Raw genomic sequence first — 144179 nt, forward strand, 5'->3', positions numbered from 1 at the left:
GTTGGTAGTCACATGAGACTTGCACTTTCTTATACTAAAACTCAGCAATAAAACTGCATAACCAAAAAAATTTTACAAATTCTGACTAAAAAGTCTAAAACTTTGATAAAATTTTGAAAAATATTAAAGCATTTTGGAAAAACTTGTAAACGTTGCCTTATACGGTTATTGTTGTTGTGGGAACTATTATTTATATAAAAAACAATTACGGTGTATTTATAATTTCGTACGGGTATGAATAAATAGTAGTGTGAGCAATTAGGTGGAGAAATGTTCTGCTTTTGCGCAGTTGTCCTCCTATTCAGTTTCTTATTCACAACAGCGCCTAGGGATTCAACTCACTTTTGCGAACCTATAGCGCGGTCGCCATTTACAAGGTGGCGTAAAATTAATCATTACTTTTTTTTACGTGATAACGTCTTATAATTCGATATAACTGGCTGCACGCACCAAAAAATGCGTCGTTATCTTGCTCATGCGTCGTTACCTTGCTTGAACTGCAAGCGAGAGCGCGGAACGAACGACAAAGAGGCACAATCGGCCCCCGCGTTCGGCAACGTTTGACATCTGGCTCTCTCCTACTTGAGTGAGCATATATATGTAGCGCATATGTATATAAATTCACATATTTGAAAGGGACTGTTTCGAGTGTATGTGTCTTGAAAAAGTCAAATCGATGATGGTGCCTCTTAGTGTTGTTGACTTATAAACGTCTGAGGCACAATCGAAATTGAACATATCATTCATGAATTTGATAAATGTTTCGTAATTTTTACGTTTGTGTAAATGTAACTTGATCAGTTCCATTGCGATTCCATTTACCTCCTTCTCTATATCCATACAAAATATCTATCAAACAGATAAAATTAAAATTTTGTATTGAAAAATGCAACCATTCCATCAGTATTTTCTTATGGCGTTGTCACGTTAAACTATCGTCAGTAAACCGACTTTACAGACAACCTCTTTTTATTAAATAACTTTTTTACGGTTCTGAAATTCGGTTCTAAAATGACTAGTGGAGTAGTCGCTGGGATATACTAGCCAGAGTTAGACTTAAGAAAGTCGTATAAGCTTCTAGATCACTGCAGTGTATTCTAGCTGAAGTTTTCGCAGTTGGAGAGGCAGTCGATCTACCTTGCCATTCTACATAACTTTTCCACAGATAGTCAGGCAACCATTAAAGCAATTAGATCCTTTACTACAACGTCCACAATCATTTTACAGAGCAACGAAGTAGTAAAAAGGTTGGCAGTGAATTGTAAGCCGCGTTCCTATTGGGTTCTAGGCCATGAAGACATTGAAGGAAATGAGATAGTAGACGAGACTAATGAACTCCACCTGCAATCAACTCCCAACTGTTTAAATGTAATATAAATGTAAATAAAAAAATTATGTTGAAGGATGGCAGTCCTTATTCTGACCTTTATGTACTCCATTGCTAGTCTTCTTGTCTGTTGCAATCGTCTGGTTCACAGGTGTTAAACAAGAGGCGTGCGGCGCCATTTGCAAAACATATAAATCGCCTTGCGCCACCTTGTATATCGCGCATTTACTTCAATAGTGTCATAACTCAAATTATAAATCTTACGATATATATATAATTGGCCCGTACCCCCCTTTTGGGTGTTTGGCCGAGCTCCTCCTCCTATTTGTGGTGTGCGTTTTGATGTTTTTCCACAAATGGAGGGACCTTCAAGCCGAGGGAGTTTCAAGCCGACTCCGAACGGCAGATATTTTTATGAGGAGCTATTTCATAGCAGAAATACCCTCGGAGGTTTGCCATTGCCTGCCGAGGGGCGACCGCTATTAGAAAAATGTTTTTATTAATTTTGGTTTCACCGAGATTCGAACCAACGATCTCTCTTTATTATATTATTATTATTGCGCAAAAAATATTAATACTTCAAAAAAAAGCTTCCATTGGGTGCAGCCAAGATGCTATTTGTACTTTCTAAAGCTCTTTTCCTCATTCTTGAGTTATTCTGTTATATTATAATTGAAATCATTTTTCAATTAAACATAGTTTTTGTTTTCTCTCAGATATTTGCAAATATATTTATGTTGGTGCCTACATATTTACAATTATTTATCAAATGTATTTCACACTTGCATGCAAATTAAATTTCCGACTGTGTCGGCAAATAATTCAAGTATTTGCTAGTGTTAGCAGAGATTACAGTAACAACAATAACTACATCAAATCGAAACCAAAAACAATGAAAATTAATTTTTTTCGTTTTTAATTTACGCAGACATGAAGATGTCTCGGTCTAGAAATTATAATTTATTCAGTGCGCTCAACCAGAGATCAGCCGGCAGCCAGCAACCAGCAACCGGCAACCAGCAGCCTGCACAGCTATGATCTACAAGTAGCAGAGGCTCTGAGGGAGATGCGAATGCGACAGTGACAACGAAGCCAAAAATAAAAGTGTAAACATTTTTGCAAAGCGCTAAACCAGAAAAAAATTAAAATTAAATAAAATTCCGCGGCACTTAGCACATCTGCTATGCGATAGCGGTGGCGAAGGCGATGGCAGTAGGCGCGACACTCAGTCCATCGCGCGCTATGATGAAGTGCAGCAGCAGCAGCCATGTGGCAGAGCGTTGGACCAGCTGGTTGAGCGACGTGTTGGCGCGATTTTTGGGTGGCAAATGCGTAAAATATTTAACAAATACGCTGAGTGCTGTTTTAAAAGCAATAAAAAACAACAACTAACACGGCTGGTAAAGTGCCAAGGGGGGAGTGCGAGTGGTGGTGGGTAAGGTGGCCTTAGTTGTTGCGCTTATGAAGTGCGTGGAATGCCGCGCTTAATAGTTGTTGAAGATGATGTATGTGCAGCGGCATGTATTTTATTGCATTTATATGCGACAAATGCAACCAACTGTGGCAAGTTACGAGCAAAGTGCGCTGCTGCAAAAGGGGCGTTTGGGACGCGTGCTATCAATGCCGATGGGTAGGTTGAAGTGCAGACGAAATTTTTGGAATATTCATTACAATATAAATGGGGCGCAAACATCATCCATATGCAACTTATAATTGTGTCACAAAGGCGAGCGTAAATATGTTGATTGCAACATGTGCCACTTACAGCATGTAGCATTCAGCTCATATCTGCTTATATGCATGTAATATTCACTTATTCGTGTATGTGTGTGTATACTTACCCATTTGGCGCATGCCACTCATAAATTTATTAAACTTCGTTCGATTGCCGTTTGCGAGATTTATGGCCCTTGACTTGTGGTAATTCCAAAGAAATATTCCATTGCCTTTGCAACGACATAATAGTGATTAAACCCCAAATTGTTGCCTCATTCTGCATAATAAATTATACGTTTTTTTATTATTCTCGTACGTTGCTTATTTGCTCAGCACCTTTTCTCTTATTTTGGCCCATTTGTTTCTATGCTGCACTTGCGACACTTCACTAAGGATTTACTTTATGATGATTTCTGTAGTTTTTTGTCTTAGAAGAAATCGAGCAAGAGTAAATATATAAATATATTACATACAGGTATGACTATTAAAAGCTGTTTTCGGTGAAAAATTTACCTGTCTAAAAGCTGGCAAACCAGCTAGCCACTATTAAGCAGCAGCCACTGCGACTAAAGTTTACATATACATATATATATAATTGGCGCGTACACCCTTTTTGGGTGTTTGGCCGAGCTCCTCCTCCTATTTGTGGTGTGCGCCTTGTTGTTGTTCCACAAATGGAGGGACCTACAGTTTCAAGCCGACACCGAACGGCAGATATTTTTATGAGAAGCTTTTCCATGGCACAAATACACTCGGAGGTTTGCCATTGCCTGCCGAGGGGCGACCGCTATTAGAAAAATGTTTTTCTTAATTTTGGTGTTTTCACCGAGATTCGAACCGACGTTCTCTCTGTGAATTCCGAATGGTAGTCACGCACCAACCCATTCGGCTACGGCGCACACTGGGGATTTTTGTACAGAGATGCGGAAAAAAGTATACATCCCAAAAAATATTTACATTTTTACTTCTAACGAAGTTGTATATATTTGTGTATGAAAAGAACATGTCTAAAAACTATTTTTTAAAAAAATTAAAAAAAATTTTTTTTTTAATTCATAAATTTTAATTTTTTTTTTTATTTTTTTTTTTTTATTAATATAAGCCAGCAAATATTTACGCACAGGATACATGTAAGTTCATAATTCTGAATTACCCTCAAAATGTCAAAACAAAATTAAAAGTGTTTCGTTATCATTACGCACACACTAGAAAGCGTTTAGTTATTATCATTGCCAAAAAATAATCAGTGGCGCCTGGTGGCACCTGCAATTGATTAAAACTGAAAGAGACGTTATTAAGCAACACGTTGATACTAGTTTCTGACCGTAGGTAAATGTAGCTCAACTTGCAGATCCAAGAATATGAAGGAATATGATTTTTTTTTTTTTTTCGTAAAATTAATTATAAATAGATAATCAAATGCTTTACAGCCTTTGTTCTTCCGGCTAAAATATATAAAAATATCGTACCCTAAATGAAAAATAAAAAAATGGAAGTCGGCTCAAGCAAAAAGAAAAAAAACCACCTTGGGCTTTGAAGTTTTTTCTTAGTCAGTTCAATACTATAAAAAAATTATACTTTTGACATATCTATAAAAAAAAACTGTAAGTCGGAGTTTAGTAATTCTTTTTGATTTTATTGTTGGTTCTATTCTGGAATTTAGAAATACCATTAAACATTGCGTAGGTGGTATGTTGCAAATTTGACTTTTTTCCGCAAAATCCCCAGTGTGCGGCGGCCGCTAAAGTTTATACTACAAGAAATAATAGTTTAAACAAAAATAGCAATTAAACAAAGCAATTAATGAAATCAAAAAAATCTATAGAAAATTAAATCTCGATTTTCCCACGACAAGATCTCTTTTTACAGCAGGGGTTACTTCCTATTATTCATACGAAAATTTTTTTGAAACTTTTTGAAAAACTTTAAGAAGCCCACATTAAGAACTTTCTGTAACATCTAGTCAGTAAGACTTTAGTAATCATAGACTTATTAAAGAACCGAAATCAAAAATAAAAGCACATAACGCATATTTTGGTACACAATTTTTCAATATTTCGTCAGCTTCTCAAACAAATTTTGAGAATTTTTCTGGGTATGCAATTTTATAGCCCATTGAATTGTAGTATAACGAAGTGAAGGTTTCGAATGACTTCAAAATATCAGTGATTTTTGGGAATTTTTTTTGTTTTATGCTGAGGGTGCTAAAACCTTTTCTTCCACATACAAAAAATTCGCAGATGAACCCATTTTGTATGGAAGAAAAGGCGGGAAAATCATGGAAAGGAGGTTGTAGTGTGTTCTATATTTTTATAAAAAAAAGTGTTTTATTTGTAATTATTCAACGGGGAACGGGGTGTTTATGAGAAGAAATCGTAGGAATTCGAATCAATTGTTAGGGCCAATACAACAAAATGATTCCAGAAAAAACTGCTTTCCAATCCAACACAAGTTTGGCTAGAGTGGTTGGTATCAGGTGTTTTTTTAGCTACATATCTCCTTCAAAATATGACCCGTCTGAAGCAACACACATGTTCCAACGATTAACCTAGTCCTTCATGAACCCCTCGTAGGCCGACGAAGGGATGGCCTTCAGCTCCTTCGTCGCATTCTCTTTGATCTCCTCTATCGACTGAAATCTCCTTCCACGATGTGGTAACTTCGACTTGGAAAACAAAAAAAAGTCGCACGGGGCCATATCAGGTGAATACGATGCTTGCACGATGGTATTTACCTGGTGTTGGGTCAAATAATCCAGCACAATTTGGGATCGATGCGATGGCGCGTTATCATCAAGCAAAGTTCTAGAATTGTTTGCCCACATTTCGGGCCGGCCAGGCAGACACTAATGATCCGATGGCGCTAAAAAGTGACAGATGTGTGTCTTACAGTCCTACCAACATTAGAAAAAAAAATGAACCGGTTCGAACGTGCGCGGTACGTTTAAACTAAACATTCCCGATACTTTCTGGTAATAGGATATACATATTTTAGCAAGGCTTGGCAAGTAAACATGAATCGTTTAACGCCAGAGCACATTGAGGAAATTTACATTGAAAAAAAAAGCCAGTATGTTCGCGAAGTTCATTGAGCACTGGCGGTACTTACATATTTCTTTCGAAATGAGGAAGGAGCTGCCATTATGGTGAGCACCATCGCCCATGCTGACTTAATTTTTGTTTCAAAAACACAATCAGCTAAACTTCGAAGCCATTTGTTCACAATAAGATGATTCAGTTTGCCAAACAAAGCATGTAACTATCGATTTATTGCTATATTCAAATCACCATTGACTCTATACGGCCATATTTATTGGCAAAAGTAGTTAAAAATTGTACTGCTCGAATGAACCATATAACTCGTAGCTGCGGCGGACATGTGTCGGATATTAAATTCAAAAAATATATTAAATAACAAAATTATGTACCAAAATACAATATAATAACAACATGCACTACAATATTATTTCTTGTTTTTTCTGTTTTGTGTTATCAGTTCTCAAGCTCTTAAAAAAACACCCGATAAGTTGGTGGGCATGAAGCGTGTGGCAGCGAAGTTCGGTACAAAATTGCTGAATTTTAACCGAAAACAACGTTGCATGAGCATCGCTCAGTAATTGTTGAATGACGTCACAGATGATCCAGATTTGCTTAAAAGGGTCACAATTGGTGACGAATCATGAGCATATGTTTATGACATTAAAACCAAAGTCCAATCGTCCCCATGGAAGAGTCCAGGAGAGCCAAGACCAAAAAAAAGCTTACCAAGTTCGATCAAATGTCAAGGTTTTGCTCACTGTTTTCTTCGATTACCATGGCGTAGTGCATCAGGAGTTCTTACCACAAATATTTTTTGCGAAAAATTAAGATTCACCTTATTTTTCGAACACACCTCGTATAATTATATACAAGAAAAAGATGATATGTAAATAAATTTTCAATATTTCAATAAAAAACTAAACATTTCCGCCCAATCGTAATGACGGCAGTGCAGAGCCCGGGAAAGTAGCCAATTCTTTTTTTTCTGGTACATCACAAAATACTTCACAGCCTCAACTGCTATATACAGGATCCGGCATTCGAAGTGTAGCCAATTAAAAAGGCCATAAATTTAGTTTGGGAAATTACTTTTATTCAATTCAAAGTGAAAAATGTGTGAAAATAATACAAAATTAAGAATCAACTGACTTTTGCTTGATATGATCACCTTTTGCCTTGACTATAACTTTGAGACGGTCGAAAAACGAATCACAAACTGCCCGAACGTGACTTGCAGGTATTTTGGCACACTCACACTGATTTTTTTCAACGCCTTGAGAGTGGTGAGTCGGACCTTGCTTTCCAAAATGGCCCAAAGAGAATAACCCATCAGATTCGCGTCTAGTGATTTCGAGAGCTATTGTATGCACGTTATGAAGTTCGGAAAGTTGTCTTTTACGAGCTTAGGAATTACTCAATTTAAGAAATTTTCTCGTCAGAAAACACAATGGTCGGAAATTGACCGCTTTCGGCCAAGCGAAGCAACTTCTTCGCTCTCTCAAGTCTGACTTACGGCTGCTTTGGTGTGAGATCAAGCGTCTTTTGGATCTTCTAAGGCTTGACTTTGACCTCATTTTTCAGTATGCGGCGGATGCACCAGTCAGATGTTTTCAGTTCTTTCGCCTGTGGCTAGCCAACTAACAGACAGCTGATGCCCGTACATCAGCTGCGCGAGCGATCTTAAGTTGGTTACACTTCGAGTGCCGGACGCTGTAAATGTCCCTATACAATTGTACACGTGATATATCTATAGCACACCAACATATCGATCACCAGTAATTTTTCTCTTTTTCCAAATACTTTTCATTACAATTTTATGGTTTTTAAGTAGAGCTCCCAGAAAAGTGTTCTGTATGCAGTAGTTTAGCTATTAGAAAATTAATAATTTTTGAAAAATTTCGCTTAAAGATCAAAATGAATATTTCCAGCACTCAAAACAATCTTTATTTTATTTAGTAAAAAAGTTGTTAAAAAAAGATGGACGATTAATTTTGTGCCACCTTTTATGTTGCACCCATTTCTTCAACCGAAAAAAAATTATGTCTTTGGATATCATAAATTAGCTGCTAAACTTTTTTTAATACATTTCGGTAACATTCCTTACTCCCTCAGTTGCTCCCTCCCCCCATTAGTTTCTAAAATAGCTGCAATAATCACACAGCATTTTTAATAATTTACGTTTATTATTTTATTAATTTCATTTATATTACATTGCATTTTTATAAATTGCATTGCACGCTTTTTCATTCATATACCTACTCGTGTGTAAGTATGGGCCTACACATACGATTTTGCTTAGCCACAAATCGTTGCCGTTAATTGCCACTTTTTTCTTGACTAAATAAATTAAATTTTCTTTCATAAAGTCATATATTCATGTGTATATATAATTTAATTTTTATTTAATACTAATATTATTACTATTACTTTCTAACTGTACACTAATTTAATGCCACTTAAATGCAGACATGCGTTCCATACTAATTATTGTATTTATTTAGTTGTGTAATTATTTTTCTCTTTTGCTTTGGACTTAAAACTAACTCGCTGAATTCTATTTCTCTTCGTTTCAGACATACATACCTTTGTATATACGTTCGCTACTGTTTATTTTAGTTTATTTTTTATTTCATTTAATTACAATATTCATGGGCTCATAATTTAGCAATAATTTTCAAGCATTTACGATTTTACGATATGTACTCCACAAAACCATGTTTTCAGTTTCACTATCCGCTAAAAATAATTTCACATTCACATTTTTTTCACGTCGCCTAAAATCTCTTATACAAAGTAAGTGGTTCTATAATTTTGAAAGCTTACCCCAGTATAACATATTTCATGCTTACCCCGCCGACTAATCTACTACGCGTTGCGCTTCGGCGCGCGTCTCGTCCATTTGATTGCTATTCGTCGGGGTTGTTGACATTTCTTCATTTTGATTGTTCTCCGTTTTAATTTTACTTAACATATGCCAAGGCGCTGTGTCTTCTAAGGTCGTGCCACGCGTTAGACTATCCGAGTTCTTGGGCTCATCTCTTGTTGGTGTTGGAGATTTACTATCCCCTCCCTGCGCACGTTCGCCAATTGACTGTGGCGTCATGCCCGGAAAGCTGTAGGGAGGCGCCAGAAAAGGCGGCAGACCCAAGAGTCCGGGTGGATATTTGCCAGCATTCGCGCCATTCGGAAAGTGTGGTGGTGTCAGGTTGGAAAAGGTGCTAGGGCTCAGATCGCTAGGCTGAATGAAGAAATTGGAAAAAAGCGAAAATGTGTAGGAGGTTAAGTTGACGAGGCAAAAGTTAAGAAATAAGGAAATTTTCAGAGTTTGTGTTTCAGAGGTATAGTTATCGACAATGTGGAACAAACCTATGTAGTAATTTATACACACATACATAAAACTATAATTACGAAAATATAAACCTTTTTGCCACTGAACAAATTTTGTAACTGAAATTTTAACGAAATTCTAAGGAATCGCTCCTTAGTAGCAAAAGAAGAAGATAAGCTACTTAGTATCCTTTAAGTTTCCCAATATTGTTTTAACCGGTCTTCTAAAAACCATCCTTGAATTCTTATTACATACAAATAACTTTTTCTACTTACTTTTGGCGGTAATCCGTTGAAAAATGGCGGCAAATACGGGAAAAATAACTCAGGACGCCTTTGCATGAAATCCGTCTCGGCTGGCATACTTCCGGGTCGATGTAAGGGTAACTCAAGTGACATACGTCTACCACGTCGTGATGTGGGATTCGTCCACATGTGCGTACCCATGTGCACCTGTAATTAAATGATGATACGAAAAGCACATAAGAAATCGACTACCTTTCAAAGGATGAAGGTACGATGGGCCACTAAAAGATAATGCATATCAATTTCGGAGAACGCAACATTTCAAACGACTAAGATACCATTTCCCAACAGAGTATTTATACCGAGTCATAAGAAAAATAATTCAGCAGAAAATGTATGAGTATTTTACAGCCGGCTGCAGCCATTGAAAGATGACAGTCAAATTAAAAAAAAGATAGTTAAGTCCTCATCTAGATCACGCAAAGCATGAGTATGAGTGCCTTACAAGTCTGATGAGAATTGTAGGGTAGGCTCATAAAAGTCCATATTAGTGAATTTAGAAACGCACCTGGTTTACCGTGGTATGTAATTTAGTTTCGTAAGTCAGACGACAGCCTGAGGGAAGTCCGGATACTCCTGATAAGAACCTGGTCATTACTTGCAATCTCACCCTATATCATTAAACTATTTTATCAGGGCGTTGAGATAAGCAGGCGTGTACTAAATGGAGCGTTATTACCATTTCTGCTAGCAAGAGAGGCACAGCCTCCTTACCTAATAAATTTACAGGTTTTATTATCGTATTAATTAAAATTTAAATCTTTCTCCCGACAAACTGAATTCCGTGACTGCACTACAATTCGTCCGAAATTCACCCGCTTCTTCATGTTTCTCAACACCTTATCTTAAATTACCGCTTGCAATGCTTTTACTTACCTTCAAATTTCCTTTAGTTGTGAAGGCCTTCTGGCACACATTACACTGGAACGGCTTATCCCCAGTGTGGGTACGCATATGGATCTGTAGCGCTGAGCTCGAACTGAAGTTACGCCGACAGACGTGACAAAAATGTTTCTGATTCGCACCGGAGGCGGCATCGGCGCTCAAGCTCGGCGGCCCGACTGACATCAGAGCCTGTTGGAAGTCCAATGGGCTGGCGGGGAAGCGATGAGCATCTGCGGGCAGCAAAGATTTATGTGACAATTGTTGATGGGGATGCGATGACGGGTGTTGTTGATGTTGGAGATGTTGTTGGTGATGGTAATGGGCGTGTCCGTAGTGCAGTTGCATGGATTGCATGGTATCATGCGGAAGTGAGGATACTAAACGCGTTAGAATCAGGAAGGAATACGTGTACAATAAAAAAACACGAATTGTGCAGAGTGGCACGAAATTCAAGCGATACAGAGCGAAAGGAAAAGTAAGAGGGCAAAGGAGGAAGCAGCTGTGTAACGGGGTACATATTTGAGTTGAGCAGATAATACTTACGTAATTGCATTTGCATGAGCGATTGTTCGGCGTTGTTGTGCGGCAATGTTAGATGCGGGTGAGCAGAAAGTTCGAAAGGCGAGCGCGCTGTTGGTGGCACATTCTGCAGCTCCAAGGGGTGGTTAGAGGATACTGTGTGTGGTGGTATGCAAGCGGACGCCGCTAATGATGTTGTAGGCAGGGGTGATGGTGTGGATGTTGGTGTTTGGTTTGGTGTGCATACTGGGGCACCAGCTTGAGAGGATCTTGAAAGATCGGTTTTTAGGTGTTGTTGTTCGAGCTCAGCCTCTGTGCCGGGTTCTTGTTTGATGCGTTCGTGTAGCGTTTGCGTACCGCTAACTTCATGCTCGGTTGAACTATTGGGTGTCGCGCATGCCGAACTTTTGCTACTGGGAAAATTTGGTAAGTTTTTTTGATTATTTGTTGCAGATGTACCATTTGGTGTGGCGCAATCTCTTTCTATCTCGCCGCTGGTGTGCTTGGGGAAAAGATTGGAACTCACTGTAAGCTAGAAATGAAGAGGATTTTATTTAATTTGAAAATATGTGGCATATTATTTAATAAGCCTAAGCTTTGAAAGTGGAGCGGGCATGTAAATATATACAAATGCGAGCAAGTGGGATCCCATATTCAAGAGTTGGAGAGCTCGATTGAAAATTGTGATACTCAAATTAAGCTGTTTATATACGTACGTTCACAAAACTATATTTTGTTGCCTTAAAAAATGGAAACCATTTCAATTTACATATAAGAAAATATTCAGAAACCAAAAATGTTATAAAAAGGTGTAGTGAAGGTGATCTTAAGTAGGTCTCCCATTCTTCAGAAGTTAATAAATATTTTGCACATGATTCAAATGAATTTTTTCATATTCTAGGTAATAAAATCAATCATCCAATTTTGTTTTTGAATAACTTTTCACTAAAAACAATGATTTTGAGTGATGGAAAACTTGAGATTTACTATACTTAATCCTAGACCTACATTGGGGTCGACTATTGTTAGTATCATATTTGTCTGTGCTTTCATGACTTCTTTGCTTGATCATTATTAAGGGAACTTGAAAAGTTTTTGTTTTGTTTTCTTTGTTTTATATGGCAACACCTTTTTTTAGTTTTCGGAAGTTTTTTGGAAATGGGTGCAAAATTATAATTGGTAAAATATTATGTCGCAAGAACAAATCATCGAATGAAGAAATTTCGCGTTTGCTCGAAGAATTGAGTGAGGAATTTTTGTCAGCTGGAAGTGGAGAAGATTTTGTGCCTGAAGCTTTTGAATAGTTGCGGTTCTTTACATAACTAAATCCGAAAGAATGGAAAATTTGTTTAACGCAGATTTCGGTTGCCCTATATTTCGCGCAATTAAGTCCAAAGAGACATAAAAAACGACTACTAAAAACTTATTGGATTGAACTGCTTCCTTTGTACTATAATCCATCTTCATGTGTTACAGTTGAAGATGTTAAGTACATCGATGGTCGCTACTCATTCAGGCAAAATATGAGTATGTCGAGTAATGAATTGTCAAATATACAAGGTGGCGCAAAAGTAACCTTGCGATGTTTTTTGGCTGTAATTAAAAAAAAAATGAAAAACTTTGATTCTTCTTGTGGATTATTTTTATTTGATCTTTTAATTTTTTTTACATCAAGTCGAGAATATGATGTCATGTAAATGGCCGCTGCCACAGTTGATTGCCATTTGAACCCTTTTTATGGCATTTTCCATCACTTTGGCCAAAACTTCCGGGAGATTAGGCGCCCGGGAAAAGCATCCTTCAGCATATCGGTTGTGGCACGTGCAGTGTGTGCCGTTGCACCGTCCTGTTGGAACCACATGTTTTCCAATCCCAATTCATCAAGTTGCGGCAAAAAGAACTCGTTGATCATTGCTCTGTAGCGCTCACCATTCACAGTAACCGTTTGGCCCGCGACGTCTTCGAAGAAAAAAGGTCCGATGACTCCTTTGAGCGGGTGTAATGGCTCTTCTTGGGTTACACGCGGATTTTCAGTGCCCCAGAAGCGTAAATTTTGCTTATTTACGTCCCCGCTAAGATGGAAATGGGCCTCATCACTCATGATTATTTTTGATGAAAAATCATCTTCCTCTTGGTGGTGATTAAGGATGGCTTGAGCGTATGTTAGACGCGATTGGCGGTCAGCAGCTAACAGCTGATGCACCGCCTGGACTTTGTACGGAAACATCTTCAAATCTTGTACCAAAATTCGCTGTAAAGGCCGTCGACTGATACTCATTTGCATGGCACGTCGTCTAGTCGATGTCGACGGCGCTTCCATGACATCCTCGGCTACAGCAGCAATATTCTCTGCAGAACGGCTACTCCGGGGTCTGCCGCGCCTGGCAGTATCTCGTGTTGTGCCAGTCTCTTCGAGGCGAGCGGCTAAACGTCGCAGTGTTTCATCAGTAGGCGTTGGACGGCGAGGAAATCTGCGACGAAATCCACGTTGTGCCAAAGTCACCGACCGATTATTGGTCAAATAAATAGTCCGCAATATTCCGCGTTCTGGAGCATTGTTTATTGACGTGTATTTCGCATGTGTTTACTACACAAATGTCAAAACAGAACTGGCATTAGGGGCCAATCGCAAAATTTAGAGCATTTTCTGATAGGAGGATTACTTTAGCGCCACCTGTTACGTTTAGCAAACACAATCTTATTAGAGAAAGGAAGCCGGAGCAGCGCCTGAACGGAACCATGGTGAACGCATAGCTTCAGATTTAGTTGAAGGACTTAGACGCCAAAACGTCACAATGAACAACTTTTTTGCATCATACGAATTGGAAAAGAAAATAATTGAGAGGAATATAACTAAGATTGGTGCACTTCGAGAAAACAAAAGAAGCATTCCCCCGAATCTTTTATTAGAGAAAAAGCAACCATTGTTTTAATCTACATTTGCATGAAGAAAAAAAACAAATGTCCCATCGTTTAAAGCACAATGCACAATTCTCCTGATGTCGGGCCTGAGCCGAGGAAAATGCCTCAATTTATCGAATCCTACAATAAAACAAAAGGTGGTGTTGATAATGCCGACCAAATGCTTGCCGGATTCAGTTCGGCATTGTAATAAACCGCTGGCCAATGTATGTTTTCTGCGTAAATGCTTTTATAATTTATATAAATATGGATCCAAACTATCAAATTTCAAGAGGCAAGCAAAGTCATAAGAACTTTCTTCACGATCCTGATGTCAGTCTAGCCAAAGATTGCATGTTCAACAGCTTTAGGCCACCTCGTAATGCACCTTCATTTTCATTAAACCGAAGTGATAAGCTGCTTGTGCGCTAAAAATGTGGATAAGCATAAACACAACCAAAATGTAGGCATAAAATGTTTTACAAAACATATAATGACTCCCCACATTCATTTATAATTAATTTTTGAAATAAATCCTGCCAACATATTCAATATTATCTTAAAAGGCCTAAACGGTTCGGTGTATTTCCATACAAATAAATAAATAATGCAGTGTGCCCATCTACAAAACTACATAAAGATCGAAAACGATTCTTAACGGTAAGATCAGTTTAATTTTTTGAACGTAGGTTTACGGTTAAAAACCATCTGTATCGGAGGTGACATAAAATTTAGATAGTGCCATTTGCGGAAAAATATCAAGTCGCATACCACAAATGAAAAGAGTAGAACGCAGATTTTCGAATATTTCTTGTGTATCTATTAAATGAAGTAAAAAGTTCTATATGTTTTTTTCGCTTTATTGATGCGATGAAATTAAAGTGGTTACAATTTTCCTTCAGTGAATCATTTTAAACAGTTTAACCAACCGATGCAATGCACACATCGTGAGATATGGCTCAGTAGAGACATCTAGCGGACAAGATTTAGAAATTCACCTAGGTTAGACCTTTTGGTCCCTAACGATACCAGATGGAGGCCGACCTCTGTGAATACTGAAAGTAGTCATCATTTTGGCGAATCTAAGCCGAGCTGCGAGATCTGCTTTTGAGACGTCCTCCAGACCCTCAAACAATGGGGCTCCCAGGCATTTAAAGTGTTCTAAAGTTTCCTGAACATCCTCTCTGCATTTCCTGCATTTGTCCGTGTTAGCAATCCCTATCTTGTACGCATGTCCAGTAGGCCGGGTCGATTTGTGGGGAGGCAAAAAAATCGCCCATTGCTCTGTGAAAATCGTATTCGTTTTAGAGGTATGGTTCCTTCGGCAAAGTTTCTTATTTTGATCCCTAGAATACGATTTTAACAGAGCAATGAGCGATTTTTAAATCGACCCGCCCTAATGTCCAGCCAATAGATTATGACCTGTTAGCATACCTATGATAGTTCTGCAGTCCTTTCGCGAGAGCGTAAGTACGAATTGAGTCAGTTTTTTGTCGTTAGTTCTACACATAACTGTTGCTGTTTTGCATGTGGTCAAATTAGTCCACCTAGCTACCACTAGTTTTTTCATGTAGTCGTCCATTTCGTTGTATATAGTATTTAGCGGTTTTGGTATGTCGTTCTCTTGTTCAAATGGTAGTCGAACAGCACTTTTTGCTATCTCATCTAATAAATACTAAATTCATTCCCCATAATGCCTTTGTGACCAGGTACCCAATAGATATGCCGCCTACTGTTTGCGACTTGCCTTTCTATGGCCTCCCTGTTCCGTTGAACATTTTTGGACTTAATACATTATGAGCTTATTGCTCTTATTGCTGCTTGACTATCTACGTATATAATAATTGTTGAGTTATTTCTTTCTTCTTGTGTAGGCTAGCTCTCCGCGACTTTCTCCCAGCAAAAACGAACCTAATATTAACAGAATTTTCTTGCTAATACAAATGCCTCCTCAACATCACATCTGCAAATATATATGAACATACATGTAGGGATGTACCCCTGTGTGCTCTTCGCATTTGCCTCACATTACTTATTCCTCTATTTCAGTGTGAAAGCATCATTTTTATTTTAAGAATTTATGAGTGCAAAGCAAATATATCACTTTCACTCGTACCTGCCACGCCACAGAGTATTCTCTCGTTGCCTTGGTGTTGTTGTTGCTCTTGTTTTTGTCTCCAAATTGCATCCACATTATTGTGGAGGACAACTCGCATGTTCTTGTTATAACACAAGAATGTTTGTTGTATTTATTGTTGTTACAATAATGTGGCGTCTCGACATTAAAATTCGCATTGTTGCATTGTTCTCCATTTAAAATGCAATTAAAACTTTTAATTCTAGCCACAAACTTCATATACTGCGTGTCGCCTTATTGCGCTCTCTGAATCTTCACCTCCGCTGCTTCTACTGCACCAAGAAGCATTTTTTTCATATTTATATGAGCTGGTGTTGTTACAGCAAATGATCATGAATATGGCATTTTTCTTAGGCATGTATGTACGTATGTATGTATGTGGGTATGTAAAAATGCAGAGCAAAATAATTTTACATGCATTTTTGTTAAACGCAAAACCTCAACTCCTGAGGGACCTCGCGAACATTCCTGCACATTGTTGTGATTTCGAAGACTGTTTTGCTTGTACAGGTGCTTTTTCGTTGTTTTTGTTTTCGTCATCTACGAAAGATAGTCCTCCAGCGCACAGTGGTGAGTTGGTGATAAAAAATACGGGGGTATTAAGTGACACATTTAATAAAGTTACACCCCTTTCAACGTCCAAGTTTTATTATATATCAAATTAGTTAGAATCCAATTTATATCTATTTTAAAATCTTAAGTTCCCGTAATATGAATGCAAAAATTTCGCTGAGTTAAAACGTATACAACTGTACTTATGTATGTGTGTATGTATGTATACATTTACTCGCTTTTCTTTAAATTCATTAAATAATTTCTGTCAGTTGTTTGAATTAATGAGAATTGTCGCAAAGCAAATAGTTGAAATGCGAAATAATAAATCAAAATATCACTAAAAGCTATCACAGCCACCTACGTATATACATATACATAAATGTACATACGTGCGTACCCCGCAGGGAAAACCATACGTGCCGAACTGGTTCGCTTCTACTGAGTTTGGAACCATGACTAATTCGCATACATTTTTTTCCTGTACGATTGGCCCAACAGAAGTTTCGCAAGCTGCATAAAAAATAATCTACAAAAACATTTCTAATTTGTTATTTTTAAACTTCATTACTTTTTTTCTCTTTCCGATAAACACCATTAATTTCAATACATTTCTGATGGCAAGGCAAATTTCACCATTTGTTCGGGAAAATAATGTATTGTCCAACTGCAGTCTGCGTTTAGACCTAAGCATAGCTGCTCTACATCTATGATAAAAATACTTTATGACATGAGGATAAAGATTGATTCTGGATTTCTCTAAGACAGTTGGTTCCGTAAGCTATGATATTTGTTGCAAAAATCTTAAACACTTTTATGGATTTTCTGAAAATTTAGTCAAGCTTATGGTCAGCTACCTTTCAAGAAGAACTCAAAAGGTATTGTGCATGGCTGGATCCTCCACCTCTTGTTTTGTTGGCTCTGGTGTGCCGCAAGATTCCGTCCTCGGTCCCCTTTTGTTTAATATTTTTATGAATGATATACTATTCTTCATGTGTCAGTACGCCAATGTCCATGCTTATATATATATGTATATATTAGGCCGGGTCGATTTGTGGGGAGGCAAAAAAATCGCCCATTCCTTTGTGAAAATCATATTCTAGGGATCAAAATAAGAAACTTTGCCAAAGGAACCACACATCTAAAACGAATTCTGATGTCCCCCAATTTGGGTCGAACTTTTTAGTTTCTTTTCTCAAAAATGGTGATATTTTGAAATGATTGTATGGGGAACTCCCCAGAGGAGTTCCAGGGGGTGTGCCACTGGCATGGGTGGATCGGCCGTCCAAAGTTAGTGGGGGTCGGTCATACATTTGAGCTCGATTGGAACACTCTAAATGAGTCAAAGTGGGATTTTTCGTTCCACCCAAATTGGGGGACATCAGAATTCGTTAAAGAGGTATAGTTCCTTGGGCAAAGTTTCTTATTTTGATCCCTAGAATACGATTTTCACAGAGCAATGAGCGATTTTTACATCGACCCGCCCTAATATATATATAATTGTTGTTCCTATTTGTGGTGTGCGTCTTGATGTTGTTCCACAAATTGAGGGAAGTACAGTTTTAAGCCGACTCCGAACGGCAGATATTTTTATGAGGAGCTTTTTCATGGCAGAATGTCCATGCTTACGCTTATGCTATTCAATTGTATTGTATTGGGTATGGGAATAAGGAATAAGTTTCCACTCTCGTAAAAGAGGTGTCGCTGCTGATACTATTTTTGTGTTCGTTCTAGTAATATACTGGTGATTTAAAGGTGTATATGTGAGGTCTCGATTACAGTAGATGAAATTCATTTGAAGCGTAAAGGTACTTTTTTATCTGACGTCAAAAATGTCTACGTCCGTCCCAAAAAAACAGCATTTGCAGGAAGTCATGCTTCATTACCTTGTAAAGAAAAATGCAGTTGAAATGTGCCGTTTATTGATCAATATTTAAGGTAATCACGCTCCATCCTATACAACTTGTTAAGAGTGGTTTCGACGCTTCCAAAGGGGCAATTTCGACGTGAGTGATAAAGATCGCGAAGGGGCACCGAATAAATTCAAAGATACTCAACTACAATAATTATTGGATAAAGACGCATGTGGAATCCTGGGTGATAAGTCTAAAGAGTTGGATGTTGACAGATCAACCGTCGGTAAACGTTTGCACGCGATGGGAATGGTCCAGAAAGCAGGTAACTGGGCGCCATATCAATTGAAGGAGGGGGATATCGAGAGACGTTTGGTGACGTGTGAGATACTTCTTGAAAGGCAGAAAATAAAAGGTTTTCTGTCATATATTATGAACTCTTTAAACCACCTGAAACGATTACTGGCGATCGTTACCGACTGCAGCTAATGCGTTGGAATCGAATTCTCAAAGAAGAACGGGACGGTAGACATGACAAACTGATTTTTCTGTTGCTAAATCGGTCCAGATGGAATAGAATTGGGAACTCTTGCCCCACCAGCCGTATTTCCCAGGTATTGCACCTTAGGATTACCATCTGTTCCAATTAATGCAGTCAGCTCTTATTGGAGAGCGGTTCACTTCTTACGAGAGCATCGCAAACTGGCTCTAAAGACCTCGAATTTTTCGTCAAAGCAACGGTATGGTGCCTGAAAGATGGAGTGAAGTTGTAGCTTCCAATGGCACATACTTCACATAACATCAAGTAATATTTAATTGTATAAATAATTCGTACCTTTGGCCAAGAAAGGACGCAAGCTTATTCCCATACTCTATATTTCTCCAGCAGAGTTTGTCTAGTTGAAGATTTGTATTTTAAAATTAATAGATACCTATCTGCAATTCCGTAATGGATCCATGATAATTGTCTTAGCCTAAATGCGGCCAAGTCATATGTATTGCCCATTAGTAACAGGATATAGGGTGCAGAATTTTTTATTATCTTGCGACTAGAAATTTAATATTTCTGTATAAACAAATTGAATTCAAAACTCCCAAATACTTTTACGAAACATTTAGATTGATGAGATCTAATAGACACAAAACTCTGATTATCCGTTCATTAACGTGGTGAGGCTATGGAACTCAATTCCTGAATCAGCCTATGATGTGATCAGTAGGAGTAACTACAAAGGGGTAGTTTGTCTCTCTAATTTCTACTATTAATCCTCATCTAGTACGTTCCTATTTATATGTCTCACTATTCCTTTATTTAAATATAAGTTTATTTCGACTTTATTTATAAAATTTTGTTTTAAGTTTGCTTTGTGTAAAAATATTTGATCTAGACTTTCTGTTTTTGAAGTTTCTTAGAAAGTAGTAAGCAAAACAAGCTCTAGCTTCTTTCTGACGCTCATTCCCGAAATTCGTTGGACCGATCATCAGTGGTTGTATAAACCATTACGCAATATTCGCAATGCTGTCATTGCAATCAGGTCCCTTTGGTGGACTTTCTTCACTAGTAACACACTTACCTCGTGGACGGAAAAAGTTGACTGTCCTATCGGTCCAAGCAACATCGTTCCTCGAAATCTCTGACAGCATTTTCAAATGGTCTTAAAAGACCCTGGGTTTTTTTTTTTATTGGCAGCTTGAAATTAATTTAAAGTTGACGCCGAAAGCCGTAAAGAAATGCAAGGCGAATTTCTTGTTGCTTTGGTAGTGTAATTTCTACTGACGTTTTATCTGTAACTTTACGCCTTCTCGTTTCTATTCTTACCGAGTTTTCTAAAGAATATCAGCCAGCATGCAGATTACCGAATACCGTTTATGGATTTTTTTTAACCTTAAGCGATCATAAATTTGCCCACCTTTTGGTGGACCCCTCGTATAAACAACTGGCGATTCACTTTCAACTTGAATTTAATTGTTCACATTTTCAATTTGAAGAAAAGCACTTTCAAATACTTTCTTTTAAGTGAAGATAATGCACTTGCCCACAATTATCTATCAATTTCCCTATTCAGTTGGCGCATATATTTTAGCTAGAATTCGGAAAAAAGCACCTACCAAACCAAACGGCACTTTTCCATTGTTAGTTATTGCCAAATGATAAATCTCTGAAAAGATGTCAACACAATCCTATGCTTCAATTATCTCTCTATTGATTTCTAAAATAGTCCCCCGAATCAAGTGAATGGCAGTGTATGCCCATATATTTGTATGCACATAGAAAAAAAAATGTACACCTAATTGGACCAGCTGAGCTTGAAAGAGAACAGAAAAACTGATTCGCAGCTACAAATTGGAATTAATAATCCACTCATACTTTGATGCAACCTCCATATTTGTGACAAAGCTGAAATGGAAAATCATAAACCGTCAAGTTTGTCTAATAAAATGCCACGAATACCCTTTTGCGGCTAAACTGCTGACAAAACAAGGAACAATTATGTGCGGAGAGAAAAACCAATAAAGAGAAAATGTTAAGATGAAATTACTGTTATAATAAACAGCTATAAATAGATCAGAGAAAGGTGTACAGTGGCAATGATACCCCTTTTATGCACTCAGCTCCTCGCCATGCCAGATACTGGAGTTCATTTGTGCACATAATTATGAAAGAGATCTAAGTCAAATATTTCCTGTTTCGAGGTATTTAATGAATTGTATTTGAATAAATTAAAAAAGTCTTTTACATTATGCGACCTTTTTATTTAGAATTTCATTAGTCTTAATTTACCGAAATTTATTAAGAGTATGAAATTTGTGTGAGAATTTTACACGAAAAAAAATGTTGTTTTTAAAGCTGGAATTGACTTAGGAAATTTTCAAAACTAACTCAATAAATTTGCTGAAAGCAATAAAGTACTGTAAGTTTTCTTAGAAAAAATAGGTTTAGGTTAGGTTGACTTGTCTGGCTGAAAGGCACCACATGCACCTCTTAGTGGTATCAGATGGAGCTAGACCTTTTCTCTATAGTAGACATCTTGTAATAAGTATGCGTCTTTTGCGAATGTAAAACAATAACTTTAATGAAATAATTCATGAATGTTTATTAAATACTTTAAAATAAGTAATCGATTTTTATCATTTCGGTGTTTTCAGATGCTTAAAATGTTTCTGAAAAACTCGCGGGATGCATGGTTTTGTTTTTTTCAGTTTCTGTTCTGGCGGTGGCGTATAATGGAAGTAGTTTTATATTTCTGTATATTTTTGATCTTCTCTTTTTAGGTGAAGGATCCAAAACGTGAAATTTGGAAGCATCTAAAGAAGTATTATAAAACTTTGTATAAGGTTCATTTTTAAGAATCTCTCCCATTATATTTCCTGCCAAGAGACCTACGAAGTGTGTTCAAAAAGTATCGCGAATATTGTGTTTTTTTTTCAAAACTTATTTATTTATTCATTTATATCTAGTTTGTCCCCTTCCTTCATATTAATACCTATGATATATTATGTACTTGTGCCAACGTTTTTTCCAATCTTCGAAGCACTTCAAAAAATGTTCTTGTTCAGCCCCTCCTTCGATGCCGTCTTTATCTCGTCAATCGTAGCGTAGCGTCGTCCTTTCATGGGCCTCCTCAGTTTCGGGAACAAGAAAAAGTCACAGGCGCCAGATCTGGGGAAGACGGTGGCTGTGGCATCATTAGTGTGTTCTTTTTGGCCAAAAAGTCGCGCATAACCAACGAGCTGTGAGCAGGGGCGTTATCGTGATGCAAGAGCCAATTTTTGTTCTTCCACAAATCCGGGCATTTCTGGCGGATTGCTTCGCGCAAATTGCGCATAACTTACAGGTAATATTCTTTATTGACCGTTTTACCCTGTGGCAAGAACTCATGATGCACAACGCCCCTGTAATCGAGGAAAACGGTAAGCAAAACTTTTACATTCGACCGAACTTGGCGCGCTTTTTTCGGTCTTGAATAATGCGGCAACTTCTATTGAGACGATTTTTGCTTTGGTTTTCACGTCAGAGCCATAAGCCCATGATTCGTCACCAGTTATGACCCTCTGGAGTAAATTTGGGTCGTCGCGTACAGAGTTCAATATCTCATTAGCAATGTTCATGCGATGCTATACGTCGAAATTGAGCAGTTTTGGTACGAATTTTGTGGCGACCCATCTCATGTCCAAATCATTGAACAAAATCGAATGGCACGAGCCAATCAATATGTCTAGGCATCGATGCCCAAAATGAATATTTATTTTATTAGGACAACCGCAGTATTTTGCGTTTTCTTAATTATTAAAAATTTTGAGTTAAGCCACCCTTGAAGAGGGTGTGCGATATGTGTATCCACGAGCCGAATAGAACATTTTCATTAATTATACGTAAAAAAGTTTATTATATACGAAGCAAACTGCAGAAAAAGTCCCCATTAAAAAAAAAAGAAAAAAAAAACGCTAATAGCAACAAAACCACGTTTGTATGTATTTTCGTATGTCAGTTCATTTGCTGGCAAATAATGACGTTAGGCCGGCTTGATGTCAGCTGTCATTTGTTAATATTCACATGAATTATATGAGGCTGCAATTGAATTGAAATGAACATAAGCCAACGCAAGGCAAAGCTCATATGTAGTTGCCCTGTAGGAAAAAATACTAAAGACTCTTTCAAAAGACGCGACTAGATGTTGGTGTAAAATGAAGCATTTAAAAATTGTGATTCTTTCAGGTTTCACTATTTTTATTCAAAATATGGCTCTGAACAATTATTTATATGTGAAATATGACGTCATTTAAATGTCCACCATGTCTACAAGTAAAGACCATTCAGTTGTGAGCTAGGATGCTACAAGTTTACTTAGCTGCTCGACCACTTCGTCTTTTTATCTTATTCTGACTGTTTTCCATGTTAGCAAGTGATATGCTCAATATGGCGATGCCCCATGAAAAGCAAACTGTCCGGCCACGAATCAGCAAAATACCAGTGCATTCTAGTCCAATTCTAGTTCAGTAATAATCATCATCTATATATATAAAAATGAATTGCTGTTCGTTAGTCTCGCTAAAACTCGAGAACGGCTGAACGGATTTATCTTATCTTGGTCTTGAATTATTCGTGGAGGTCTAGGGAAGGTTTAAAAGGTGAGAAAAATTCGAATAAAGATATAGGTCAAAACGTGGACCCGGGTAACTTTCGGACGTGTATGTACAATATGGGTATCAAATGGAAGCTGTTGGTGAATGCTTTAGTTCAGAGTATTTTTCATGCCGCTCCGTGACTAGGGTCTCGAGATAGAGACCAAAACGTGGACCCTAGAATGTGTTTGTACAATATGGATATCAGATTGAAGCTGTTGGTGAATGCTTTAGTAGAGAGTATTTTTCATGCCGCTCCGTTACTGGGGTCTCGAGATAAAGGTCAAAACGTGGACCCGGGTAACCTTTGGTTGTGTATGTACAATATGGGTATCAAATGAAAGCTGTTGATAAGTGCTTTAATACGGAGTAATTTTCATACCTATTGATGACTAGGGTCTCGAAATATATGCCAAAACGTGGACCCGCCATGTCTTTGCACCGAATTAAACCAAACTTACACACATTGTTAAGTAAGTATTGAAAATGGGTTTCGTAAAGTTTGGTTGTAATTCGGAATACTGGCAACGCGTACAGCGTTCTTTTGAACCAGCCATAATGTCGTTTACTTTTTTAACGCTTGGGGCGGAAATGAACTGTCAAATTGACAGTGTGAGTTACAATGTGTCAATATTTCTTTCTGATTTGGACGCCATAAGGAGAAGACGCAAGTGCAAAGTGTAAACATTTTTTGTGAATTTTTTTGGAGTGGATTTTGGAACAGTGAATAAATTCTTACGAAATTTGAGAATTTAATGTGAAATCCGAATTTCCAAATGAAATTATGTGTTCGTGGAAAAACAAATTTGTTTCGTTTTTTTTTTAGAAAAATATAAATGGATAATGGTTAAAAAAGCTCCAATGCTTAATAAAACATATAAATTGAAACGAAAAATTCATGGATGATCAGGAAAAAAGACGATTGTTTCTTAGTTATTCATTTGCGTTCATTTGCAATTTAAAAACAATCTTCTTTTTTCCTGATTTTCAATTTATATTTTATATTATATTTACTCAAAAACAAATAGAAAAACCAAAAATATTGTTTATGCCAAAGCGCTTGAATAAAGAATAAAGAAATAGATAATATGAAAACCATATCTTTTCTATTCTAAACCATATCTATTCTATTTTAGTGCGCCCAGCGAAACGGGCCAGGTTTGCTAGTCATTATATAAATACGTCACACAAAAATATGTATACCCCGTTTTGAGTGTATCGTTTTCCTGATTTTACTCCAGAAAAATTAACTCCGATATATAGAGGGCTTTGACTTTGATATATAGACCGAAAAGTGAGAACCGATAAATCTCTAAAACCAGTTGAGCTAAGAAATTGAAACTTGGCACGAAGACATAAATTTTTTGCATCATATTTATGGCGAAAAGTGGTAGGTATCGGAAAAGGGGGCATAAGACCTCTCATAGCATTTCTCTGGAACCGCTTACGCTAAGGTACTGAAATTTCATGCAGTTGAATAAAATATGAATGCCTCCTTAAGTGTGTAAGGCGAAAAGCATTTTGGGTATTGGAAAAGGAGGTATGGCACCTCACATACACATTTAAATCTCATATTGTGTGTACAAAATAAATGAATCAACGGAAATTACAAAGTTTTAAAACAATTTTTATGGATCGCTACCAGGGTTTGAAATCAAAATTGGCATATTTTATCGAAAATAAAAAATTGCATATTGAGCTTAGTAATTCCAAACAATCCTCGCTCCTACACAGAGTCTTGATTATTGCCGAGATAATTATTATGCTGATTATATATTTACAGGAGGGTATAGTTCAATTGAAGTTGGATAAAACCTACTACTTGCAATAAGACCTGTTACTGGTCGTATTGTCAACCTCGAGCAATCTTAAATGGGACTTGTAAAAAAGTATCTAACGTGGGGCTAACTACAAATATTCACGATTATTCTCCTATCTCATCTAATTTCAATACCAAACATAACAAAGCCCAGACCGACATTCTTCAAACTTTTCCCTCGTATTAGAAACTTTTCGAGAGTTATTTGTTGGTATTTATAAGGTAAAGCAAGGGACTCTGTTTAATTTCTTATCACATGAACTTTGATGAAATCAAGCAAAATTTAGGTCGACTTTTCGACTGCCGCCGGCACCAATTATATTAATTGGCGCTACACCCTATGTTTGCTGTTTGGCGGAGCTCCGCTTCCTAGTTGCTGTGTAAGGCTTGCTGTTTTTCCACAAATGTAGGGACTTCTGGCTTTATACCGCCTTCGAATGGCAGATGCTTTTTTATGAGGAGTTCTTTCATGACAGAAATACACTCGTTTAATATGTCTAATATGGCGGTCGCCATTGCCGAATAGGTTGGTGCGTGACCATCATTCGGAATTCAAGTTCGACTCTTTGTGAAAGACCAAAATGAAGAAAAAAGTTTTTTCTAATAGCGGTCGCCCCTCGGAAGGCAATAGCAAACCTCCGAGTGTATTTCTGCTATGAAAAAGCATCCCATAAAAAATATCTGCCGTTCGGAGTCGGCTTGAAACTGTAGGGCGCTCCATTTGTGGAACAACATCAAGACGCACGACACAAAAAGGAGGAGGAGCTCGGCCAAACACCCAGAAAGGGTGTACGCGCCAATTATAAAATAAAATAAAAATAATCAGTTTAAAATGTTTTAATGTTTAATGTTTGTTTAAAATGTAAAAAAAAACATCGAGCCGATATTTTAAAACACTCTGCTTCATATGAAAAGTGTAAAAATAAATGAAACTTTTTTCAGGAACGTTAATTGGGTGGCCAAGCAGCAATCCAAGCACTTGATTCGGCGACAAAAACTTCTAAGCTGGTGAAATAAAGCAGGAATAGCCTTACCACCTTGAGCGGAAACCTTGACGCTACCTTGTTCTGGGTTCTGGAACATCAGAACAATGAAGGATACTAAACAGCAGACGAACTGGCAAGAGTGGCATCTGCCATGAATAACAATCTTCCAGGATCGGTATTCACACTACTGGATGCAGTCAAGAATGCAATTTCCTCAAAATACCTACGAATTGTGAATTGCAGGTGGAGAGATCAGACGGCATACAAAATTAGCAGAATGCTATGTTCCATCTACAACCACAAACAAACTTCAACATTGATAAATATGAATCGAAGGAATCCCTGTAGGTTTACGACAGTAATAACTGGCCTCTGGCCCATGGGATAGCAAACAACCAAAATGGGTATCGCTTACAATTTATACTGCCATAGTTGTAATCAACCGGATAAAAAGCGAAATGTGTTCCACTTCCTCTGTGAATGCTATGCTCTATGGAAGGCGAGGCTGTTAACCCTTGCCAAACCGTTTTTTGAATACCTCGAAGAGCAGCTGGAATAGACGTAAGCCCCCTTATAAGGTTTCTCAATCGCACAGACTGGATAAAGTCGTGAAGGAATAACCCATATAACTTATTGGTAGCGAGGATGTGGCATCAGAATACGGCGCAAGCGCAAATTGGATTCTTAGAGGATCACCACCAGCCAACTAACCAACGGTAATTGGTTAAACATTCAAAAATAGGTTCAAGTTTACACCGTAAGTAATTTTTTTGTTTTTTAATTAATAAATTCTTAAAAAAAAACAACGTGTAAAGAAAAAAGTAGCCAATTTGAGAAAATAAAATTAGTCTCAAATAAATTTCGTATTAATATTTTTTTGTGTCCGATAGCTGCGAATATTCAACTGCAGTGTTTTTCTTTTCCCTGCTGGGTATGTGCGTATATGTATGCATATCTACATCTCTACGAGTACACATACATTTAGCCTAGGGTAATTAGTATGAAATATTGCGAAATTTATGAGTTACATTAGTTGGCCCCACTTGCACGCGCTCCACACTTAATAACCTAGCACACACACACGCACACATTTACTGCTTCATATATTCACATGTTTCCCAGTTTAATTCTTTCCCACCTTTCCTACTCACCTTCGCATTGTATGGTGATGTCCTATCACAATTCGTAGAACGACTTGTATTATTCGCCGTAACTGCGCCACTTGTCGTGGTTGCATTGCTGTTGTTATTGCTGCTAGCTGCTGTAGTAGTTGCTATCGTTGTCCCTATGGTTGTTGTAGTTGTTGTTATGTTATTAGCAACATCTTTGGTATGTTCGCTATGTGTGTGGCGCTCGAGAGCTGCTGGGTTGGGAAATATCTTGTAACACACATTGCATAAATGCGTTTGGGGATGTAAACCTAGGAGGGGGTGTGGAGAGAAGCGAAACAATAGAGACGATTTAATTAACAATAAATGTAAGCTCAAACCATATCAAATAGAATGGTAAGTTTAAGTATTTAATAAAGCAAAAGCATAGTTTGAAAATATTAGCAATCCAGAGACTTGCACTCCTAAGCTGGCATACCTTCAATCTCGAGCGATTAACTAAATATAGTAAAACTTCACTTTTAAATTATTGAGCATAAGAAAACTTTGAACTTGTGAGGCGCTTAACTTTAATATCTTGGCACTTTTGCTATCAATAAAAATGTCAGTATCTTTCAGGTGCATTGACGTGGGTGCTATGAACGTGGATTTCATTTATGAAACTAAGACTTGATTTTTAAGTTATTATTTGCACTGTAGATTTTGTTATAGCTTTTGTACAAAAATTGTACATATATTTACAAGGTGAATTCCAAAACTGACAAGACAATACTGAGCTAAAAAGAAACGACAGGAGCTTTGTTCTGATGACTTCGAGTTTATTTATTTAAAATAGTCGCCGATATACCTCGATAAGCCTCGTTCCACTGTTTTGCGCGATCTAAAACCTTTTCGAAAGAGTGTTTCAGGTCATTGACCGGAATGTGTTTCAGGACGTCGGTGCAAGTCTTTTGCATGGCCTCTATGGATGCAAAACGTTTTCCTGTCATGACAAAATGCAATTTTCCGAAGAGGTAGAAATTACAGGGGACCATATCAGGCGAATACGGTGAGTGATTGATGGCTAAAATACGATTTCTTGTCAAAAAATCAGTCACAAGAGTCGCGGTTATCGCGCCAATTAAGAAGAAGAAGAAGAAGTTAATGAAATAACTCTAAAAGACTCTGCAAATTCAAAAACTTTTACTTAAAGAAGTGCAAATGTCTCGAATATTTTTATATGGCAAAACATTTTCTTGAGCAACTGTACTTATTTTCTAAGAACTTGGTATTTTACTACAATGAACAACTCAGCCTTGAGCAAGAAAATGATTCCTCTACTCTTAGAAATCTTTAAGCATTCATTTCACTTATAAATGATTTCAGTGACCATAAATTTTGTTCATCGAAAAAGAGTTCTGACATGAAATCGGATAAATGAGAAATAGCAAGCGAGGCAATGCTATAATGTGGAATGAGATAAACGTACGAGTACTTCGGACATATGTTTGTATGTATGTCGCACACATGTTCTAATTATACTTAGTTAAATGAAAACATTCGTACACACAAACACTTTGTGCGCGTATGATCTCTTATGTTTCTTGTTAGTAAGCGAAAGCACACCAAAATAGCGCCACCAAAAGAACCAGCGATTGATTCATGCGTCAACGCAAACGAATCTGGGCGAACCACAAAATCCCTTCTCCACAACGCGATTTTTTCGCTCTTTAAGTGAACAAAGTGATTTCTTGCGCACAAAGCTATTTACGCGACTATAAATTGAATTATGCCGTCAGCACGCACACAGGCAGCGCTAGGCACTTGTCAAGCACGCCGCACGCTGGCTGGGTCAAAGGGTACAGACGAAAAGTCTTTGTCATTTTCGCGCAGATGTGACATGAGCATAAATGACACATTGACAAGAAATACGAGCGAACGGCAGTAAAGCGAAGTGTATTGAGAAGAAACGAAGTGACAGCGTGAACAAAAAAGTTTGGTATAAAGGCGAGATGCCTATGAAAAATATTTTGTTTTTTTTTAAATTGTGTAGAAGAAATAAGTTAAGGAAGCCAGAAGAATTAAGTACGATCGCGCATTAATTAAGAACACTGCTTTTCCTTGTTCTACAACAGCGCAAGTTCAGCGCCGTTGACCTTCTGCGCCGCACTGGGAAGCTATAAGGCGCGTCATTGCAGCCGAAAAAAGCGAGGCCAATAAAAAATTAAGTGTGAAAAGCTGCTAGCGTTTTCCCCTTTTTAAATTGCGCATTAAATATGTGACTCTGTTTGGTTTCTTCTTTTTTGCTTCCTTATACATAAATACCTCGCTTTCCATCTACTACTTCAGCCGCCCCTTAAAACTTCCGTTACACTTACCCATAAAGCCGAGCGGTCCAAAAGGCAAAAGCGGAAACTTTGCATGCGCACCCAACATTTGCATCTCCTCGCGCGCCGCCGCCATTAGCAAAAAATTCGGTGACATTCCCAACATGGGCAGTTGTTCCAGCGCCTTCTGTGACATGCCATTTGTGTGGAAACCGCGTGCCGAAAGATCCATAGCAGCCGCAGCCGCCATAGCAGCCACTGGATTCGGTAACTCCCCGCTCTCGCCACGTTCTCCTCCCTCGTGTGCACGTTCGTCAGCATATTCATCGACCAGCCGACGATCGAAAGGCGTTAATGAATTCATATTCTCGCGCGAGTCATCCGTGCTATCCATAGTCATGAAGTCATCGTAGTCCCCTTGTGATGATTCGGAACGCTGGCCTGAATAATCGGAGGTGGTGGAGAAGTCAAAATTATCCGAGGTGCCCATAGACTTGTTCGAGTTCTGATCCTCGATCGCTGCATCCATGTGAGCTTTCATACGAGCATTGTGCTCCGCCACTGCCTCCGCGTTGCCAGCTGCGCCGGGTAGCGCACCTAGCGGCAGTGAAAATGTACCGAGTACACCACCATTCAAGGCGACACCAGGCAAGCCAGCCAAGACACCACTGCCGTCATCTATGGTATGTATGCGTATGTGTTGCTGCAGTATCACACCATTCGAGAACTTTTGATGGCACACAGGGCACTTGAATTGGCTGCGCATCGGTGGCTTGATCTTGTGAATGCTCATGTGCGCCTTCAGATTGCCCTTGGTTGCAAAGGCACGCCCGCAAATTTTACAACGGAACGGTCGTTCGCCGGTATGTGTGCGTATATGCATTTGCAATGAGCTGCGGCATGACATCACCTTGTGACAGAAGATGCACTGATTGGGATCGGTTAGCTTGTTCTCAATATTGTCGACCAGCTGTTGCAGCTTCGAAGTCTCTGAAGTGGTATCGATTTCGATTAGATCCTCCCAAGATTTATCAATAATGCGTTCCATCTGCGCCAACGAATATTCCGAGGAGATGTGCGGCTCGAGGCCGCTGTTACTTGAGTTGCGACTCAATGATGAGCGGCGTAGAGACGATGTAGATTTGGGCGTAAATTCGCCACCTTCCACCAACCTATCACGGTCTCGTTCGCGTTCACGGTCACGTTCTTCGTGTGCATGTGACTTACGTGATTCACTGACACCGGAGTGCGGCGTGTTGGCGCGAGAATTTCGTTTCCGCGTGCTACTGCTGCGTTTCGGCGGGTGATGTGCGTGTAGCGAATGGTGGCTGGTTGGGCGTTCCGGTTTATCAAGTTTGGTCTCGGCGATTTGTTTCGTTATCGAGGGCGTCTTTGGCGAAATGCATGGTGCTATGGTCTCGGAATTTTCGTGTCTTTCAGGTGAATGATGCGGCTTACTTAAATCCTGCGGAGTCTCATCAGGCGAGTGTGTCTCCTCTGGTTGTGTTACTGGTTTAGACGTTGACTGGTGTGTCAACTCTTCGGCTTTTTCCTTTTGTGTACTCAACACAGGCTCTTCAACACCTATTGCCTTTGCTTCGCTAGACACGGGTAATCTGACCAATGGTCCACCAATCGGTGCGCCGTATGCGGGAAACTGTTCTACTACTGTGCCACCCGGTCCCGGCGCCAATAACATTGGCGGAAATATTTGCGTATGCCGTTGATAGTGGACTTTCAGGTTACCTTTTGTGGTGAATTTACTGCCACAGACATTACAGTGAAAAGGGCGCTCGCCAGTATGTGAGCGTAGATGGATCTGCAATGCGGAAAAGGAGCCAAAAATCTTGCCACAGTACTTGCAGCGATGTTTAAATATTTCACCCCTGCTCTGCGCATCCTTTTGCGTATACTCATACTCGTCCTGCAGATGAGAGGCATGCAGACTTTGCGAGGCTGAATCAAGCACCTCTTCAGTGCGACGTTGTAGCATCTCCAAGCAATTGGGTTCATTGGGAGCAGGTGGTGGATCATGATTGGTGATAATGCTGGAAGCGAGCGAGGAGCTAATGTCACACATCAAAGGCTGGTAATTGTTGTTGTGGATGGTGGAGTTTGGCAGCGGTGTAACAACGGTATCGTGGCTTATACTGCCCATGCTTAGCGTCTTCGTACTTCCGCTCTTTCTCACTTGCATGTCCAAGCTCGCGATTGCACTTGTTGATTCTTCAGTCTTTGTATTCTCATCTTTTGACGTAGCCGCTGGTCTCAGTGGTCTCAATGATTCGACACCTTCGCTTGCGCTGTGTGGGCTTGTGTTGTCTATTGCATGCCGTCGCTCCATTTTAGACACGACTTTGTCGTGCTTCTTCTCCTCCGTTTCCATCTGTGGCGATTGCAGCAATCGCCTCTTTGACACGGAGTGCTGCTGCTCTAACTCATCGGTTTGCTCATCGTCCAGCTGTTCAGCGTCACTTGCACGCTTTAGCTGACTCTGCAGGTGTTGTATGAGCTGCAGTTGCATGAGGTGCTGCCGCTGCACATTCAGTATCGTCGACTGTACCATTGCCAGCTCGCTCATCGCTTCGCCATAATTTTGTGCGCCACTCAGCGCTGAGGCGGCAAATTGCGCCACCGCCACTTTGGTGTGTTGTAAAGCCTCCAATGCTACATGACCACTAACCGGCAGTCGATTCCCCGGCAGCACGGACAAATCCAACGCCTCATTGCTATCACCCGTCGCCTCAAGCTCCTCTTCGCCATTGTCGCATTCTACGCTGCTACGCTCGCCCACCAGCTCTTCGTTGGCGGCAGGCATATTGCACTGTGGATCAATATTTTCGTCAGAGGCACTATCTGGCGTGGAGGTGGCGCTCTTCAAAGGTAAAATGCTCTCCGTTTTGCAGTCATTCTGAAACGTCGTTTCCCCGCCGTTGAGCTCACTGTTGCCCACGCCTCCGCCATTATTATTTCGATCTGCGTCCAGTTCTTTGGTTAGACTGCTAATGCTCTCACTAATATTGCTGCCGCTACTATTGCTGCCACTCGAGTTGCTGCGCAAACCGCGAAAGTTTATGCGATTATGAAAAATCGAACACATTCTCCTTGCGTTACAATTGACCAATGACCGGTGACCAGTGACCAAAGTATCCAGCAACAAATCGCATTTAGTTTTGTGTGATCGAGGTTTCCTGCCGGCATTGGTTGCTATAAATGTCGGTGTTTTGACCTGGATTAGGCTGCCTTCAAAGCCGAGAACAACAAGCGAAATTTACCTAGAAAAGAAATAAAAGCAAAGAGTAATGGAATAATCAGTGCTGTTTATTGGGCTAAACGTATACGGGAAAATTTGTCAACAACACAAATATCGTCAATAAATTTATTTAATATCTGTCGGCATTTATGCACATCAATAATATGTTTATTTTTTGAATGTTTAACGTGGCGCATTTCTTGTGCGATTTTTTATATTGTTCAGGCTTGCCCCCAATCCGAGGCGACCATGACAAGGTACGCGGGTAGTGTCGTAGGTGACAGCTTCCAAAAAATCACCGCCATTTGTTCACGCAACAGAGACATGATATTCATTCTTTATGATAAGTTTTTTATTCCATTTTAAATGAATATATAAATAGTTTATGTGGGAATGGAATAAATAAACATTTTGCATGTAATTAGGCGAGTTGGAGTATAATTTAATTTACTCGCATTTTAGTTTTCGTTTTTTTTTTTCTTAAACTCAATGTAGATTTTGAGCCGAGTAAGAAATAAGGAAGTTTTTGCTTAAGGTGAGATCCCAAAGATATTTTTTAGATCTAATTTTCGAGATATTTGAGATTGTAATGTTAATTTCCTTGGAATCGCGGGATGACCTTGCGGTCGAGTTATTCCGAACATTTTTGTTTTATTTATGGCCTTCTGTGACTCATATTTAGACTATACTTTAGGTTAGGTTAGGCTGATATGATTGCACAGGGAATGGGCACACTTGGACGAAGAAGAATTCATCCTTTGTGATGCCATTGTGGAGGGGTGAAGCGGGAGAGAAAGACCGATGGGATACAGGGAGAGGGCGGGGAGAGGTGGTGCTGGGATAGTTGGGGAGCGTGTATATATATATAATTTTATATTACCTACATTGATTGGTGCGTGATTACTACCATTCGGAGGTAAGTTCGAATCTCCGTGCAAGAAACACCAAATGATAAAAAAGTTTCTTCTAATAGCAATCGCCCCTCGGCAGGCAATGTCAAACTTCCGAGTGTATTTCTGCCACGAAAAAGCTCCTTATAAAAATAATTTGCCGTTCGGAGTCGGTTTAAAACTGTAGGTCCCTCCATTTGTGCAACAACATCAAGACGCATACCACAAATAGGAGGAGAAGCTCGATCAAACATCCACCTTTTTGGCTATATGACTATACTCCTGAATTTTTAAAAGCTCAGTTTTTTAGAAGAACTTTACGCTTCACATTCCTACGTCCCAACCTCCAACGATCTAAATGTCATTTTACTAAAACTGTTCTACTTTTGTTACCAGTTTTAGAATCGGTCTTTCCGTTGAGATGGTGGTCCTCGTCATCGATATCCGATAGGTCCTCGTCATCGATATCTGACGCTCTTTTTTCGAGGCGCGACACATTGCCGCATGAAGTCTTGAATCCATCTCGTCTCCTTCTCATCTTCACAGCTTTTTTTCTTAATCTCGATAGGACTCTTCTGTATCATATGGTTCAGGGTGTTTGTTTTTGCCCCGTCCCATGTGATGTCGGCATCTGCTAGTTGGCGCAACAACGTTCTTCTCCAAATATTCTTTGGCTAACCGCGATCTCTGCTCCCTTGCGGGACCAATCTATTGGCATTCTCGTGATGTTTCCTGGAGGTTATCACTTACTGTACTTGATTTGCCTTAGGATGGGTTTCTCATTCGTTTAACTCTACAGCGCGTCGTTACGGATGGTTTTCGGCCACAATATTCTTGAGGTGATGTGGAGATATTTGTTGACGAAAGATTGTAGTTTCTGTTTGATGGTGTTACGGACCAGCCATGTTTCACTTCCGTACAACAATTCCCAGTTTAGTGCGCCTGGAGATTTGCGAACTCGCCCATACTGTAGGCATTCACCCGACACCGCCCTTGCTTGTTTTAGCCAGCAGTTGGCATCTTCATCTACTCCGCCGTCTGTCGTGATAGTGCAGCCAAGGTAGCAAAAGGCTTTGACAAATTCCACCGGACACCCGTCAACCATTATAGGTCTTGCTTTATTGTGGTTTATTGTGAATGACTCTCAAAGCCTTGGTCTTGGCGATGTTGACCTCCAGTCCGACAGTGCGTGTCAGCGTGACTAGTCTATCCGCCTTTGCTTGCATGTCAGTGAGTTTGTTAGGGAGGAGGCAGATGTCATCGGTGAAGGACTTACTTGCTAGTCTCAATTCTTTAAATCATATCCCAATGCCTTTCCTGGCTAACTCGAGCTTTTTGCCATTCTAGGAACAACAGTTAGCGGTGGAATGTCACAAATGTCATATAAACGCTGCGAAGTCAAAGGGATTATGGAGCTCGTCATTATTATTGAATATTTCGTGGTAATGGTATAATTAGTGCTAGAAACTCTCATTTATAAATGGTTCAGTATATTTCGTTATACCATCTAAGTGCTCCACTTTCATCTGGTAACCCTTTTGCAATAATAAGAAATTCTTATATTTCAGTATCGCAAACAAATTACTTTGAAAGCGGATTCAAACTTGTTCCATACTTCAGCCTTCCTCTTAATTTTCATCGCGCCATCGCCAACAATCATTACTTCACGCATTTGCTGAAGTTTTCCGGGTACGATAAATGTCATTTCGTAAATGATACTTTTGTACTTTACGTTGTAGTACCAATTCGATAGGCGTCTACTTTTCTGCACATATTTCTTATTTTATTTTCATTTGGTCTTTATTTTTTCGCCTGCAATCTCGAAGCAATTGCTGCAAATGTTGATGGCTGTAATTTATTGATATATTGCAAGGAATAACTCAGCGATATCTGTGCTGCCACCGGTGCTGTGGTAACTTGGAATAATTGTTGCGGATTTTCGTCGCTCGCGTATCAGCGAATATATAATGAGGAGAATTTATATTTACACACACACTAATACACACATACATGCAAGCACATTTTGGCGCTGCTGCCACCCACACTGCAGCAATGCAGTTAGTTGTATGCCGCTGGTGGCAGTCATAAATTGGCAGGATAAACCCAGATTTGTGACGGAATTCAACACAACGACTGAGACGTAGGCTGTGTAAGCCCATGTAGGCCTCTACTTGAATTACTTCATATTAGAATAAATGCATAAATGTTTAATGCTTATTTAAGGTTTTTAGTTGCATGATTTTTTACCGCTTAGCGGTAGCGGCTATTTATATTTGTTGCCATTTTTGTTTTCTTTTGTTAGATTACAAAATGTACTGGCATATTATGCGGGCATATGCTTTGGTTATATGTGGATCATTACTGCTTTAATTTCAAGTGAATGACGCTTAGAAAGTTCAAAAGGACATTCGAGTTTAGTGACTCTGCGTTTGGTTGGTTATAACTGGCGTCAATTGTAGACAAAAAGTGCGTGTGATTTATCATGAATTACCATTATTAATGCTAATATAAAAACCTTCTATACTGCAGTAGCCTAAATGCACGAGAAGGAATTCAGAATACTTGAAATTTCTTTAAGTGAATCACGATTAATATTCACGGATCAACATCACGATACTCGGAATTCGCGTCAGTTGTACAAAGAAATGAGTAATGACAGATAAAAATTCAACCCTAGAACGATCTACTGTAGGGACAGGAAATCTACTTACTGGCACCAATCAAATTCTAAACTGATGGGAAAAGTACTTTGATGAGCATCTCAATGGAAGCAGCGAACATGAGGATGTATTTGAACTCTCGATTCCGAACGCGATTCAGACTTAGAACAAATAAATTTTGATGAATCTGAAAAGGCTCTAACCTGCCTCAAAAATCACAAGGCTGCAGGAGTAAGTAAATTACCTTCAGATATTTTGAAACATATAAACCAAGCAATCCTGAGCGAAATATTCACTGTATTTAAGAAACCTTGACAGGTGAAACGTGTGCCACAGCAATGGGAAGTCGAAATAATCTGTCCACTCCACAAGAAGTGTGAAAACTGTAGACCGATAACACTCCTTAATATTTGCTATAAAATATTATCTAACATATTGCACGACCGGCTGCGATCATTTGCTGATAAGATAGATAGATAAATTATCAGGTTGTTTTCAACTCTCGAGACTTCATTATATATCAACTTTTTACCTTAAGACATATCCTTGAAAAAACGTAACAAAACAACGTAACCACATTTCACTTGTCTCTTGACTTCAATGCTTCATTTGATAAATTATACGAACGCAACTCGTCGGTACTATGGACCAATTTCGAATCCCTCACAAATTTTTTGGATTAAGAAACTGGGTACGTGCAGAAGAAATAGAAGCAAAGGAAAACCAAAACTCAGATGGTTGGATGGCGTAGAACGGGACGCTGAGCTGTTTGGTATACGTTGTTGGAAAACTGAAGCGTGGGATGGGTTGTTGAGTTAATAATGATGATTCCATCAAATTAATAATACGAAATATAGGCAAGAAAAGAGCTTGCGAAAGGGGATAGTTGTAAGCAGACCAGCGAAAGATACTCGGAAGCGCTAAGCAAGAATGCTAGTAGGAAATCAAGCGGAAGTCTACGCAATGGAAGGAAACGTTCACTTTACACTTGAAATCAACTATAGTAACAAAAGCATAGCTATCCTTACTGATAGCCATGCAGTAATCAAAGCTCACAACTCTTTCTTATCTTCAAAATAAGCGGAAATTCTTCAACAAGAAGTTCCCTGTTGGTTCCAGAAAGGAAGTAGAAGAAAAGCAAAGACGATCATACAGGAACAATCTACCGGGCTTATCGCTATCAAAACCAATGAAAAATAGCTTTAACCTAAACCGAATTAAAAATTGTATGGATTTAAATAAGAATAATTTCAGAATCATCACTGGAAACCTAACAGGGCATTGTACTTATAGATTGAACTATCACGTCATTAATATGGAAATATACTCAAATTGAACTTGTAGGCTCTGTAGGGAGGAAGCAGAAACAGCCTAAAACATGTTTTACTAAAGGGGGAAATAAAAATCAGTAAAACTAGGCAAATACTAAATTTTATTGTGCAGTGATAAATTCTCTCATAATAATATTGGGTAGTCGAAAAAGTCTTTTCGTATTTCTAATCAAACTTCAACTCATTTTTTTTATATTTATAATGAACTTTATTAAACCAAATATGTACCATTTTGGTCGACCACCTTTTGCCATTTTTCTTCTAGAGACATTATTCCATCAGTGTAAAACTTTTGTGTTTTCTCGGCGAAAAACTGCGACAAGTAATTTTCACAGACTTCTCTTTAAGCCAACTTTACTCCATTAAGGGAGTTCTGCATTGACTGAAACAAATGGTAGTCCGATGGTGCAAGGTGAGGGCTATATGGTGGATGCATCAAAACTTCCCAGCCAAGCTCTCCCAGTTTTTACCGAGTCATCAAAGATGTGTGTGGCCTAGCGTTAACCTGATGGAAGACGACGCCCTTTCTGCTGATCAGTTCTGGCCGTTTTTTTTCGATTGCTTGCTTCAATCTTATCAGTTGTTGGCAGTAAAGTGTAGAATCAATCGTTCGAGCAGGCTGGAGCAGCTCATAGTGGATGATTCCTTTCCAATCCCACCAAACACACAGCATAACCTTTCGAGGCGTCAATCCTGGCTTTGCGACCGTTTGTTGAGCTTCACCACCCTTGCACCATGATCTTTTTCGCACATTATTGTCGTATTTGATCCACTTTTCGTCTCCTGTTAACATTCGCTTCAGAAATGGTTCGATTTCATTTCGTTTCAGAAAAGAATCGCAGACGTTAATTCGGTCCATTAAATTTTTCACAGACAATTCATGTGGTACCCAAACATCGAACTTCTTTTTGTAACCAGCCTTTCTTAAATGGTTTAAAACCGTTTGATGATGAATGTTTAGTGCCTTGCCGATGCCATGGCAGCTTATGTGACGGTCCTGGTCAATCTTTGCCATAATTTCATCGACTTTTTCAACGATAGGTCGACCGGAGCGAGGTGCATCTTTCACATCGAAATTTCCATAACGGAAGAGAGCGAGCCATTGTTGTGTTACACGAACTGATACAGCATCGTCTCCCTAAACAAAATTTTCAAAATATAGCGAATTTCTACATTATTTTCACTCATTTTTGAACAGCTATAACTTTTTTTCAACTTCTCTGAATTTAATTTTTTTTTGGTTAAATGAAGCTTAAAATGTCACCTTCCTAACACCATATGATATGACACAAGGTGATTGGTAACACTAGAGATAGATGACTCCAACGACATCTATTGACAAAATACGAAAACACTTTTTCGACTACCCAATATTATTAGTAATAAAATATCTGTACCACCTTGATCAAAAAGTTCTTTTAACAACCGCCAGGTTACGCTGTAAGTCAATTGATTTGAGTTATGTTTGTTTTTTTTTTTGTTTTGTTTTGTTATATTTTCTTACATAAGTTGCCACATCTGTGGTTAATATTACCTTCCCAAATTTTATCGCCATTCTTTGACATTTGTAAAAGTTAAGCCATTTTGAGTAAATGCACCTCTGCTAGTGTTTTTGATATTTTAGAATTTTAAAAATGGATTTGAATTTGCAACAACGATTTGTATTAAATTTTGCATTAAAAATGAATTCAATGGTGGGAAAAGTATAGAGTTGTTGGAAAACTATTTCAGTAATGATGCTCTGAAGAAAATATATCTCGAGTTCATCGAGAATAAAGAAGGTAAGGGCAGGCCCTCGACATCGAAAATTGATGAAAACATCAATAAAGTGAAAGCAAATTTGATGAACAACCGCAAATGAGCCATCAAAGATCAGGCAGAGGTCTTGGATATTGCTTATGGCTCTATTCAGGGCTTTGTAGTTAATGATTTGGGTTTGCCCCGTGTTGCTGCAAAGTTGGTCTGAAAGGACTTGAGTTTCATGCAAGAAAAGCACAGCGTTGATATCGCCAAAGACATGGTTTCCCAGGCTGAGTCCGACCGAAGACGAGACGTGGGCTTATGAGTACGACCTGCAATCCAGCAATCCACAGGTCAAGCGAAAAAACTCAGGTCGTTTTAAATCAATAAATAAATCGATGTTCACGGTTTTTAGGAACTACTATCGGTATTTTACGCCACACATTTTTGCCAGAAGGTCAGACAGTTAAAAAATACTACTATTTGGCGTTATGGGACGTTTATATGACGAAATTCCGCGAAAAAGAAAGGATTTGTGGGAAAACAACTCGTACCGCTGCCAAGTGCCATCATTATCCTGAATTTTGTGACCAAGAACAAAACGAATTCCATGTTTGATCTCGTCAAAAAACCACTACAACAGTCGAAAGAACGTAATGGAAAAATTGAGATTTCCATTAAAATCGGTATTACTTCTGCCAGTATCTGTACCATTACTTTTACCACTACCATTAGCATTACAACATTCTTTTTACAGTTAACAGAAATTACCATTTCCAACAGTATTACCAAACATTATTATACATATATATATATATAATTGGCGCGTACACCCTTTTTGGGTCTTTGGCCGAGCTCCTCCTCCTATTTGTTGTGTGCGTCTTGATGTTTTTCCACAAATGGAGGGACCTACAGTTTCAAGCCGACTCCGAACGGCAAATATTTTTATGAGGGCTTTTTCATGGCAGAAATACACTCGGAGGTTTGCCATTGCTGCCGAGGGGCGACCGCTATTAGAAAAATGTTTTTCGTGTTTCACCGAGATTCGAACCAAGGTTCTCTTTGTGAATTGCGAAGGGTAGTCACGCACCAACCCATTCGGCTACGGCGGCCGCCAACCAAACATTATTACCACTACTTTTATTGGTACCATTTAATCTTAGAAAGTCTACTGCGCTGAGCTTCCACAGTATTATTTCTCGTTATAGATTGCAACCTCACGCAGGCGCCCGTACGTTCGCATTCACCACAGCTAATCTCTTCAACATTAATTAATATGAACATTTTTCTACTCCTAAGTAGGTTTGTACGAGTACTGCTTGGTCAGCGACTAGCTGCACCAGGATAACTAATAAGCGTAGCGCTTCTTCACCGACGACTTCCAACTCCTGCTTCAAGTTTTGCTATCCGAATGCTGTCACATTGAGCGGTAATGCCAGATATCGCATGTTGTTGTTGTTGGGTGAAAATTATTGCCAGTATTTGCGTGCATTATTTTTAGCATTAATTATGCGAGGCTCGTGTTGCTTGCACCCTTGCCAGATCTTTCACTTATTTACGTTAAAAATAAGTTTAGTCGCATGCCTCTTGTCACCACCACTACTCTACGGCTGGCTTACAAACTGCATGGCACACGGATACAAATATGTGCCGCTTCCAATGCTGCACCAACGATTCCGGTTTTGGTTGAAGTCTTCCGAGGCGGCATTCGATGGATTTTCTCCATTCAGTTCCTCTTATCGTCACTGCTATTCCAGCCTTTTCAAAGTGTGATTAGTGCATTTGCAAGCACTTTTGTGCTTTTGGTGCTTCCATCAATAATTTTGAAAGCAAAATATTTTCGTACGGAAAGTACGCTTTTCAAGAGATTTCGGTATTGAAGTTTATATCGAGGAATAAAGCGAAAAGTAATGGAAATGATAAAGGCAATGCTGTTGGCAGTTATAGTGGAAATGACAATGGAAATAGAAATCGACGTAATATTGGTTCAGCCGAAGCTGAATTTTAAAGGGTTGGCATTTTCACCCGGCAAGCGGCACAATCTACAGGTAAAAAGCTGACCTGTAGCTTCAACAAATCATCACTAGCCACACTCGATTGAAGAGCAAATATTTAGATATTTTAAGACAACAGAAAATGCGGGCTTTAAAACCAGTTTCAAAAAAATGTAATAAAAACTTAAATTTTATACAAATTTTGAACGAAACATTTTAAAGAAATATTCTGACAAAGTTCCGTTTTATTTTGGGCGAAGCAGAACTGAAATTTCGTTGGCCAGGATGCACCAAGCCGCTGTCCCAGCCCCAACTAAGCCCTTATTCAAAGGAGAATATGATTGCAGAAACGAATGGCTATTTTTCAAAAGGGATCAACAAACTAGAACAACTTTGGACGAAGTTTAACAGGCTATGTCGAAAAATAAAAAGGTTCACCCCAAATAATTAAGTAGTTTTTATATTTGCACGAACTTTTTAAACGACCCTCGTACTGGTAACCTACTAAATAGATCTCTGCGCCTTGAAGTCTAATCTAGTGTCTCCTAGTTTGCATTTAGGTGCACGAAACCCAAAGACAGCTAATCCAATACGGCTTTTTTCACGACCAATGCGGTACTTGTGATGCTCCAAGTACTTACAACCCACACTTCTGCCAACTTTAAATGCCCATAGAAGCTTTATAATTGACAAAAGTATCGTAACTGGCTTCAGATCAAAAATTTTACTAAATGCTACTCAAAATGCTATTTCCAAAAATCCAAAACCACAGCCCTTTTTTCAACTCGATATGAAGTTTTTCCGGGCATTTTTTTATATTAATTATATGGTTAAATTTCAAGGGCCGATGTTGAATATAAACCACACCTAAATGTCAAGTTTTTTCTGCATTTCATTTGACATTTTTTAATTTTAGACTAACTCAATTTGAACCATGGAAAGATACACAATCGAGCAACGCATTAAAGTTATTCAGGCTTATTATGAAAACGGGTGTTCAAATTAAAATGCATATCGCGCACTTCGTGATTTTTTCGGTAAATTTAATCGTCCAAATGTGCGAAAAAATTGTGCAAACGTTTGAGCAAACTGGGTCTGTAAGAGATGTGAAAACACCAGTGCATGCTCGTACAGCTCGTACTGCAGAAAATATTGCTGCTGTTCGCGATAATGTGGTTGAAGAGCCGTCCACCTCAACTCGTCGCCGTACCCAACAATTGCACCCCTCACGCTCGTCGTTGATGAACATTATGCATAGAGACCTGCATTTACACATTTACAAGGTGCAATTGACTCAAGAACTAAAGCCTCTTGACCATTTCAAGCGTCGTCAATGGTCAGAATGGTGGCAGGAAATGGGAACAGTGAATGACCAATTTTCGAAGAAAATCGTCTTCAATGAAGAGGCACATTTTCACCTCAGTGGATTCGTCAATAAGCAGAATTGCCGCATTTGGGCGAATGATAATCCAAGAGTGATTGCCGAAAAACCAATGCACCCACAAAGAGTGACTGTTTGGTGCGGTATCATTGGGCCGGCGGCATTATTGGGCCGTATTTTTTCCAAAATGAGGCCGGTCAGGCAGTTACTGTGAATAGTGTGCGCTATCGTGAGATGATAACGAACTTTTTATGACCCGATTTGGAAGATATGGATGTGGACGATATGTGGTTTCAACAGGACGGTGTCACTTGTCACACAGCTAACGAAACAATGGCTCTTTTGCGCAAAAAATTTGATGGCCGAATAATCTCACGTCGCGGCGATGTCAATTGGCCCCCAAGATCATGTGATTTGACACCGTTGGACTTCTTTCTTTGAAGTTATTTGAAAGAAAAGATGTACGTCGATAAGCCAGCAACAATTCAAGATGGAGGTGTGCCGCCGAGGTCGTGGTGGCCATTTCGCCGATATTTTGTTCTATGCGTAATTGAGCTATACCAATATTATCATAATAAGGAGAAATGACAAACATTTCTTTAAAAAATTTTATTTTATTAAAAATCAATACCGGCCCTTGAAACTTAACCACCCTTTAGAGCAACTTCCAGATATTTCATTTTCTTTGACATACACAGAGTTTTTTTAGTTATTTGAATGCTAAAGCGCTCCAACTTCCCAATCGGTTTTAACAGCAATTGTAAACGGTGGAATGGCCCCGCCAACTTTTTTAGAAGCAAACTTTCAGTTGAAATTTTCTTATTTTTTCATATTTAGTCTATTGGGAAATAAAATAAATTCCTGCCAGACTAGAAAGCAATTAAATTGTTCACACATTTTGAAATCAATAGACGTTAAGAATATTTATTAATCCATTTTCTGCGAATAAAACTATAAATTTTTCGGGCTAACTTTTAAATTGACTAAAATTTCTTCCGAATTTCCCATGAACAATTTCTTAAGACCAAATTAATTACTACAAAAAAATATATAAAAGTCGCCATAAAGCAATAGTCTAACAGTAATCAATACTTAAATATTTCGACGAGTGAATTTAAAACATTAACTAAAGAAGCGCACACGCATACAGATACACCACACGAAAAAAGCATAAGACCAAGAAGATTATGATGATATTTACTTAGGCAATAATAGAAAAATTTCGTTTCGTTGATTGTACAGTGGTCACACAATTTATTCGCACACTCACAGTTTATAAACAATACACCTCATTTTGATATATTCGTAAAAAATAACATTTGTATTCAATAATTAAGGAACAAAAACTTCCAAATTCATGTCCGGAATTAGAGAACTTAGGGCAATAGCAAAATAAGGCACAATTTCATGCAAAAATATTATTCGTACGTAGTCATATAAAGAATATTTTATTAAAAAAATAATAGAAAAAACGAGTATTCAGTATTATTTTGGGCCGCCATAGCTTTAATAACTACTTGAAACCGTGGGTGCATACTTTTTACCAATACCTTGGTTTCATTAGCTGCAATTTTCTCCCACTCAACACTTAAAGTTGTCTTTAATGACGCCTTTGCTGTTATTTTGTGTTTTCTGATTTAAAAGTTCCCAGACATGCTCAATTGGCTTCTGATCCGGTGATTGAGGTGGAGTTTTAAGCTGCTACAGTGGTAAATAAGCCATTCTTGCACGAGATAAGATCAGTGTTTTGGGTCATTGGCTTGTTGGAACAAGAACCCTCTAGCATTAAGTCCAAGTTTAACGTCACTGTCAATCAAATTATTCTTCAAAATGTTTAAATACATGTTTGTCCATTTTATCATCAAAACCATTTTTCCTACTCCAGATGCAATTATGCACCCTTAAACCATTGCATTTCCTCCTCCATGCGTAACGATAGTAATACGATTTTTTCATTATGTTCTGTATTTTCTTTTCGTCAAACTTTTGGAGGCCTATCTGATCTGGAAACATTAAATTTCGACTCATCACTGAATATGACGTTTTCTTAAACAGAATCTGGCTGATTTATGTAGCGTTTGGCGAACTGCAATCTCTTCTTTCTGTTAATATCTCAAATGTAGGGCTTACGGCGTGCCACTCTACTATGATAACCAGCGTTTTGCGGACAATTGCGGACTGTTTATGGGCTTACTCTGCAAAGACTTTTGAATATTTCTGCATAGTATCGTGGAAGTTATTTTTGGATTTTGCGCTACTGATGCTACTTTGTTGCGTTCCTCACGTGAAGTCAATATTTTTCGCCTTCCGGCTTGGTGGTGATTAGCTTCCAATTTACCAGTATTAAGAGGGGAGCCTGGTTTATAAGGTCAAAAAAATCAATTCTTTTTTTTCGTTTTAAGCGATTCCTAATATATTTCAGAATATTCACACAAAGTTACAGAGCCTAATTCTCAATATTTCCGTAGATACAAAGCCAAAGGTAGGCGAGCGTTAGGTAGTTACGCTGTGACCGGACAGCTATAGTAAAAACTTTATCTTCGTTTCTCGACTTTTCATTTTTATGATTTCTTTGAATTGGCGTACATGAATGAAAAAAAAACTAATGAACCTTTTCAAATGAATCATAGCTTGTTCCCTTCAGTATTAAATTCTCTTCTATTTGAACTAACAAAATAGATAAAAAAAAATTTTCAAGATTTTTATACCAAGTTGAAGTGAATTTTTTTTTTATAGAAAGGCATTTTTTCTTCAAAACCTCCAAAAAGTTGAAATTTTGGAATTTCTCTCAGTTTTCTTAGTTCATCTAGAATAAAAAATCATGATAATTAGAAATCCATTTAAATTTTTTGCTTTAGATAATAATTGCGAGCTGTATCTTGTACGCCAGTTGGAAACTCCAGCGTTGCAGCGCTCTACTAATTTCTATGTTAAACATTTTTTTCAACTTATTTTAACCAGTACAAAAATTTGTTATACTTTTTAAATGTTCATTAAAAGACAGAAAAAACTTTGCAGTGCTAAATTAATTTTTTCCTTAAAAAAAAAATCGCAAAGAGATGCAATTTTTAGACCTCATAAACCAGGCTCCCCCCTTAACGTAATTAGTAATAACACTTTGCACCGTAGAATGCGATTTGCTAATTGTTTTGCCGATCGCGCAGAGACTTGTTTTCCAAGTATATTTTAATAACAATTGTACACATTCATAATGGTAAATCCGCACTTAATCCCAATTTGTCATTTTCAATAGAGATATTGCGCGCAAATGAAACTGAATCGGCGATAAAAAATAAGAGGACCCAATCTTATTTCGTCTTCAGCAATATTAGTAAAAACACAAACGATTTTTACTGTTACTTTTGCAGCAACAATATCATGAGCTGAAAATGTACGAATAAATGTTTTGCAGCATTTTGCTACGTCTGCCTGCTTTGCCTGGAGGGTGGTTATCATAAAGACACACTTAGACCTTTCGCAGGCCCATTGTGATACCACTGGAGCTTATCCTTACCCTACGTGTTCCTTTTCAAACCATCCGGCAGCTTTAATAAACGAGCTTCGTTAGTTTTAGATGGGCTATGTCTACTACATCGGTTAGAAATGCTGTATCAAGAGTGCGCAGCCTTCTCATAGCTAAGCTTTCACACTCACATAAAAGGTGTCTGACTGTTTCCTCTTCCTCTGTATTAAGACAGCTTCTACAGAAATCGAAGTACGGGAGGCCTAACCTTCTAGCGTGGCTGCCTATTAAACAATGAGCAGTTAGTACACCTATCATTTTTTTTATAGATTATCTGTTAAATCTTAGCAAGATCTTCGATCGACCGCTGTTCCAGTTCGGTCATGTCTGTCTGCTCAGTTCGCATGTTGTGAGGTTTTGCCAGCTTGTATTTACCTTTTTGATGGTTTCCCTGTCTATAAGTAATTTACAAGTGGCTATAGCCATGGGTGTCAGCGCCTTATCCGGTTCGAGATCGAGCGTTGTACCGGTTCGTGCAAGTTCATCCGCCTTGCAGTTTCCTGCTACATTCCTGTGGCCTGTCACCCAGATAAGGTGCACTTTGTAGGACTTAGATATGTCATTTAGAAGCTTCAAACATTCTAAGAACTGTTTTTGACGAGTGCGTTTTTGATTCAAGCGGTTTTATTGCCGCTTGACTGTCCGAGTAAATAAAGACTTCATTTGTGGATAATACTCTCGTTTTTATTGCTGTAAGTCCCTCTTTGATGGCAGTGACTTCCGCCTGAAATACACTGCAATGATCAGGTAGGTGAAATGATTGACATACTCCGAGTTTATCGGAGTAAACCCCTCCACCTACTTTGTTGTCCAGTTTTGAGCCATCTGTGTAGATGTTTAAAACATTTTTCAAATAAACATATTGTCACAGCAAATATTTAACGCAGAGCTAAAGTTTTTTACGTACTACGCAGGGTGTACGAGTAAATTGTGTGGCCACTGTATGTTTTAAATGGTATCTCTTTATTGCTGGTATTTTAGTAAGGCGCGAATTCTTGTTCTGTGCAAAACGAAATACGTAATTATAATGCCAAAATGGTTTGCTTTTAATTTAAAAGTTTACAATTTAAGTTATTACATTATAAGTGCCTTTGATCGCTTATCTAGTTCCCATAAATAAGCGTCCGAAAAGTAAGCTGCTGGTTTTTATATAAAAGAAAGAAAAAAAGTAATTAATTTAGGCTCTCATAAATGTCACGCCAATTTTACATCCTATAGGTGGACTGCAGGAAAGATTTAAAAAATTTCTACAAATTTTAAGGCATCAGTAGCCAGGAGTCAGTGCGTACGAGTACCGTCATAACTTTCTAAGGAAGTAGTTTTGTACTAATTTAGAACTAGCGCGTCTTTCTGCATGCAACTTCATATGAATTAAGGCAAAGCGCAATTTTTCAATGTCAGATATTCGATATAAGAACTGGCGTGCCATTGGAGGTTATCGTTGTTCAAAGCGCTACAGTGTTAAGTGTTAGGCCAGGCAACTCGGCTAAGCGATGGTAAAGATTGAATTGCACTTTCAAACTCGCTGAGATGGTTAATCCTGGTGTCTGAACAAAAACTTTTATAATATAATCTTTGGAAGCCTGTCAAGGGACCTGTTGATGGGATATCAATGCTGAAGATGTGGATATATGGTGAGAAAGAATGTCTTACTAGCTCAACTCCGATCCAAATGAGGCAGTAGGCTCAACTCAAACGGAAGATGGATCTACCTGAATAACGCAGTTATTTATTAGGAATTATTTTATTTTCTAAAAAACTCTCTTTTCGTCTATTTGGTTTTAGTTTATATCAAGCAAAAATGCTGATCCTTACAGCCCCAATATCAAATACCTAAGGGAAGAAGATAGTATGCTCTGGCAATCAGGAAACCTGAAAGATTTAGAATAATCCATAAATATGTATGTAACACCAAATCGCTTACTAAAACCATTAAAGCTTTAAAAGAGATGGCATTACGAAAATCGTTTGAAAAGTTAGTGTAAAAATAAGAACTACTTAATTGTTTGGGGTAAACCTCTTTTATTTTGCGGCAGTCCACTTTTAAGCTTATACACTTCATCCAACGTTGGTTTAGTTTGTTGATCTCTTGCGAATAATAGGGTTTGTCGAAGTCTGAAAAGTAGCAATTCGTTTCTGCAATCAACGCCTCGTTTAAACAAAATCTTTTCCCCGCTAGCCATTTCTTCAAATTGGCGTACAAATAGTAGTCCGCAGGATCTGAGAGCGTCAAGGTTGGAGAAAAGTGGGGAAGTGAAACGAGTTGGAATCCTATTTCCATTAATTTTTCGACCACAACTGCTAAGACGTGAGCTGGTGCGTTGTCGTGAAAGAAGAATAAAATCACTGAATGGCAATCACAAAAAAATAGACCAGATCGGTGTGGGTTCTGAAACTTGGTGTATGTACTTCCAAAAGATGTTACTAACTAAACATTACCTCGACACAGACCAGTAGCGCTATCTCTCTGACCATGCACGGGCCTCTCAAACGACACGCGTATGGTACTCAAATTATATGTACATATGTCCGGACCTTCCTGCTTCCTGAAAAGAATACGATAGTCATGCCAATGATCAACTTTAAACTAATTATAAGAAAACCATTCTGCTTGGATAGTTAATGACCACTAGATTTATTAGGCCATCTGATGATAAAAGGTGCATTTCATTGCTCTTGAGTTCATTGGCTAATTGATATATACGCCATGGGATTTCGAGTGGACACATTAAACCATTGTCGTGGCGGAAGAGAAAGAAAATTTATAATATTTTGCTGTCCACTGCACGTGCTAAACAGAAGAAGACTACGCTCGCTCAGAAACACTTTGTTGCGAAGCCATGCAGAATTTTGTAGCAGGAGGAGGAGTAACGAGGTGGTTTGATGGGGAATGAGCTGCGAAGTATCGCTGAGGAACGCTGACTACATATAGTATCACAAGAGCTCTATTTCCCAACTAATTGGCTTATAATAGAGTTTCTCTCCGACCATTTGAACCAAACCTTAAGGAAATCGCACGCGTTCTTAGTCTAGAAACAGAGGAATGCTGGGTTAAGAGCTAGAGCTTCTTTGATAAAAAAAGAGCATTTTTGATACCGAAAAAATTATTTCATTATTTCCAATCGTTTTTATGCCTTTAACAATCTGTCATCTCTTAATGAGATGGCTGAGCCATTTCACCTAAAGTTAACATGGATTCCTGGCCACTGTGACATTGAGCGTAACTGCAGAGCAGACGAACTAACGAGACTCGGCACCAAGTTGACTGAGTACGCAGACAATGGCATATGCCTTACAAACCCTTACCCATATGCCTGCCACCCTTACAAACATATAAGCTTCTACTTCTCTTTTAGGAATTCGTAAGAGCAGTGATTGAGAGATGGCATAATGAAACGACAACTGCGGCCGCCTCTCACTGCTAAACGCACAGAATCTCTGCTAAGCCCAAATAAGTACAATCTTAGCATTTGAATTATAATAGGCAGGCACGCCCAGAAGATAGATGTGCAAACATATGACTTCTGCAAAAGTCGTGTAGAAGAAGTGACGATTTAGAATTTTCTGTGTCATTGTTCTGCTCTATTCAGACGTAGATTTACCATTTCAGGTAGAACATTGGAAGATCTCGGTACTGTGGAAAACAGCGATCTTATAAAATATTTGAAAAGTGGAAAGAGTGGAATAAGTGGACAACCGCTTCAACCTAACCTAACAATTAACATGCTATAAAGTGGCGAAAAGATTTTATTTTTTGCGAGAGGCATCGAACGTCACTGATTTTAGGAGAGATAAGGACAAGCTCCCCATGTGGCATCACAATGGACTATGTGCCTGAGTGTGTCGCACAGTGGACAACCGCTTCAACCTAACCTAACAATCTACATACTATAAAGTGGCGCACAATAAATCACCCCAATCGAAGATTTTTAGTTTTCGCGAGAGGTGTCGAACGTCAATCATATTTGACACTTGTGAATAAGACAGCTACAGTAAACAAACAGATAAACAGTAAAGAAAGTTAATCAAAAACAAGATTGGATGAGTAATTTTGTGCCACCTTGAATAATGAAGATCACCCACTCAGAAAACCGCCGCATTTGTATGGATTTTACTAGAAAAATCTCTTTCGAACGTTCTATTGCCTTCTCAGTTATGCTTGGCATCGTCCATGTGGCAGCGCCATATGAAAAGGCGAATACGAAGAGAAACTTGTAGAGTGTCATTTCCCACTGAGTTAGGCACTCATTTGTAGGAGTATACTTATCGAGATGTTATAATTTTCCAAATTAACAACAACATCCTCCGGCTCAATTGGTTTCTCATCCGCTCGTACTGAGTTATGTCATGAGGAGTGAGAACTAAGAAAAAGGCGGAGCGGTATAAGCGTGGCAATGCTATCAAACATTCAATATGGGAGCGTGAGGCCAGTAGGAGTGAATTTATAAATGAATATGGATATAAGCGATTGCTAGCATATTTTCCCATTTAATTTTTTGCTTTAGTTTGTTTTTCACTACATTTCCTTCTAATTTTCCTTCTCAACAGTTTCACTCAACGATGTGTACTCAAGCGGGTGTAAATAATATGGATCAAGATGTTGGCTTGATAGGGCAATTGACTGAGCTAAACGTTTGAAAGCGAGTATATGAATATATTTAGATGGTATGTATGTACACATTATTATTCTGTGTATGTAGGCGCATATGCCTGCCATTTACTAAGCTCACGTAGCCACTCACCAAATACAATTTCAGAAAATATAGTTACAGTGGATTGTTTTATGATTATTTCCCGTCAATTAAACGAATTTATTGGTATAAGAAAGTGGCAAGCGCACAAAAAACGCACACATATGCAACATAGCATCATCACTAACCCATACATGCACAAATATTATAAATATATGCTTACTTATATATACAAACAACGAAATATGCTTACAGCCTCACTAAAAACATCATCCGACAAGTAATCGGTGTAGACAAACCGCCAGTCAATCTGCCAGTTTATTCTTGCTAAGTTCATACAAATACGGATATACACACATACACGTACTCATTTATTTGTTGAATTCTTCTTGCAGTATATCAATTTCTTCTCGTGCGTTCATGCATACGAACTCCTACATCCACCAACGAAATCAATTTGTTTAATGCAATGTGAGCAGATTCTTATAGAACCACCACCTACATACCAATACATACAACCTAAGTATTATTGGCTTTGAGGGGACACCAACAACTGCTCGTCTACAGAAAAAAAATCTATCAGAAATGTTACTGAAAAAAGTAGGAATCGAAATGGCAAAATACTCAATTACAACTCTTATTTTCATGTGGCTCTACCGCCGCCTCCTAACTTGGGGCGAGTTCAAAAAACTTCGGCACTTGCCCATTTTCTTTGCATTTTGTCAAGCAAGCAGTCTTATGTGCACTGCAGTCTTATACAATAGCATAAAAACTAGTTGAGAAATGCCTCACTGTCCTCAATACCCTGGGAGCAAAGAACACCGTTTTGTGTGCTAAGACATGTGTTTAAATGCGTCTTTCTTCTTCAGGATATAAAAGCGGAGTAAGTAACGTTTATTCAATATTGTGCATATATAGGTAAATAAGAAAAGCTTAACAAAAAGGAATTTATAATAACTAGAATACACGTTGACTATTTAAGAGTTGCCATCTCAACACTCCTCCTCAACGTGGATACTGTTTTACAAAAATTATTCAAAATTCATTAATTTCATGAAATTATAATGTTTGTTCCTGGCTAAATTCTTCGTTAAAATATCAGCCAGCATTTCGTCTGTAGGACAATATCTCAGCTCAACTTCCTTCCTCTGTACGGCTTCGCGAATGTGATGGAATTTGATGTCAATATGTTTGCTACGTTTATGATAAACAGGATTTTGCGCCAATTTCATAGCGCCTTGGTTATCGATATACAGCTCTACAGGCTCGTTTTGACCAATTCCAAGTTCAACCAACAATCGCCTCATATATATAGCCTCTTTTGTTGCATCTGATGCAGCCATATATTCTGCCTCTGTGCTGCTGAGTGCAACCGTATGTTGCTTTCTCGACTCCCAAGATATTGGACAATCGCCGTAGAAAAACATGAACCCAGTATACGACTTCCGGTCCAACACGTCACCTCCCCAGTCAGCATCCACAAACCCTTTTATGGACTGCTCGCCTGCACGGAATTTCATTCTCATTTCTACAGTGCCAGCCAAATACTTAAGAATATGTTTCAGTTTGCAAAAATGCTCTACATGAGGGTTACAATTACGCTGCGCCATTTTTGACACTGAATGCAGTATATCAGGACGCGTTGTAATGGCCAGATACATAAGAGCACCAATAAGGGACTGATAATCCGTTTGATTTGCCTTCTCGCAATCATCTGCACAATCGACTTGATATCCCTTCTCTAATGGAACCGATACAGCTTTGCAATTTTTCATACCATACTGTGACAACATTTCACGTATGTACTGTGCTTGACAAATAGTCATCTCGCCTGTTTCTCCATCACGACTAAACTCAATTCCCAAAAAGTGTTGTAACATACCTTTATCGCTTACCTCGAATAGTTCTGCCAGTTGTAGTTTTATTTTAATCACCACTGCCTTGTCTCTGCACCCTATGATCAGGTCATCAACATACACCAGCACCAACGTAAGCTGCTCGTTGAAATTTGCCTTGTATAAGCAGGGCTCATTTTCGCATGCAGTAAAACCAATGCGCGTTAACACACCATCAAGCTTGCTATTCCACTCTTTGCCACTTTGCTTTAACCCATATATGGCCTTATGGAGTTTCAAAACTTTCTGCGATGACTCGCCCTCGACGAAATGTTGCGGTTGCTGCATGTAGATCGTGTCTTGAAGCTCACTATTTAAATATGCTGAATTCACATCTATTTGATGAAGATGCATTTCATGTTGCACTGCTAATGCCAACATAAGTCGAATAGTAGAATATCTTGCAACCGGTGAGAATACTTCTTTGTAATCAATTCCATAACGCTGATTACAACCCTTCGCCACAAGACGTGCTTTGTAGCGCACAATTTTGCCGTGTTCGTCTTTCTTTAATGCAAACACCCATTTACATGGAATGGCTGTGCCATCAGCTGGCAAATCTGTCACTGACCAGGTATTGTTTTTCTTAAGCGCGAAATATTCGTCTTCCATTGCTTTTTTCCATTTTCTACTATTTTTAGAAGTTAGCGCTTCTTCAATGGTTTGCGGTACCCCTTCTCCTACCATGCTGTATAATTCATTGAATTGATCTTTCGGTCTGCTTACCTTGCACGTGCGCGGAAGTTTGGGTCTGCCTTGTCCGATTTTCACTTCTCTCTCTGCTTGCTCTTCGCTCATCTGATGCGCGCTTGAATCGCTATCGATGTCACTGTTTGGTGTATCATAAGCATCTTCATGCTTACTTTGCTGCAAAGTGTCTATCTCTTTCTCCCAATTCAGTAGCACTAAATCTACCCCTTCTTCAGGGTTGTCGCCATCAAAATATTTATTAAAAGCAGTTTCGTCAAACAAAACGTCTCGGTGCTCAATAACTTTATGACTCTTTTCATCATATAAGCGATAAGCTTTTGCTGTTGTTGAGTAACCAACCATAATGTACTGCCTACCTTTGGCCTCGAATTTGGACTTCTTATGCGACTTGTCTAATGCAACTGCAATAGAACCAAACGTGCGAAAGTGCTTTACAGTGGGCTTTTTGTTCCACCACACTTCGTACGGAGTTTTGTCTCCCAGCTTATTTGATGTGCATCTATTCCTGATATATGCTGCCGTATTTATAGCTTCAGCCCACAAACATTGAATAACACCAGCATGCACCATCATCGATCGCGCCATCTCGACCAGTGTGCGATTTGCGCGTTCCGCCACTCCATTTTGCTGCGGAGTATATGCCACTGTCAACTGCCTTGTTATACCGTATGTTTGAAGATATGCGTCGAATTCTGCATTGACGTACTCGCGACCGTTGTCAGACCTGATCGCCTTGATTTTATGTCCAGTTTGAAGTTCCACTTGTGCTTTAAATATCTTGAAATATTTAAAAACTTCATTCTTTGCTTTCATGAAGTACACGAAAATACGTCGTGATAAGTCATCAATAAAGGTAACGAAATATTTTGAGCCACCTACTGAATTAGTTCGGAAGGGTCCACACACATCTGAGTGTACAAGTTGTAGCAAATCCTTTGTTTTTGTACTAGACTCATCAGGAAACGGTAATACATGAATTTTGCTTAGCATGCAAGTTCTGCAATTTCCTGTATCGCCACGACTGTTTACTTGCATATCGCGCACTATATTTCGACGGCTTAGCTCCCGCAGACTTTTGAAGTTTAGGTGTCCCATTCGGTTATGCCATGCTATGTCACTATTGCATGCTGCAAATGCTTTTTCTGCGCTATTTCTTAACACAAAAAGGCTATCTTTTCTATCGGCTTGTAAAAGTACTTCGCCTGATCTGTCGTTTATTGTGGCTTTGCTCGAGTCGAATATCACTGTATACCCTTTCTCTACAGCTTTGCTTACAGAAATAAAATTTGCTTGTAGTTCTGGTGAATACAACACATCTTTCATTTCGATTCCACGACGAATCACAATATCTCCTTTGCCTATTGCTTTTATATAGTTGTCTCCAGCAAGTGCAATCTGCTCGTCGTGTTTATCCAAACGCGTGAACATGCGGCGGTCGTTACACATATGTGATGTCGCGCCACTGTCGATATACCATGCTGTCTCTTTCCAACTTTTGACTTCAGCAGCACTCAGCATCGCTAGTCCTTTGTTCTTATTGTTCTGTTTCTTCTCACACTGATTTGCATAATGCCCCTTCTCACCACAAACGAAGCAATTTCCTTTGAATTCTTTTCGCTCCTTTTTGAAGCTGTTGCCGAACTTTTTCTTTTTCACGCTTTTCGCTGTAAACGCATGCTCACCTGTTGCTACTTCGCTCTCGTTGTTCTCATTTCTCCTTTTGCCTTCTTCCAGAACTTTCTGCTTCAAAATGGTGAAATTGGGTAGGGAGTCCCTTGTTTCAATAGCCACCACGAAGTTCTCGAATTCTTTGGGTAAACTGGATAAAAGCATAATGGAAAGCAACTCCTCCTGAATTTCTATACCCGTTTCAGCCAGCTTTTCTGAAATTTCTGTGAAATCATTAATATGTTGCACCACATTGCCATCTTGCGCCATGGTCAAATTCAGCAGTCTCTTGTAAAGCGAAACCTTTTGCAACGGCCCTTTCGGATGATGCACCTCCTGCAGTTTCACCCACGCATCTCTAGAAGATTTGCACTTCTTTACATGTGCCAATTGCGGCGACTTAACACATAAAAAGATTGTTGCTAGCGCTTTTTCATCGTCGGCTTCAAACTTCAATTTGTCCTCTGCATTCTCATGGGTCAACTTCCCAGACACCATCTTCCAGTAGCCTCCATGGATGAGCACACTCCTCATCTGCACTTCCCAGGAATCATAGTTTCTGTCATCTAATTTGTCGATTTGAAGACTAGGTACACTCATCTTGAGTCCTTACCTCACAAAAATTTTTTTCTTTCAAAAGCGCAAAATCGAAAGGCCCTGGGCCCATAACCTGTTTAAATGCGTCTTTCTTCTTCAGGATATAAAAGCGGAGTAAGTAACGTTTATTCAATATTGTGCATATATAGGTAAATAAGAAAAGCTTAACAAAAAGGAATTTATAATAACTAGAATACACGTTGACTATTTAAGAGTTGCCATCTCAACAACATGAAAATTATGATGGCAATAAACAGGCGGACAGCGTGGCAAAATTAAGCATTACTGCAAAATTACTTGGGCCAGAACTCTCTTGTGGGCTCACCAAAGCCCTCGTAAAGAAATTTGTCAAAGGCTTGGAGGACAGTAAACTCGCACAGCACTGCATAAAGAGTCCAGGATAGAGGCAAGGTAGGTAGGTAACCAACTCACTTAGACCGCTGCCGAGCCAATGTGGTACCACAGTAACAATTTATCTGCTATTCCTCGTTAAAACCATTTTGTTTTAAGTGCAAATCCATTGATCTGGCTGATACTTATAAGGTATTCAGTATCATTCAAAAACGTTGAGCCAAAGTATCTAAAGTATCTATCTAAGTATATAGTGGCATGCCACGCGGGACAGTAACAGAGAAGTTGCCTGGCAGACTCTTCATCCTCCACATTCTTGCAGACATTCAATCTTTGAGCAAGTCGATCTAGGAGACAGTCGTCTGTGATTAAAACAAATAACATAGAGACGTTTTCTTTTGACCGATTAAGTATCGCCTTTGAGCGCCTGATGTCTCATTTTGGCCAAATTCTTTTTGTAGCTAAAGGAGCAACTCGTGTTGGCTAAAGTGACTATGCTATTATAACGATACAGATAACTTGAACAGTTTATCTTTCGCTCTAGAAGAGCATCAAATAGGCACCAATATCTGGATACAGAGAGGACATCGGACCGGAGAGGACCGCATACTACAGGGGACATCGTAGTCTTCGTTATCATTTTAGGAAACTAGAATTAGTTGAAGCCTGATGATGGAAGTCCAGATCACATTCGCTGTGAATATGCAGCTCTCGCAAGACGAATACTTGCACAACTATGTAGGTGATGCGACTCTAAGCCTCCAATTCGTCCCCTTAGTATAACAATTTGGATTCTCCATCGTCGATTTTATATGTGGTCAAAATTTTGTCAAATTCTAGTTCCACAAAGTGGGTCAAAACGTCAGTCAAAAAATAATAAATATTTACAAACATAACGAGATTTGAGTGAGAGCTACTTTCGACAAAAAGTTTGAAATTCATTTTCTCAAAACATCAAAAAATTTATAGGCTATTTTAATACTAAGGGGACGAATTATGGGACTGCGGTCGTGCACAATAAGCCAAATCAGAAGTCGCATTGCATTATGGACCGATTATAATACTAATACTCGTATGACATGTGTAATCAGGTTCATAGTTATGTAAAATAGTTTTACTAGCGCCTTCATACCTTTGTTCGTCAACATGTGTGTTTCTGCGATATAGAAATGTAGAGTGCGGTTTTCGTTCTTCTAGGCATTGCTCTGCTTGTTTATTGCCTATTAAAGTCAGCCTCGTTTGATCTTGTTCTAAATTTTTTGGTTCTGAAAGACTCGGAGCTGTTCATTCCAAATTTTGTGGAGCTAATGGCTGTGATTATCAAACTCTACATAGTTTTGAAAGTTTCACAGGAAAATCAAATTTGAACATGGCTTCGTATAGGCAACTTCTCTGCGCTATCAAAAGCGGCTTTGCAAGTAATACCGTTTGATCTAATGTATTTGCTTAGGAGCTTTCTAGGATATACGTGCACACAAAATTTGTTTTAAAATTGGCACATTGTGACGAAAGCTAACAAAGCAATAACAGAACATTAGAAAGCTTTGACTTCTTAATGAGCTGTAGCCTGCAATCTATAATTCCTGCAATCAAAAAATTTAGAATCATGCCATATCCCCCGTATCCGCTAGATTTGGTTCTCAGCGACTACTGGTTGTTCACAGACCTAACAAAATGCTCGCCAGTGAGAAATTTCGCTCGAATGAAGAGATTGTCGCTGTAACTGAGGACTATTTTGAGGCAACAGATTAATCGTTCAGTAAAAGTGGTATTGAAAAGTTAGAGCAGCATTCGAATGATTGAGTTGTTCTTGATGGAAAATACGTTGATGAATAAAGCTAATTTTGAACGAAAAAAATTTTTGTTCTTTGTTAGCCCCGGGACTTTTCAGCCCATGTGTTACTTATTAGTTTCCAGTCATTGATGAAGTTTCCAGATGACTTATTTAAGATTATTTTTAAAGGTAAAATAACTGCCTGTATTTTAAAAATTACAGAAAACCCATCACTATCGAAAAGGATTTTGAACTGAAATTCTTAAGTGCTAAAAATTCAGAGTTGAAAGACCGCTTTGAAAAGCGATATTAATCCGAATCACTACCATAAAATTCAGTTAAGTAAGGAATTAAATTGTCTTATATTAGTACTCCCTTGACAAAATAAAAAAATATTTCATATTATTTCATATGAACTTAAAATTCTGGGAAAAAAATAAAGAAAACTACTTACACATTATCATCTATTCCATTCATTTGCTGTATTCAATATTAAATAAATTTCAGTCAAACAACTGCCCAAATTGCTCTAATTTACCATTTAAACCACCTCACCTATAAACGCTGAACACTTGAACACCTCTGTCACTACTTCTACCAACGGTCCGAATATGCACTTCCAAGAGTAATTTTTCAATAAACATTTCCTGTCAGCAGGTGGTCTTGCAGCGCATTCACCCGTACATTTCCGCTTCAAGCACTACTCCAGGCCATTGCGCCTACCTGCATGTATGTATGTATGTTCCTGTGTATGTGTGTTCATGTAAATATGTATGCGTGTTCTTCTATGCGCTTTGAAAGCTAATCGACAGCTCCTATCATACACCTCAGCCTTCACTTACATAACTCTCTCCTTAGATCTGTCGCTGAATGTAGCGCCTATTTTTTAGCGCATTTTTCAACGGCTGTGACGTTGCTATTAGATATCTTGGCGCTCGCACGCTCGTAAATATTTGTAGAAAACCAAAACACGAGTCAATCATTTGTGCAACTTGTAAATTATGGATATTTTCTAGAATTTCCAAATAAAATTGAAAATCACTTCCATCATCGCCGTCGCCACTGGTTATGCCAACAAGCGCGTGTGAGGCCTCCAGCGCTAAAATACTCGAATGTACCGTCTGCGTCAAAATAGAGTGTACACCACATCTTAATATGTTTTGACTATTTCTTTATTTATTTTGTAATTTAAATTATTCGTTTATAAAAATATAGTTTATGCTACAACAATTGCCATCTAAAGCTAAGTTTCGAACTTTGTAGAAAATTTGTAAAAATTCGGCAAATTTTCATCAACATTTCAAACTGTTTTCTCTGAATTTTAAGAAATTTTGGATATGCAGTTTTATAGACAATTCGATTTTGGTATAACAAAGTGCAAATTTCAAGTGCTACTAAAATCGCATTGATTTTGGACAATTTATTCCGCAGACGACGTTGGGTGTTTTCTTCCATATTAAAAATGGAGAAAATTCCTAAACGGACTCCGAAAAAAAATCTCAAAAATCAGTGTGGTTTTTGATCTAATTAAAACGTGTACTTTGTTATACTAAGATTCAATGATCTATTAAACTGCATACCCAAAATGTTTCTAAAAACTCGAAACAAAAAGTTTAAAATCTTGATAAAAGTTTGCCGAATTTTTACAAATTTTTCATCATCTTTTGGCTCTACAGCTCTTTGTGAGTTTTGGCCTGCTGCACATGGGACCTCCATACATCTCAAACGCTTGCGACTTTTTTCCAGTTCGTTATCCTAAGTTTCTTGATGTCGCCCTCTAGTTCGTCGGTCCATCTTGTTCTCGGCCTTCCTCTTGCTCTAGTGTTGAACGCTCTGGCTTCTACGATTTTCTTCTGCACCCTCGTACCGTCCATTCTTGTAATGTGACCCACCCATCTTAATCGCTGCGCTTTGATGAAACATATAACATTTTCGCCCTTTATCAGTTGATCTAGCTCGTCGTTCCATCTTATCCGCCCCTCGTCGTGATCTTTGATTCCCCAAAAATTCTTCTGAGTACTTTTCGTTCGAAGGCTTGCAGTTTTGTTTTATCTGTTGTTGTTGTAGTATGAATTATATTTTTATAAAAAAATAATTGAAATTTCAAAATAAATACATAAATAACCAAAACGTATCAATACGTGGTGTACACTTTATTTTGACGTTGCCTGTATGTGGATCGATCTACATATGGAGGAATATATGGACCGCTCGATAGAATTTATATGTGATTTATTGAAATGTGATTATACCTACATACATATATGCATAGGCACCTAGAGCTTATATTTACATATAGTGGGTACTTGCATATGTCGAACAAATTTTAAGTGAGTTAAATTGCCGGCATTGTTAGTATTTCTTTGGCTCTTCTTTGGCACTAACACAATAGGAAATTTTTGCCACAAAACGCACTTATGCGGAAATTTTAAAATAAAAAAATACGTCTTTTTCTCCTAAAAATGCCACAACAGTCCTTGCAAAGCACTTAGTCTATTTTTTTTTTTGATACGCAGAAAGAGAGAAAAAATTGAGAATCAATCCTTAAAAAAATCCAGTTGGGATATGCAGGGCTACCGATAAAGGCGTTTGGGACGCCATAAGGACATAATTATTCGGTAATTTCTGATTAATTTTGGATAGTTAAAAAAATACTTTAGCTTTTGAAATAATTCTCACATCACCATTATCGTTTCCTTTATCTCCCATTCGAGCACAATTCCTCAGTTTTCTATTATAGATAATCTTGGGTTAATATTACATGAATTTTGAACCTCGAAGTCCGATATACAGTTCGCCGAAGCAGGGGATTCCTTGATACCCCTTGGAGACTGCCTAAAGGCCTTTTACTATCCGCAACATGTGACCCGTCCGGTTGCCTAAAGTTAAGCAATCGTGAAATATCCCCTATTATTATTTTTTTTAATACTCTTTAAAATAGAATATCTCGAAAACGGTTAAGTTTAGGACATCATGCCGCATGACCGAATAAATAAAAATTCCCTGAAGAATAATATTTTCACGAATCTACAGGGATTTCCCGGTAAGCTTGGTGCAAAATTAATCACCCTATCGGAAGATAGATTGCAAATGGCGTCGTACGTAGATCATCTTTGACACTTGTAAACGAGAAACTTACAATATACAAATAGTCACGCAATGGAGCGCGTGAAGGAAAGGTCAAAATAAACATTTCCATCATTTATAATTCTGCTTTTTTTAGTAAAAAATTTATTCAGAAATAAAGCTTCACTTCCCTTTACATAATTACGCATACTTTTTCGCAATTATTTCCGCAAAATAAAGTGCAGCTGCACATCTTTTGACTAAAAACACATTTCTATGATACTTACTTTTGAAGTGAAGTGCCTATACATGTAAATGAACGAGCTCGAGGAGGATTTTAGCGTTGCTGCCAGAAGAAAAAACCTCTGTTACCAGAGAAACCCCAAAATAAATCGTTAATTATGGCACATTTACGAGCAAGAATAGATGCGAGGTAACCCAGCAGTAGTCGTACACAAATTTTCGGTAGGGTGGATAAAAAGATAGTTTGTAGGCCCAAGTTTTTTTGGCATCCTTGCGAGGCTTGGTTAATATTTTGTCCACTAACCATAGCCTAGGGAAATACAATATTCTCAAAGCAGTATTGAAAACATTTAGAAGTTGGCTTTTCGAGATTCTTTTATATCTGGTGATCTCATTCGAGAACTTCTCTCATAAAGTTTGAGCATACCTTTCGTACTTAAACTGAGCTGATCCACGCTGTACAAAACGTACTATGTATACTGGCTACATCCTTGACCGATTTCTAACATGGCTGGTCTCCCATTCGATCACACAGAGGATATAATCTTTCGTCAACAAATGCCTCCGAATCATCTGTAGATTATTCTGTCCGAAAACCATCCTCAACGACGCGCTGTGGTGATAAACGAATAAGGAATTAATCCTATAGCAAATCAAGCGCAGAAAGGGAAAACATCCAGATAGCATCACGAGAATACCACTAGACCAAAGGCTATTTGGTTGTTGTTGTTGATGTTGTAGCAGCAATACAAGCCCCGTCAGTGTAGGGTATGTCACCAATCGTCTTCGTCTGGCTCATCTAAAGGTAGGCCCAGGAAACATGCTGTTTCGACAGGTTGGTCCCAAAGGGAGAGGGGTGTTAGATGAGTAGGTTTTAAAGGGCCAAAAGTATTATATTGCTGCGTATGCCATAAACAGCTCCACCTGAACTCCACCTCGGTTAGGTGCAATAAGTGCCACGAGTAGAGCCACCCTAAGACCTGTTCAGGCATTAAGTCTCATAGGAAGAGGTCCACATAGTATGTGGCCATGTGTTGCTCTTGCCTGCAGGCGTCTGATGCCTCAACGGCTGTACGATGAAAGAGGCTGGTCAAGTCCTAGTCCTATACTCCCGAGCGAAGTGAACAAGGAAAAAAAGTTAGGTGGCTGAATGAAAGAACCTCTTGAAAAATGTCTGTAAATCTGGCTAATTAAAAAACAAAATTCTACTACTACAGTTTTTGTTCTATTTGCTTATTTATCCTCAATTAGCTTCCTTTTTTCAAACTCTTTCATTAAAAACATCTTCAATTAGCATGTCATCGTGCCATATTTCCTACTGTCCCTACAAATTTTGACTCGATTTCGTCTTTTGCGGATATTGATCAAAAATCTATGCAATTTCAATGATTGACTGATAGCCGTGTTTTGCTTTTCAATTAATCTTACAAGTCAGCATTGGACGCACAAAAACCTCCTCCACACCTGCTACTCAAGAGCTCGAATAGCCTGTGTTAGCCTGTCTCCATACATACATATGTATGTAAATTATTGTACGTGTGTGCGTTGGTTGCCCACTGGCGTAAGTCAGTGGCGTGAATTGGCAGTTGGACGTAAATTAATTCGTTGGTTTATGAACGCAGTGATGGTTTGGATGTGTTAGTGGGTGTCGGCAGCTAATTCACACTTCCTTATTTTTAATATTTCCACTGTATAACTGTTTGCCGGTGTGCGTGTTTTTATTATTTTTTGGATTTTGTTTTTGCTTTTGTTTTACTTTTCCAGTCGCCTGTCTGCCGTCTGACTACATTTTCTTTACAATTCACACTTCCATGCAATACTGTACCGCATTGGAGATTTATTACTTTTTAAAAGGCCCGTCTATGCAGTTAACGTACATATTTTTGTATGTATGTGTGTGTATGTATTTAAAAATAATTTTAAAGAAGTGTTGCATTCATTGTTTACTTACGAAATTCATGAATGAAATGTAGCAACACTGGATCAAAAATTTTCTTCAATGAATTAATGAACTGGATGAACGATGGCAAATGATCGACGCGAATCTGAGTTGGTATTGAAGCAAAATACTGTCATTCAAGCTGTTGAAAATTGACTGTATATGGATGAGTGTTTGCGGATTTCAATTTGGCGTAACTCCGGTCAATCGATTGGCAACGCAGCGGCATAGGAAGTTGTTGCAATATAACACGAGGGTCGCAATTTATATTTCTGGCTTTAGGCATTCCGAGTGTTGACAGGCGCCATCTGACATTTCCATAGGAAAGTTTGACATATTTTAATGTAATAAACATTGTGATGTGTGAGCCATATTAGCGTTGCTTACAGTGAGTTTAAAAATTCATCTCGGTAAAAAAATGGAAGTAAACCGTGAGCATTTTCATGCGAATTTATTTCACATTTTTAGACAAAAATTAACAAGAAAAAAATGCATCGATGTACTAAAATCATTACTCAGCAAGCAAACATTAATCTACAGCAAGGTAAAAACATAACGGGTGTTTTTTAACTGCATGAGAACTATCGATATCGATAACTATGCTTCGACAACGGAGAATGGCAAACTGTGTTAATATTTCCGTTCAGTAAAAATTTCACAAGGTACCATGAATTGTTTAACGTCGGAAAAACGATTTCAAATTGTGAAAATTTACTTTGAAAAAAAATCATTCGCGAAGCTTTAAAAGTTCTCAGGTCAAAGTTTATTCCTCTGATTTCAAGATTACTTGCCGTTCCCAAATAGTTGGTCTTTATCCTTCGACTACGTGGAAAATTTTACGTAAGGATCTTGGCTTACGTGCCTGTAAAATATAGTTCGTGCAGGAATTGAAGATAAATGACCAACGTTTACGTCGAATTTTTGCTGATTGGGCTCATTAAGATTTCTTATTGAAAAAGTAATCAAAAATTGCACTGATCAAATGGAGTAATAACTCATATTCAAAAACTTGAATATCATATTAAAAAAATAAATGCCATGAAATTATCTACCGGATTATAATAAAAAAATTCAACAATATTTTTTTTTTAATATCATTTTAAGTTATCAACTTTCTAAAAAATCAGTGCTCGTAACAAAAGTGTGTGCAATAAATAAAGGGTGAGCTATCGACTAATTTTATTTTAAATTACTTTGCTTTAATTGCCAAATACTACAGGCTATACTCAGTTGAACAACGCATAAAATGATCCAACGCTTTATGAAAATAGTCGTTCGGTAAGAAGTTCATTTCGCGTATTGCGCGATTGTGCGATGAACTTTTTTCCCCAAATGGATACGTTAAAAAGCAAAACTGTTGAATTTATGTATGGTGAGGCTTTTAGGTTGTTGGAGTCATGAAACATCATCATCATTCTTCAAAAATAATAGGGGTTATTCTGCGCCTGAACCCGAGAGCAGCGCGAAGCTCACCAACTCAACATTAACTCCACCAGCATGAGATACATTTTGCATTAAAATTTCTTCTTATTCGCTCAAGAATCTATTACAATTGGCTGGTAATCTGCTCCAAAATTGCTTTTCTGTAGAAACATCAGAGTAGCAGGAAAATGAAGCTCATTTTGTTCAAAAAAATATCTTCTAGTACGAAGCGCACATCAAAAGTCCACTCGTAGTCACAGATAGGCCAATGTATGCAGAGAGTGTAACTATTTGCTGCGGCTTTGGGAAGAGGGTATTAACATATTTAATGGTCTCTTTCCAAAGAGAAGGCGTTACGTTACAGAAACACAGTAAACGATTTTTTTGTAGCACATTTTGAATTGGAGGTGAGCGGCAGTCAATTTTTAGTACACTAAACTTGATAATCGTGTATCTAATCAGGCGTTTTGGTCACTTCAAAAAACCTTCATAGAGTAGCGATACTTTCCCTTTTTTCTTTTGTGGTATGCCGTCAAAAACCAGTACTATCACTGAAGCAGAAACTGAAGTCATTGGAAATCTGCTGCAAGTTAGATGATTCTACGAGCAAGCGAGCAGCTATTGAATGACGAGATACTCTAGAATGAGTAATCCTTCTAACAAAAGGCCTCTTCGATTCTCCAAGAGTTAGCAAGTGGTGAATAGATGAAGAAACTTGTATAAATGAACATGTAATAGTAGCACTGCGAATTGGCTGCCAAACATTACATATGTCTGAAAGGACTTTTTAGTACACACAGGGTAACATTTTTTGCTGCAACTCGTTGCTTGTGATGTTCGTGCTCTATCAATACCCTTTGTGTCCTCGTTCTCAAAAGAGAATTCACAAAATTGTAGGAACAAAAGTTTCCCTGAATGAATGAGGTGTAATGAAACTCTCTTTAAAGAGAGTTGACAGCATAGAAAATAGTGAGTTATACCAGGTTTATGAGGCATAACCATACTCGCTAGCGGAGAATCTTGCTCGATAACTTTGTTGTTGCATTCACATGCAAATTTTTCGTCAAGTGGAGAAGCGAATCGAAGGCACCTATGTAAAGCAAAATTATTGAATGCTGCTCCTTATAGGATTTTCAGAATGAAACTTGCCGATGTCTCACCCTTCTCATACTACGTATGCACGCACGCACACATACTCGGATATGCCACATGCAAACATATGCATACTTGATATGTATACACATCAATATTTATATGGTATGTCTTCACTTTTGTGTACATTTTGCATAGATTGTCCACTTAAGATTAAGACATGAATAATTTATTTACATTTCATATGATTTTAATTGTTTGCAATGGCCACCAAGTTAACACAATATTATAGTTTACGGGGCGAACACACACACACACCCACACACGCGCTCATATACAATCAAGCACGGCAACAATGCGCAAAAACAATGGCGTACAAAATGCAACTATAAAAACAAAAAAGAACAGCGAAAGGCAAATGAGAACAAAAGGAGCAGCGGCCAGTGTATGCAAAAACAATGTGGACGGCTATTACCGTCATAAATAAAAGCAAAATTACATGAATACGCGATGCATACATATATATGCCGTTACATACATTTATGGTTATGTTCAAGATATGTTCTTACACACACACATACACACATTAGTAGTTACATGAATGTATACAGGGTGCGTACGGTAGTTGAGAGCAACTTGGGAGTAAAAGTAATTATACATACCTATTTATTTTCAACGATCTTTTAATGAAACTTCATGAATTAACAACATTAATTTATTATAATTCCGGTTCACTTCAACCGTATTTGACCTAGTAATCCAAGGTTTTCTGATCATTTAAGTGAAGACTGTACTTTGATCGAAACATGCACCCAAATATTATTCCATCTAACGGCATTTCGCATCAATAAAACTTCAGCAGCTATGCTGATTTATTGCTTCACTTGAATAGAGGCACTAACCAAATAAGAAAAAATTATAATAAATATAGGAAATTTTGTTTTTACATTTGTTATTTAAAGCTTAATATAGGGTGATCAATCATGAGGTGCTTTTTTCAACAGTTAAAAAAAAAAATGTAAATTATGTCCAAAACCTTTATTTATCATTTGAAAGGACATTCTTTGACATTTACTTTTTGAATATGACTTCATTCAAATGTTGGCCGCAACTACGCTTAAGGTGGTCCATTCTGAAGGTACAATTTTCAATCACTCGTTCGAGCATTTCGACTGGTATGTCGTGAATAACACGCGTAATGTTGGCTTCCAGAGCTTCAATCGTAGCTGTTTTATCAGCATAGACCTTGGACTTCACGAATCCCCAAAGAAAAAAGTCCAAAGGTGTGATATCACAAGATCTTGGTGGCCAACTCACAGGTCCTAAACGTGAAATCAGCTGCTCCCCGAAATGACTTCTCAATAAAGTCATTGTTTCACGAGCTGTATGGCAAGTGGCTTGTCACAGAACGCTGATTTTCATAATACAGTTGAACAATTTGTAGACGTTGTTGCGGTGTGAGTCTTTCCATGATGAGAGGCCAAACGCTGTTCAACAAATCCACGATGACAGTTTGCCACAACTCGCGCGCGATCTGTAAAAAAAACGCAAATGAAAAAAACTCCTCTTAATTGATCACCCTATAGTTTATGCTGCCATCTGTTTGTAAATTACTTCGTTAATACGTTGATGAATGGATTTGCACTAATTCTCCAGATAGCGTAATGAAATTCTAGACCAGGCCGTTTTAATGACTCGAATTAAAGCATTTTTGTCTTCAAATTGTTGGCCATTCTCATAAACCTTATGAGCCCATCCCCATAGATTTTCATTAGTGTTCAGATCTGAGGTGACCATGCTAAAGCTTCAACGTCTTGGGACGCAATCCAAGTGTTGACCACACCTGAAGTGTGTACAGGTGCATTGTACTGTTGAAAGATCCAATTAATAGATACACATGTTTCACAAATCTCGGGAAATGATAATTCCAACAGAGTTTTATAGCTGTTTCCCGTCATTTTGTAGTTCACAATTTTCAATTCGCATGCGTCATAGTACGATATTGCTTTCCATACCATAACACCGCCTTCACAGCTGTAATGTCGACTCAAGTACCTTTCCTTCTTTCTCAAGTCATTGAATACTACTTTCTCGCTTTCATCAGGGTCGTTATTTGTATCAGAACTCTAAACATGGGATCCCTTGCCAAATCGAGCGGCGTTCTTTGCGAAATTTATTTGAAGGTGGCTTTTTTGTAATTTTTTATGCTTCATATGTGGCGCTTTTAGAATAGTCCTTCAAACAGTGGACAATCCACTGTTGCAACCGGCAACATTTCCCATTTCTTAAAGTTTTGCTGTTGGACGGGCGGAATTTAATGGAGTTCTAAGGATTTAACGGATTTCCTTCGGTGTTAAAGCCTGGGGATTAAGGCCTGTGGAGTTAGGAGGTCATAAGTTCAGTTTTATGTGGTCATGAAAATTCTCAGCCATCCAGTCTTGTGCCGCCAACGCTTTGTGTGAATAAGCATACTCTTGCTTAAAGATGTATGGGCTGTCACGGCGTAAACTATCAAGTTTCACTACTGTCCCTAGAACCACGATAAATGTAGCAGAACTCACTTGAAATCTTTGAGTAAAGTAGTTTGGTAGCATGAGAGTCCCTTGTTGCTCATGACACCTAAAAAAACCATTTTAGTTACTGGAAACTTCGTGCGTGCATGACAACAGGAACCTCTGTAGAATTGGAGCATATCCACTTGGAGCATATCCATGGCATCTCAGACGCTTCAAAGCGTTTAGCTTTGTTTAGAAGGCTTTCTCATCAGATAAATCGCCGTTCTCTTATTTGCTTCGACACAAACTGTCCTCTGCGCATTATGTATGATCGCTTCCACTTATTGAATAAATTTTGCAGATTGGACAGTGGCTTTTTGTTGTTTTTTTTTTTTTTGGTATGCGGGTCAGATAGGTGGAATCTTCTAAAGATATGTCTGAACAGGCTCTTAGGCAAGCCCGATTCACACGAAAGATACCCAAGCTCTTTTGAGCCACGATATACTAGAACCTATAGACTAAGCTCCTCATCGCTTCGCTGTTCTGCTCTTTCCCCTCGGTACTACAAATTATGATATTTCTTCATTTTGTCTGCGTTCATTATCATTGTGTCTCAGCCTTCGTTGAAGCTACAATAAAGCTATAGTTCCATGTTTCTTCACGTTATAGGACACAGTGTGCTAGGCTAGCACCTAGCGCCACGTACTTCGTTCCCCATTAAATCTTCATCATTCTAACAGGACCTGCTCAGTGGGCTCATATTTTGCTTAGCATTATAAGCAAAATGGAGAGGCTGTGGGCTTACATCATATTTGTAAAAATACTGCCTGAAACAACCATGGCCAGTTAAGAACTAAGTCAGCGTGAAATTCACGTTACCATGTGTTCTATATGTCGGGGATCACAGTGAAAGTGGCCTTTCCCTTCCCACTATCGTTCCATTTTCCCTGCCATTGCTGCAGATAGATATCGTCGATCCTCTGTAGGACGTCACTCAGCGAGGCATTCCCATCAGATATCGGCGCATTTTTGCATATTCTTTTTTCATACATTTTGCTTTTATATCGAGAGGGATTTTGCCTGCTGTTACCGCAGCTACTTCAGCAGATTTGGTCCTGTAGCCGCTAATATTGCATAATCTGTACACCCGTTGAACCTGCCTCGGGTAGCTAGGATATGTGGTTACGTCGCCCCACACTTCCACAGCGTAAAACATAATCGAGTTGCGAACGCTTACCAACAATGCTCTCATTTGTTGTTTTGCTCCACCAACGTTGGACATCAGTCGTGATAAGACTGCGCAAGATTTTGCAGCTTTCGAGCTTCCGTAATCCAGATGATTTTTAAAACTGAATCTTCTGTCGATCATCACAACTAAATATTTTATGGCATCCGCTGATGTTATAGCGTGACCAACAGCCTTTATTTGAAGGTTTTCAGCTTTTCGTCGAGAACTTATTGTATAAGAACCAGTTCGGTTTCATGGTCTGTTAGTTTTAACCCAGACGATTGTAGCCATTCCTTAGTTTTATCGACGGTACCCCCTACTCCTCACGAGACTTCCTTTAGCATTTTCGCTACGACTATCACTGCTACATCACCTGCATATCCGCTAATACTCGCTTGTTCGTACTGTTCAACGATGGATTTCTACATCGTACATGATGTTCCATAGGGCCGAGCCTATTAGTGAACCTTGAGGAACTCCTCCAGTTACCCTATAGCTTTTGGGGCCTTCGTCTTCATTACACCAAAGGACAGATCGACCAGTGTCGGAACGTTCTTAGTGTTTTTTGCGTTATGCAGCAGATTCTATACCGCCGCCTAATGCTTCCAATTCACGACGGAGCTTATGATTGAATTGAATGAACGGACGCACATAAGAAAATTAGAGAGTTTTAAATCGGTGTGATTTGCGCTTATAGCGGCGATAACTGCATATCTCTTCATTTCTTGAGCTAAGTTGTAGTCCTCCTCGTCTTATCGGGAAATAGAGCAGAGAGAAAAATAATGGTTTCGTGAAAATATGTCCCCATATATGCATGCCCTCAAATACCGTATGCACCCTGTACAATATTTACATGCTGACATCCATACACACATACATATATTCATACACACACACACACACACACGCAATTTTGAAATGGGAGGAATTAAGACAATGAGCTGAATGAAAGCTAAAAGGAATTACCGAAAAACAGCAAAAACAAAAAAGCATAACTTTCACAATGGCCAGTCGCAGCAAAAATGAACATCATCAACAACAATAACAACTACAGCACGACGATTTGAAGCGCCTATGCAGGCTCAAACAATTGCCGCACAAGCGAATCAAACACACGCATAAACATAAAACATTAATAACAATAAACGCAACAACAACAACCATCTACCAAGCGAATAACAAAAATGACAAAGATTGGAAATAAAAACAAAAAAATTAACAGCAAACACAATTTTTATGTTCCGGGAGCTCAAGCCCCTTTTTGTCTTCAAGTAATTTTTTTATAATAAGTACATATTTATGAATACACTTGCTTGTGTGTGTGTGCAAGCCTATTTGCATATCGCCTTACACTTTCATATTCCTGCCCATAGCCGCAGCCATTGTCCACTTTTGCTCATGCCACGTCGCGGCTTTGGTGGCGCCTCCAGCCACTACGTTTTTCTCACTCATTGCCTTCGTCTACTAAGCATATTTCTCAGCACATTCACACACACCAACATACTCGTACATAGCAGCAAGCCACACATCGCCATCCGCTTCCACTTGATGTTTTTCCTATATTTGTTGTTGCTGTTGTTGACCAACTTTGTCTTGTGTGTGTTTTTACTATTTTTTGTTTTTGGTTTTTTGCTGTAAGGTTTTGTGACTGTTTGCAAAAATTATATGAAAATTATACAAAAGCTACTCATAAAAATTTTCTCGTTTATTTGAGAGACGTTCGTGCTGCCGACGCTTTGCTTCATAAATTGCTTGCCGTCATTTTGTAGCACGTTGACGCTATTTTCTTGCTCCATACATTAAATTTTTTCCCTATACAAGTATAATTTTGCTTTCTTATCTTTCCGGCTACTTGAATATGGCGGGCCCTAACTATATTTTGTACTCGTATGCATACCCAGCCACACACACATACATACATACATCCAATGCAAAACATGGGAGTTTGTCACTTTGGCGGGTGCGGGTGGTGTTACATGCAGATTTATGATCGTCGACAACATGCACATACATACATACTTCTTACAAAAACACACATACATTTGCATAAAATGTTAAATGAAGTCAACTTCAATGAGTATCTGCGTGCCACAAAAGTGGTTGTGGATAGAAGGTTGTGCACCTTTGCTGGCATTACCTCAATATTTTTCCAAAAAAAATATTGACATCTTTCTCGGGTGACTTCATTCAGAAAAAACTTACATGACAGAAATAGTTATTTAACTAATAAAGAAGCCCACGCTTGAGAGGAGCCGAAAGCAACTATTTTAGAGCTACATCGACGTGGGTTTGCAAAAATCACTTTTCATTCTTCATGTCCATATTACAGCAAGGCGTTAAATGAAATTTATTTTATTTATTTTGTAAGCTCTCATTGCTCTCAATATGGAATGGACGGTACTCAACGCAAGAGGAATACCTGCGAGCATCCTTAAAAATAGTTATGATGCGCAAAAGCTTTCAGTCCCATAGTGGATTTCGCCAAGGATGTTTTCTCGCCCCTTTGTTCTTTATCTCCGGGTGCTAGGTGAGAACCCGAACGGCATAAATTGGAAGTTCGATCAAAAGTTGAGGCATCTAAAGCATGCTGACGATGTTGTACTTCTAGCTAACAAGCATTCAGATATGCAGTCCGCTATCGGCAAACTGAGTGCAGAATCAATAAAAGTCGGCTTAAATGGTCCTGGTGGTCTAGAGCTCAAAAATTCAGGCTATTTTCAGGAATTTTTTTTTACAATAAATAAAATCAAAAATGATACTTAAATTTGTTAGGCTTTTTATATAACTTCTTTTACATACATAATTTTAAAAATGCCGCTGAAGTTGACCCTCCCGAAAAATTGCACGTGGACGCTGTTGTCCAATTGGCTCTTCTATTTATCTGAAACACAAAAAACCAAACAAAGTATTAATCAGTATAACTGTAGCTGTGTCCGATACTAGAATAAAAAATATAAAAAAAGTTTACAAAATGGTGTGGTTTTGAATTTGGCACTCTAAAAATCGGATTTTTTCAGTTTTTTTAATCAAAAAAATACGAAATAATTTAAATAATAATTTGATTCTAGTACGAGCGATAACCATTGATGTTGTGAACAACATATTAAAATTTCAGACTATTCGTTTGAATAGTTTTTTTTTTACAACACCAGGCCGAAAAAAGTCGTTTCGAGATAAAAGAGTTTAAAGTTTGAGGTACAGGAGCGCACGGACCGCTCTCTACCTAGTTAATGGGCTGTAGAAGCTATAATGTTGGGAATTTTCGTGTGAAAATTTCACAGTATATTTTTAAGATATTATACTTTCGAAATATCGAAAAAACAAAAAATCAATTTTTTCAAATTTCTAGACCACTGGGTCCACTTAAACATTAATAGAGTGAGTTTGAGTTAATGCAAGCATCCAGTGCATAGAAGATAATGTTCTAGAAGAGATAGAGAACTTTGAATATCTAGAAACAATGTCAGCATTGGCAGAGGAACTGCAGTTGATATTCAACTACGTCTCAAAAAGGCCACAAACGTATTTGCACTGGGTGAACTGTGGAGATCAAATTCAGTACTCTTGCCCACAAAAATCCAGATTTTTAATGTTTGCATTAAATCGATTTTGTTGTACGGATGTAGATCTGGTCAAGCACAAAAACAAATGTCAGGAAGCTACTAACTTTTGTTAAAAGACGCATCAGGCATATTCACCGAATATGGCAGCCGAATTAACACCAATGGGATATCGAATGAACACCTCAGTAAATACCGTAGGCTCATGGAAAATATCTCTATCTCCTATTTTGTAGGTCCATTTGTGGAACAACATCAAGATCTACGCTACATACAAATAGGAGGAGGGGCTCGGCTTGTATACTTAAGGAATTTATATCGTATAAAAGGAATTTATGTCAAAAACATAAATAATTCAACGCAGTTTGGATCGGGAACTGGAGAGTTAATATAATTATTATTACTATTCTTATTATTTTACTGGATTCCATTTTATTTTGTTTCAGTTCTTATTTGAATTCTTATTTATAATAATTTTTTGTCTAGCTGGATTTTCTTAGTTAATTCTATTACTTTTTTATTTAACTGGACTTTATATTATTTTGTTTTACTTCTTATTAAATTCTTTCCCCGTCCTGATTTTTCTATTTTCTTCACTCAGATTGGCTGAAAGATTTTTTTAGTCAATTTTATTTCATTTAGTTTTTTTAATGAAATTCAAATAAAACAAAGAAAATACATTTCCTCCTTTGCCTTGGAGATTGAATTAATTAGATTTTTTTATAAAATATAATTTTATTTTACTCTATTAAACTTTATTATTTTTTATATTTTACGTTTTTTGTCTTATTTTATCTTTAATTATTTATCTAGCCTTATATTTATAATTTTTACACAGTTTAGCGTTATTTATTTTACTTTTTTTATTTCATATTTATAATATGATTTTATTTTATTTTGCTTTATTTCTTTATTTATTTGCTTTTATTTTTTATTTGTTTGAGCCTAATATTTTTTCGAACTGAGTTTGACTTGGGAACTGAAAGTTAATTTAATTTTAGTTTCCTATTCCTATTCCTATTTAATTTTTTATTTATTTATTTATTTTATTTTTTAAATCTTGTTTTTGTGTAAAACTCAGTCTGTTATAGGAGATCAACACGCATTAATTTACAAAACTAAGAATCAGATTCCGAAATCTAACGTAAAGAGTACTTCGATAAACTTAAATCGAAATAGTTAATTCTAAAATAAGAATTCCAATTTACAACTAATAAAAATCCATTATCTGCTTGGTTGAATGCATCATTTAATTCGCCAATATGATTGTTATTGTTGTGATCAGTTGTATTTTTTATATGTTAATAAATGGTTTGCATTAGCACTAAGTCAATAGGCAGTAAGAACTTAAGTGTTTTTTGGTTAAAATTAAATAAATAAATTTGAAAAAAAAATTTTTTTTTTACTCAGTTTGGCTTGCGAACTGGAGAGTTAATTTAGTTAAATTTTTTACTTAATTTTGTATAAGATAATTTAATTTTACTCGACTTTAATTTATTTTACTTTATTGACTTTGTTTTATTTCACTTTGCTTAATTTTGCTTAATTTCTTTTTATTTTACTATGTTTTATTTCTTATTTTATTTCTCATTTTTTTCTGAGACCTGATATTTTTCTCTTTTTTGTGGGCCCAGTTTGCCTTGGGAACTCAGCAAATAAATTAATTAAATGTTTTTTTTTTATTTTATTCGATTTTATCTTATATAGTTTTTTTTTGGTTTTTTTGAGTCCAATAAAATAGTAATATTTTGTTTATTGAACTCAAAAAAAGTTTAAATAAAAAAATATTATTTTAAAATTATAATTCCAAGCCAAACTGACCCAAAAAAAAAAACAAATTTTAAATAAAAAAATCTTTAAATAAATAATTTTAATAAAAATTTCTTTCGGGTCAGTTTGACTTTGGAATTGTAGATTTAATTTAATTTTTTTTTTGTATATAATCTTATTCTACTCAACTTTATCAACTCAATTTTAATTTTGGTTTTTTAGTTTAATTTAATTTAATTTAATATAATTTTTTTTTTTATTTGATTTTATTTTATTTTATTTTATTTGAGCTTAATCCATCTTGGCTATTGCCGGAGATTACACATCCCGGATAAAATTTTCAAGGGATTGTGTTCTGGTGGAGCGTAATCCAAGTTCTACGCCCATGCGATTACTAAAATTAAATATTTAATATTTGCATTTATTTCCACTGTTCAAACTCGTTTTTAATACAGCTTTCAAACGTGCCTCAAATTTTATTTTATTTATTTTATTTTATTTTATTTTATTTTATTTTATTTTATTTTATTTTATTTTATTTTATTTTATTTTATTTTATTTTATTTTATTTTATTTTATTTTATTTAATTTTATTTTATTTTATTTTATTTTATTTTATTTTATTTTATTTTATTTTATTTTATTTCATTTTATTTTCCCTAATTTTATTTTTCGTTGCTTTATATTAAGTTTTTTCTCATGCCTGATATTTCTATTTCGCCCAAAACTTTTAGACTTTCATTTAATTCCCTCTTCACCACAAAAACAACACACTCTCGCATTGATTGCTTTGATAAACGAATAACAAATAATTCCCACAACCAAATGTCAACAAATATGAGACCCAAAATATTTATATACTCGTCACCGCGCATAGTCGCAACCAAGCAAATTTTTCATGTTCTGTGTGAGTGCTTTTTTTACCAAAAAATCACAGCATCAATTCATTTACATATTAGCGCTAGGCTGGCGGATAAACAAACGCGGCAGCTTTTCAATAGATACATAAATACATTTGTATCTGTTCGATGGCTGATAGCTGTGGTGCACGCTGCCCACAAAGCTGTCATATGGTAAAGCCCTATCGGAAATATATGACATTGTCGCCGAGATGAAGAAGAGGCAATGCAGCTGAAAAAATGAAGACCATAAAACAAACATAAATAATTAAAACGATACACAGCAAATAAAACATTTAAACTGTCACTCTGGCTGTCTGTCACACAGCTCGCACAACGGCCGCTGCGTCATTCCATTGGCACAAACATACACACACACACACTCGCAAACGGCCATTAATAGTCACACGAAAATTCGAAAATTCACCGATCACATTTTGTTTCAATTAATTTATGAGCGCGCGAATCAGTTCAATGTCCAAACGCATTCGCCGAGCAGCTAACGGCCGCGAGTAGCCGACAAGCAGATGAACAGACAACAAATCCAAAAGACAAACGAACAGCCTGTCGTCGGCGCTTGTGTTGTGTACGTAGTTACTGCTGGTGCCTATGACAGGCGGGAAATGATTGTTGATGGCGCTGCCAGGAGGTTAGGTGGCTAGCGAGTGTGGCCACTGCTGCTGTTGTTGTAGCAATTGTGACAACAATATTGTGGCAATAGGCGGTAGTGTTGCTGGTGCATGTCAGTGAGGGCTGTTTGTTCCTTGATCTTCATACTATCCAATCTTTTGCCATGCTGCCACTTATTCACTTGCCTTGAGGAACTGAAATTCTACGCAACACTTAGCTGTGGGCCACATTCCCCTCTTGCCGCATGTGGAACCAGTTACTTGCCTCATTTAGCCTTGTCTGCTGTCTACACATATACATATATGCATATGTAAGTATGTGTGAGACGGCCTTTTCTCTGCCTCATTTCGTATGTTTAAGCTTCTCTCTCTTCCCCTGACTTACTTTTCCCTGGTTTGCCAGGCACTCAATCGGCCACTGGCTGCCTGTTGATTTTGTCAATTTAACGCGTCTACCAAATTTTTCCCACAATTTATTCAGTTTTCCTAACATTTTACGAAATATTCATTTAGTTTATTGAATTTAGAAAATTCCTTAATGTGCTTTGCTTTGTTTTTTTTTGCTTTTGTTAATCAAAAATTTCTTACATCAGATTTATGTATGTGTGTATGTATGTACATATGTATGTATGCTTATCTAGCGTTTGCTATTGAAAATAAAAATATTTTCTGAAAAAATTTCTGCTCAAAAATGTTCAGCTATGACAATAATGTGTGCAATATGGGTCGCACATTTGCTTTATGCTGCCGTTTTTACCATAAGCATAAGTACTTACTTAAGTATTTACGTATGAACATAAGCATCTATAAAGTTATTTGTGTTAGCTCATGAATGTTGCCACTTTGTTCGGCTGTCAAAATATTTACACAAATATTTTCATAGTGCAGCACGCAGCGCAACACAACTTACGTAGTGTATGTTTGTATGTATGTGTGCATATGTATGTAGTGTTTGTAAAATGCAAGGAGCTTAATGTGTGAGTCTATCAACAGCGTAATATGTATGTATGTATGTATGTATGTTAAGGCAAGCGCCATGCTGTCAGAATTGAGATATTCCTATCATCAGACTGAATTTCAGAGGGTTGCAGTGCCAGTTTCGTAATTTCGTTGAAACCGCACCTAGGATATACATACATAGTTTTGTATGAAACAACGTGTGCAGAAAACAACATTTAGGTCTCGTACTGATCCACTAAGCATGAAATAGAGCCCAAATTTAATTAAAGTTTGGCAAGTAGAAGTAGCAGTCGGTCTCTAAGCCAACTCACTTAAACCATTGCCGATCCATTTTGATACCATAGAGGTAGCTTATCTTCCACTCCTCGTTAAACCCTTTTATTTTAGGTACAAGCTACACACTTTTCTTCCTACGGGCATCAGTATCATTCAAGAATGATGAGACAAAGTATCTAAACCTTGTGGCATGCCACTGAGGATACTGGTAGAGGAGATATCTGGCAGACTCTTTCTCCTCCGCATTCGCTTCTCCAACAGTTGCAATGAGGTACGTTTTATTTGAGCATATCTATCTAGAAGACCTGTAATCAACGCAACTAACTGAAAGACATTTTTCCTAGACCGGTTAAGTAGCGCCTTTGAGCGCCTGGCACCCCATTTTTGCCCAATGCTAGCAGGACTATTAACATGTTTCACAAATATGGTGGACCCAGACGTGGGTGAATAGAATTGAACTATTTTATGGACGTCGTTCTGGGTCCTCCCGAAGTAATGCAGAAAGTAGTTCCGGCAAGCGTGTCTCCCCAAAAGATCGTTTTAGTCGCCATACCACACGACTCAGTAGACGACGGACGCTGTAATTGCGAAGGCATTTTGAACCCTACCTCACCCACCAAAAAAAAAAAAAGCAAAAAAAAACCAACAACCCATCTCGGGCTGGCTGAAGGAACAATTCTACTTGTACCACGCAGTTTGTAGGTTGAGATGGGTATAACTACTTACTAAATATATCCATATCAAGAGGAAGGCTGCTCGATCGCTAATTTGTCTGTCTTGTAATTCCCTGATATGACGCTATGCCCCGGCGTTCATATCACCGCTTGGCTATCAGAATAAATATAGATTTCTCCAAAAGTAGTCATTCAGACAGATACCTCAAAAATGGCTAGAATTCTAGCCTGAAATACGCTACAGTTACTACGAAGGCGAGCCTTTTTCTTACACTAGACGCCACACCCAATTTTACCGTCAAACTTTGTAGTAAAGAAACGTAAACAGTTTTCCCGACCAGGTATATTGAAAACCCACTTACGTCTAGCTGGAAGTCTAGTATTAAAAAAGCGACTGAAATGTGGATTAGTGGAACCCAGACCAAATGTTATGGCCGAGTGTCCAACACCTGAATCGCGCCATTGCGGCAAGCCGACTAGCAATGTTACCTACATACATTCTGCTTACCAACTAAATCTAGAGTAGGTAAGAAGCAAAAGAGTTTTCAGAGCATCAGAGGGTGTGGTTCTAAGCGCGCCGCTGATGGATATAAGCGCCATACGTTGAACTTCCTGAAGCCTGTTTCTAATCGTGGTCTATAATCCTAAGTCTGCTAAAGAAAATGTCAGCAGCCACCTCAACCTGCATGTACGAGTACATATCAGCTCGCGCTAAATTATACTCGTATTACTTTCTTTGGGTGACTGTAATGAATCCATTTTTCATCACCCATCACGATGCGATGAAGAAAACTCTTCCTTTTTTGCCGCTGGAGCAGTCGTTCACAGGCGAAAAAACGACGTTCAACATCACTTGGTTTTAACTCATAAGAAACCCAAGTCCCCTGTTTCTGAATCATACCCAAAGCATGCAATCGCTTAGAAATGGATGTATGGATTAGAAATGGATTGGTGGGGAACTCTTAATACTGAAGCAAGCTCTTCTTGCGTTTGACACGGATGCTCATTGAGTAATGCCTCCAATTCAGCGTCTTCGAAGGTGTTTGGCCTTCCCTCACGCGAACGGTCGTCAACATTAAAATCACCGTCTTTGAAGCGACGGAACCAATCTCGGCACGTTGTTTCACTTAAAGCAGCATCTCCATAAACTTTTCGTAGCTTTCGATGCGCTTCAGCCGCCGTTTTTTTCGAATGAAAGAGGAAAATCAACATTTCCCGCAAATGACGATTATTCGGCACAAAATCAGACATTTTCACAGAGCCAAAAATATATGATACTAAAAGAAAATCACTAATGTGTCGAAGCAGTTTTTTTACCATATGTCTAAGCTTGGCTTATGATGTTTAGGTTATGTTAGCATGGACTAGCACACACTGTTGGCGGCATCTACTGACAAACAGAGGGAACTTAGTGCGCACCTAATAGTTATAGTTCAAAATTTTGACTATTTAAGATTTTGTTTTTTTTCAAATTTATTATCTTTGCATAAAAGTATAGCTTTAGTCTAATAAAAATCATATAAATACAAGTTTGAAAGTTTTTACGAAAATTTAAAAAATTCCACAAAATTCCAACAAATATTTATGCCAATTTTACGATTTTATTTAGAATTTTTGGTATACAGTTTTGGAACTTATAAAATTTTATGATAAAAAAGTGCAAGTTTGAAGTTTCTGAAAAATCGCATTAATTTTTTAATACTTTTTATATTTGCATTTTCTCCACATAAAAATGCGCAACGTCGTGAAAGTGTTACAAACCCGGATTTATATCCGACCAGGTACTGATCCTTCAGCTGCAGTCACTTCCATTTTGGCATATTGCTAAAAAAACAAGCCTCATATAAACCTCCTAAAATCCACCATCCATCCAGCCAAACTGTTATGCATACACTTATATCCTCATACTACAGGGTGATCCATATAATGGTTTCTTAAAAAAAAAGATGAACTAAACTAGATCAGTAGATTAGTAGTTTGTTTGGAAGAGTAAAAAACTAAATAAAAATAAATAATTGGCGCGGGAACTGTTGTCAGGTGTTTGGTCGAGCTCATCCTCCTATTTGTGGCGTACGTCTTGATATTTTTCCACAAAAAGAGGGACCTACAGTTTCAAGTCAACTCCATATGGCAAATGTTTTTAGGAGGACCTTTTTCATAGCAAAAATACACTCGGAGGTCTGCCATTGCCTGCCGAGAGGCGACCGCTATTAGAAAAAACGTTTTCTATCATTTTCCTGTTTCATGCATGGATATTCGAAACTACGTACTTCCAAATGATAATAGCACCACGGCGGTCGCCGAGTAAACATTCCAATTTTTTATGGAACACGATTTCCCGTATGTGGCTACTTCAACTGGCTTCCTAGTTGCGCATCCGGTTAGCCCTGTTTTCCAAGTCCGTGGTGACGGTTTTTGGCTCTATCTCAGGAATGTCATGCTCGATATTAACCTTAAGAAATCGGTAATGGATCGTTAACGTTAACATAACATAAAATATTTCATTCACGACAATGCACAAAAATAGTCAATAGTAGTCAGATCGCAACTTAGAGGTGCCCAATTCACATCGCCGAAACGACTGATACAAAAATTTCCCATCTTGGCGCGCAAATGATCGATTGTGGCATGAACTGTGTAGCATGAGCAAGCATTCCGCTGAAACCAATAATCGTTCAAGTCCGGGTCTTCAATTTTCGAGCGCAAAAAAATTTTTATCATTACATCTACAGCGCTCGCCGTTAACCGAAATGGAGTTTTCAGCAGAATTTGCAGAGAAAAATTGGACCAATAATGTCACCGCTCCGAAATGCGCTCCAAAATTCGCACCAAACTGTCTATATCTGAGAATGAATTGGATTCTCGGTGATTTTATATTGATTTTCCGATCTCAAATGTGGTAGTTTTGCTTGTTAATATGACCGCTGAGATGAAAATGCGCTTCGTCAGAATAAGACATTTTGACTTCTTTTCAATAAACGCACAGTTTAGGCTACACAATGGCTTTGAAGATGAGTTTCCGATATGTCCCAACGTTGTTTAAGTAAGAAGCGACTTATCTCTTCACGCGGAGATATGATTTCGAGCGGTAAAGGCCTGTCACTATACAGATAAGGCCTGATTAAAAAACAAACTACTATATGGACTACCCTGTGTTTGTATCTGTTTATATATTTCATACACTTGCGGCGTTAATTTTGTGTGTACTTTTTGTTTTTTCTTTTGTTTTTAGTGCTCTAAGCCCATTGACAGCTGTCATCTTTTGTACGTTACCCCATCGCCCCACCAACACTCCTATCACCGTCGCCCAATTTTGGCTTTGGCACTGCTGTTGCTTCAACCATTTGGTTAAAGTTTGTTGTTGCTCATTTTAAATATTTGCTGCATATGTGGCCAAAATTTCATTTTCAATGTTGGCAGCTCGCGTGTAGCTTTAACATTTCGCACGCAAACAGCCTTTACCAGCCGGCGAATGTTTTGTGCGAGCGTAGACATACGACATACAAACATACAAACACACAAATGAACAAATGTGAGTGCTTGCTGTTCCTTGGCCACATTTGTTGTTTATGCGTGTGTCAAAATTAGTGTTGTCAGTTTTGTTGTACACGCCAGTCATTGGCTGAAGCGCCTTTTCCTCATCGCTTGCATAATGCCCCAACACGCACACAAACACCGGTGTGTGCCCGTTGATGTGTGTCTGCTTAAACTTAGTTTGTTTTAATTTTATAAAAAAAATTATTTTTATGGGAATTTAATTTCTGTGCACTTGCCATCGTTGACCTTTTTTAAGTGCAATTCGAAATATATGCCGCAACTTCGGGCTGTCTGACAGATTAACCTGAGAAGTTACGGTAATAAAATGAATCTTATGCGATTGATTCTCGTTTTGCATGGATATTTTCCTGAATAGGAATTGTCAATGATTTTGTAAGAAATTAAAATTTTTTATAGTTTTTTTTTTTAAACTCCTAATTTGTTTTTTAATCATTTTCAAGAAAAAAGTAGAACTAATAAAGTGGCTATTTGGGAGATGCGGAACGTGGTAGGCAAAGGAAAAAAAAAAATTGCAGAACTGAAGCCCTTACTGCAGGAAACCACGAAAAAAGGGAGTCCGAGTGCAGTGCAATGGACTTATGCTGTACCTGCTAGTCTGTCCCGACAAAAGAAAAACCACAGTGAAACCCCCCTAGGGCAGACACTCAGTCAGTCAGTTTTTTTTTCCTTCTAACAGAGGTGTCTACTCAAGAAAGGGATGCACACATAAGAGTTAGTATAGAAAAAAATGTCCGTCCAAGGGAAGTGTTTAACTAATAAAGGTGCCCGTTAGAGATATTGCATTATATATTATATTATAACATTGCATGGATGAACTTAATTCATTTTTTGGCGATGAAGCTCCATCAAGGACCAGTGTTTATCGATGGTATGGTGAATTCAATCGTGGTCGTAGTTCACTCCAATACGAATTTCGTGAAGGTCGTCCAAAATCAGTTGTTGTTCCGAAAACCATTGATGCTGTGCGCGAACTGATATTGCAAGATCGTCATGTGACCTATCGTGAGATTGAGACAATCTTAGGCATTAGTGGGACCAGCATACATTCAATATTGCATAAACATTTGACTGTCAAAAAAATTTGTTCGCGTTGGATCCCACACAATTTGTCAATCGCTCAAAAAAAGGCTCGTGTCGATTGGTCGAAGGAAATGCTCAAAAAATACGATCGCGGGGCTTCGAAACACGTCTATGACATCGTGACAGGTGATGAATCATGGATTTATGCTATGAGCCCGAAAGTAAACAGCAGTCGACTGTATGGGTGTTTCAAGATGAGCCAAATTCAACAAAAGTTGTTCGCGCACGACGCACTTCCAAGCAAATGGTCGCCTGTTTTTTTCGGAAAAACTGGACATGTCGCAACCGTACCACTAGAACAACGCAGAACAGTAAATTCTGAGTGGTACACAACCATTTGTTTGCAAGTTGTCTTCCAAGAAATTAGGAAAACCAATCGCCAAAGACGGATCACTCTTCACCAGGACAATGGGAGCTCTCACACATCGGCTCAAACAACTGCATTTTTGAGCACCCAAAACATCGAATTAATGGGTCATCCGCCGTATAGTCCTGACTGGGCACCGAATGACTTCTTTTTATTCCCGTATGTAAAAAACAAACTGAGAGGTCAACGGTTTTCGACACCTGAAGAAGCGGTTGCCGCATTCAGAATGCATCTTTTGGAGGAATGCATCATTCAGAGTGGCAAAAGTACTTCGACAATTGGTTCAAACGCATGCAAAAGTGTATAGATCTTCATGGAGAATATTTTGAAAAACAATAAAGTGATTTTCGAGGATTAAAATTTGTTTTCGTTCTCTAATCCCGACATATAAAAGGCACCCCTCGTAATATATCTAACAAGGCTTGTTATTTTTAAATTGACTACTTCTGCCAAGTTGTTTAAGGAACTTTTTCCTAAAATATTGAACCTTTTTCTATCCAGAGCCATGCACCTGCATAGAAAGTGTTCTATAGTTTCGGGGCATGTCAAAGCAGCTGTTATTCATTGGACGTCAAATTCGTTGATAGCTCATTTACAAAAAATTTTAAGCACTTCTTATCGAATTTATTTATTATTATAGTTTTAATTTGCAACTTTAACGAGCGCATTGCTGCTCATATCACAAAATATGTTGTTGACAACATTTCAGTGACGCTTATCAATTGAAATTCTTAGACTGGCCGGCTGGTATGCTAGTAAAACACATTTAAAAATATATGCATGTGTGTATGTGTGTGTGTACACATGTAGCTTTTCATCAACTCACCTCTGTCGTAATTAATCACGGGCGTGTAGAGTATTGCAAAAAACCAAACAAAACTGGAATGCCGCCGTTACACGAATGGTTTTACGCTTTCAGCTGGTGAGTTGCATAGCCGACGGCATTGTGGCATGCGCGCTGATGGTTGGTTGCAACAAAATGCTATGCAATCAACACGAGCTGCTGCTGCTGGGCGTTATGCTGCATATATTTTTATTGATTTATTTAATTAGTTTGTTTGTAAGGCGACGAGAATTTTGATTAGAATCCGTTTACTTTTATAAAAAATTTAATTTTTTCATTTCGTTTTATTTTTTAAATTTAATTTTATATTTTTTTTTCATTAAATTTTTTAACAACTAATTTTGCTGTATGGAATTGCTTTTATTGATGCCTAGCAATTTTATCTTCAACTGATTTTTGCAACTAATAAAAAGAGATACAAATACACACAGATGGACACACATACATGCGTAAATATGTATGTATGGGTGTAAGCACGCGCTTAAAACAAATTTCGCGAAAATGCACTTTGAATTGCGTGGTGTTGTTGTTGCTGCTGTCAGGCGGTAGTTAGATTTTTGAAGTTATTTGATTTATTTTGTTGCTGCTTTTATTGCCACTTTCTGCTTTTGCTTCCGCTCCTCCCAGCAGCGGTGCTAACTACATAAAATACATTGAATTGATTAGATTTTATGCGGAAAAAAATGTAGAAAAAATTTATTACAAAATCACACGCTTCGTAAAAGTGTGTAAACACTATAATTGAAAGGAAGAAATGTCAGATGATGATTTATTTTTTTGTTTTCTATTTTCAAAGCTGCTGTATTATACACTTTTTTAACAGCCTCATTAAGCGCACGCACTAACCCAAACACACACACGCGGGCACGCACACAGCCATACCATACGCACGCTCACAATGCATTTGCAGTTGCAGCAACAAGACGCGTTACATACCTACATATGTATGTGTGTGTGCATGCTAGAAATGAGCAGTAAAAAACAGGGTGTAGACATATGAACGTTCCAACGGACGGACGTATGCACCAACAGACAGTGGAACATTTGAACGCCGCCGCGTTGAGTTGTTGGACAAATGTAGGAAGAAACGGACAATTGGATGTTTGGCTGAGCGGGCGACCGGTTGCCAACGTCACATTGTATGGATGTGTGGGTATGGTTGGTCGGTTGGTTGGTTGGTAGTATATGGCCTGATTGGCTGTTGGGCTGTCTTTAAGCTGTTTCGAACTGTTGTTTTTTGTTTTTGTTTTTTTTTTGTTTTTGACTGACGCTACGAACCACGTTGGTGCTTTGAGTCTAATGTTCTGGCTGTTGCTGCTGCTGCTGCGACTGACTGCTCGCTTGTTGCTATTATCATTGTTATTGTTAACATCATTGTTCCTGCGTCTTGTTGTTGTGTTTGTGTTGATTGTATTCTAATAAATTCAGCATCAATGACTCATTTGAAAACATTTAAGCAAAGCTGCGCGCGGCCACCACAGCAGCCGTTCAGCAGCAAAGCAACGGTGGCAACATAAAAGCCTGATAAGCGGCTTGTTGCGTCTCGCAAAATTGCAAAATGCTTATTGCAATGCCGAAGTGAGCAAGTGAATGTGCAGATGTTTGGAATGTAGTTGAATTTTTTGATGTTTGAAAGGTATACAAAAAATAAAAAAAAAACAAATTTACATTAAGCGAATGCAAGTTTTATTTTTGCTACATAAAATGAAATTTGCTGATAAATTTAAGATTCATAAAACATTTAAAATTGATTTCAAGTGGCATTCATTAAAGGTGATGGCACTAGACCAACAACTTTCTTCTGTACGTTTGATTGTCAAAGCAAAGTATTGAGAAACTAGAAAGCAAATAATGAATTCGCCTTGTTTCATTTTGAGCTGACGGCCACATGGACACGGCGAAAACATATCAGCTGATTTGCCGATGCCACCTTCAAGGCGAATCTACTTGATTTGTTTTGAATTTTATAAAAGTACATATGTAGTGTAGAATAACTGACATATTTTGCTTTGGTATTAACCATTTTGAGATAAGAAGTAAAAAAAAATGTTCGACTGGTTTTACTCTGCGTAGAATTGACATAGGCTTTCCATAGAATGTAAGTATGTATGTATGTATGTACACAATTAGGTTGCATCGCTCTCCATCGGCTTTACAAAACTTATTATATCGCATGTTTTTTAACAGCTTGAGAATTTAAAATTATAACACAAAACCGAGATATTGTCGGAATGAGTTTCTTCTTATTATAATCTGGTAAATAATTTCATGGCTTTTACTCCATAATTAGAACTAAATCAACACAGGTATTATATACTTAAAGAAAGAGTCGTAAGCCCTGGCTGCTAGTACTCCTCTATATTTAGATATAAGCATTTTGATATATCTAATAAATAATAATAATTTCATGGCATTTATTTTTGGGATATAATATCCAGCATATGTCCGCCGCATTGAGAAAACCACAAGATAGCATCACGAGAATGGCACTGGACTGGAACCCGCGAGGGAGTAGAGGTCGCGGTTGACCAAAAAACACTTCCCCAAGTGTCGATGCTGCGCGAACTACAAGATGCCGACATCTCATGGAACGGCGCAAAAACAACAGCACAGAACCGTGTACAATGGAAGAGTCTTGTCGACGCTCTATGCTCCCGAGAGGAGTGAACAAGGAAAAAAAAAAGAAATATATGTCCGCCGCGGCTACAAGTTATATGGTCCATTCCATTAGTCCTAGCTTTGACCAAATCCAAACAAATTGCAGCAAATCTGGCCGTATGGCTTCAAAGGTAGCTAGAATATTCCAATAATTTGATTGCTAATCGCGCTGTACCACAAGTTGGGCCGTCTTGTTGGAGCCAAATGTCGTCCAAGTTTAGCTGATTAATTTTTGGAAATAAAAATACAGTCAGTAAGGCTTTACAGCGCTCGTCATTCACCGTAGCGGCAGCTCCTGCCTCATTTAGAAAGAAAAAAGGACCAGTAATGCCGCCAGCGCTCAATGAACTTCGCGAACAGATTCAAAGTAAATTTCCTCAATTTGAAAGCGTTTTTCTGGAGCTAAATGAATCATGATGACTTGCCAAGCCTCACTGCTAAGAAATGTCAACACAGTCAGCTTGTCAAACCATAGTTATCGATATCGATAGTTCTCATGCAGCTAAAAAACACCCCATATTTTAAGTCTTCCCCCAAGAAATTCGTAAAACTCTTAATATTTACAATTGCTGAAGCGCTTCGAAAGTACTAAAAATCTCGTTATTTTGATGTCATTGATTTCGAAATTTTTTAAATATTTTTAGGCAGACCATTTAAGCTGAAACTCCGAGGTGAATTTTTGGGAAAAAATATTTCTAAAAATTAATTTTAGTTTTAAAAAAACTAAATTTTTTGCGGCACATTCAAGTCATTCCAGCGAAAAGATTAATAATTTCCCTTTAAATAGGTTAGGCTCGAAATTTTTCAGAAATATTTTATAATTGCTGCTCCTTTTCTTGAGTGAGGCTGTGGACTTGAGGAATCGTCGGCCCTTATTTCTTCAAAGACGAGACTGGCGCCAAAATAGCAGTGAATGGCGAATGCTATCGCGCCATGATAAACGACGTCTCGATGACGGTTGACGGAATTTGAAGATATTGATGAAATTGATCTCCGCAACATTTGGTTCCCACAAGACGGCGGACGGATGAATTTATAATGGATTGTCATTTCGGTGAGAAATTCATCTCTCGTCTCGGTCCAGTGGATTGGCCACCAAGAACGTGTGATAGCACACCTTTGGACTTTTATTTGTGGGGGTACGAAAATCCTAAATGCTTTTTTGAATAAACCAGCTTCGATTGAGACATTGGAAACCAGTTTTACTAAATTATTCACGAGATACTGACTGAAGCAATCCTGCGAGTCTTTCAAAATTGATGTTTATGGGTGGTCGAATTACGGCGCAGTTGCGGCTACCATTTGAAAGGGATTATCATTAAAAAATGAATGTCATAAATGTCATAAAGTGGCAGTGTAAAGTATCTCAAAAACCCCACTGATTTTAAAAAATTGTTTTGCTTTGGTAGCTGTTTTGTGCATTTTCTCGATAGAACGAATGCTGGATTTTTTATGTGGAAGAAAACACCCAAAATGGATGCATGCAGAGCAACATTTCCCATAAATTTTTCGCTGATTGACTGTCGTCGCTACTTTTATTACATTTATTTTGCAATAAAAGTGAATTTCCTAACTTTACAAAAATTACAATTTTTGTTTGTTATAAAAATGATGATTTTCTGTTTTATAAATAAGTTACTTTTTTGCACGGAAAATTTGAAGGAAATCCAATTTTTTTTTAATTTGATTAATTATCTACAGACTGGCTCACCCTTTATATCTGTTAGATACTACAAACACAGAACGTTTTTCCATTCAGCCTCTTTATTTGTTCATCTATCTGCGCATAAATTAGGGGTTTAAGGTGTCTAGCGGCACACCTTATATACACTGCTGATCCCTCATTGAGTTCAGTTTAGGAAAATGTTTAACCCATTAGGCAGGAAGGGTAGTAATGTGGCTCATAATCCTTAAATTACTTTAAAGAAGGCCTCTACGTATTTGAATTTTTGTATATCCAGAAAAGAATTTTGCACCGCATTTGAGATCCGCGTGAGCGAAAGCACCTTAGAAGGATCGGTTTCAGCGAGATTCGACACGTTTTGCTATGTAGCAGACTGTGTGGCTGGCTTCGTGGTACAAAATCTCTAAACCAAATGGACCCTGTTACTATCGTAAAATACTATGAAAAATATACTTTCAATGTTTTAGATGTACGTACGAATAAGATTCTAGAACCTAACAACGAATCACTTATCTTATTGCAACAAAGATGCTCAGATCTAGTGACATTCTGCCTGGAAGCATGGTGACTTATATCTGTAAAAACAGAAGCAATTCCCTGTAAAAGTTGGCACAGGTGACTGGTAACTAAATGATGACAATGAAAATCATCGCGAAGGGCAAGATTATAATCTAAATTTGTTGACGACGAAAAGGAAACATTCAGGAATGCCTTCTGATCATCGTAAATGACTTGAGGAACCTATATCACAGTTGACGGAAATAATTCTAAAGTAATAAACGACTAACCCCAGCTTCCCTCTCCAGCACTTTGCGCTAACTCGGAATGTGTTCAACAGTGCAGATCCAAAATGGATGAAGTGTGCGGAATTGAGTAGGTCACTACATATTTACTGGATACCAGGACACTAAGGAATAGAAGGAAATGAGAGAGCTCGCTAAAACAGACTTGCCGAGATTGAGCACGTCAGAAATATACTCATCACTCTCTCTTTTATAAAAACGGAATCCAAATGAGGAACTCGCTCTGGAAACGCAGTCGATGTGGAAACATTCAACTTCATATAAAACTGCCAAAATTATGCAAAAGACTTGGAATATAAAAACAGCAAACTTTTTTTATCACTGTCTAGGAAAAACTGTAAAATATTGGGTGGAGCATTGACGGGACACTGTCTCACCCCACAATACGCAGCCAAAATGGGATTAGTCCAAAGCGATGCGTGTAATAAAGGCAACTAAGCGAATGCTAGGGGTACTTTGGAACACCTACTTTGCTACTGCCCTGCTCTTTGTAGAACTCGACAAATGTGCCTAGGATCAACGTATTTTTCATCCTCGAAGGATATTGCTGAAAAAAGGCTGAACGGCTTGTTAAAATTCGCAAAGCATGCAATTTGAATTAAGTAAAAGGATATCTTCGACTCCAGATACATGGCACTGGCAACACAATGGGCCCTAGAGGTCTAAGTGAGATATTTTGGCAGATCAACCAGAACTATCTAACCTAACCTAACATGTTCCTGTTTTTTTATTCCTTTTTCCTTTGCAATTTTATCACAAAGGACGAATTCAATTTCTTGTTAAATAGTCCGCCTATTGAGCAACCACATGATCTAATCTAAAAGGAGATGTCGCCTACTTGGAACCAGCAATAATATCAATAAAAATGCCAACATAGAAATTTCGTTTAAAGAAAGTAAAAGACCAGTCAGAAACTGGCGCATACTGGGACCAAGAATGACCAGAAAACCCCTAACTTTTGTAGCAATACATAACATACAGGATTTTTATTCTAATGAAGTTTTTAAATCAAGCATTATGAATCTATTAAAGGTGATATCAGTAGACCAGCTGATTTGTTTTTTCTATCGCTATGTATGTATATGAGGATGTCAGCACAAAAGGAAATGACGAAAAGCCATTACATTCGCTTCATCGTCGTATGCTTTTAGCTTCAACTGCATGTCGGCTGTTCAACGTAGTTCATCGCTTCATTTTTCTTTTCTACTTTCTTCTGTCTGTCATGATATTTTAATATACAAAACTTTGTTGTTGGTCTTTAATGAATTCGCCTTGAATTCAAACATAAACGAGAACAGTCAAATGAAGCAAGGTGGTATAAGGTAAATATAAGCAATTCTCATCCGTGGCTTCGTTTGGTTCTTCATTGGGGAAGGAATTTTACGTGGCGGGTGCCAAACATAGCGCACAACCAGATATCCCGGGTTTCAGATGGATGTTCGGGAGCTATACAGAGGTTACTTGGGCGCAGTCTGGAAGTTATGAGCTGCTTGGATCGTATGTAGAAGAATCGTCCTGACCACTTCCAAGTGAATGGCAATCAGGTACTTTCCCCACTTGCGCGGTCTTCTACACACGGAAGACTTGTTTTATAAATTTCACAATCTTCATTCTATTCTTTCAAAACTATTTCAAGTATTTAAACGTAGGCTTAAAACATTTTTTCCTATTCATGGAACATTTGTTAAACTGGATTTACGAACGGCTCTCATTTCACACATCAGTTTGCATTGAATCTCTTCTGTGGAATCCAAATTGGACCCAGGAGTGTCGTCTTTTAATTTAATGAATTGCAAAAAGCTACAGGGATCTGAATCGATTGAACATAATTGTGGAGCTATATGGATCGTGTTTGTGGTTATATGCTTGCGACCAATTGATGCGGATTAAGATGGTGCATTTGCGTGGTGCAAAAACCAAAAATCATCTCGCTTTAAGTAAACAAGACATAAGACCTAAATAATTCTTATAATGACAATATTATCAATTTGAAAAGCTAAAGATTGATGAGGGTAATCGCTTTTTCACAGTAATTCAGTTTTTTTTTCTTTTTTGCAAAGGGTCTTTCAACGACACACCTGTATATTATTTTAAAATAAAAAAATGTTTAAATTTAGATTCTTTCAGGTTTCACTATTTCTTTTTGAAATACGTCTCTTAAAAATTATATGTGAAAAATTGCATCACTTAAATGTCCCCCACAAACAATCGACTCATAAAAGCCTAATTGTTGAGAATGTCGAGGTCGAGTTATCGATGTTGAAGGTTACTCAGCAACACTTTGCGCTACAGCAGCAACTCTTTCTCAACAGAAAGTCTAGTTTTTGGTTTGCCATTTCTTTTTCTATCCTCAACAAAACCAGGTTCTTGAAATTTGTTCACCAATCCTTAAAATTTTGGAGTCATTCCGATGATTATTTCCACCAAAAAATCATGAATTTTGCGTTATGTTGTTCTTAAAGATCAACCATTTTCATAATAATTCCAATAATAATAATTTCAATACAACTGTCTACTTGACAAATGTCAAAAATGACATAAAAAAGGTATCTTCTAGGAATTACTCACTACAGAGATTTAAGCGTTACTTTTTAAGGTCCCTATATAATGGCACTTACAATCTTTGTTGATGGTTTGGTCGAGCTCCTCGTACAAATTGTAGAGTGCACCTTAAGATAAAGAGATTTTGTGCCGCCTCCGAAAGACAGATTCTTTTTCGTTTTTTGATGAGGAACTTTTTCAATGTACTCGGTGGCTTGCATTGCCTGCCGTGGGGCGACCGTTATTAGAAAACAACTTTTACTATCATTTTTTGCTTTGTGCCCAGAGCGTCAAACCCGGGCACTACGGAATGGTAGTCACGCTCTAACCCATTCGGCTTCGCCGGTTACTCCTGCATTGAGCCCATAAATATGACAAAATTTTGTAGCCGCCTGATCCAACTTTTCACTTTCGTCGTAGAAATACTAAAAATGCATAGATTTTGCACTTTGCACCTCTATTTTGAAGCGCTGTAGCATTCAACTGGCCTCACCAAACACAAGACGGTTAAAGACAGTTTGCAGGTTATGCCACATTTAAATAGGCAAATATTATGCTGAAAAAGCAATGAATATTCATACATTGTGTGCTAGGACTCACTGAAGACATCTAACAAAAATGCTCAGAACTTTTACATCCACGAATACGATAAAATAATTTGAGGAAACTCAAAGTTTTGGGTGCGATTTCAAAAAAAATTTCATCCTTTCTCTTCATTTACAGAACCTTCAAAATATTTCACTGGTCTAACTCGCTACCCATACGCACAAGTGCAAGTCCGTTATACTCAATCCATTTACACTTTTTTACCAATTCACTCATATTTTTAAGCTTGCAGAGGTACTTGCAAGGCTACAGACAACGAAAATTCATAGGCAGTATATTTTGGCACAGCGTGAACACCACGAATAGGAGGAGGAGCTTGGTCAAGTAAACCAATATAAGGTACAGTAAATTTTAAACCAAAACGTAAACATTGAAACAATTTTTGTAGTTAATAGAGAGCAGCGATGGTAGCGAAAACTTCCGCCTTTGAAAGCATTTGCGAATTGAACTTGCACTTGCCACAAGCAACGACCTTTTCAGAGTTTTTCAGAGCAAATACGTATTTATTATCTACTTACAAAGATTACTTGCTCGCTTGGCTTCAGCGAATGTCAAGTCGCATTTGTCACAGCGTACTTTTTAGTACAGAACTCTTTAAAAGGGCATTGCAATTTTTTTTATTTTAACTTAGATTGGTTAAAAAAAAGGTCAATTATACATTTATTTTTGCAGGGTTAAGAAAATATATAGAAATAAGAGTAGACTTGTGACAATAGATTTCCAAATGCCTGCATCATCCTCTGCAAAAAAATAATCGAATATTTTATAAATACAAATAACTCTCGACGACAACTTTTGAAAAAAATTTGAAATTGAGCTCTATAGAACATCTGGATATACATAAATAAGGTGAATTATGTTAGGTTAAATTGCTGCAGTTGTCCACTATAGGACACACTCAGGCTCATAGTCCTCTGCTATCCCATATGCGAAACTTATACTTATCTCTACTGAAGCAAAAATAAACTGATCGAAAACTGTAGAAGGTCGTTGATTTCGACAGTGCAGAGATCCTGCAACTCTTGAAAGAATTGTCTACCTGAAATAGTGAATCTTAGTCTGGATAGAGCAACAAAGTGGTACAGAATCGTCTCCTTCTCTTTTTCATCTAGACAGCTTTTTCAGAAGTCGACTTATAGCACATTGTGATGCCGCAATGGTAAATTTGTCTTGATCTCTGCTAAAACCAAAATTAATTGATCAGAAACTTTAGAAGGTCGTTGATTTTCTCAGATTGCAGATTACAGAATGCAATAACCCTCCAATTCATTAAAGAATTGTATACCTAAAATGGGGAATATTTCTCTAGATAGAGCAGTAAAGTGGCATAGAAGGTGCAGAATCGTCTCTTTTTCTTTTTCATCTAGACAACTTCTCACAGAAGTCATGTGTCTGCGCACGTCTAGCGTTAGTCACTGAGTGACCTTTCTTAATATGTTCTGTATTGCGGTCGGAGAATGAAAAACGAAAAAAAACTTTACTTTACTTTTGTCTTAAACTTTTAACAATGTGCACCAAATGCTTCCAAATGCATATTTTGGTAATTTTTTACCCCGTACGCAAATCGACGAGCTTCAGAAGAGATTTCAATTGGGTAGAGAAACGCTTACTGACGATGAAAGACCTGGTCATCCACAGAGAACAGCGAAAAAGTGCATGATTTTATTAGAAATAAATTAAAAATGGGCTGTGAAAATCATTCAAATTGCAATTGGTGACTACTCTGACAACTTTTTGCAGAAAGTCATGCAGCCATCTTAGCTTTAAAGCCACCTATAACTAAATCAAAAGTCGTCAGACAATGCAAAGAAGAACTTAAAGCTTTAACGTGCTCGACTACATCACTCTCATCTGGGTATCTGGCCATAGGAACGTAGAAGGAAAAAAGAAAGCTGATGAACTGGCAAGTCAGGAGGCATCCTATGACGAAACTGAAGCGGTAGAAATAAGCTGTCCCCAAGGCGTGCGCAAAAGAGAGATCTTCTCGCTATGCCAGAAGCAAGCCGTTGGAAGATGGACTAGCACAAATATCTGCAAAATAACTAAACAAAAGTAGAACAATTTCAACAAATCCAAAACTGACGAGTTGTTAAGAAAGCCACGAGCAGAAATATTTAGAATTACGTCAACACAAACCGGCCACTGGCCTTTGTGAGACCATAGCCAGGAAGATGGGGTGGCCGTACAGCGCTAGATGTAGTAGCTGCAGTCAAGAATAATATAAGAAAACAGTCTCTCACTAACTGTGTGAGTGCCCAGGCATGGACGATCTACGACATAAAATGCTGGGCGAATTCTCGATGGTTAACTTGAAAGAAATTGCAGAAAAGAAAATAAACGACATAGGCAGAATCATAGGTAGGTAGGTTAGATGGCAAGAGTACCCCAGGTACACTACAAGTAGCACTTACGTGCCATTTTGATCCCGTAATGTGGACCACTACCTGCGAAAAAATATTTAGGGAAGAGAAAATAGTCTACCGCCATTCAGTGTTGTTGGTGTAGGGGAGGAGAGAAAAGGGATCTAGGGTGGAGAATTTCTTTAAGCCATCCCCAAAGGACACGCTAAGGAATTTCAAGCGCCTAACCGCCATAACCGGACACTTGCAGAGAAAGTGCTCAACAGTATCTTTCTCTGCAGGATCCCCAAGTCAAGATGGTTTGACTAATAAAAAGCAGGTTTTACAAGAGGTGCATCAAAATTGCAACTTTTGTGCTAATTGGGTCTGAGTTGTGTCACTCAGACAACACCTTCGCCACCACCATCACTCTTCCAACTTCGTCTTGCAATTTGAGCGAGTCTTTAGTTTGTTTTTAAACTCAATTCATGATTTGCGCCAACTCAAGCTGGCTGACGACCAAAAATCAATCGGCCATTAAAGAGTTTTACGTGAATTTCTGAAACAAAAATAGCAAATTTTCTCAAATTTTCACAAATATTTCATTGCACCATTCGCATATGGCTGTGATTTTTATCTTTTTTCGAAACTACATTAAGCGGAATTACATGAACTGCTTCGTGAGTCGATTGAAGCTGTTCAAGCAGCTCTGTTCACAATTCTAAATAATATTTCTTAATTCTATTGATGACGTAAGCCTACGTTGGGCACCCGGGGCCGGCTAGACTGGCTTTTTTATTTTTAACATATTTTTTAAATTGAATTTAACATATTTCTATTATAGCTAACGACTTGAGCTTCCGGGAAAATAGCTTCCTAAAACTTAATTTCGATTTATCGATGTAAACTTCTAAAAAGGATCCTCGAACAGCACGAAAAAGAGGCCACATCTGGGTGCTCAACCGAAGGTTTTAAAAAAGATGAAAACGTAGGGTTAAAGGCGATAAATAAAAATATTTGCCACACAATGTACACTCGTTATTTCTCTTAGTTACAAACACTTTCTTTGGGAAAATGCTTCTTCTTTTCTTGCTGAGACATCCTTTATTTATTTCTTAATTTTTTTGTGTTCTCATGCGCCATCATTTTATTTTATTTCTTAATTTCTTTATGTATATATTTCTCAATGTATGAACTTATTCATCCTGCTGAACTGGAGTTATTTTTATTATTATTTGTTTTTTTGTTAGTGTCTACTTAATTTGCTTTGACATTTTTTGAATCAATAGTGCAGTAAATTGTTAATCTTTTCTGTCACACACCTGCTTTATTTTATTTATTTTTTATTTAATTTTATTTATTTTTTATTTAAATCTATTTATTTATTTTTTTTTTTATTTAGTTTTTTTTTAATTTTTTTTTTTTTTTATTTTTTTATTTAGTTTTTATTTAATATAATTTATTTTTTATTAAGTTTAATTTATTTTTTATTTAGTTTTTATTTAATTTTATTTAATTTTTATTTTTTTTATTTAATTTTTTTATTTATTTAATTTTTATAACTTCTTTTTATTTAATTTTATTTATTTCTAATTGAAACTTTTTAATTTTATTTATTTTTTTAGTTTTTTTCTCGCCGGCCTGCACTAATTTTTTTACTAAAAATGTACAAAACACAGCCTCAATGATTAGTGCTCTTAAAAAACCGCAGTTTTAAAGCTTCAAGCAGCAGCAGCAAACTTTTTAGTGCATCGCATTACAATTCGCCCGTCAAACAACGTCATATAAATATTTACATATACATATACAGATGTGCTTATGTATGTATGTATGTGCATCGCTGTACGAAATTCACGAGTTCAAACATTTTGTTGCAAGTTGAAAATTAAATTAAATCTTTGCTTACTTTTTTAATGTAATTTTTTTCTACTTGAATTTGACTCACTGAAATTTACTAACCACATCAAATAATTTGCCTTTAAACAATTTTATGAACTTTTCGCAACTTTTTTCTGTCAACTCATTTTGACGCATCTCTTTCAAAAACAGGTCGTTTCGAAAACATTTTTTCCGCATAACATTAACTGTATTTTTAAAATTGCGCTATCATTGTAACGCTTTTTGCCGCGACGTGGCGTTGCGTCGCCGTTTATAGCGTTTTTATTTCGCGTCGCTTATATCCTGCCTGTGTCGCGCCGCACACAGGTCCTTTATTGTGTAGACCGGATTGGAATTTTTTTAGTGCCTCTTAAAAAAGCAAATACGCAACTAGGGTACAGTGGTTGGGCTGCCAGTTAAGTATGCCCGAAAAAATTTTCCAATCGCCCAAAAACCAAATTTCAGTTCGGTACACCGACGTGTATACTACACCAATACACTTCTTTCTCTTAGAAATCAGGATATCCTGGCGCAACGAAACGAACGCCAAGATTCGAACTAGAGCATATAAAACGGAGCGCAACATCAATAGTAGCAGCAGCGGCTGTAGCAGCAGCAGCTGGCTTGTTGGCTTGCTGGCGGCTGTCAAGTAAGCGGCGGCATAACAGCAACAACAGCAATCGCTGTGGCTGTAGCGGCAACTGTAGCCAGCAGGCAGCAGTTTCAGTGATAGAACCAGCGCTTAGCTGACAGTACAGCCGCTGCTGCGCACAACTACAGTGCGTGCAAATAAACGCAAAACTTCGCACGTTGCGCTCGACCGCCGCCAGTACACGGCAAGTAGGTAAGCAGCTGCCAGCAAGTGGCTGCAGGAGAGAGCAAAATGCTAGCCAAACAGCCACTAAAAATGTTGGCTTGACGTGCATATATTTTGAGGTGCTACTCTTATTGTTGTTGTTATGTGTTTTCTGCAACGTCGGCTTTTTGCGGCCGAGTTGAACGCCAAGCGTCTGCGTCTGCGTCTGCAGAGCTTCCATTTCTCCACCACCAACATGCGCCATAAGCCATACACCATACGCCACTTGCCGTTTGGAGCTGCCAAAAGCACAAAGAGCAACCAACCAACACTTGTACTTGGCTGCACCAACACACACACACACGCTTGCAGACTGCTGCTCCACACATACACACACGCACTTGTGCTCACTCAAACACTCACTCACTTACACACTGGCCCAATTCGCGTCGCGTCGCGTTCACGAGTGCGATTACTAAACTGCGTATGCGCTGAGATGCTTTGCGAGAGCCCGTCACCGTACAATTACTTTGTTGGCGGAATAAATGCACAGCATGGACCGCGGTAAAATTCGCACTTTGAATGGACCTGCTGCCATGTGTGCTTGCCTGCTGGCTGCACATGGAGACGACCGACCATGCTGGCAAACAAGGCAAAGGCAACGACGACGACGACGACGATGACGGTGGTGACACTCGTGTATGCTTTTTAGCGCGCACTGTTAGCAGCGGCATAAGATGACGACGACTGGCTGGCTGGTACTACGTGTGCAACACTGCTCGAAGTTGTCTTATCGCGGAGAGCCACGTAATTTGATGAAGAATACACTTTGAGGAAATACAGGAGGAAGCGCTGCAAAAGAGCAGCACTGCATTGCAAAGTGACCAGTGGAGCTGCAGGCCGACGTCATGGCGTACGCGGAGTAACAGTGTGCAAATTGTCTAAAATATCTGTGTACTTAACAGCAACGGCTAACAGGAGATGTGTGCGAGGCGAAGGCTGTAAGCGCAATAGGAGGCTTCATGGAACTTTGCAGACATTTGCACGGATTTGTTTGTATGCTACGGCAGCAGGCGGGCACTGTGAACCGAAAACGTTGTACGCAAACTTCCTTGGGAAAAATGCGATTTTTTTGCCAATGCGCTCTTGGAAATGAAACAGAAGGATGCTTGCAGTGATTATAAAGTACTATTATTATTATGAGTGGATATAAATGCGATCTGAAAATTTTATTATATTATAGATTTAAAATACTTCTTTGAACACGGCTTCCTCATTAAATATTCGAATTTGTCCTATTTTAATAATAATTATTTTCTTCTCTGGTAAAATTTATTTACCCAAATGTTTGCCCCGCTTATGTATCAGTGCTGCGCCCTTGCCAGCACACGTTTGGCATTGTCACCTTCCTATCGACAGAACCTGAAACTTCTATTTGAGTATTTTCCCAGGTTAGAGAGATGATGATTCAATCTAATATACAATGACTGTTAGTACTCCTCTTTTATAAATAAAATACATAGTAAATATTTAAGGATGCCATCGTCAAATATAATTCAGCTTTTCTCTCTTTTTAAGTCGCTAGTCATGAAATAAAATAAGAAAAGCTAAAATAAGAAACGGAGCACCACTGGGATCTTGTGCCATGATACAACGCACCTAACCTCCAATACCCTAAATTCCTTCAAACTCCTTAACAAAGTTAAAAAGTTCTTGGTGAAGCTGAAATAAATAGGTAGGTAGGTGAAATGGTTGAAGTGCCGATCTGGCACTACTCAAGAAGGACCAAAGTGCCGTTTTGATACCATTATGAGACGTCCAACAAGCAGATATCTACAGTCAGACAGAGCTGTTGATATCCTGGAGAAGATTGATGGGACTTAGGTTGGTTGGTTGATGGGACTCAGGTTGACCCCGCGCTGTCGAAGAACGGTGACCTTAATCGTGTAGCTGCCAAACCCGGATGTTTACAGAGAAAGTGCTCAACAGTTTCCTTCTCTGAAAGGTCCCTAGAGCTTCTGCAATGGGAGTTAAATGGTAACCCTAGCTTTTCCGCGTGTGTGCCGATCGTCCAGTGACCGGTGAACACAAAAATAGAATTAAATAAATAGCAGCAAATTTTATGCTTGATGTAAGGCAAGAAAAAGAACCATACTAAAATATCTACTCTTTAAACCAGACCAACTGACCTGCTCAAAGCTATCACAGTATCAGGCCAAAAACTCTTCTCCCATACTATATTAAATACTTATTATATGTAGCTCCGTTAAAGCTGTCCACAATCCTAAAAGTATTTTTAAGTTGAATGTACAGGTGTATCGAAAAAACGAAAGAAAGTGAAAATCATGGGCTTAATACTCTGTGAAATCACCGAAGCCTCGACGCTTTTCTCCTATATGCAGGTAAATAGGTGAAATGGTTAAAGTGCAACTCTGGCACTCCTCAAGTAGCACTAAACTGCCGTTTTGATATCATTATGAGACCTCCAGCATACAGATATATTTAGCCAGCCAGAGCTGTTGATGGAATTTAGGCTGGCGCACTGCCCCAGGCTGACGAAGTAAGAAACACCCAGTGACCTTAATCATCTAGCTGCCAAACCCGGATATTTATAGAGAAAGAGCTCAACAGTCTCCAGCCCTGAAAGGTCCCTAGAGCTTCTGCAATTGGAGTTAAATGGTAACCCTAGTTTTTCCGCGTGTGCCGATCGTCCAGAGACGAAATAGCACATGAAAATATGGAGCTCCATCTTTCCTGCGCTTTCCTGAGAAATAAGTTGTGCAATTCCTCTTTAACAGCAATCAGGGTGGTGATGCCGATGACCGGGTAGGTAGTCTCTGAGACCAATTCAGTCCCCTTCATTTCATTTATCAATTTCATTTATATCTACCTTCCTATGTCCTGGAACCCAGATCAGAGTATGAGCCAAACTTCCGTTGTGAAACATTCACTGAAAATGAACAGGCAGGTCTCACAAGTAGACTTTCCTATAGAGATGAGAGGAGGATCAGAGTTTGAAATCAATTTTTTGCGTACAACTTCCAAGGGGTAGAACAGATATTCCCCGAGAAACGCGAAAGAAGAGAAAGAGCAGATGAAGGTTTGTGGAAGATATGCATGTAGCTGGTTGCTGTAGCCGGTGCTGTAAATATAAAAAAGGGGGAAAAAAACCAGAGATAATATACGGCATGCGGTGTAGAATCCTACACATGCAGAATATGAGTTTTGCGAATTATAGCCGGTGGATACCCCAAAGTAATTTTTCTAATCGATTCTTGATGGATCCATGCAAAAAATGGAACCCCAAAAAGAACATTTATTTACTTAAGTCTGAACAATTTTTAGTAGCCAGCTCGGGTTGAACCAAATGCGGCAATTAAACTCTTAGCAAATCAGAATGCAGCCAAGATTTAACATTTGTGGCATTTTGAGATAGTTGCTTCCTCAGTTCGTTCAGACGTTCTTCTTCGAAAGTAGGCCTACGACACTAATTCGTACTAAACTGGATATACGTTTTAGATACGGACTACGTAACTGAAGTTTCGAATGATTGGAAGATCTGGATATAAAGTCATTAGCTTCTATTCTCTGACATGCATGGTTTGATAATCCAGGAACTTTTAACATACAAATCAGATAAATATGTACAACAATTTAGTACAGAATAGTCTTCTATGTTGCCCTCTGGCTCTCGCGAAAGCTAGAATATACCACCAGGGTGCTATCAGATTTGGAAGAATAGAATATATCCCTGAACTGGAGCTTGAGCAACTCCTAAAATTCGCGAACAGTGCCCGCATTTTGGGCGATGCATACTTTCTCTGATCTGGTATCGCACTGGGCCAAATTGGTATCTGCGTGGCTTCGGCCAGCCAATATAACCTAACCTAACCTAATACAGAATAAACTCTCTCTCTCTTTTTAAAACTTGAATTTTCTCTAGCAAAATCGTTTTCTCGTCACTTTGGCAATTCAAGTGAATCGGCAGATGCATGGATTTAAGAATATAAAGTTTAAAATAGCATTTCTCGACGAATCAGAAACAATTCCGGCTTGAGAAGTAAAGAAAAAATGAGAATATTTATATTTGAAGCTGTTAGGAGAGACATCAAAAAATATTAGAATTATCGCATATTCAAAGCATTTAAAATTCATGCGATATTAAATTAATGTTGTATTTACAATAATATAACCCTGTACGCATGTAAAAAAACTTAAATTTTTATTAATTCAAAATCATTCCTATCTTCCTACACACACTATATGTACATATGTGAGCATTAACAGCCGTCAGAATTAACTTACATATCAACTTTATAATCTGCTAACTTTCGAAGTTTCTAAAGCCGGACCTCACTCCACCCGTGTTAAATAGTTTGCAACATAATGTTTGTGAAACTTTACAGTGCTGTTAGAACGACATTGAGCCTGGAGAAATTACTTTTAACATTATTGTGCAAGCTAAGAAATTTGTGAATTAACAGCTGTATAAGACTGTTAATGGCCTATGTTAAGCGCTTTCAACTAAGCACTCCCAAAGCAGCGTTTATAACAGAGCACAGTCTAGCAGCTATAACTTACACTATAGCTCGACTGCTCACACTTGCGTCGTTAAAGACGGCTGCTATGGACGGGGTTGGAAGTGATTATAACTCACTGGCGGCATTTAATAACTTTGACGATAATAAATTGCAACAAAAAGGCATACAACCATATGGGTGTATGTCTGTGTTCTCCGACTGATTGCTTTTATAGAATGTATTAGTGTATTGTACAGGCACCCTTCACCCCACCAACCCGTTGTAAAAATGTGAGTGTGTGTTGGTTTGAGTGATTTTTGATTGCTGCGCGGCGTTGCTTTGCGCTGCGTCGGCGCAGAGAGTGAGCGACGGAGAGCGCAATCCACGTTTGCGTGTAGTAGTGTTGGTGAGGTAGTAATAAGCGAACTAATACAAAAAAAAATTTATTCAATAAAAACAACACTAACAACAATAACATAAGTAATGATAAAAAGCAGAAGAGCAAACGCAAACGCAACAACAACTACAACTACAACATTAACAGCAACAGCAAATTATGACAACGTTAGGCGGAGCGAAAAAATTTTCTTCTCAATCAAATTATTCTGCGTTGGCTTTTGCTTCGTTGCTGTTGTTGTTGTTGCATGTAGATGTATACACGCGTACATACATGCATACTTATTCATTTTAATTTTTCATTTCGTTATGTTATATTTGCTTTTATTATGCATTAAACATTACGCGTTATAGCGACGGCAAATCGTATACTTGGAGTGCGCGTGGAGGAAGGTTCAATATTTTTATAACGAATCGAATACGAGATGTCAGTTGGCTGCTCACACACTGTTGGCTGATTGTTGGGTGTTATTTGTATGCTGAGTTCTGAGTGATTGATTATGTCGATTGCTGTGCCGTCGCTACTTTTGCTGCTTTATTCGGCAATACTCGTCCGCTTTCGCTTCTGTAATTTATGCTGCGCCAATAATGAAAATGTTGCTCATTGCTTTAGTGAATTTTGGCAGTTTTTCAGGTAAATAGAAATTCCTTCATAGGATTACAAACTACGAAACTATAAATTTATCTACAGAAATTAGTATGAAATTCGTCATTTACGTGCATATGAATGCAAATATCCCCTCTGAAACCCTTTTAAATGTACTTGTCTGGATTTATATTCATGAATTAAAGTATCAATGGACATCATATCTTTTTGCCGTCGGCTAATGGTAACTTTTTATTTGAGTGTAGTTTTAATTTTACGTATTTTGCCAGTGAAAAAATTGAAAACTTAATCTGCAGCTGAATTTTTTTAAGAAAAAATTCTCAAAAGTAATATCATAGTTTACCCCTTTCACACAAGCGAAATTTTATTTTTATTAAACACAAAACTGAGGAAAATTTAGTGCAAATTTTCAAAGCTCTATTGTTTATTGAATTTTTATTAGATGCAAAGGTTTATACAAAAAAAAAGGAAAAGAAAGTTCAAACGAGTCTACCCAATGGGCTAAAAAGCAGTTAAATTAAATTAAGATTGAAGCGTTCGCTCTTAGGCTTAAATGCAGTTCAAAGCGATGTATTAAAAAAAATACAGTCTGGTTTACCTAAATAAGTACTCCGATTTTGTTAACTGAAATCGTGGTGACGCTCTTAAAAATGTATGACTATTTTCGCACTGTCAATTACTTTTCACGTGCCATCACTGCTTTGTTTTTTAGGTTGCATTGTGAATTGCGCAGTTTCCTTAGCTTTTATAAAGAGTAAATTTTCTTGGCCATTGAAATACGTTTTACTTCATTTCCTGAAAAATGTGATATCAAATGATAAATGATGCCATAATTTAAAAATTAATATGAAAAAAGTCAAAAGTTATCTCCAACTGTGCTTGCACAGCGAAGACTGACATTTTCAGAAGCAGAAAGAATCGTTCAAATGCCATACGAACTTATAGTTGAATTACTGAGACGATTGAAAAATGTTGCTGCAATAGTCCCAAAAATTAACAGCGAATGAAATCGATTCCTATTAAGAGAATTTATTTGTAAAACTCGCTCAGATAGATAATTTTACGTAATTGAATACCATTGCGGCTGAAGGTAGTAGTCTGGTCAAATACTAATTTTTTCGGGTTAGGTTAGGTTAGGTTAGCCTGGTTGGCAATAAGCCACGCATAGAACTTTTGGTCCCTAGCGATACGAGATGGAGTCCGACCTCTATGAATACCTAAACTAGACATCATGTAGGATGTCAGCGCTTTTGGCGAATCTGAGCAGAGCTGGGAGATCCGCTTTTGAGACGTCCTCCAGACCCTCAAACAGTGGGGCTCCCAGGCATTTTAGTCGCGTTTTTAGTAATGACGCACAAACGCAATGAAGGTGTTCTAAAGTTTCCTCAACATCCTTTCTGCATTTCCTGCATTTGCCATTTTTCCGGTGCTACAATGGGAAATTTTTTTTTTAAATAAAAAAATGGCGGACTTTTGAAAAAAAGGTATGTTTTTCGGGTGGAAATCAGACTGTGGTATGGAAAGTTTGGCTGGAAAGAAGCGAAAGTAGCACTCGCCAGAATGACACGCCTACAGAATAATAATCAGTTTAACTTTTTCGTTTCAGATGTCCTCAAGAGCCAAAATCCTGTTGACAAGTCACCTAAATTTTTTTTAAGACCCTTTCTTTGGTGCCACACTACTACAAAAAATATGTCCAAAAAAAAGAATTGTATTTGTATACTATTAGGAGTCAATAATAACATACTATAAAATCAAAACAATCGCATTTTATTTTCTTAAAAAAAGTCCTAAAATATATCTATAAAAAATTAGTATTTGACCAAACTACTACCTGAAATCGACAACATAGTTGGCATCAGCGGGGACTGCACAGAACAGCTTATAAAATACTTCTGTATACAAATAATTTTTTATTTTAAATTTGACGAAACGGTCTCACGCCAAACCTTTTCGTTTAGTAGGCACATAAATGAGCTGAAAAATGATATGACAAGTTTGATTTATTTGTAGGTTGAGACTTAATAAAAGGTGAACTGAACAAGTTTTGGCAGCATTTATTAATTTTACGATTTATTCAATGTAAAAAAATTAGCGTTGGATTATTCAAAGGAAATAACCAGGCTTTTTTAACATTTCTATAATATAATTTTTAAGTTAGTTTTTTTTTTTTTTTTTTAAATTTTGGAATTAAAATTTGTTTGTGATTTTTGGGAAACACTCCTCTGATATATAATTTTTTTTTATTAATAGCTGAGGCTATGCGCAAGTAATCCGTGCAATTTTCATGATGGTCTTCCCATCAATTTTAGAGTTATATTCAAATACCTATTGCAATCCTTCCTAAACCGTTGCCTGCGAAAGATAATACGGATACTCTGGCCTGATATTATAAGCAACGATGATCTTTGGGCGGCCACTGGGCAAACACCAGTTAACATAGAAATTATGCGTCGCAAGTGGAAATGCATCGGACACACATTGCGCAAACCACGGGATGACAAGGCAAGGACAGCGCTAGACGGGAATCCCTAAGGAAGGTGTAGGTGCGGGAGACTAGCCAACACATGGAGGCGACAAGTAGCAGCAGAGGCCCTATGTTTCATCTAGAAACTATGTGGGGAAAAAAACATATATATATATTACGTATTGCGAATCAATAAAAAATGTCGCTCTTTTGAAGCGAATCTGTGCAATGGACTACTCTATAACTACGATAATAGACTACGATAACTATGATTTGACAGCGGAGGAGTTAACATTTCTGTTTAGTAAAGATAGGAAAGCCATCACGACGCCGATCAAAGCCAGAAAAACGCCTTCAGATTGTGGAAATGTACTTTGAAAACAAATAAAAATTAAATCTGTTCGCGAAGTTCATATGTAGATTGGCATCATCGGTATTATATTATGCTATTTTTTTGCACGGATTTTTGGAAAATTTCAAGATATGTCATGTTTTACAATTTTTAATTAAAACTATTTTGTTTAGTTTTATAAAAAATGTTAAATAACCAATCGAAAAAATTTTACTTCACTTTTTCTTCATTCAGTTTTCATGTCATGATTGAGAACTTATCCTTCCAAAAGCAGATTGTTTGTACAAATTGACTGCACTAAATCCTACACTTATGAAGCCTCCAAGGGTATCTTACAGGACATTAGGGTCTGTTTTAACCACTGTAAGTTTATGCTGATGGTCTCAAAGTATTTAGTAAAGTGACTTGCCAAGCAAATGCTTCTTTAGTACAGCAAGATTTAAATAGCTTTGACGCTTGGAGTGTCCAAAATAAGCTTTTGCTTCATACAAAGAAATGTTTTCATGCCACCTTTTCAAAAGCTCTGAATGTAATTCCGTCCTTCTATACTTTATCAGATGTTGTTCTTTCTAAAGTTAAAGAAATTTAAGATCCAGGCGCGACATTTGACTCTGGTTTTAAATTCGTAAATTATGTTAATCAGATTTTGCCGAAGGCTTATGCTAATTCAGCGCTATGCGCTCCTATACTAGGAAAATTCTATATAACTTCCTAGTTCGTTTTAGAAGAAAAAGACAAGAAGAAGTTCGTTCTAAGCTCCAATATGCATCTTTGGTTTGGAATCCAATTTATGCCTCTCATCAAATATGTAGAATTGAAGGGCTACAAGCAAATATTATGCGACTCGCTCTGCAACCTCTTCATTGCTCTGATAGTAGCAACCTACAGTGCTCGGTGTATGCTGATAAATCAGGGGTCGTTTTCCAATTGACATACCCTTCAGTCATTCATATTTATTTTTGATGCTATTCGATTGGCTTCAACGTTCCTCACAAAATATTACGGGGTTACTATCCATTTAACATCAAAACAGTCAAAGATACAAGTCTGAAGATACCTTAAAATGAAGTGCAACAAAAGAAGATTTATTGGAATGAAAATTTACTGAATAGGTAAGCTTTTGCTGATGGGCACAAGTCATGCTGTGGTCCAGGAAAAACACTTTCAATTTAGGTTAGGCGAAGTGCTTTGAATTGGTAGGCACTAAGGGGTTAGGGGTAGTCATAACTTTCAAAAAATTAGATTTTTTTTTCATATTATTAAAGTATAATATCTTAAAAATATTGTGTGAAAATTTTAAGTGAATCCGACAAATCCTTTTTGAGTTATTCAACAATTAACAAAGGGCACACGGGGGCTTTGGAGCGTTCGACATTGGCAGCAGCTGCAAGCAACGACTTCTCGGGTTTTATTGTCATGAATGTCCGTTTTGATGTATATATAAGAATACCTAAATATATATATTTCCTATATATACCCTACTATATATGTATATTTACAATTTCTAGGTAGTACAAGTGCTGAAATTATATATATTTTTTTTTCAGTATGCCTGTAGTCGTTGCACTGAGCAGTCGATAGTTGTGTGTTAATTATTTTTTAAGTAATTTACCATGGGGCGTGATTCTAGAAATGTTTCAAGACAACTTAAGAGTTCTGAAAATATTAATAAGTCGTGTTCAGTGAAAAGAATGAATATGTTTAATACGAAAACAGAGTACATCTTCACCTCACCTGAAGACAGCAGTACTGAATTTCGAATAATAAATATTATTATGGTATTCACTGCTATAATGAAGGTATAAATCCATGATTGGTTATAATGAATACATTGAGACTTAATTGTGGGCCTAATTCTCATCGGTATGCTAAAAAAATGGATGCGCGTATGAAAGTGGCAGATAAGCAAAAATTGTCAAAAAAATTTTTTAAACAATTAATTGACGGTTTTTTCTCGAAAATCTGAAAAATATTTCCTGAGGCCGCCAAATTGTTAGTTTTGAAAAAAAAGCTTCGATCAGACACAAGCTCATCTATTAATAAAACTAATTTCTCTTGTCCGATTGATTTTAAATGAATTTCCAAGGGCTTGAGATGATCACCGCAATCAACTTCAGGAGAAACGGGCTCCACACAAACAGCGAATTATTGAAAATCACAATTTTTTCGGACCTCTGACTACCCATAACCCCATAAGTCATGTTGTGGTGCAGGAGAGGCACTTTCAATTTTTGTTAGGCGAGGTGCTTTGATTTTGTAGGCGCCAATTGAGAAGCGTTTTGAGTGCTACAACCACTTTTAGAGTTTTGTTCAACTCAGTCAAAAGTACAGCGCTTGAAAATGATATTTGGACTTATATTTAATTTTATTACTTAGTTTTTATACATATTTTTAATTCGTTGACCATACAGAAATAAGGTTTCCCCTCATATGTGTGGGATTATGATTGAGAATGGAAAACAGGTTTTTTCCAATTCTCCAACTAGTCAACTACAGCATACCGCCCATTACCACACATACCAACATACCTGCAGCATTCTAACAATGATTTTCAACTCAAACAAATCGGATGCCAATGAAATGTTTTTGCTCTGCGCAGACATCTTGGCTGGTCAAACTGGAAAAAAGTGGGGAAAAGGAAAATACATAACATAATAAAAGTTGTAATCTGATGCACAACACATAAATCGAAGATAAAATTCCAGCTTTAACATTACGCAATAAATGCAAATGAAGGAGTATTGAGATGATTTGGAATTCCAGTAGAAATTAGAATTCACATAAAATGCATAAACTTGTATATTATGAAAAATGCATTTGTAATTGCTGAAATATTCATGTGCATTCATTTTTACATACACAAATAGCGGCGTATGCAAATTGTTACAAATTTTTCAAATACTCGGCAGCCGGCGGTCGAACAGATTATGCTCATATAAAGCAGCAGATAAGAGAATGAGCCTACATGCATACATACATACATATCCAGTGAAATATACATTCACATGAGAAATATCTGCATGATTCCATGCATGAGTGTGTGCGTGCGTGCGTGCGTGCATTACAGCTTACCATCATTTGATTCTAGCCAACCGCTTTGGCATATTTAATTTTTCATGCCTCCAACAGAATACTAATTTCTTATTTCTTCTAACTTTTTATGCCACTGAATGTATGTAGTTTGAAGTGTGAAACAATCGGCATATATGGACATACATATGTACATATGTAAGCATGAGTATACATATGTATGTATGTGTGCGCCGAGTTCAAAATTTTGTGTGCGAAAGGGTTGAAATGCCGCTTAACTGTCTGCCTGCCGTATAATTCATATCAGATCAACGAGTTTTTTTGCTGCTATTTTTGGTAACCATTTTGAATTTTGAATTCATTCGCCAGATATGATTTTATATGGAAAGGCATAAATACGCGCATGTGTGTGTGTATGTATAGGTACATAGCAGTATGTGCGCCTTAATATTTATTTGATGAACGACAGTTGGTGAATACTATTTTTTTTCGTGATTTAATTATGTATAATACAAAGCAAGTTGTTTTCGTTGTTGTAGCTGCTGCTACTACTCCTGATTGCCGTTGATGGCTGCTGAACGATCGAATGAATGAATGAGAATACTATGTAGCTGATGGTGTTGTCGATTTTGATGATGCTACTCTTGTTGAAATGGAAGTGATGAATATGACGGTGCCGGTGGACGTGGTGGTGGTGGTGATACACAATTCCACGGATACATACATTTGTATGTGTGGGTATATGCCGATTATATGATGCGCTAAGCTGTGCCCCCGAGCTGATGAGTTAGATGAGCAGATGTCTCGCATCGGAAAGTCACGCGACATTTTGAATATGTTTTTAGTTCGAAGTTCGAGTTAAAGCGTTATTATAAAATTGTGTGTATGTATGCGAGTGCGCGTAGGAATTTGCGATTCAAATTGAATGAGAAAAATTCAAAGTACAAAAGACAAATTGTGTAGATTAAATGAAAAATTATAAAAATTCTTTTTGGAAACAATAAAATTAATATAATTTTGATACAAAATAACTATATACGAGTCCTGTTTGAAAAATCCGGCATATGTACATACATACATACGAGGTACGTACGAGATGGCACTAACGCGCATAGAGGCTATGTTTAGTCAGTAGCATTTCTTGAAAGAATACACACTAAGTTTCAGCCAGATCGGTCTATTCCTTTGTGTTTGGCATTCGTTTGAATCGAGCAAGTCGAGTGATTTTCCTTTTGCATCACGATTTTCCTTTTGCATCCCATAAACGTAAACTGACGTAAACTGGTCTCAGCAGTTGTGTTTGTAAAACTAATGGAAATAGGGCTAAACTCGTTCTCACATTCCGTCTATTCTCCAAACTTGACTCCTTCGGGACCTGTCAATTGGCCACCCAGATCGTGCGATATAACGCCTTTAGATTATTTTTTGTGGGGCTCTGTTAAAGCTAATGTCTATTCAGACAAGCCTGCTTCAATTAACGCATTGGAAGACAACATTAAAGCATTTATATGTGAGATACAGCTCTTAAAAAATCACTATTTTTGAGACTTAGACAAACCCAATTATTCCGAAGGGATCAACAAACTAGAACAGTGTTAGACGAAGTGTGAGGCCTAAAAGGAGAATATGGAGAGAAATAAGACTTACCTGAAGCAATTAATTTTTATTTTTGCACGAACTTTTTCAGACATGAAATCAACGTTATTTTTATTGAATGCCACGGTAAAATTATGTAAAATGGAGTTATATTTAAAGTTTATAGTTTTTGCAAATGTCGTCTTGCGTCATATCATATTTGATACCTGTGAACTACTTGTAGATAACTGCAGTATACAAACAGAGAAGCAGAAAAGTAATGGAGCTCGTAAAGGTCAAAATAAAGATTTTCAATACTCAAGCGTTTTTTGTTTTATTTAGTAAAAAACTTATTCAAAAATGAAATTGGATGATTAATTTTGTGCCACATTGCATAATAGAAAATTTTATCTGCGTGATTTTACTGATATTTGAAGCATTTTTTGAGTTTAAAGCACCAAAGTCTGTTAGGTAAATATGCGCGATGACACCAAGATCCTGAACGGTAGGCCCAGTAAAACTTTCTGGAAAAGAGCAGCTTTTCTGAAATAATAAATAAGATAATAAAGTAAAATACATATAATGAATATATGAATAATTAAATAAATAACAAACAAAATAAATTAAACTTAAGCATTTTCCAAAACTACAGGGAACTGATGGCATGTTTTCTGCAGATCACCATAGGTTGGGTTAGATAGTGCCGATCTGAAAAAAGATCTCACTTAGACCTCTAGGGCTTATTGTGTTGCCAGTGCTACGTATTTGGGGCAAATATATCATTTTATGTAATTTTTAAGGCACGTTTTCGCGCGTTTTATCAAGGCGTTCAGCCTTTTGTCAGCAATAGGATGAAAAAAATGCTGATCCTAGGCACATTTGACGAGTTTTACAAAAAAAAGAAAACACGTAACCAATTTAACCTACATTTGCTCGAAATATTGACACAATTAATCCAAAACTCTGCAGGGTCTCTCAATTTCGCGTTTCGCTCTTAACAATTCATTATCTGCGGTTCTACAATTTATTAATAATTACTGGGAGTTCTATGAACTTTAGAAATAATTGGAAAATTGCCAACTCTACGCCGAACGCCATTTTTTAAAAAGCTTACAATTTTCTGGGTTATTCTGGTCAGTCAGTTAAACTCTATTTTTGGGATGGCGCCACAGAAAATAGTACAGAGACGTTAAATCGAATCCGGTTGGCATCTCGAGACATACATTTTTTTCTGTTTGGTTTTTTCATCGACACTCGAAGTGAATTTCGGAAATATGTAGAAAAAAATTGTCCGTAGCCATATCAGTTGAAAGAAAGCGTTCCTGAGGAAGTTTGCAATCTCTCCTATCGGTCGCCGCCCCAGGTGGTGGATAAGCGAACTTTCGGCAGCCATGTCGGGTACAACGGAAATAAAGTACGCCAGATGAACCAAAAGATAACAAATCAAAATTTTAGCGTCTGTCCAACAGTTGGCGACTAACAACAGCGTCTGACTTGAATCAAGCGGTTGAAAGTTCATTACGCTTTTTCTTCGAAGCGTTACAAAGGCGGCAGTCTCGTCAGGAGAATAGAACCTCTAGGCTAACAACCTATTATGAAAATTTGAAAATTTGTATGTTACTGAAAACAAATGGCGCTATGCGCCCCATAAGTGACGCTGAAGCAAACAATAATAATAATAATTGCAGTTGAAAACGGCAGCCTTTCGATGACATTTGCAAAGTTCTCGACCAGAAATTCGTTCTCAGCGATAGCATTCGTGGGTTTTATGGTGCAAAGTAGCTCGTTTCTGTTTTTAAATCTGGTCTTTCGAAAATTTTTCTTTTTTAAATGTCCAGTTAAAATACTTTATATGTCGGCTGACTTCTTTTAATTTGACAATTTGTGACAATTTTTTTTTATAAAATTTTTAATTTTTTTTTTACGTACACGCATACACACATACGTGCACACTGTGCTTTCACATTGCCACGAGATGCGTGTGTTTCGTGATCCTTCTGTTCAGAGATGAATTGAAGGCACGCGCTCGAGAGATCTTCTATGGCTAACAAAGTCGCAGCTCTTGAATTTTGCGGGTGTCCTTTCCGGGCATTGTCTGTTAGATATCCACGCAGGTCAACTTGGTATTGCTTCGAGTCCTTTCTGCAGCAGCTGCCTCGTGGATGAAGTAGAAACATCCTAGCTTCGGCTTCTCAGCGATCCTGCTACTTGGATTTGCGCATCTTGGCTCTCACTTTTTTGCTACTATGTTGTTCAATTAGTTTAGCGCTTGGATCAGAAAATTTATGATTTTATGGTACACTTTATTATTCAGTATAGCCTCTCTGAACGTCAATACACTTGTTCCAACGAGATTCCAAATTCTGGTATCCATTCCTGAAGTGAGAATTGGGAAGGGTTGCAAAATAGGCTTCCACAGCTGCTTTGACTTCAACATTTGATGAAAAATGCTTTCAACGCATGCATTTTTTAGGTCTGGAAACAGATGGAAAACGCCAGGGGCCAATTCTGGTGAATGCGGTGGATGCTTCAACAATTCGAATTTTAGTTCGTGGATTTCAGCCATTGTCAAAATGCTCTTGTGACGCGATGCATGGAATTTATTTTCTTTTGCAAACTGGTTACTTTTTCATGAATTCTTTCCTTCAGCTGGTTTAAAAACTTACAATATTATTCAGAATTTATTTTTTTACCAGTTTGCAAGTAATTCACAAACAAAATTCCTTTCGCACCTTAAAAAAACTGATGCTAACATCTTTTAGCCGATTTCTGAACACAACCTCGTTTCAGAGCTGAAAAGCCATGTTCACACCACTCTTTAGGTTCAATGCACCATTCAATAGGAACTGCAAAACTTGGTAATGGTAACGGTTGTACGAGTTAGGCTAGGCCATTTATGCACTGCGACCAGATTCATCTATTGTGCGCCCCTAAGTACTGGACTATAATTATTTAGTACACCGCGGAATCGAACCAGCTCTTTAGGAGGGAGCAAGTGCAGGTATTCCTCCTCTAGTAGGTACGACCCCAGGATTTTGTGCCTCCTGTGGCGTAAAGCCTCACAGTTAGTGATTAAGTGTTCCACAGACTCCTCTTCTTCACAGCAGAACGTGCATGAGAAAACCCTGTACTAGAAAACTCTATTGTGTTAAAGTTTTTATTACAGGCAAAGTGACCTGTAAGTGCTTCACAGAGTAATCTGAGGCCCTTTTTATCTAAAGTTGGAGCAAATTTTGCTCTATTGGCATTAAAATTCAAAAACTTTTTGAAGTGATTGAGGCCAGCTTGTGCCGTTCCAGTGTTTCCTGATTTTTGTTTGGATCCATTTTTTCGTTTCTTGTTTTATATTATTTTTGTTAAAGCCAAAAAATGGGGTTGGCCCAATAAATAGCCCTTCTGCCTTTTTGGCATAAAAGTCTGTCTTCTCATTTCCTTCGTCTCCCTCATGTCCTGGTACCCAAATCAGTGAGACTTGATTATGAGTGGCCAGTTTATTGAGTGCATCGTTACTCTCTATTAAGATTTTTGACTTGAATGTGAAGCTTTTCAAGGCTTTGAGAACCGATTGCCAGTCCGAAAGTATTTTAATTTTTACTTTCTCGAACCCTCTTTTGGATATGAATTCCACTTTTTCCATTATGGCGAGGAGCTCCGAGTGGAAAATCGTTGTATCTGTACTTTGTGTTAGGGGCGTTCTGCACAACCCTCAAATATAACCCACTTTGCTATGCCAAGGACAACGCCTAAATTTATGAGGATTCACTAGTAAAATAATATTTAATTTCTTCTTAACCACAGGTGCTAACTTATTCCCTTTTAAGAGTTCTAAGTAGTAATAAATTTCCAAACTCTGGGTACCTGTGGCCTGAAACTTTTCCACAACCAATTTTTTTTTTTAACTCCTAACACGTCCAAAAATACGCATAGAGCAAGAAAAGTAAAATATTTTCGCTCCTCATAAATTCTTTGGCTACCTTAAAAACATAATTTCGTAGAGGTATGTGCGAGTCCAGTTCATTCACCTCATTCAAATGCCCGAAAGTGCCCATTCAATTAACAACGATTAAAGTTTTCCACACTCGAGTATCCTCGGTCGTGTCGCTCGCCAAGTGCAACGGCAATTAATTCTCCCTCAATTCGAAGAAATTTTTGCAAGCGAAACTTTAAATAGTTAAACAGCCAAAACAGAGAAGTCAGTCAGGCGGTGAACGTGCATATATATGTATGTATATGTAAATATCGATATGTATGTGAGTATTCAAGTAGGCGCATATAGTGACATGTAAGTAAATAGCAGAGTAGTAGTCGGAGCAGTCAATTGGCGATATGCCTTCTTGGCTTATATACTTTGCTTATGTAGCACCTTTTCTCTGTTTTTTTTGTTATACGAGTAAGTGTATGTGCCTCTATATGCACATGTATTTGTGTGCACAAATTTGCCATTCAAGTCGAGAGAATTCACTTGACAGCGATTGTTGGTGCTTGTTCTTATAGAGGAACACACACATACACACATTTACATATATAGGCAAATAGTAGCCATGCAATGGCAGACAGACAAAAACATAGCCACGCATACATATCTACATACGTGACATGCATATGTGTGCGTTAGCATGCATTTAAGTAAATAGTGCGCCAATTTAAGCAAATGTCGAATTCCGCCGCAGACGAGGGCGTCAGCCCCAACGCAGTTTTTATTTTATTTTTGGTTTGTTTTTGTTTCCGAAATTCAAGTATCTACATAGACACTTAAATATAGATGTGGACTACATACATATGTATGTATGTGTGTGTGTGTCCTTTTATTTCGTATGTATCTGCATGTCCTTTTCGTTAGTTCCTGCTTGTCGTTGGCTTAGTTGCCGACGGCGAGACCAAAAAAAAGGAAGAACTTTGCCAGCGCCCGGCCGACTGCCTCACTCTCCGACTGGCTAACTGGCTGGTTAGTTGCTTGCCTCGTTGGTTGGTGGCTGTCTGCTTGTCAGCTTCTGCTTTGGGGCGTCTTCTTGTTTTGCGTCTATTTCCTGGCCTAGACTATGCAACTACGTGCACACATACATACATACATGCATACTTACACTCATGTATAAATTTGTATTCCCCTTGTTTTTGTGCATGTGTGCGCGCCAGCGACAACCGTAAATAAATGGGCTGTTGACATTGGTTTCGAGTTTACAAAGAAATCGATTAAATTTAATCGAAACATTTGCCGGAGATACTCAACTACTCACTACTTAACTACTTATTTACTTGCGCAGTTCTCGACGCAACTTCGCACAGCTGCTGACTGCAGGGCAATTGCACATAGACAGAGGAATAGATTTAACTGGCAGGCTGTATGCTCCATATATGCACGCACACACACACATATCTACATGTGGTAGCATTTGGTTATCATATACATACATATGTAAACGTGCAGCTGTATATGTGTGCTGGTAATTGTCCTTGGCTCAGACAAGGTCAGCTAAAACTAGAAATTTAAACCGAAACTTAATTGTTGCCCTTAAAGTTTTTCTATCATCGCTTAAATGTTTAAGGCAAATTTTCGATATTTTCCTGCATTGATTTAATGCTAAAGAAATATGCTGAAGAATTTCAAGTACTTATATTAATTTTTTTTATATATTTTTTATATTTTTTTTAAGTAAAGGAATATTTTAAGTAAAGAAAAAAATTTACATAATTCATATTTAGATAAGGAACTATTTGCATTTGGTGGTCTTTGGAGATGTGCCGCCGAGGCCGTCGCGGCTATTTGGCCGATATTTTATTTTATACGTAAGTGAGCCATACCAATATTATCATAATAAATAGAAATGATAATAATTTCTTAAAAAATTGTATTTTATTCAAAATCAACACCGGCCCTTGAAACTTAACATCCCTCTACATAAATAAAAGCATCCTCATATTCGCAAAGAGGAAAATGAAATAAAGATGTGTATTTTTTATTTTAATCATATTTTTCTTTATTATTTGTAATTTAGATTTACAGTAAAACTTGAAGAGCAGGTTAGGTTAGATTAGCCAGGTTGCTTGTCCATTGCTTGGCACATTGTCATACCTGCATTTGTTTTCCATCGCCCAGCTAAGTTGCTTAAACCACTTAGATCTTTTTAAGAAAGTAACCAGTCCCGCCAGTGAGACATTTTGCTAATTTCCTAAGTATTTAAAGAAGTAATCGCCACCGCTTCTTCGAAGCACAAGACATTCACAGAGCAGGTTTTGTACCGACTCAATTTCTTCTTCATTCTCACAACTCCTGCAGAAGCCATTGTGAGGTGCAGCCATTATACTGGGTATTGTGTCAATAGTGCCGTGACCTGTTTTAACACCTATGAGGACGCTGGTAGTTGATCTGTTGAATCCAAGCAGACATTTTTTCCTTATAAGATTCAGTTTTGGCCAGAGCGTTTTGGAGGCCCGGCAATTAGTTGTCAGAGACCACTTCTATTTGTTTCCGAGATTACGCTCAAGTCAATTGCAGTGTACCTACCCCTCGTTTAGAGGAATACTTATGAATATACCACTTCGGCGGAAGGTCGAGCTCAGAGCCTTTCCTTGCACACTCATCTGCTCTTTCATTTCCCTCCACTCCAGAGTGGTTGGGGACCCAACAGAGTGTGGTGTTGTGTTGTTGGATAAGCGAGAGCGATCTCCTACATTCTTTAACACATCTTGAATTGATGCGCGCTGAGGCCAGTGTCTTGATCGCTGCCTGACTATCAACAGAAATGGTACGATTTGCGGAGGTAAGCCCATTAGTCTTATCGTTTTTGCTGTTTTATCTATAGCGTAGATCTCAGCTTGGAAGACGCTGCACCAGTTTGCGAGTCTAAAGTAGTAATTTAGCATAATTGCTCCGAGTGCACTCCCGATTAGGTGTCATTGTCTATCTTTGAGCCTTCAGTATAAATATGGTGACCACTTTCATCTGATTTAGCTCTGGTCTGCCAATCCTTTCTAACTGTTATTCATATTTTACAGTTTTTTTCTTGGGAACCAGATAGTCTGTTTTCTACGCGTCTTGCAAAGGACAGATAGTAGAACTGATGCATGACCGTGCGTGCTTGAAGAGCAGTATATGGACCATTCAGTGGTTCCCTACAAGCAAAAAATGCCACCAAAAACGCCGCTAAATATTTATCAGAACTCCTTTTGAAGCTTAAATGTGAAAATTAATTGATACTTGATAGCCGCTGGTCGTCTGGTTTTTATGGCAGTCGGTTAAGAATAGCCAGCTCACTTAGAATACTTGCGGCACCACTGTGGAACACGGTATCCTCGGTATTTATTCATCATGAAACCTGACGCTCTTCTGGAGCGTAGGATAGGTTTTATCCCAACACCGGATAGTTCATGAAAAAATACTCCACGCCTTGAAGGGTGCCTACCTAATAGCTAATGATCGGTGACACAAGCTACGACCTACGAGATGTTCTTTCTTGAGAGGTTGCGGAATTCTCCTGATCTTTGCTTCAAGCGGTTGAAGATTAGTTGCCTTTCTGGCTGGCTCATCGGCCTCACAATTTCCGTCAATATCTCGATGTCCCGCAACCCATTAAGGCTGACCTTGAAGACGGCAGCTAATATCATTTGGAGCTGCAACATTTCATGTTATTAAATCTGCTTTCATTGATTTGATAGCCGTCTTGCTGTTACGGCGAGTGTGTGTTAAGGTACACAGTTACCTCCTTTATGGCTAAAATTTCTACTTGGTAGACGCTACAGTAGTCCGTAAAGCGGACATAAAATTCTAATCCTAATTCTTTTGAAAAAACCCCATAGCCTACTTTATTTTCTAGCTTAGAGCCATCCGTGTAAACATTGTTATCCCCTCTCTTCCATAGTTATTGTGTTTTTCACTCACTTCTTGACGAGATGTTAGTCTTAAAGAGCCTGTCGAAGGTCAGCTTAGGGAAAGAGTAGTCGATTTCTTGGTTATAACTACTCATAGTATGTAGTATAGAAGCGTGGCCGAACCGCTGGTACCACGCTATTAAGTCTAAGCGCTGAAGCACCGTCAAAGTGTTTTCCTACCAGATTAAGAGTAGGCAAGTTGACTAGTACCTCGAGCGCTTTATTTGGGGTAGTCCTTAAAGCGCCATTTGGCTAGGGCGATTTGAGGTTGCTATAACCTCACATTTCATATCCAGGGTCAAAAGTTCGAACTAAATTTTATTACGCATTTTAGTCGGGCAATCTGACTAGAATTTTGTGAAAAAGCAGATTTCTTAGAATAGAATCAGAAATTTGTCTCGTTTGCAACCCAAACATTTTTCTACAAAGACCAGCTTGCTATTTACTGCCTGCCAATTTCGGGTCATATGTTTTCTGAAGCAACAGGAAATTTTATCGTTGTGTTTTGCTATGAATCCACCCTCCTTTGATTTATTAATTGCACCGATTTCTGCGGCTTATATCTTCTTTTGTTTTAGTAATACTTTCTTTTACTTGTACAGATTATCGTTTTTTTTAATAGCCGGAAAGACTACTGGTGTACTATAATTCAGCTACAACAAAATATATAATATTTCATCCTGCCTGAAATTATTGTCCAACTATTCTTTGGGCTCAGACCTTTTTGGCTTGCGTTTCAGGCAGATGAGTCTGCCAGTCCAAACTGAATCATATGTCAGGGCTCATAAAGTTCCTTGGGGACACTTTTAAGATCCATGCTAATATGCACATTACAATTCCTCTCCTTCTAGGGATGCGCTTGAACTCATGGCTTGTAACTTGTAACTCCCCCATGCTTTCTTCTATCTTTTCAAGAAAGTACTTAAAAAATTGTTGAAAAAGAAAAATGCATTTCAATGCACATAAATCAGCTGTTAAGTGTTAGTCTTTAAAGTGCCATAAAATCAGTTTTTTGTTACCCACCGCTCACGCACGTGTTGCAGCCAACAAAGCGTTTTCAGTACAGCGTGCCGCCTTTTTGGTTGTTTTGGTTTTGTGACTGCTTTGCTTTTTTGGTTCTGTTTTGTCTTTTTGCCCTTTTTGATTAATAACTATTCTACTCGTCACTTTGATGCAGTTAATTTTATTACAGCTCTCATTACCGAAATAAAATAAATTTCTTAAAATGAAAAAAATAAAAATAAAAATAAAAAATACAAACAAATACAACGAAGTTATTTATGTATATTAGAAAATGTTTTAGAAATTTTATGTAGTTAAATTAAATCAAAGGTGTTGCAGAATTTGAATGCGTGCTGAGAACTGACGCATGCCGAATAGTGCAGCGAATCCCGATTGCATTAGTGAGAAGATAGAATTTTGTTAAATTTTTTACAGAGAACTTAATAAGTGTTGAGATAAGTTTAAGAAAATCGCATTTTGGCGCGCGTAGAGAGGTGGGACAGTGCTTGTAACGATCAACATCATCATCATTCCTTCGTATTCGTTGCGGATTCCATTTTGTGCGATTCCCGGATATATTTTTCATTTGCTGTCAGGTCATTGCTTTGCCCACCGCTTTGAATCCCTCTTCGATGTAGCGTCGCCAAGAGCTCCTAGGTCTGCCTCTTCTACGCTGTCCTTCGAGGTTCCGTGTGGAGTTCCTTTTCTCCCATCGAACGCGTCCCCGGATGGCGGATAGGGGACAGCTCGGCAGATATGCAGGGCATGTGAGAGATAGAATACCACTCGCGGACCAAAACCAGAAACCAAGCAGCGTCTGTCTTATACTAAGCGATTGAAACCAGCGTCTGACTCATAACGAGCGGCTGTCAACAAATAGCTGATCCCCCCCGAGATAGAATACCACTCGCGGACCAAAACCAGAAACCAAGCAGCGTCTGTCTTATACTAAGCGATTGAAACCAGCGTCTGACTCATAACGAGCGGCTGTCAACAAATAGCTGATCCCCCAAGCTAAATTCAAGGTGGCAATCTCATCGTGAGGATAGGAACCTTAGGCCAACAACCTACCGTCTCCGAAATCCATTTGGTACAGAAACCAAATTTAAAATAATAAGAAAGAATGCTTGTAACGATACAGCTTTTAAAATTAACTCGAATTAGTTTCTTCGAGTTATGCGGCTTGGGGAAAAGATCTCCAGAAATAATGCGTAGGAATTGCTTAAGAAGTGTTTCTTCTTCTTCACAGTAACCGCCTAAAGGCCTTATTAAGCATACTTCGCCTAATTTTAAAACTATCTGATAAAAATCTGTTGAATGCATTTCGAAACCTATGCGCTCTGATTACCCGAAAGCTAGGAACAACTTACAAAAAATTAGCAGTCTGTTTAGGATTCAGAATTTAGATTTCTAGTGCGAAACTATGTCAAGTTGTGCGAAGTTGTGCTGACTTGTGCAAAGTATACATAATCAGTACATAAGCCTTTTTGGCTGAGTTCATTAAAGAGCTTCAGTTATTTCTTGCTGCTGCCAACTGATACTTCGTCTAGCCTTCGTTTACTCTCAGAGCCGTTTGTTCGAGTTTGTAGAATTCGCGGTGTAATTTTTGAAGCTGGTGATATATCAGGTCAGTCCATAAATTCATGCGTTTTTTAAAGGTGGTTTTAAAATTAATAAAAAATATGTTTAAAGTATTTATTAATCAATAATATAACTTCCTTCATTATTTACAATGTCTTCCCAACGTTTAGGCAAATTTTTAATTCCCTGCTCAAAAAATTGTTTGTCCTTGGAGCCAAAATACGCTTCGATATCCCTTTTTATAGCTTCTTTTGAGGAGTAGTTCTTGTTACTTATATGGGATTGAAGTCCACGGAAAAGGTGATAATCACAAGTTGCAACATCCGGAGAGTATGGTGGATGCGGCATTAGCTCCCATGCGAGCTCGTTCAGCTTGCCTAATGTTTGCCTTGCGGTATGAGGTCTTGCGTTGTCGTGGTGAAAAAAACTTTGCGTCTATTCACTAAAGACGGTCGATGTTGTTAAGTGCCTCATTCAGGTTTGATAGCTGATGGGAATAATAATCAACAGTTATCGTCTGGTTTGGTTCCAGAAGTTCATAATAAACAATACCAAATAGACAGGAGAAGCTTCTTGGGCTGAAGGCCAACTCCTGGGGGCGGGTCTGGTGTTTCATCTTTATCTAACCATTGGCATATGCGAACAGGATTATTGTAAACGATACGGTTCAAAAAACTTTCATTTTCAAGCCGTTGCAGCAACTCTCTGCTGAAGGTTGGTGACGGAAAGTCTACCATTTTCCCAGCTTTGAAACCTTTCCCAACTGAACCAGGTGCCTGTGAACTGTTCCATGCGATGAATTTAACCTCTGAGCTCTCACATCGACTGTCAAATTTGGCTCAGCTTCCACGAGTTCGAGCAAGGCGTCGGAGTTAAAGACTTCAGGACGACCAGCGCGCGGGGCATCCTCCAAGTCGCAGTTACCACTTCGGAATTTTGGAAAACTCCTTATACTCTCGATATCCTCTCCGTGAACAGTGTTTATTTCTGCAGCAGCAGTTGTTGCATTTTTACCACTTTTATAAAAAAAATACAAAATATGCCTCTTATACGCGTTCGAAGGTTCCATTTTATTTTTTAAAGCACGTGCGTAACTATCCGCGATTAAAATCGCTTGTTGAATGCACAATATATCAAAGAAAATATAAATAGTTCCGTTATATTCCACGAATAATTTTTTGTATGCAAAAATCGTACAAAAGTGAAATTATGGGTAAAATACGCACGAACTTATGGACTGACCTGATAGATTGCGAGTCACCTTATCTGAAACCACGCAAAGTTCTTAGCTGCTTTATGCCCGCAGTGGACATCAAACTTGGGAACAAACGAATTGAAATAGTACCTACCCACAAAGGACTTTTGCAAATCGCCAAAAAGCTCATTTGGCATCAGTTATTTAAAGGGGGTGTTTTGCTTTGACCATAAGAAAATCCCGTTTATTGGCGTCACACGGAGCCCGATAACTAGGAAAATTTTACTTTTTACTTTAATTCAAAAAAATGTTGCAAGCACACAAACTTCTCATAAAACAGCGCTCCATATCACGAAAATCTATTTAGGGATTATTCCTCATGCAACTCAACCAATTTGGACGTGCATTTGCTATTTTATGACTGCACTCGATGATATTAAAGAAATAATGAAGAAGAACCGCTTTTTAATTTACACGATTACTTTTTTATTTTATTATATTGCACTCTTTTCCTGATAGAGGTCAGCTCGCAAGCGGGACAAGCGAAGGGGGTAATGAAGAAAAATCACAGAAAATTTTATATAAATACAAATCAGTTTGTGGCGGCTTTCGAATCAACATTGGACTGACCTTTCCAATATAAAATGTTAAATGGCTAGATGGCGCATGTTTGTTGTTGCTGTTGTTGTTGTTAGCTTATTTGTTGTTGGCGTTGTAACGAATCACGTTTGTTATCTGATATTAAAGAGCGCGCATAGGGAAACTAGTATGACCTATGCATGCATATGTAAATGCAAGCACTCACACATGCATAGATACGTACATACACACATGCATAGATATATATATATACACATACATATGCATATACATATATATACACGTATAACAACCAACAAATAGTGGCCAAGGCGGCTGGCACGACAAACGCAACCAACGACATTGACACTGACACCGACACCGACACAGACACCAACACCGGCAATGGCAATGGCATCAGCTACAAAAACAACAGCACCAAAAAATGTCATCATTTACCACTCCATAAAAACCCATTCAAGTTCACTGGCACATTTTGTCCCGGCTTCGAGAATCAGTTTGGATATAACACATTTTAGAAATGTGTGTGTGTGCATGTATGTGTGCGTGTATGTAAATATTGTATGCATTTGTAATTATTTATTCTAAAAACTTTTAACGATGTCCCTAATAAAAAATGAAGTACCATTTTAATTGGCGGTAGGTGCAGGCAGGAAGAAAACGCAGAGAAAATGCGGCGGGAATAAAACAAAAGGATTTTTTTGGTTTTTTTTTTAATTAAGGGAATTTTCATAATACAATTTACATAGACCTATGAATGTGTACATATGTCCAAATGTATGTCCATTTATTGATGCATAGAAATATCTAATTTATTATAAATGCGTGTGCTTGTGGTTATTCCTCCAATATTTGACCGGGTCTCAGCAAAAAAAAGTTATAATGTGAATCAACTTAAAGAATAACTTGGGAAACCTAATATATTGCATTCTGTAGACGCGAACTCTTTTCCAATGAAAGCGACACAAACAAAAATGAAAATAAATAAAAAGAAATGGAAGAAGTGGTGAAGAGTTGGGGAGTGTGTATTCCTTGGGAGACAAATCGGCGTCATCAAATGGAAATTCGTTTTCGACATTTTTTTACTTTCTGAATCTTCTTATGATATGTGAGAAATGGTGGGTAGAGAAATATATAAATATATGTATATATGATACATACATACATACATAAAGAATAATCAATTATACTATATTGCGTACATAAATATAAAAATGTTTTGGGTGCCCAAAAATCCCTCATTAGTTTCAATATATTTAAAATAAGGCACTGGAAAATGAACAAAAAATTTTACTTGGATCATATTTGGGAGCAGTCATTTGGTTGTCAATTTACTTGATCTGTCCTAAATGAAAAATACTTATAGCTCATCGATGGCAGCTGGGTACTTCATAAGCTGCTATAAGTTAAGCAACTGAAGCGAGATCTGTATCACACATGAATAATTCAGTTTTGGGTTTTTTTCTTTGTGTCGGAGAGAATAAAAAATGTCAGAAACATTCAATTCCTGCCAACCCGCCAATGATATGTGAGGCACGCTCCCACTAAAACAGACTTCCCCTCTTCGGCTGACTTCCACCCGGGACCGCATTTGCACTACATCGAGGGTGGAGCCGTGACAACAACCACAAAAGAAACCTGCGTCCAAGCTCTCTACCTATGACGTATGGAGGTTATACGTCGGTGACAGTCTCCATTACCCCAACTAGAAGTAAATGGAACTTCGAAAGTGTGCGATAATGTTGTGTGTATTCGTCTTGTCTGCGTATGATATGGTCGTGAGTCGTTAACTCATGCGTCCGTAATTGTTCTCGGTATGTCTGAGGCGACCTCCTCTGGAACACTGTTTGATATTAGCTTTAGCACTTGTCGGGAATGTCGGTGGGATTAGACGCGGCACAGGACGCAAATATTATTTTGCTCTAGCTGCCGGTACTGAAACGGCTCTATCGTTCGTCTTTCTTCGTCCTGCTTGTGTAGCGTACGCAATGCTTGCTTGGAAAACTTGTATGCAGCATCCCAGCAATGTTTTGAAATGCACATACTGTCAGTTAAATTAGTCTCACTTGGCTGTCTTCCAAGGATAGTGGCTAACTCCTCACGTTCGCTTGCGAATTTTGGACAGTAGAGGAGTACGTGTCGCGCGTCTTCAACCTTCTCTGGGCAGGTAGGGCAGAGTGGTGAAGCGGAAGGGCCAAAACTCAGCATCTGGGAGAGGAAATAATCCACTTCTCCGTGCCTTCGCCGTAACCACGTGTCAAGGTTAGGGATAAGTTCGTGCTTCCAGCGGCCTTTAGAAGAATGACCCCATCTTCGCTGCCATTCGTCAAGTGACGCCATTCGCTGTGACAAAATTCAGCTTGTAGTGTTCCAGCTGACTCCAAGATCTTTGCTATTGCTCTTACATTTCTTTCATACCATCTGACTCTGAGCTCTAGCAGTAACGAAACGCACTTTGGAGTACAGCAAAATAGTTGCTCCCGCGGTTTGCGCTATCGGCTCAACTACTCATCTGTTGATGATGAGAGAAGTAGCGAGAGCAATTTTAATCACTAGTTATAACAGCCATATTATCATAATACAGCTAGTGAAGCCAAGTCCTTCTCCACCTGACCTTTCCAACGCAGAGGCGACCTCCTCTTCCTCTGCCACCACCAGCTGGTACCGCATCGAATACTTTCAGAGCCGGATCGTTTGTATCCATTCGTAAAGCTCATACAGCTCATCGTTTCATCGCCTGTGATATTTGCCGTTGCCAACGTGCAAAGGTCCAAAAATCTTTCGCAGAATCTTTCTTTCAAACACTCCAAGCGACGCACAGTGCGGCCGATTCCCAAAAAGCTGGCCAAAAGTCGAAAAAAAAGTTTCTAGATAGAGTTTTTTTGTCTTTGGGTTGGCTACAGTAATGCCTTGAGTAGTGAAAACCGTTCATAGCAACGTCCTGTACCCTAAGTATCCTCTGTATTTTCGGTCGCAACGTGGCCTTCGTTTGAACATCGTATTACTGTCGATGAATAGTGAAAGTTGTACACATTTGAAAGATTTTGTAATGGAGTAAATTGAACAAAACCAAATGGAATCATCTTCGGAAGGTTAGTAAAATACGAGAAATCTTTAGTACATATCAATACCTCGACACAAAATGTTTAGCTGCAGCAATACGTAGATACATTTTTTGCAATTTTTTTATAAAATTTGAGTTTTCAAACTGTATAGTAATACAACGCCGTCATATGCTGCTTTGAAACCTATTAAAGGTTACTCAAAAAAGTAATGGTTACTGAATAAAATAAGATTCAGCTGCTACCACTTGCTACCTTGCGAGCCCGAAAACATATAAATTTACATGCATCTTGATTATGTTCTTGAATATACGCTTTTTCACGTGAGGGGGTGGCCAATAGGGGTGAAAGGGGGTGGATTTTCAAAATTTTAAGATAAAATTCGTAATCAGCGACCCCGAAACCCCCGAGTAAGAAATTTTGAATCAATTACTTAATTTTTTGAGTTTTGGCCAGCTTTTCGGGAATCGGCCGCACTGTGCGACGTTTCATCGGATGTTGTCATCGTCCACGCGTCTGCGGCGTACGTTAGGACGGGCATGATGAGAACCTTGTAGAGTGTTAGTTTTATTCGTCGAGAGAGGAGTGTACTGCTCAGTTGCCTACTTAGTCCAAAGTAGCACTTGTTGGCAAGAGAGATTCTCCTTTGGATTTCAAGGCTATACCATCACCAGACCGAAACACAGAACTAATCGCGCGGTTGTTAATGCCGATTGTGTCAATATCCTCGGCATACGCTAACAATTGTGCGCTCTTTTAAAAAATTGTGCCTGGATGAGCAAATTTCTTTTCCAGCATCAAGTTAAAAAAGTCACTCGACAGTGAGTCACCCTGTCTGAAACCTCGTTTGGTATCAAACGGCTCGGAGAGGTCCTTCACAATTCTGACGGCGCTGCTGGTGTTGAGCAACGTCATCTTGCATAGCCGTATTAGTTTTGCGGGGATACCAAATTCAGACATTGCGACACATAGTCAACTATTTTTCGTGCTGTCGAGTGCAGCTGTGAAGTCGACGAAAAGATTGTGTGTGTTGATTCTCCTTTCATGGGGTTTTTCCAAGATTTAGCGTATTGCGAATATTTGGTGGATGGTGGACTTTCCAGGTGTATGGCCGAACTGATAAGGTCCAATGAGTTGGTTGATGGCCTTATAGGCGATACTTGGAAGACTAATCCCGCGATATTTGTCACAGATTGCAGCTCACCCTCCTTATGGATTAGGCACACTTAAATTCCAATCAGCAGGCATGCTTTCATCCGACCATATTTACCAGCTTCTCGCTGTCGTGTTAGAATAGCTCAATAAGCAGTCCGTCGGCGGTCGCAGCTTTGTTGTTCTTTAGCTGCGTTCTCGCTATTCTCACCTCGTCATGGTCGGGTAGTGGAATGACAATTCCATCGTCAACGATTGCGGTATCGGGATTTTCACATTCTCTGTGACATGCGCAACTGTCACTAGTTAACAAGTTCGAGATGTGTTCTCCCCATAATTTAAGTACGATCTGGATGAAAGTCACCAGATTACCGTCTTCGTTCTTACAGAAAGGAGGACTGTTCCGGGTGTAGAAGTCCACGCAAGGTGAGAAAGTCCCGGATTGCCATTCACTTGGAATTGGTCAAGACGATTCTTATTCATACAATCCGAGCAGCTCACAACTTTCGAGCTTCGCCCAAGTACTCTCTAGATAGCTCCCGAACATACGTTTGAAAATCAAAACAAAGCCTCGCGTGAGAACTGCTTACTCTGATGAAGACTCCTGCGAACGAACTAAGGATGTTGCAACTTTACTCAAAGGAAATAAAATTTCAAAATAAAATTTTAGTATATGTATTATATACTAAACATACATATAGATCCGGCACTCGAAGTGTAACAAATTAAAAATGCCGTACATTTAGTTTGGAAAATTACTTTTATTCAATTCAAAGTAAAAAATGTCTGAAAATAATACAAAATTAAGAATCAATTTACTTTTGCTCGATATGACCAAATTTTGCCTTGACTATGGCCTTGAGACGGTCCAGAAACGAGTCGCAAGCTGCCTGAATGCGACTTCCAGGTATATTGGCCCACTCGTGGATAATGAATTTTTGCAGCGCCTCGAGACTGATGAATCTTTTAGTTCGGACTTGCTCTCCAAATTGCCCAAAGAGAGCCTGAATTTGAGAGCCATTGTGTGGAAGTTATGAAGTTCGGAACGTTGTTTTTTTAGCCATTCTTGGTTCACTCGAGCTTTGTGAGACGGTGCCGAGTCCTGTTAAAACGTCCATGGTCTGCCGCCGAAATGGTTGTCTGCCCACGGCTTCAAAGCAACCTCCAGAATACCTTTCAGAGAGAGAGTGCCATTTTGCGGTTAGAGCGACCCAAACCATTACCAGTGGCGCGTGCTACCTCCCGGTGACCAATTGATCACTCAAATTCTCGTATAAACGGTCGGTAAAATTAACTCTATCGTTTTGGGAGTCTGAAAACACAATGTTCAGAAATTGACCGCTTTCGGCCAAGCGAAGCAACTCCTTCGCTCTCTCAAGTCTGACTTGTTGCTGCTTTAGTGCGAGATAATGAGCCTTTTGGATTTTGTAAGGCTTGACTTTGAGTCCTTTTTTCAGAAAGCGGCGGATGCTGCGGTCAGATATTTTCAGTTCTTTCGCCATTTGATTGGCACTTCGTCGGGGATTTCGCTCAAGTCACCTATTCACTTTTTAAGCCATTTAACGTGACGTTGCAGTCTTTTTATGAGCACCTCCATAACGTTTCGCGGTGCTATCAGTATCATTGTAACGAGTAATAGTGCGATAAACAAAAACTTTATTTACTGTAAGGTACTCGAGCTCACGAACAATCGCTGGTTGAGATTTTTCAGCCAAATATAATGCAATCACACGTTTACGTTTGAAATCCATTACTTATTTTCTTTTTTCGCATTTACTCTCGGTAAAGTGCCTCCGTGCGCTTGTAAAAAATACTCTGTACTGTCATTTGGCCAACTAACAGTCCGCGCGGGCATCATCTGCGCGAGCGGTCTGAAGTTGGTTGCTCTTTGAGTGTCGGACCCTGTATACTTACATACATATATAACCGTTAATTGCGAGGTCATGGCCAAATCCCGGGTTAACGGGGTTTGCTACGTGCACTAAGTAGTATTTCCTCATATAGTACATACATACTTACATATGTAATATTATTTATTCATTTTCCCCGATTTGAATATTAATATTTTACAAAACTTGCATTTTTTTCAAGCCATTTTTAATCGCATACGCCTGAGTGCACTTCAAATCAGAGAATAGTAAGGCGAATGCGAGACCAAAAAAAAAACAGCAAATTATACCAAAGGCAGGCGCATCCGTTGCAAGGTCGCACCCATAATTTTCGAGCAAGCGACAACAACAACAAGCGCTCACAATATGCTTTGTATATGTACATATACATATATAAATCCATACACACACACACACATGTATATTTTGTTATTTTTGCCACTGGAAGCGCTTGGTGGCTTCATAAATGACTGCAGATGTCAGAGAGAAACACGTTTTCAGCCATCTTTGCCGACTTACCTATAAGCAAACAAACCAACACATGCACCAATTTCAATAAGGGAATGATTACAAACAAAAAACAACAAAAAAAGAATATAAAAAACATAATCATTCATACATGCAACATGCCACAGATTTACAAATACACATTAAGTACATGTTGTGGACAACTGAATTAAAAGTGAATTGCGCAAAGGTAAAGTTGACAATCAGAAAGCAAAAAAAAAAAAAATAATAATAATAAAATAAAAATACACAACTAGCGAAAGGGAGGACCAGCAGGGAGTGATTGAGGTTAGCGGCAACAAAATTGTCAACACAGAAATGAAAATAAATAATTCAAAAAACGGATGCCAGCAAAAACAAATTGAATCACAACAACAGCAGCCAAAAGCGAGCAAAAAACACAGACACAAAGTAGGCAAGAGGCATGCAACTGATGACAACTGAACTATGCAACAGCAACAATAACAACTACAAGCACAATTTGGCGCGAATTGCGCGCTCTTACATAGGTAAATGTGTGCATGTGTGTGTGTGTGTACTTGTGTTTACTTAGGTGAGACAATGCAGCAGTAGCAGCAGCGGCAGCGCCAACAACAATACTATCCGTGTTTGCACTCGTACGGCTGTGGTTGATCCTGTTATGCTTTAATATTTCATATCCTGCATCCTGCCAACGAAATTTGTATATTTTCTTTTATTCGTATCTCTGTGCCTGAGATTTTATTTATTTTTAAATCCGTCGCATGTCGTCGCAATCGATGTTATTATTTCCTACTTGTGTGCGCTGTTGTTGTTCTTACAATTATTGCTATTTTTGCCACGGTGTGCGTGCTTATGATTTTTTTTCTGGTTCTTCTTTTTCGCACAGCGATTTATCTGCAAGCGATGCGCTTAAAAGGCAAGGAAATCGCTGCGCTTTATTGCAACGTTTCAATTTATTCGTGTGTTTGTTAGTGCATTGTGTTTGTATGCATCTATGTAACTGTCACCGGGATTATTAGGGATATTGCATGCTTGTTATTCTTATTGGTAACGGTATTGACATTGGTTACGCCGAGCTGGCCAATAACTTAATACTCACTCACTCTAATATTTGGTTTCATGTAGAACTAGGAAAATATTTGCTTTATGGGTATTACGCATATTTTGTCTTTGTTGTTGACAAAGTTGTGCTTAGAATTGCCCTTCGAGTAGTTTTGTTGTATTGTTCCAACAAAATCCTGTTTGTTTGCTCAAGAGTGGTGGTATCTTCTTCCAGAAATAGAGCCACTGGGAATTTTTAATAAAATATGAAATAATTTTTAATGAATTAAAGGGGAAACCCTGTAGGCGACATATACACATGCACACCGATACACACATATACATATATATGTAAATATGTAAATATTCTTCCTATTTTCGCGGTATAAAGGCAGCGTATCGTTTATGTGCGCATCGACTCTGTTCCACCTTTGAAACTGTTTCAGAAGAAGCAGCGCTGGTTATCGCTGAGATATTGGCAAACGAAGTTGCAGTATTTGCTGAGAGTGAAACGCATAGTAGCATGGGAAACTAGTACCCAAACTTGGCAGCAAAATGGAATAACACAACGAAGGGCCGCTGGACACATCGCTGCATTCCAGACTTGCGAAGCTAGCTCGAAAAAAAATACGGAGAAGTGGATTTTTATCTTACTCAGTTTTTACCCGGGCATACATAGATGCTTCAAAGCATACCTCCATCAGTTCAAGCACGTATCGGATCCCACTTGTGAATACTGTGGAGTTTTTATGGCTCTAGATTGAAGCTTCGCAGCATATTTGGAGGAAACTACGACCCAGATTCATTCGTGCAATCCATGCTACAAAGCAGGGAAAAATGGACGGCAGCATGCGATGTCATAGCAGAGACTATGAAGAAACTAAGGACCCTCGAAAGACTACGACGAAGGGCCGACGACTAATTCTCCTTTCCCCCCGACCATGTATTGCTTGGCGGTTGTCCCGTAGGGTGAGGAGTTCGACGAAACAACAGGCTTGTCCTGGTTTCAAAGGGCCACTTGAGGATAGCGCGCTAGCATAACGCCCATGGGGGGAAAAAAATATATAAATATGAAACATATATATAAGGAGGCGCAAAATTAATCACCCTATGGAAAGATTTATAATTCTCGCAAATGGCGCTGCATGTCAATCACATTTGACACTTGTGAAGTAAACAGCTGGGGCATAGAAGAAGACAAGCAAGCAAGCAATGGAGCACGTAAAGATCAAAATAAATATTTTCATCACTCGAAATCTTTTTTTATTTAGTTAAAACAAAGTCCCAGTGAATTTGTGTGAGTGCAGTGAATAAAAGCTAGTGAATTTTGAAACTAATTCGACGTAGGAAGCAAGGTTTTCTTAGACTTTGCTAAGTCTCAATCTCTGCAGAGGTAAGCATCATCCACATGAACTAGATAATAAAAATTAAAAAAACAAAAACAAGAACAAAAAAAAAAAGATTTAAAATTGTTGTATTCAGTTTTATTTGGTTTAAGAAGGTTTTCACAGTGGACTGCAGTGCTGCTGTGAAGTTTGAGTAGCGCCTTTGCCCAGTAATACTAGAAATCCGGCGTCCTCAAATATTTTTGATATTACAGCGCACTTCTCACCATCAAAATCGAGGTCCGCTCCTTGAACTGCTTAAACCAGCTGTTGAAATTATTACTCGATTGTGAGTAGTAGAAGAGGTAGTGCAAAACGCGATAGCAACTGTTTTGTTACGCTTCGTTATTGCTTGTAGCTAAGAGGAGCAGTAAAAAAAAATCTGAAGTGCTATTTGCAGTCGGAGTTAGAGCAGAGAGTTGGTATTCGGTCAAAATACAACTACGCCAAATTATGTGAAGTAAATTTAAGGAATGGTTGAATAAAACTTTAAATTATGCTTTCTATAGTTTATGAACACTCCAAATATTAAATATTGAGTAAACAGCAGCAGTGCGTTGACGAAAACGAGCGGGATACTTCCACCAATACATCAAGTGATCAGCTAGCAAGTAGTTTTTAAGCATGGAATACAAATCTAAATTTATATATGTAGGTATATATAATTAACGCGTACACTCATTTTGTTTGCCATTGCCTGCCAAGGGGCGACCGCTATTAGAAAAAACTTTTTCTTAATTTTGGTGTTTCACCGCGATTCTAACCTACGTTCTCTCTGTGAATTCCGAATGTTAGTCACGCACCAACCCTTTCGGCTACGGCGGACGCCAAATTTTTTATTATGGTATTCGCTTGCCGATAATTCAAAGGTTTTGAACCTTTTTCCAATTTCACGAATTTAAGCAGGAAGACGTGTGATAATACGACAACATCAAAGAGTTTCAGCTCTTGAAGATCGAGGCTAGTCACATACTGGAAAAACTTAAAGAAATTAGTGCTGATTGGGGTTCCCTTAAGAACCTGTGGTCTACTCCTGGAAATATGGATCTCGAGCCAACTCAGCGACCGCTGGACTAGTGTTCACACGTGCGAGGTCACGAGATCCTTCTGGCCACGGGTAGATCGGGGACGCTCGAGGGAACTCCTAAGGGTAACAAAGCCCCAGCTCTCGAATTTGGTGGGTATCCTTACCGGACACTGTCCGTTAGGTGTTCATGCGGTGAGACTTGGCATTGCCTCAAGTCCGTTCTGCAGAAGCTGTCTTGAGGACGAGATGGAATCGTCTTAACACCTGCTCTCGTCTGGCAACGATTTAGACATCTGGGCTCTCACTTTTTCGCTACTCCGGCGGGTCTAAATATCCCCGATTTGATGAAGTTCATCAGTAGCTTGTTGCGGCTAATTACGAACGTAAATCAGGCGTCGTCATAAATGCATGGTCATCATCGTCTCTAATCCCAAGGCTCCTTCTTCCTTCCCTTTTCCCTTCTCCTCTCCCCTGTATGGCATCACAACCAACGAATTTGTGAATATTTGTCCAAGTGTGCCCTAAGCTAGGGCTGCCATTTAATCTAACTGAAAAGAAACGTACTCCAGAAATTCGGCACATACAAGGTGGCGTTATATTAATCAATTTTGATTTTGAATAACTTTTTTACTAAATAAAAAAAATATGATTTTGAGCGATACAAATCTTTATTTTGACCTTTGCGCGCTCCCTTGCTTGCCTGTTCGTATATTGCAGGCGAGTATGATTATGATTGACGTACGACGCACTTAGTCAAAATATTTCGAATTCCGCGCCACCTTGAATATTATTGACTATATGAGAAAAGTATGTATTTTTATTTTTAAAATTTTTCTTTAGAAAGAAGGCATCTTAAAGGCTTGGTGAAGTGTTTAATTTAATCTCAACAATATTTGGAGAAACCATCAGCAAAACACAGATCACTTCGTATTTTCGTTGTTTTTTTTTTAGTTTTAATGAATCATTATTAATTAATAAAGAAACTGGCATTGCAACGAAACCTGAAAACTCCTTTCTTAATATACATTTCTCACGTTCTACGATTTATCAGTTTATATTTTAAGCCCTTAAGCCTGAAGTTTAACTGATTATGATGACTTATGTGTCAATCGCTAGAAATAACTTTAACCTTCAACTAATGCCGGCAACACTTTGCCTTCACATCAATATTTAAGTGCAGTACTTATACCTACTTACCTACCGAATTTTTTAATTTTTTTTTAATAATTAAATTTTTCCCACCAAATATACGTGAAAATTCGAGGGACGCCAAAAATGCAAAATTTTTCTTTTTTCTCATATAGAGTAAATATGACTATGTCTATAATGTAGTGAATTTATATTATTTCTTAAAATTGAAAATCTATTACATAGTAAACGCACACTTACACATTTTATTGGGAGTTTGGCCGAGTTCCTCCTGTTATTTGTGGTGTGCGTCTCTATGTTTTTTTCGCTACAGTTTCCAATCGGCAGATGGTTTGCTTTATTTATGAGGAGCTTTTTCTTGCCAGAAATTCACCCGGAGTATTGCCATTACCTGCTGAGTAGCAAACACTATCTATTAGAAAAACTCTTTCAATCATTTCATGTTTTAAGCCTATGGAAAGTCTATTGCTTTCATTAAAAATATGACTGCCTTCAATACTTTTAATTTTTGATATTTTAGTAAAAGCTCATCAGTAAAAGTTGCCCAGTATTGGAAACAGGTAAAATCGGAAAATAACCTCGCCCAACTTCCATAAAACGGTAAGTTTCAAAAAAGCAAAAAATATACTTTTATTAAAACTATTAAAGGTCAGATATGGTACAAACGCTGGCTCCAAAAAATACGATTTTATAAAATTTTTTAAAAGATTACTGCGGTACCGCCCACCTTTAACAAATTACTCTAAAACGGATATGCCAAACGGCAAAATTTCTGAAAATGTTTGCATAATGGGAGGATTGAGAAAAGAAAGCAACTTCACCGAGAATTTCTCTTCAACTTCTGGCTGATTGTGAAATATTTAGAGTTGCAATGCCCCAAATAAAAAATAAAAATGTTCTAATATTTATATTCACTACAAGCAAATTCCTTAACATTTTTCATTAATTATAGCTGCACATAAACTATTTCTGTTGTTTATTTATTCTTTGGCATCAACTAAACCAAAAAGTTGCAATTTCAAGTTTTTGATTGTACAAAAACTGTACTGATATTTACCTACTTGACATAATTCAATACTTGTCTGGCAATTTATTACATTCGCTTGGTAAAAATCCATACTTTTAGTTCATTAAAGTTTGTATAATTTTGTACTTAAACATTCACCGAATAAATTCACCCAAGTTGTTGCACTTCTATTGAATTCTGAATTAAATTTTACCCTAAAATAGATTCACTTAAATTTCATGTGATATTCAGCGACAGCGAATGCCATTGACCTGATTAACATAAAATACCCGCAGTTTTATTTTCAGTTTACTTGGCTGGTGGGATGTTCCAATTGTCATTGCCGATGTACATAGTAGTGTTCTGTATATATGGGTGTATGGGTGTATGTGTGTATGTACTTGAATTTTTTTTTTGCTTTTGCAGTTGTTTCAGTTTTTTTTGTTTTCTGTTTCTGACATTTTCAACAACAAATGCATTATTTAACACAGAAGCAGAACGAAATAAGCCGGCGAAAGCACATAAACATACTTACAAAAATATATGTATTTATATGTATGTGCACAAGTGTATGCAAATATAAGGAGAATGGCTTAAATAGAACAGTGCAGGCAAACATATGGACACATAAAAATATGTTACACTTACAAGCTAACGAGCGTAAATGTTTGAGTCTTTGCCTTAATGAGGATGTTAAGGCAGTAATAGTGATCATATACTCGTATTTATATTACATACATACATACATTTATATAGGAATATACTTATGTACACATGAATGTGCCTATATACTATTTGGAGACACATATGTATGTATGTACGTGTATAAGTATGCGCGAGTGTATTTGCTTACATGCAACTAAAATGTATCCTTATAGAATTTTGCAGTCAATAGTGGGTGCTACACTTGAGTTAAAGCTCGAAAGCTAAGTCTTTTCCACCATTTTTTTCTAGCAATGAAGCTGTCTGACTGAAGCTGTGACTGAATGGCTGGTTGACTAACTAAAGAGGTTTATTTGTTTTTTTTTTTGTTATTCTTGGCCGCTTTGTTTTGATGTTTGCTCTGAAACACTTGCGTTGATAATTTTGATTTTTGTTGTCGCATACAACTTTATTATCGGTCGGCTGAACCAGTGGAAATGTCATGATAGAAAATAAACAGAAAGATAGTGATAGAGAGAGAGAGAGCTGATATAGAGATAGCGAATCCTCATAAACATCACTGGTCAAAATGTGCCGAGATCCCGGTTGGTCCAGAAAGCTCAACAACGCGGATGCAGGAAACAAAGGTTTGATGAATCAGTTTTCAGCGTCGTGTGGAATGAGGCAGTGATACCACAAATGTCAGCCATACAAATGGCTAACCGGGCAGCGATAGCAAATGCGTGTGACGCGTCTATGCCCAGCCGCTACAATAGAACAACAAGGAAGCCTGCTTACTGGTGGAACGGCAAGACTGCGGCAGCCAGGGAAGAGTGTATTAAAGCGCGTAGAAAAGTAAAGAGACCTCGCCATCAACCAACAGTAGCGTCACTGAGGGCAGAACTCAGGAAGTGCAAATCAGCTTTCAAAACGGCGGTAAAAGCTAGTAAACGGGAATGCTTTAAGAAGCTGAGGGACGGCGCAGAAGAGGACCCCTGGGGAAAAGCATATAAGATAATGATGGAAACGGTTAAAGGTCCGAGAGTACCACAACCAGTATGCCAGACGCTCATGAAAACGGTCGTTACCACACTTTTTCCCGCTCAGGAGGCATTCACATCGCCGATGATCATCAACCCACCCCACAAGTGAGCGCCGAAAAGGTTATAGTCTCATTAGATTGTATAAAGGTGGTCTAGAATTTTCAAAAAATCGGTTTTTTTTGTTGATATTTCGAAAGTATAGGCTTTTGGAATATACTGTAAAATTTTTGGAAGGATATTCCCAGTATTTTTGATTTACAGCCGTTTTGGCAGGTAGAGTCAGATTCGTTACGCGGCCACTCTCAAAACTATTTTTTTCGGCCTGGTGTTGTCAAAAAAAAAGCTGTTCAACGGAATCGTCTGAAATTTGTATTGTATTTGTATATTGTTCACAACATCAATGGCTATCGCTGGAAAAAACCCGATTTTTAGAGAGTCAAATTGAAAACCGCGCCATTTTGTGAAATTTGTACAAAAAATTCCTGAAAATACCCTAAAGCTTCGAGTTCTAGACCACCGGGGCCCCTTAAGAGCAATAAAGCTCCTAAACTCGATTGAATACACAACATTGCCCTCAAAACGGCTGTTAAAGCGAGGCCAAACGTGTTCACTACCTCGTTTCACAATTGCCTCCGGGAAGGCGAATTTCCCGACGATTGGAAAAAGCGATGATTAATGCTCTTGCTAAAGCCGAGAAAGCTACCAGAGCAACCATCATCGTATCGCCTGCTTTGTATGTTACATAGATGCAATCGGCAAAATGTTGGAGCGAATACTGTGCAACAGAATACAGAACGTCTTGGGCTCTCTCCCAACCAGTTTGGTTTTCGAAAAGCGCGTTCGACAGTGGATGCCGTAAGCATAGTAATGAGCACTGCGCAAAAGCCACAAGATGCAGGAGTTGAAGATCCGCCAACTATTGCACGATAGTAACACTTGGCATAAAAAACGTCTACGACACGGAGGATGGGGTTAGACAATATAAAGTGACTAGCGGTATGCCGCAAGGCTCGGTACTTGATCCAACTCAATGGAACGCAATGTACGAGGGTGTACTTAAAATCAACACCGAAAGAGAAGACTTTCGCAAGGTTCTTGGCGAGCGTCCCACAGAGGCAAACCTGCACTGTGCGAAAAACCTGTAAAATGGCGGGCATTAAGTGGTGTAGCAGCGCGTAGAATGAAAACCCAGCATGATGAAGAATGGGTCCGAAAGGCGAACCTGCGCTTGACCTCCAGGCTGATGGAAATGCTGAAGATTCATTGCAAGATGAGCACCGGACAAATTATCGTAATCACAGAGACTGACCGATTTGATTTGATATACTCAATAACAGTCTCCCGGCGTATTATTATACTTAACTGCAAAGTTCCGGGAGGAGCAACCGTTGGGAAAAGAGGAGGTTTTAGTTAGGGTTAAAGCCGACTATGAGGGCCACAATGGCTATCTAGACGTTCAATGCTTTCTTCCTGCTACCAAAAAAAAAAGAGATAGAGATATAGATAGGGATAGAGATTCATAGAGATAGATATAGGGATAGAAATAGAGTCAGATAGAAGTGGTTTATATTCCGAACATCTGGCGATCTCCTTCAGTTTTCGGCATATCGACTACTGTAGTGTCTTTCAGGCTGAACTGAGATGATACTTATGTTTTCACTGAGAGCCAGGCGGCGATAAAATCCCCCACAAACCAGTTGACAACCAACACGGTAGCCATAAAATGCCGCACATCTTTTAACGAGTTGGCTGTTGGTAGTTGCAGAGCAGACGAACTAGGGACACTCAGCACCAAGTTGACTGAGTAAGCAGACAATGGCATAGGCATACCCTTACAAATATATAAGCTACTTATGTTTGAGGAATTCATAAGAGCAGTGAATGAAAGACGGCGTAATAAAATTATCTATAGAATCGCCCGACAATTGTGGCCGTCTCTCAATGCTAAATGCACAGAAACTCTGCTAAGCCAAAATAAGCACAGTTTTGGCACACTGATTTCACTTATAACGGGAACTGCCTAATAGGCAGGCACGTCCAGAGGATGGGTGTGCGAACACATGACTTCTGCAGATGCTCTGTCCAGACGTAGATTTACCATTTTAGGTAGACAATCCTTTAATGAATTGGGCGATCTCAGTACTCAGGAAATCAGAGATCTTCTAAAATTAAAACAAAAAAACCCACTCGTTTTAGGAGAGATAAGGACAAGTTACTTACGTGGCATGACAATGGGCTACAAGCCTGAGTGTGTCCCACAGGACAACCGCTTCTATTTAACCTAACGTAGAGATAGAGTTAGAAATGTTGTGAAATCATTCAGAAACTCGAATACACTTCCATGTTTTCTTAAAAATATAATCATCAATATAGTTTTTACGACTCCTTACTTTACTGCGTCCCAAACTAAGAATGTTGAACTATCTAAAGCTCGAAAAATGAAATTCAACAAGCATATCCTGTGTCCCACTCAGAGCTCATTGCATGATTTGGTATACTCCTGGCATTCCTTTTCTTCACCTGATTATATTTACTGATGCCTCTCAGCTTTCCCAAACGTCTCGATCGTAATCACGAAAAGTATTTCAGCAAAACATAAACGAAAGCTATTTTTAATTACGGAAATTTCAAACAACTTTCGCTGGTTAGAACCGAAAATATGTCAGCAGAAGATGAAATATGAAAAACGGCAGAAAAATAAAATAGCAATGAAAAAGACTAAAATATATAGAAACAATGGCATGCACATTTGTAGCAATACTATACATATATACATACATGCATACACATATACAAACATACATACATCCATGCATACATACATAATATACATACATACAACGGCATGCACAAGTTCGTTCGCCTCATGGGGAGTACCTAATGCATCCATATAAACCTATAAATGTATGTGTGCATAGATAGTCAGTACATAAACTCCACTAACTACCCGCATCGACATGTATATCTACATACATACGTACATACGAATATACGTAATATCTATGTACACACACACACATACCTATTAGCAAACTAGCACCCATATCAGTCTCTACGTCAATTCACTTAAATGGCTTGCCGCTAAAACTGTGCCTGGCTGTGTTAAAGTGCAAGGGCTCCATGAGGCGGCAGCAGTCGTCGCTGCCACGCTTCGACCAAATGACTAAAATAAGTCGAGGAATCTCGCAGTCAGCTGTGTGCAGTCGAGGAGTTAGTCGCGTCCCTTGTCTGGCTGACTGGCTGGCTAACTATTGCATATAAATACACATGTATACATATACTCGTATACTCCTATGTATGTATGAGTGTATGTACCCATCTATGTACCTAAGCTCGTTTGCCCTATGTACTCAATTGCTTTGCTAAATTATCGATTTTCCCTTTTGGACACAAATTTAGAAAATGGTGAACGCAACAATTGGCATGTCGCATGGACCAGACAACAACAATAACAACAACAACACGAAGTATATATGTATATATGAACTTCCTAACAACAGTGAAGGCTACAAAATACAATAGCATCGATAGCAGAGGAAACAATTACAAATACAACAACCACTTTCTGGTTGCGAAAGTTGTGTCGCATCTGAATGTCTGCTGTTGTTTTTGGTGCGCTTAAAGTTTCTTAAAGCCTTTTATGCACTAAATGTTACTACATGAGCACCTAAATAAACACAATTTAAATGGAAAAGCGAATTTTACTTGCACTTTGCTACTGCGGGAATTTAAGTGCTAATGGAGTTTAAGTTACAGACGAGTGAATTTAGTGTTGAAATTCTTCAACTCGATTGGCTTTAAGTCGAATATATTTATGATTGGAAAATTTACAAAATACGTTTCTGAAATAATCTTCATAATACAGTAGGTTCTGTTTTTATGCGGCTTTTTTTTATGCGGTTTTGAAATAGTGCGGTTTTTTTTTACTTACAAAATGCATGTCGACATATCGGGAATTGTACATATAAACAAGATTCTAAACCAGCTAAGCAAAAACTCATCACAGATTACATCAGAAATGCTAACCCTACAAGTATGGAACCGCCTGCATAACTATCTAGATCAGACGTGTACATTTCCTAAAGTGACGAAAGTGATTTTACGCCAAATCCTAAACGAACGCGCAACATGTGGGTATTGTCTGATTCTATTTCTGACTTAAATTTATTTTTCGATTCTGACGTTTCTTAAATAAAGAAATAATTTTCAAAAATACAATATTTTGTTTAGGCGATTTTATTTAATTATTTCAGATTCACGCGGTCTATGGAACGTATTTATAGTAATAATATGGGACTAGTGCCCTTTTTTATGCGATTTTATTACATTATTTCAGATTTATGCGGTTTTAGCATTTGAAACGTATCTATAGTTTTACTATAGAACTAGTAGCTTTTTTTATGCTGTTTTTTTTATGCTGTTTCTTGCGGAACGTATCTACCGCATAAAAACGGAACCTACTGTATTTATATTTTAATTTCATGAAAGAACTTAAAGTTATTTTTTCAAAATAAAGATATGAAGTCTGAGATAAATAATATCATACGAAGGCACACCAGAAAGGCTAAAAAGCTCAAAAAAAATCCGGTAATGGAGATATAACTCGAGGAAAACTTAAATATTTGTGGTCACAATCTATAACCGGCTAAGTCGAAAATCATATTTTTGAGAAAACGCAATTTATATATTAAGCCAATATGTCTTCATCAATAACTTTTGTTAGTAGAACACGGACCATACACATTCTGTGAAAAAATATCGGCATTCAAATTATGGAACACATTTGATTTAATTTAATTACATAAAATTTCTAAAACATTTTTTAATATACATAAATAACTTCGTTATACATTCTGTCAAAAAAATATCAGGAATTATTCATTTAAAAAGCGCGCGTGTCTAAATTTTTTTTGCTGGAATGTTAGTACAACTGTTCTCTATAGTGCCGCAGAGTTTGAGCGTTATCTGTCAATTAGCTTGTTTTTGGCATTTAATTAATATGTCTATGGATAAGTTCGTGCGGTTTTACAACAGATGGCGTAACTTGATTATTATTCCATCGATCCACATTTCCAAACATTCATTGGAGAGCTACTGTCGTAAGGCACAAACGTCAGTATAAGTTTTTTATTTGAAGCGTAAACAACAATATTTTTACCACACTTGAAAATGTCGAATTTCGTGCCAAATAATGTGTTTTTGCGGGGAATTCTTCTTCATTATTTTAATATGAAGAAAAAAGCAGCCGAAAGTCATCGTATCTTGGTGGAAGTTTATGGTGAGCATGCTCTAGCTGAGCGAACGTGCCAGAAGTGGTTTGCACGCTTTAAAAGTGGTGATTTTGGCCGCGCCGCCAAAGTTCATGGATACCGAATTGGAGGAATTGCTCGATCAAGATCCGGCTCAAACGCAAGAAGAGGTTGCAAAAACTTTGGGAGTTGATTAATCAACCATTTCCAAACGTTTAAAAGCCATGGGAATGATCCGAAATTCAAATTTCGAAAAAAACCGCACGAACTTATTCATAGACCTATTATATTAGTCACCGGCAGGTACGCTCTGCGATTTTCACTATGGATAAAAATATCGAACAAAGAATTTGTCTCAAATTTTGTATTTTGAACGGGATTTCGTGTGCCGAATCGTTGAAAATGTTGCAGAAAGCCTATGGCGAAGTGCGCTTTATCAAAAACATTAGTATATGAGTGGTATACGGCTTTTGTAGAGGGCCGAGAAGTCGTGGAAGAGGACCTATTTGCCCCGATCTGGTCGCCCATCAACATCTTCAATGGATGAAAACGTCGAACAAATTCAAGGAAATGGTGATGGAAAACCATTATTTAAGTGTGAGGGAGGTAGCTCGTGACCTTAAAGTGTCTGTCTCAATTCACAACATTTTACACCATCGATTAGGCATGAGACGCGTGACTGCTCGACTCGTTCCAAGAGAGTTGAAAGGTAACTGAAGACATGCTTCAGTAAGTAAATTCGGACCCAACATTAATCCAGCGCATTATAACAGGTGATGAGACTTGAGTATATGAGTATAATATGTAAACCAGTCAACAGAGTTCATGAAATTGCGGATAGGTGGCCATGAAATACTGTCGCAAGAGGCAATAATTGACGTAATTATTGATGCACGGCTCTGCTTTAAGCAACACTTAGCAACTGTGGGTTCCAAGGCAGCGGCAGTCAACAGTGCTCTTACAAGAATTCTTCCTGGCACCTCCTGGCAAGTGCTCCTATATGGGCAGGAGCTAAGCCATCGAATTTAAGACCAGTAGCTCAAGTGCACCGACGAAATGCACTAAGAGTGGGATCCCTATGCTGTATATCAAAATGCTGTGTATCGTACGAAATACTGTAAATTAACGTAACAAAATTCTGCAGTGACAAAATTCTGTATTTACAGAATTCTGTATTTACAAAATTCTGTAAAAACAAAATTCTGTACTGTCTTAAAAAAATTCTGTATTGACAAAATTGTGTATTGACGAAATTCTGTACTGTCGAAATTCTGTATTAACAAAATTCTGTATTGAAAAAATTTTGTGTTGACAAAAGTCAACGAAAAAAGGAGTTCTACGCAAAAATTCGGTGGATTGCGTAGCGGGAGTCGGACTGATGAGGGTTATTTTTTTGAAGCGCGGCCGAAGGCCGCCCACGCGAAAAAAATTCTACCCAAAAATACGGTGGATTCTATCGAAACTGAAGAAAAAAAGTGCGCACTTTTTTTATAAAATTTGTTGAATTTCTTATCATTTACTTACAGCATTTCGTCAATACAGAATTTTGTCAATACAAAATTTCGTCAATACAGAATTTCGTCAATACAGCATTTCGGCAATACAGAACATTTTTTACAGAATTCTGAAATACAGAATTTTGTATACAGCATTTTGTAAACAGAATATTGTATCATACAGCATTACGTACCCAACCCACTAAGAGTCGCGTGTGCATACAGGACCGAACCAGACGACGGTTTGGGTTGTCGCTGGAAAGCTCCCAATAGATATATCATACTTGTACAGGAAATGGAACAACTTTATGACAGACAAGAAGTAAAGCCAACAACTGAAGCCCAAGCTGCAGAACGTCTGCATTCGTTAGAAAAGTGGCAAAGCAGATGGGACTCGTTTGTTAACGGAAGTTGGACCTATAGACTTATCCTCAAAATTAGCTAATGGGTGACCAGAGAGAGACGTAGACCACTATTTAACCCAAATGTTGAGCGGTCACTGATGTTTCTTGGAGTACCTCCATCGTTTTCACATAGAGGACCCTTCGTTCTATCTAAGCTGCAACAGTGCAATAGAAAGCGCGGAG

The 144179-nt window shown here is 38.1% G+C and overlaps 1 protein-coding gene across 1 annotated transcript; it reads right to left on the reverse strand.

Annotated features, from left to right (window-relative positions):
• Positions 1-8526: 8526 nt before the first annotated feature.
• Positions 8527-84668, reverse strand: LOC129248664 (homeotic protein spalt-major). The gene is made up of 7 exons (XM_054888296.1): positions 84449-84668; positions 29957-33180; positions 27642-27910; positions 11143-11650; positions 10591-10976; positions 9685-9861; positions 8527-9319 (listed from the first exon to the last, which is right to left on the reverse strand). The coding sequence occupies exons 2-7, from the start codon at positions 33003-33005 to the stop codon at positions 8939-8941; spliced, it is 4770 nt and encodes a 1589-aa protein (XP_054744271.1). The 5' UTR covers positions 33006-33180; positions 84449-84668; the 3' UTR covers positions 8527-8938.
• Positions 84669-144179: the final 59511 nt, after the last annotated feature.

This window comes from Anastrepha obliqua, chromosome 5, assembly GCF_027943255.1.
Source record: "Anastrepha obliqua isolate idAnaObli1 chromosome 5, idAnaObli1_1.0, whole genome shotgun sequence".
NCBI classification, from domain to species: domain Eukaryota; kingdom Metazoa; phylum Arthropoda; class Insecta; order Diptera; family Tephritidae; genus Anastrepha; species Anastrepha obliqua.

Bases quoted from the DNA above. Each gene is read 5' to 3' on its own strand.
- LOC129248664 (XM_054888296.1), bottom strand. From the start codon at position 33,005: ATGTGTTCGATTTTTCATAATCGCATAAACTTTCGCGGTTTGCGCAGC. The intron at 27,911-29,956 runs GTAAGTGTAACG...ACCCCCTCCTAG, and splicing joins TGGACCGCTCGGCTTTATGG to GTTTACATCCCCAAACGCAT. The intron at 10,977-11,142 runs GTAAGTATTATC...TAACGCGTTTAG, and splicing joins GCTCATGCAAATGCAATTAC to TATCCTCACTTCCGCATGAT.